This window comes from Lynx canadensis, chromosome E3 (assembly GCF_007474595.2).
Source record: "Lynx canadensis isolate LIC74 chromosome E3, mLynCan4.pri.v2, whole genome shotgun sequence".
NCBI lineage: Eukaryota > Metazoa > Chordata > Mammalia > Carnivora > Felidae > Lynx > Lynx canadensis.
In genome coordinates, this window is record NC_044318.1 from 33,582,800 (window position 1) to 33,718,874 (window position 136,075).

The 136,075-nt window shown below is 50.3% G+C and overlaps 9 protein-coding genes and 1 long non-coding RNA gene across 30 annotated transcripts; 4 read left to right on the forward strand and 6 right to left on the reverse strand.

Moving 5' to 3' along the window:
- The first annotated feature begins 6,832 nt into the window (after positions 1-6,832).
- ACTL6B (actin like 6B) lies at positions 6,833-19,682 on the forward strand. The gene is made up of 14 exons (XM_030299995.2): positions 6,833-6,942; positions 7,413-7,489; positions 7,694-7,859; positions 8,139-8,239; positions 13,389-13,486; positions 14,156-14,250; positions 14,317-14,423; positions 15,071-15,160; positions 15,317-15,378; positions 15,491-15,605; positions 15,745-15,825; positions 15,922-16,017; positions 16,234-16,320; positions 19,420-19,682. The coding sequence occupies exons 1-14, from the start codon at positions 6,918-6,920 to the stop codon at positions 19,498-19,500; spliced, it is 1,281 nt and encodes a 426-aa protein (XP_030155855.1). The 5' UTR covers positions 6,833-6,917; the 3' UTR covers positions 19,501-19,682.
- Positions 19,683-20,122: 440 nt separating this feature from the next.
- TFR2 (transferrin receptor 2) lies at positions 20,123-34,976 on the forward strand. 3 transcript variants are annotated; one of them, XM_030299949.2, is made up of 19 exons: positions 20,123-20,223; positions 21,213-21,273; positions 21,518-21,767; positions 21,880-22,066; positions 25,890-26,030; positions 26,169-26,280; positions 26,387-26,509; positions 26,884-27,000; positions 27,132-27,271; positions 27,613-27,776; positions 28,785-28,904; positions 29,663-29,745; positions 29,827-29,890; positions 29,989-30,056; positions 30,143-30,219; positions 30,301-30,385; positions 30,474-30,701; positions 31,053-31,193; positions 34,223-34,976. In XM_030299949.2, exons 2-19 carry the CDS (start codon positions 21,241-21,243, stop codon positions 34,505-34,507), a joined length of 2,418 nt encoding a protein of 805 aa, XP_030155809.1. In that variant the 5' UTR covers positions 20,123-20,223; positions 21,213-21,240; the 3' UTR covers positions 34,508-34,976. The 3 variants fall into 3 exon arrangements, with proteins under 3 accessions (XP_030155809.1, XP_030155811.1, XP_030155810.1); XM_030299950.1 differs by lacking the exon at positions 20,123-20,223 and having other exon boundaries at positions 20,973-21,273; positions 21,545-21,767; XM_030299951.1 differs by lacking the exons at positions 20,123-20,223; positions 29,663-29,745 and having other exon boundaries at positions 20,970-21,273; positions 28,785-28,894.
- A 2,782-nt stretch (positions 34,977-37,758) lies between these two features.
- MOSPD3 (motile sperm domain containing 3) lies at positions 37,759-41,705 on the reverse strand. 3 transcript variants are annotated; one of them, XM_030300017.2, is made up of 6 exons: positions 40,337-41,705; positions 39,579-39,843; positions 39,266-39,341; positions 38,807-39,036; positions 38,064-38,228; positions 37,759-37,964 (listed from the first exon to the last, which is right to left on the reverse strand). In XM_030300017.2, exons 2-6 carry the CDS (start codon positions 39,778-39,780, stop codon positions 37,933-37,935), a joined length of 705 nt encoding a protein of 234 aa, XP_030155877.1. In that variant the 5' UTR covers positions 39,781-39,843; positions 40,337-41,705; the 3' UTR covers positions 37,759-37,932. The 3 variants fall into 3 exon arrangements, with proteins under 3 accessions (XP_030155877.1, XP_030155875.1, XP_030155876.1); XM_030300015.2 differs by having other exon boundaries at positions 40,321-41,705; XM_030300016.2 differs by lacking the exon at positions 40,337-41,705 and adding an exon at positions 40,074-40,295.
- Positions 41,706-42,997: 1,292 nt separating this feature from the next.
- Positions 42,998-48,137, reverse strand: PCOLCE (procollagen C-endopeptidase enhancer). Its single transcript, XM_030299993.2, has 9 exons — positions 47,853-48,137; positions 46,923-47,031; positions 46,225-46,483; positions 45,201-45,325; positions 44,537-44,673; positions 43,999-44,246; positions 43,671-43,748; positions 43,368-43,538; positions 42,998-43,236 (listed from the first exon to the last, which is right to left on the reverse strand). The coding sequence occupies exons 1-9, from the start codon at positions 47,945-47,947 to the stop codon at positions 43,070-43,072; spliced, it is 1,389 nt and encodes a 462-aa protein (XP_030155853.1). The 5' UTR covers positions 47,948-48,137; the 3' UTR covers positions 42,998-43,069.
- LOC115503704 lies at positions 45,327-46,218 on the reverse strand. Its single transcript, XR_003965477.1, has 2 exons — positions 45,928-46,218; positions 45,327-45,425 (listed from the first exon to the last, which is right to left on the reverse strand). It is a non-coding gene; the product is annotated as an uncharacterized LOC115503704 (long non-coding RNA).
- Positions 48,138-48,983: 846 nt separating the features above from the next.
- FBXO24 (F-box protein 24) lies at positions 48,984-59,615 on the reverse strand. Of its 7 annotated transcripts, none has more exons than XM_030299977.1 (10): positions 59,182-59,615; positions 56,878-56,976; positions 56,590-56,773; positions 55,322-55,560; positions 54,845-55,079; positions 53,646-53,804; positions 53,267-53,388; positions 52,871-52,933; positions 49,925-50,095; positions 48,984-49,588 (listed from the first exon to the last, which is right to left on the reverse strand). In XM_030299977.1, exons 1-10 carry the CDS (start codon positions 59,218-59,220, stop codon positions 49,226-49,228), a joined length of 1,674 nt encoding a protein of 557 aa, XP_030155837.1. In that variant the 5' UTR covers positions 59,221-59,615; the 3' UTR covers positions 48,984-49,225. The 7 variants fall into 7 exon arrangements, with proteins under 7 accessions (XP_030155837.1, XP_030155836.1, XP_030155840.1 ...); XM_030299976.1 differs by having other exon boundaries at positions 52,871-53,002; XM_030299980.1 differs by lacking the exon at positions 59,182-59,615 and adding an exon at positions 58,096-59,004 and having other exon boundaries at positions 52,871-53,002; positions 55,322-55,537.
- An 80-nt stretch (positions 59,616-59,695) lies between these two features.
- LRCH4 (leucine rich repeats and calponin homology domain containing 4) lies at positions 59,696-71,312 on the forward strand. 5 transcript variants are annotated; one of them, XM_030299957.1, is made up of 18 exons: positions 59,696-59,963; positions 63,505-63,649; positions 63,818-63,944; positions 64,322-64,427; positions 66,443-66,579; positions 66,725-66,840; positions 66,983-67,082; positions 67,570-67,660; positions 67,752-67,828; positions 67,961-68,022; positions 68,127-68,267; positions 68,354-68,467; positions 68,558-68,670; positions 68,802-68,885; positions 69,098-69,183; positions 69,317-69,454; positions 69,550-69,627; positions 69,942-70,590. In XM_030299957.1, exons 1-18 carry the CDS (start codon positions 59,744-59,746, stop codon positions 70,137-70,139), a joined length of 2,133 nt encoding a protein of 710 aa, XP_030155817.1. In that variant the 5' UTR covers positions 59,696-59,743; the 3' UTR covers positions 70,140-70,590. The 5 variants fall into 5 exon arrangements, with proteins under 5 accessions (XP_030155817.1, XP_030155818.1, XP_030155819.1 ...); XM_030299958.1 differs by having other exon boundaries at positions 59,697-59,963; positions 68,399-68,467; XM_030299959.1 differs by lacking the exon at positions 69,942-70,590 and adding an exon at positions 70,962-71,312 and having other exon boundaries at positions 59,699-59,963.
- A 109-nt stretch (positions 71,313-71,421) lies between these two features.
- On the forward strand, positions 71,422-73,279 carry SAP25 (Sin3A associated protein 25). Of its 5 annotated transcripts, none has more exons than XM_030299999.1 (6): positions 71,422-71,877; positions 71,982-72,154; positions 72,256-72,362; positions 72,436-72,613; positions 72,733-72,830; positions 72,912-73,279. In XM_030299999.1, exons 1-6 carry the CDS (start codon positions 71,732-71,734, stop codon positions 73,197-73,199), a joined length of 990 nt encoding a protein of 329 aa, XP_030155859.1. In that variant the 5' UTR covers positions 71,422-71,731; the 3' UTR covers positions 73,200-73,279. The 5 variants fall into 5 exon arrangements, with proteins under 5 accessions (XP_030155859.1, XP_030155862.1, XP_030155861.1 ...); XM_030300002.1 differs by having other exon boundaries at positions 72,772-72,830; XM_030300001.1 differs by having other exon boundaries at positions 72,460-72,613.
- Positions 73,280-73,542: 263 nt separating this feature from the next.
- On the reverse strand, positions 73,543-76,211 carry LOC115503684 (insulin receptor substrate 1-like). The gene is made up of 2 exons (XM_032591532.1): positions 75,496-76,211; positions 73,543-75,301 (listed from the first exon to the last, which is right to left on the reverse strand). Exons 1-2 carry the CDS (start codon positions 75,908-75,910, stop codon positions 74,133-74,135), a joined length of 1,584 nt encoding a protein of 527 aa, XP_032447423.1. The 5' UTR covers positions 75,911-76,211; the 3' UTR covers positions 73,543-74,132.
- Positions 76,212-80,478: 4,267 nt separating this feature from the next.
- Positions 80,479-101,691, reverse strand: AGFG2 (ArfGAP with FG repeats 2). 3 transcript variants are annotated; one of them, XM_030299988.1, is made up of 13 exons: positions 101,321-101,691; positions 93,309-93,402; positions 92,324-92,439; positions 91,105-91,258; positions 90,358-90,523; positions 89,551-89,676; positions 88,801-88,833; positions 83,868-83,988; positions 83,622-83,704; positions 83,366-83,428; positions 82,260-82,388; positions 81,614-81,699; positions 80,479-81,322 (listed from the first exon to the last, which is right to left on the reverse strand). In XM_030299988.1, the coding sequence occupies exons 1-13, from the start codon at positions 101,539-101,541 to the stop codon at positions 81,263-81,265; spliced, it is 1,452 nt and encodes a 483-aa protein (XP_030155848.1). In that variant the 5' UTR covers positions 101,542-101,691; the 3' UTR covers positions 80,479-81,262. The 3 variants fall into 3 exon arrangements, with proteins under 3 accessions (XP_030155848.1, XP_030155847.1, XP_030155849.1); XM_030299987.1 differs by having other exon boundaries at positions 83,366-83,449; XM_030299989.1 differs by lacking the exon at positions 88,801-88,833 and having other exon boundaries at positions 83,366-83,449.
- Positions 101,692-136,075: the final 34,384 nt, after the last annotated feature.

Below are 136,075 nucleotides of genomic sequence, written 5' to 3' on the forward strand. Positions count from 1 at the left end.
TTTCTGAAAAGGAGCAGGACATCCCCCCTGGGACTGGAAGAGATGGTATCGGCACAGGGGAGGGGGGGGGGGGAAGAAACCGCTCTCTGGTCACGTGACCCACCCTCCCGGATTGGGCGGCTCCAGACTGGGTAGGGGAGCTTGACGCCCCAGTTCTGAGTTCGGCACGCCCCTGCTCCAGTGAGACCACGCCCCTCCAAGGTCCAGGACAGAGCTCGAGAGATCCCTACCCGCGCGGGACGGAGCAGTCGGCCTTGAGGCTGCAGAGGGAGGCTTCTGAAAGTCCCCGAGGAATGGTGCGGGACCCTGAACCTGAGAATGATGAGAGGAGCCATCCATGCCCAGGAAGTTCCCCAGCGTTGCCCCCTGGGCTTTTGTAGAACTCTACCGGGCTGCATGACACTGTAATAACAACTCCTATTTTTTGAGGTCCATACTTATTTAGTCCTCACGACAGTGCTGCGAATTTAAGTACTGGCATTGTCCCCATTTTATAGTAGTGGAAACAGATTCCTAGGGCTGCAGAGTTGAGATATGAACCAGGGTGGCTTTAGCGACTTAACGTGCAGGGATACCAATACTAACCTCTTGAGTAACCCTCCAGTGGACCCTCCCTGTAAAGGAATGAGAATGAAAGTGTTGCCTTCCTGTCTGCCCTGCATGTCACGTTGGATTGTTATGAGAGTCTGACGGATTGTGGACATGCTTTGGAAGGTTCAAGTCACCGAATAGCCTTCATTGAGTCCTCATCCAATTGAAAAGTGAAAGTATCAAAACAGACACTTCTTATAGGCATTACAAAAAGTTTTCACAGCACACTATTTTTAAGAAAATAAGAAAACAAAGTCAGTCTTATGCACAAATCCCATGTATGTGCCCTCACCAGTTCAAGGATATATTACCAGTAGATGATAGATGTCAATTAGGCATTAGCATTTGGAAGGGACCTTACAGATAATTTCCTTCAGTTTCCTCTCAGTCTACAGATGGACAAAGTGACTTCCCCAAAGTCACTTAAAAAACTGGTAGCCCAGAGGCACCTTGGTGGCTAAGTCGGTTAGTTCGGCTCAGGTCATGATCTCATGGTTCATGAGTTCAAGCGCCACATCAGACTCACTGCTGTCAGCACAGAGCCCACTTCAGATCCTCTCTCTCTCTTTCTCTGCCCCTCCCCCACTTGTGCTCTCTCAAAAATAAATCAAACATTAAGAAAGAAAAGAAAAGAAAAGAAAAGGAAGGAAGAAAAAACTGGCCGCCTAGGACTAGAACTCAATTTTATCAATCTCTGTAGTACATCTGACAGTGCTCCCTCTTGCTTTGCTTTCCATGCTAATACGCTTCTTTGTTTGAACTCGTTCAGCAAATATTCACCTAAGTCCCAATGATGCATCAGGCACCGTCCTGGGCACTGAGGATATGACCATGAACTGTGAACCCTCCTCTGCCTGCAGGGAGGTTATAATCTACAGAGGAGGCAGTGGTAGATGATCGTTGGAATGACGATCAGTGCTGGTGGCTTGGAAGTGCATTGACTAAGAGCAGAACACTGGCGGGGGGAGGGTGGAGATCAAAAATTTTAAGTTGAGACATGTTAGGTTTGCAGTGCCTAGGAGAGGTGCTCAGAAGAATACTCAGAGGGTGGTTGTCAACGCAGGTCTGGGGCTCCGCAGAAGACTATGAGTTGGAATAGAGCCTTAAGAATGAGTGGCGTTTTAGAGCAGATGAAGTCATAAAGAGGTTCAGGGAAAAGACAAGATGGCCTAAGACCAAGCCCTGAGGAACTCCAACATTAGAGGTCAGGCAGAGGAGAGGAAGCTGCCAAAGAAGAAGCCAGAGAGCTAACAGGAAAATCAGGAGAATGTGGAGTTCTGGAACCCAAAAGAAAAGAACGTTCCAAAAAGGGAATGGTAAAACTGTTTTGAATGCTGCAGAGAGATGAGGCAAGCCTGCACTGGGAAGTGTGCGTGACATTGAGAAACAGGCAGGCCGTGGGTGACTTTGTCAGGAGCCCTTGCAATGAATGCTTTTCTTGCAATAGGTTGAGGGTGAGAAGTGAGGCAGTGGAGACAAAGTGGCCAAAGCTCTGAGAATCTTGTCTTGGAGGGGGTGTAGAAAGGTGGGGCAGTGGTGAGAGGAGAATTTGAAATAAAGGTATTTGGGTTTTGGGTAGGAGCTTCTTTAGATGATAATGGGAAGGATGGGGTTTGGGGGAGGAGAAGGATATACAGGTAGCCAGTGGACGACCAACTTCTCTGAGAAAGCAGAAGCCCTAGAGGACATGTGGAGACCCTGACTCTCACGAGTCATGGGACACTTCCTCCTTCCTCTAACTCTTCTTTCTCAGGCTCCTCCTTGGTCCTCTCGTCCTCCTCCGCAGGGCATCTGTAAACATAGTTTCTACAGGATCCCAACGTCAGCCTCCTTTTCTCACTGGTGACTTCCTCTATTTCTGTGACTTTAACTATCCCCTAATTGCTCATACCTCACGAAGCTCCATCTCCAGCCCAGATATCTCTCCCCAGATGTAGACTTGGTGTATGTCCAACTGCAGCCTGAATATCATCATCTGGATGTCCCCAGACAGTGGTGGGCTGGAGTCAGCTTGTGCCAGTTCAGACCAGCTCACAAGAGCCCAGAGTGCACCTCTCTTCCCAACTCTTTGTTTAGTGAAGTCAGGTTGATAGCAGTAACTTTTAATTGTCATGGTGGGAGTAGTTACACCATGGAAATTGGGAGTTGCTTCAGATCAGAGCTGCCTTTGCCTGAAGGGCTGATTGTTAAAACATTTACTACACACCTCTGATCACAAACGTGTCACATTCAACACATTCAAAACTAAATTAATCCTCTTCTACCCCACCCCACCCTGCCCAACCCTGCCCTTTCTCTGAATCTCCTGGCCTAGTTAACAGGTCACTATCCCCTCAGGAGCTTCTCACTCCCTCATTCCCCATATCCAAAGGCGGTCAAGTTACTGTATAGGCCAAGCTGCTATAACAAAGAATCCCAAAAATTCAGTGGCTGAAGAGACCACTTTAAAATAGACCCTCCAGGACTGTGGGGACATCTCTGCCATGCTGAACCCTAGCTTCCGTCTCTGTGTCTGTTGGGCCCCAAGCAGCTTCCACAATCATACCTGAATTTCGTCCATTGGGAAGGGGGGTAGGGTGGAAAGCACAAGTTCTTTCCTGCTAAGCAGAAGCACTAACTTCTGCTCAGAGGTTGGCCAGTTGCAAGGAAGGTGGTCTTTCGTCATACACACAGCTAAAACGGTATTAATAAAGAAAAAAGGGAGATGGCTGGTGATATAAGGCTAGCAATCCATGTCACTGGTGGCTAAATCTTGTCAATGCTACCTTTTGTATATTGCTGAAATCCATCCCTTCTACTGTATGCCAAATGCTATTACCCTGGTTTTTGCCTATATCCTGTCCTCTAGGACGGTTCCTCTCTATTCGTCTACCAAATAGCTGCCAGACATATCTTTCTAAAATGCAAATTAGATCATATAACTTTGCTGTTCAAAACCATGCATTAGTTCCCTATTGGTTCCAGGAGAAGACCCAAACTTCTTTGCATAACACACAGGGCTGGGTCTTGTCCCCTCTCAGAATGCCTTCCACCCCAACTCCAGTTCTATTTCCTTTTCAGCTGGGGAAATCCAGTTTATTTTCTCAAGCTTCTTTTGAATATTGCCTCCCTGACCACACTGTTGTCTGTGCCCCACTGCAGTGCTGGCTCTGTCCCTATTGCAGCCTTTACTGGACTGTTTATTTCTGGGCCCTTGCCACCTGCACTAGGCAGGGGCTCCCTGTGAAGCCAAGACACTTGATTTATCTGGCAGAGGACTGGGACGGGGGGGGAGGGGGAGCCCACCAAAGCAAGGAACAGACCCTCACAAGATGCCAAATCATGTCCAAGGTGTGGGGTCTGAGGGTCCTGGACCTACTACTTTTGACATCATTACCGGGTGTTCAGGTTTGGCCAATCTGACTGTGGGCCTGGAATGTGCGAACCTCCAGATGACTTTATTGAATTAATTATTTAACCCTCCATCTTCCAGGATAGATATGAAACCTTAGGAGTGTCACATCAAGTTACATGAGCCATTTTATTCCTGGTGTCTGCAAGGCACCTTGAGAACATCCTTGAAATTAATAGAAGCATAGCAACATTTTCCCCAGGATCAATACTTTTCACACGTCGCAGTTCCAATCTCAGCTCTGTCATTTACCAGCTGAGTGACCTTGGGCAAGTCACATAATCTCTCCATGCCTGTTTCCCCTACAAAATGGGGATAATAATCAGATCATGATGAGAACTAAACTACTTAACATTTATAAAGTGCTTATAACAGTTGTTTTAAAAAACTTAAAAACAGATGTTTTGTGTTTGCTAAATAAAAATAGAGTTTAGGCATGAACAAATTGGTCTTTGACTACTTTTCCAGTCTTATTTCCCCCTAACTCTGGTTTCTGCCACCAGCTCATATGCAACCCTCCTTCAAAACTGAGCTCCTAACTCCATATAGGCCACAAATGTTCATGTCTCTAGAACTTTGCTCATGCCAGTCTTTGTGTGGAAGACCTTTCCCACCTTGTTCACCAGTGAACCCTATTAGTTCTTCACAATTCAGCTCAAACTTCACTTCTAGTAACCTCTCTGGACTCTCAGAGACAGGCAGCTCCTCCCTCCTCTGGGCCCCCATTTCACCCCACTTACATGCATGTCCGAGCTCCCCACTACACCAAAACTTCTCTAGAGCAGGGATATATCTTATGCGTTTCACTATTCCCATGCTTCGCACAAAGATGTTTGTTGAATCAATGAATGGACAGTGAAATAGAGTAATAATATTTTACCTTAACCACTGACATAATATGACACAATCATAATACAATGGAATGACAAATGAAAATTGGCCACCGTTGACTAGGAGGTAAATCAAGTCCAGTTGTGTAGTCGGCCAGCTATAGTTTTTCCACCAACTATGAGAGGAACATTCACTTCTTATTACAATACTACAGATTTCCAACTTATGAATAATAAGCTTTCCTAAGCTTCAAAAACTCCCCAAGAGCATTCTTAGGACCAGCGTTTACTGACTAGTCCTGTGTGCCTAGCTCTTAGCCAAGCACTTGGTTCTGGCATCAGATTGAGTCCTTACCACCAGCAGTACTATAGATGGGGACAGTGAAGCTTGGACCAGGACACAAAAGTGTTATGAAATAAGGTCATCTCTCAACTGGCTGATAAGAGGTGTAAGTTCTAGTCCTGGCTCTGCCCCAGTGGGCTCTGTGACCCAAGACAGGGCTTTGCCTCAATCTGCAGAAACCTTTGTAAAATCCAGGGGCTGGATCCAGGATCAGTGAGGTTTCTCCTGACTTGGGGCAGTCTCTGAATCTGAGATCCTAATGGAGGTAGGGGAGGGGTGATGGGAACTGACAAGGTGAATTTACAGGGGAAGTGAGGCAACATCATCAAATGTCAACAAAAGGAGAGGTGCAGGTCACGAATAGAATCACTTTCCACTCCAGTGTCCCTGTAATCCTCACCTCAGCAATAATAACAATAACAATAATAATAATAATTTTGTAAGATGAAGAATGCAGGTGCCAAGAGGTCGAGGGCGCTCATCCAATTCATCCAGGTCTCAATTTATGGAGGCCAATGACTAACTCACTCAGGAATATTTCAATTTCCCAGCACTGAGTCAGCTCTCTCCCCTACAGCTCACCTCTTGCACTTAAGCCTGAATGCCTCCAGACTGAAGAGCTAGGCCTGGACTCCCAACCAACCTTGGGCATGTGAAGGGCCGCTGTTGTCAGTAGGTAATCAATGAGCCATCTTAAACTATCTGTCCTTTGGCTGGAGACAGGTGGAATCTCTTCCAGAGTGGGCATCTGGTGAGCAGAGAAACTTCAGGGGCTTTGGCTGTCACACAGTACCCTCTTCCTGTGCCATCCATGGTCTCCATGCTCTCCCCCCACCCCAGAAAGTAGGTGGAAGTGCCCTCAGCATACACATATTCACATGCACATATGTACACACACACACACACACACACATGCGTATGCACATGCACACATATCCCCACACGTGTAAGCACATACATACCAGGCACACATCACATAAGAGTCTCTCAGCTAAGCGAGTCTGTAGACGCAGCTCCCTGACCTTTGCTATTAAAACTGCTGTGGAGGTGGTGTCAGGCCAGGAGAACAGCTGGGGAGAGATAGATGGGGAAAGGAAGCTAAAGATGGGTTAGCTCAGCACCAATGTGTGAACACGGTACACGTGTGTATGTATAGGGCCCAGGCGCCAGGGACGGGAGAGGAAAAGAGGGGCCATTAGAAAGACGAGGGTGGAAAGAAACAGGGAGAAGATGGAGACACACCCCCTCCTGTACCTCTCTCTTTTCTTCTTCCCTTCTTCCTTTCCCTCCTTCACCGGGCGATTTCATTCAGACTTGGGTATGACGGAACCTTGCTCAGGAGCCTGAGAATGGAAGACTCCAGGACTACGGAGTCCTCTCCTCGACCCCATTTAAAACAGTAAGGAAGCAGGGGCCCCATCAGTCATCCTGCGGCGTCCTGATCTCCAGATGGACAAGATTTCCATCTCTTTTGTACGCCAGCCAGCTCTCTACCTGGTTATGCCTTAGGGTCAGTCTCAAAGTCTTTGCTATCCTCCCCACAATCTTGAAGTTTTGGTGTCTGCCCCTTTAAAGCAGCGGCCCCCGGTCAGGTTATTGTCTTGCCTCGCAGCCAATCTGCGGCGCCATTGGGGGCGGGGGATCCGACCTCCTGATTGGCCACTGCGCGCCCCGCCCCGCCCGGGATCCCGGGAGCTGTCCGGCCGCCTCGGTGCTGATCCCGCCGCCGCCCACGGGCCGTGAGCAGCGCTGAGAGGGCATTATGAGCGGGGGCGTCTACGGCGGAGGTGAGCTAGCCTCGGGCTTCAGGCTCCCTAGCCTGTCGCGGCCTCGCCGGCAGCCCTGCACCCCTCACGCGCGCGACCTGAGCTCTGGGCACCCCAGGGCCTGTCACCTCGGCGCTCGAATGGGTCCAGCCCTGGGTTTGGGTCCTGCGCCACTCCTACCTTTGGTCCTCCCAGGTCGGTCGCTCGCGCGCACTGGGCTCACTCTCTCCATCATTCAACTCACCTCCTCCCGGCCCCCCTGGCCCCTTCTTTCCCGGCGAGGAGAGTGGCCTGAATAAGGCCACCGGGCAAGAAGGGATTCTGGAGGCTTGATCCCCACTCCCAGGATCCGGACTCCAGGCCGAGCTCCCACCTACCCCAGCCGGCGTTGAAGGTGGCGAGACTGTGGCTCTGCCCTGACCTCCTCTCGGAGCTATCCAGGGGGAGAGAGTTTGGGAGAGGTCCCCTCACACACCTGTCTCCCCGCACAGATGAGGTGGGGGCGCTGGTCTTTGACATTGGCTCCTTCTCAGTCCGCGCTGGGTACGCTGGGGAGGACTGCCCCAAGGTGAGCCTTCCAGCCCCATCCCCAAGTCCGAGAGACTCCGGACTCCCCTCCAGGCTTCCCAGTGACCCAGGGTTCTCACAACACAGAGAGAAGCTCTGCAGAGCGGGAATGTGGGAGTAAACCCAGGGGTGGGCTGAGGGCCTTGCCATGGGCCTGGACAGGGGCAAGAGGTTGATCCCTCTTCCTGCCCATGCCCCCCTCCAGGCTGACTTCCCCACCACGGTGGGGCTGCTGGCCGCGGAGGAGGGGGGCGGGCTGGAGTTGGAGGGGGAGAAAGAGAAGAAAGGGAAGATCTTCCACATCGACACCAACGCCCTGCATGTGCCTCGGGATGGAGCTGAGGTCATGTCGCCCCTCAAGAATGGCATGAGTAAGGAGCCCCTACCCACCATCTCCCGACACAGACCCAAAGCCCACACACCACAGCCGGGGGCACATCACCCCACACCCACAGAGTCTACCTTGCAGTTGCCCACAGCTGCCTGGTTCCCAGCCCAGGGGCCCGACAGGTTCCTAGGAAGGGGGGATTTCTGCTGAAACTGATCGCCCATCTCCTCCTCTGGACTTGGCCTCCCTCCTTCCTTTGCTTCCTGTCCCTGGACCCCTACCGGCCCACTCTCCTCTCTCCCCGCTGGTCTCCTGGCCCCAGTTGAGGACTGGGAGTGCTTCCGTGCCATCCTGGATCACACCTACAGTAAACACGTCAAGTCTGAGCCAAACCTGCACCCAGTGCTCATGTCCGAGGCCCCGGTAAGTGCCTCATCCAGCCCCTAGTCCAGCCCTAGGGACTCCCTGCATTCTTTCTGCCATTTGTCTCTCCCATCCCTCCCAAAGCCTCTGCCATCAATCACTCCACTTAACTTTTCAGACTTTGCTGCCAACTCCACCATCACCATCTTCAAAAACACTTTCTTTCCTCCCTGGTTTAGTCTTCTCCCCACCTTCCTATTCTATCCACTCCTATCTTTTGCCCATTCAGTCCATCCCTGCTGTTTTCTCCACCAAAGTCCTTGTTTGACTTTTTAACTTAAAACTTTTTTTTGTCAGTGTTATATATGCACATTGTCAATTTCCTTTGTAAAACATGTTAAGGAAAAAAACTGCCTTCATATCATCTTCCTTCCATTCCCCTTTTCCAGAGGCTTTTTTTTTTTAGCTATTTTTTTTGGGGGGGGGTCAGGTTCTTCCATATCTCCAAATATCACACTCAAAAGGCTGCCTGTGGATTTTTTTTTAGTTTTAGGCATTGATTTCCCACCATAGAAAATAAACATTGAGCTCACTTTCCTCTTCCAGCCCACACCACACACTTTAATACAAACACAGTTGTATTTTAGATTTTTAAAAATCATTATTCAGTATTTACACTCTTATGTTTATGTATGCTAACAAGGTCTGAGCTGGGCAATAAACCATGGTCACTTTTCTTTTCCTTGCACAGCTTTCTGTTTTCCCTAAAGCTAAAAATTGTGCTGGTTTTTATTTGACTTAGTTTTCTATTTGCTTAATAATATGACCCTAAATTATTCATCTGCTTATTACTCATCAGCTTATGTTACTTATATCCTTTCTCAAAACATTAATTCCTTTAGATATTCTATCAATTTCATCTTCTTGAAGAAATCTCTCCAAAAACCCAGTGATTTGCTCCACTTTGGACTTGTTGCCTTCTACACAGAGAACATAGATATCATCCTGACATCTCCCTTCACCATCATCTTAGGGCATCCCTACACCTCTCTCCTGTGTTAGAAGTCCTGTTTCTTGTATCTCATCACTCCTTTTCTTGATTTATTCCCTTATTTTCATGGAGCATATCCTCCAGTACCTGCCTTAGAAAGGTCGTGAGAAGTAAAAATGTTAAGACCTTGCATGTCTGACCTTGGACTGATAGCTTAGCTAGGTATAACATTCCAAATTAGAAATCATTTTTCTTCAGAATCTTGAAGGTCCTTCTGCATTGTCTTCCAGCATCTATTGTTGCCATCAAGAAGGCAGAGGTGAGGTGTCTGCGTGATTCAGTAGGTTAACTGTCCGACTTTGGCTCAGGTCAGGATCTTATGGTTAATGGGTTTAAGCCCCTCATCAGGCTCTGTGCTGACAGCTCCAAACCTGGAGCCTGCCTCGAATTCTGTGTCTCCCACTCTCTCTGCCCCTCCCTCACTTGCACTCTCTCTCTCAAAAAATAAAAAATAAATAAAAAATAAATAAAAGGAAAAATAACAATAAAGAAGGCAGAGATGTCTAATTCCTGATCTTTTGATGTAATGCTTTCCTTTGTGAAAGCCTATAGAATTTTCACTTTGTCCTTAGTGTTCTATAATTTCTCAATATTATATTGGTTTATTTTCATCCATTGCTCTAGATACTCATTATGTCCCTTCAATCTGAAAATCTATGTCTTTCGATTCAGTGAAAAAATAATTCAGTAATTATTTGATTAAGTAATTTTAGTTCCTTATTTGATGATTAATTTCTCTTAATATTCTCTGTTCTTTCTTTAGGAAAGTATTATTTGGATTTTGCACCTCCTGAATTCATCCTGTAATTTTCTTATCTTTTTTCTTATATTTTCCTTCCTTTCATATTTTCCTCTAATTTCTTTTTTTTTTTAATTTATTTTTGAGACACAGAGAGACAGAGTGCAAGTGGAGGAGGGGCAGAGAGAGAGGGAGACACATAATCTGAAGCAGGCTCCAGGCTCTGAGCTGTCAGCACAGAGCGCAATTCAAGACTTGAACCCACAAACCACAAGATCATGACCTGAGCCAGTCAGTTGCTTAACCAACTAAGCCACCCAGGCGTCCCTCTTCCTATAATTTCCAAGATATTCCCTCAACTTTATTTTTCAATTCTTCTATTGAGTTTTTCATTTCTGCTTCTGTAGTTTTACTTTTCAAGAGTTTTTTGGTTCTACAAATGTTACTTTTTAGAACATGCAATTCTTTCTTCATGGGTGAAATATGATGTTAGCTCACTCAGGATATCATTAGTTTTGTTTCTGTTTTTGGAAATTTTCATTTCCCTGTATAATCTCTGTTCTTCCAAGTTGCTTTTTTTTCCTCTGCTGTTTATTTATTTATTTATTTCTGAGAGAAAGGTAGTGCATGAGCATGTGGGAAAGAGCAAGGGAGGGGAAAAGAGAGAGGGAGACAGAGACACCCAAGCAGGCTCTGCACTGTCAGCACAGAGCCCAATGAGGGGCTTCAACCCACAAACCGTGAGATCATGACCTAAGCCGAAACCAAGAGTCAAACACTCAGCTGACTGAGCCACCCAGCCACTCCCTCTCTACCCTTTCTGGGGGTCTCTGTCTCATTTTAGAGGCTTTTCTCAGATTTCTGCTAATCCTTGGTTGTCTGCTTATGTTTACAAGTGGTGGACTAAAACACTGATTGAAAGCCATGTGAAGTGGGGGGACTCACTGGCTGTGGTGATAGAGGATGTTGCTATAGGATGATTTGCCTGGGGTGTTTGTTAGGCAGCCTCTGATAATTGGCATCTATAGATTTCTGATGTAACCCATGGAGAAAGCTTGTACCCTACAGACAGGCCTGGTCACCCCCTTTCTGGGAGTGAGGGAATAGGGCTGAGGTTCTCAGCATTTAATATGCATGGAATCACTTAATTCTCCTGTTTTTAGTGTCTCCACTCCCAACTGTGTCAAGTGTCCCACCTGTCCAGAGCCCCTCAGTGTTATTCTGTCTAGAGAATAAACTTCAGTCTTCTGCTGAGGCTAGGATGGGTAATAAATAGCTCAGTGACATGGATGGAACTGGGGAGAGAGTTTAGGGAGCTATTACTTGAATGGCTTTAAACACTCTTTTTTTTTTTTAAGCTTTCCCTTAACCTTAACTGCCAGAGATGCCTGAAACTACAAATTCTTGAACCCTGTGAGAAGTCCGCAATTTGACACAGGCTGTTCTTGGCTTTTTCCATTACCTGCTTAGGAGTCAGTGTTCTTGAATCTGTTAGGTCAGTTACCACTCAACTATCTGGCTTCCGCTCTTCAAAAATTTGTTGTTGTTTTCTCCTTCTTTGTTACTCCCAACTCTTGAGGGTGTCTGTCCAAGATTCTTCCTGTCTCTCTTTTTTGAACTAAAATTCACATAACATAAAATTAACTTTTTAATGTTATCAATTTGGTGGCATTTAATACATTCACAATGTTGTGCAGTCATCATCTTTATCTAGTTCCCAAACATTTTCATCACCCCACAAGAAAATCCATTTTCATTAACCAGTTTCTTCCTACTCTCCCTGCCCTTGGTAACCATCAATCTGCTTTCTGTCTCTATGAATAGATCTATTCTGGATCTTTCTCATAAGTGGAATCATACAACATGTGACTTCTTGGGTCTGTATTCTTTCACTTAGCATAATATTTTCAAGATTCATCCATGTCATGGCATATGTCAGTACTTTATTCTGTATTATGGCCATGTAGTTTTCCATTGTATGGATATACCACAATTTGTTTTTCCAATTTCTCCCTTCATGGACTTTTGGGGACTTTCCATCTGTGGCTATTGTGGGTAGTACTGCTATGAACAGTTGTATGTATGGATTTATTTGGTACCTGTTTTCAAGTCTTTGGATATATAACTAAGAGTGGAATTGCTGGGTCATATGGTAATCCTATGTTTAACTTTTTGAGAAACTACTCATTGTTCCCCACAGTGGCTGAACCGTTTTACTTCCCCCCCCCAGCAATGTACAAGGGTTTCAGTTTCTCTATACCTTTATTTTCCCCTTGATTATCATCAACACACTAGTGGGTATGAAATGGCATCTCATTGTGCTTTTGATCTGCATTTCGCTAATGGCCAACAATGTTGAGCATCTTCTCACATGCTGGTTGGCTTTTGTGGGTTTATGTCTTTTTTTTTTTTCCTCAAGAAATCTCAAGCCCAAATTCTCAAGCCCAATGTGGGGCTTGAACTTGTGACTCCAAGATTAAGAGTTGCATGCTCTAGTGACTGAGCCAGCCAGGTGACATGGGTTTATGTCTTTTTAAATTGCACCTTTATTATACTTTTGCTGGGATCTTGGAAGAGAATAAAATTAGATGTTTGTATTCAATCCACAATTTTTACCCAGAAATCCTCTTCCCAGCTTTCTTCCCTCTGAGATGATTAAAATGGGAAAGAGGGATAAATTGGAGGCTGAAAGGAGCCTGAAGTATATATTGTACAATAAAGAACACTGAGGGGTGCCTGGGTGGCTCAGTTGGTTAAGCGTCCAACTCTTGATCTCAGCTCAGGTCTTGATCTCAGGGTCATGAGGTGAAGCCTACTTAAAAAAAAATAATTAGGGGCGCCTGGGTGGCTCAGTCGGTTGAGCGTCCGACTTCGGCTCAGGTCATGATCTCACGGTCTGTGGGTTTGAGCCCCACGTCGGGCTCTGTGCTGAGGCTCAGAGCCTGTAGCCTGCTTCAGATTCTGTGTCTCCCTCTCTCTGACCCTCCCCCATTCATGCTCTGTCTCTCTCTGTCTCAAAAATAAATAAACATTAAAAAAATAATAAGTAAAATAATAATAAGTAAATTAAATTAATTATTTAAAAATAAAAAATAAAAAATAAAATAAAGAACACTGGGCCAGAAGTCAAGAGACTATGACTCTACCAAGCTCTACCCAGAGCTTTCTGTGTGATCTTGGGCAAGTTATTCTCCCTCTCTGAGTTTTATTTTCTTCAGCTGAATTTGGAATGTGATCTTTAAAATTCTCCATAGTTCTCACATTCTAAAGGTCTATGTGGATCAAGAGGCCTGAACTCTCCCCAGTCCAAGTTTGTGTGTGTGTGTGTGTGTGTGTGTGTGCGCACGCGCATGTGTGTATCATACATGGGTCTGTGCCTCCCCCTTTTTGAATCCTCCCCTCCTGTACTTTCTCCCCAGTGGAATACACGAGCCAAGCGGGAGAAGCTGACAGAGCTGATGTTCGAGCAGTACAACATTCCTGCCTTCTTCTTATGCAAGACAGCTGTGCTCACCGCGTATCCTCTGGGCTGAGCTGCTCTGCCTGGGTGGAGGGCCAGGGTGGGGTTCATGGTGTGCTAAACTGGAGGCTGGACCTGATTCTGTGCAGATTAGTGTACTGGATGGCAGATACCCACTCTGTGCCCCATTAGTGCAGAGGGCCTTCTGTGGGCCTTCTGACCCCGGGGCGGCCAGATCAGTGGCTCTTTCCTATTCCTTGGATCAAGCTGAACAGAGACAGACAGACAGACAGACGGAGTTGGGCCAAGTAGACAGCAAGGGCTGGGACTGGAGAGAACAGGGAGGGATATAACACTGAGGAGTTTCCTCCCCAAATAGCCAATCAAGCATTTTTTTTTTTTTTTAACGATCTACCTTGCATTAACTCCTGAGCTAGGCATTGGGGCAATATGGTCCCCCATTTCAAGGAGCCAATAGAACACTGAACCAAGACTCCAGAGAGACTGGGAGCTCAGAAGGAAGAAAAAGAGGAAGAAGTTGTGATTCAGACAGGGAAGAAGTGACAGGGGTCTCAGGAGCTTTCCTCCAGTCGTGGGTCATAAACCAGAATGAGAGATTTGCAGATTGTGAATGGGCTGGACCAGGAGAGCAGAGGTGACCAGGCCAGACCTGAGTCCCAGCCCCGTCACTGCCACCATGTCTTTGACTTACCCATCCCATGCCAGCTTTGCAAATGGACGTTCCACGGGCCTGGTGCTGGACAGTGGGGCCACCCACACCACGGCCATCCCAGTGCATGACGGCTACGTCCTACAGCAAGGTGAGGCCTCGGTAGGGCTCGGGGGTGTCTTGGGGGACAAGGCCCTAACGTCCCCTCCCTTTCCAGGCATTGTGAAGTCACCTCTGGCAGGAGACTTCATCTCCATGCAGTGCCGGGAGCTCTTCCAGGAAATGGCCATTGACATCATCCCACCCTACATGATTGCAGCCAAGGTGGGGTCTCTGGGGAGTCCTGGGCACTCACCCTATGACTGTTGACCCACTGACCCACTAGATGCCAGAAAAGGGTGTAGCAGGGCCCCCAGAGGACCCAACTTACAATCGAAGCATCAGAGGTCCAGGCATGCTGAAGGACATGTCCGAGGCCATACAGCCAGCTGGGAGCAGGATGTAGGAGGGTCAGTGTGGTAGACCCAGGTTCAAGGTGTGCCTTTGCCATGTAAAAGCTGTGTGACCCCACAGCATGAGATTGAACCTTCCTGAACCTCAGTTTCTTCCCCTGCAAAGTGGAATAACACCATGCAAGGCTGCCGTGTTAAGTGAGACACTGCATGCAAGGGTCTATCCTGGACCCCCACATGGAACACGCCTCAGGAAAAAGCCCCTTAAGGTTCTGTCTGATCTCTTACTATATTCCCCATGCCCTTAGCTTCCTCTGACTGGGCCTTTCAGATAGCTGTACAGCTGCATGAGTGACAGACATGGGAACAGGCTCTCCCTATTCTCTCTCTTCTGCTGCCTTTTGTGGCCAACAGAGCAAAGAACCCAGTGCCTGTTCTGTGTAGGAGCACAGGTGTGGTCCAGGTGGGCTGGGCAGGTGTGGGGTGGGGAAGGGCGCTCACAGGCTTTGTGCCCCACAGGAACCCGTACGGGAAGGTGCCCCCCCAAACTGGAAGAAGAAGGAGAAGCTACCCCAGGTTTCCAAGTCCTGGCATAACTACATGTGCAATGTGAGGACAGCGTCCCCCGAAATAGCCCCTGCCCCTCCCCAGCTCCTCGTCCCCTACCATGAGAAGAGGGGAAGGGACAGAGAGGCCCTGCAGGTGGGGGTACTTGGGAGTGCTGAGGAGGGAGACCAGACCCTCACTACCTCCCTGGGTCCTCAGGAGGTGATCCAGGACTTCCAGGCCTCTGTGCTGCAGGTCTCAGACTCTCCCTACGATGAGCAGTGAGTGGCATTCCCTGCTGGAGGGTGGGAAAGAGGACAGGCCTGGGACTCTCGGGGGACCTCTGGTCCTTTGTGAGCACCCCCAGGCAGAGTCTCACTCTTTCCTGGGCAGGGTGGCTGCGCAAATGCCCACAGTGCACTATGAAATGCCCAATGGCTACAACACAGACTATGGCGCTGAGCGGCTCCGCATCCCTGAGGGCCTGTTTGATCCCTCCAATGTCAAGGTTGGGCTGGGCGGAGGGTGTTGAGGTGGGGGGCTGATTGGATTCCCTGGAAGCCGGCGTGTCGCGGAGGCTGGGAAGGATCGCCGGGGTCTGGGGAGAGGGGGCAGAGGCTGGAAACCTAGATCACCTTTCTCGGCAGGGCCTGTCGGGGAACACCATGCTAGGTGTGGGCCACGTGGTGACCACCAGCATTGGCATGTGTGACATCGACATTCGCCCGGTGAGGCCCAAGCCTGTGTCTGGGCAAAGGGGCCCAGGAGCAGTGGGGAGACGGGGAGGGGCTCTTCCCTGAAGGTTCACTCCTCTCTGCTCTCAGGGCTTGTATGGCAGTGTCATTGTCACTGGCGGGAACACACTGCTCCAGGGCTTCACTGACAGGCTCAATCGAGAGCTCTCCCAGAAGACCCCACCGGTAAGAGCCCACCGCGGCCAGGGCCCTGGACTCCAGTCGTGGCTTAGCTCTTTAGGACTTAATCCTTCCTCCTTCCCCAACATCAGGCATTCTGGCCACCAGAGCAGACACTCCCCCTGTGACTTCCCAGTCTTCCCCACTTCCATTCCCTGTCCCTTCCCAGAACCCAGGTGTTTCCTCCCGCCCTCCCCCGCCTGCCCCTCTCTTTCTCCCCAGAGCATGCGACTGAAGCTCATCGCCAGCAACAGCACCATGGAGCGCAAGTTCAGCCCCTGGATCGGGGGTTCCATCTTGGCCTCGCTGGTGAGAGGGACAGGGCTTGGCCTAGCACTGAGTGTGGGAAAGGGGCAGGCGCGAACAGCCCCATCCCCTTGCCCGCCTCCTCATTCATTCATTCATTCATTCAACAAACATATTTTTGAGAAAGAGCAGCCAGTGAATGCTCCATCGGGGCAAATCAGGGAGCAGAAGGAAAGGAGCTGGAGAGACTGGTTGGGGTTGAGACTGTGGATGGGGCACCCACTGTTCTTAGCAAAGGGGAGACACAGAGGTTGGGGGGAGGAAGCAACGTGACAGTCACAGGCATGTTTGGGAAGACTGTGTCAGGCATGAGGAGATCAGGGTGTGAGCTGGACACAAGGGGACCCTGCAAAGGGTCCTGTCTGGACCTGTCGCTGGGCACAGGCAAGACGGTGAGCAGGGAGCCGGAGATGCAAACTTCGTCTCACGGGCGTCAGCCATATAGAGGGGACAGCGGGGCCACAACAGAGCAAGAAGGACATCCCTCAGAGGGGCAGCCCTCAAGGAGACAGAAGCAAGGGTCAGAAATAGAGGAGGCTGATAGTGTGAAGTCAGCTGAGGGCCGGGAACATGTCAGCCATGCCTACCTGTGTGCCTGGCTTAGTCCCGGCCCCCATGAGAAGGCAGAGTCCAGAGGCTGAGGCCATTAAACAGGAAGAGACCACAAAGTGCAGGGATGTCCCTTCAAGGGAGGACCAGACCTAGTTCAAGGGTCATGAAGGGACTCAGAGGAGCGTTGAAGTTGAGATGGAAGACTGAGTAAGAACTTCTGAGGCAAAGAGAGAGAGGGTGCTGGGGCTATAGGGAGAGGCAGGTGAGACCAAAGGCTATAGGCAGACGCGGTCATATCCGAGTTTAGGAAGCTCACTCACTAGGGCAGCAGAGTGGCGAGTGGCTTGAGTAGGGCTGCTGTGGTCTCTGCTGGGAGTGGGGTTTGACAGAGGAGTGGGTATCAGGCTGTGGAAGTGGCAGCTCATCACAGGTCCAACTGACAGATGTGGACAGCATTTGGATACAAGAGGGAAGAGGGGAGGAGTCCAGGATGAGGCTCAGGATGCTAGCTCCTGGCAGCCGTGGTCAACAGGAATGTAATGCGAGCCACATATACAACTTTAAATTTTCTAAATAGCCATATTTTAAAAGAGCCTGAAGAATCAGGTGAGATTAAGTTTAAAGAATATACTTTGGGGTGCCTGGGTGGCTCAGTTGGTTGAGCTTCTGATTCTTGATTTAGGCTCAGGTCATGATCCTGGGGTCATGGGATCGAGCCCCAAGTTGGGCTCTGTGCTGAGCATTGAGCTTGCTTAAGATTCTCCCTCTCTCTCTTTCTCTCTTCCTCTGCCCCTCTCCCCCGCTTGCACATTTTCTTTCTCTCAAATTAAAAAAAAAAAAAAAGAATGAAAAAATATACTTTCTTTGGGGCACCTGGCTGGCTCATTCATAGAAACATATGACTCTTGATCTTGGGGTTGTGATTTTGAGTCCCACGTTGGGTGCAGAGGTTACTTAAAAACTGAGTCAGCCAGGCACCTCTAGTTAAAAGAAAAAAAAAATATATATATATATATATATACTTTATTTAATCCAATATATCCAAAATATTATAATTTCAAGGTGTGACCAATAATTTTTTAAATTTTATTTATTTATTTTGAGAGAGAGCCATGCACCTGCAGGAAGGGCAGAGAAAGAGGGAGAGAGAGGAGAGAATCCCAAGAAGACTCCACACTGTTAGCTTGGAGCCCGACGCGGGACTCTAACTCATAAACTGTGAGATCATGACCTGAGCCAAAATCAAGAATTGGACACTTAACCAACTGAGCCACCCAGGAGTCTCTAATGGGTGATCAATATCAAAGTGAGATATTTTACATTCTCTTTCCTGGACTTAGTCTTCAATATCTGTTGTGTATTTTACAACTGTAGAGCACATGTCAGTTCAGACTAGCCACATTTCGACATCCACAAGTGCTCAATAGCTACTGTATCAGACAGCATTAGTATAGAAGGTGAGAAGACCAGGGGCACCTGGGTGACTCTGTGGGTTAAGTGTCATGATCTCACAGCTCATGAGTTCGAGCCGCACGTGGGGCTCTGTGCTGACAGCTCAGAGCCTGGAGCCTGCTTCAGATTCTGTGTCTCCCTCTCTCTCTCTCTCTCTCTGCCCCTTCCCCACTCGTGCTCTGTCTCTCTCTCAAAAATAAATAAACATCAAAAAAAAAAAAATTAAAAAAAAAAAAGAAGAAGAAGGTGAGAGAGACCACAGCAGCAGGTTTGGGCCAGGCCTAGGGGAACTCAGTCTTGGACATGCCGAGTTTGAGGTCCCAAGAGACTCAGAAAGAGGTGTCCGAAAGACAGCTGAGTATTTGGGTCCAGTACTCAGCGCTGAGCATTGCAGACTGGAGACTGGGGGGAGGGGTGGGGTTTTAGTGCTTGAGCAGAAGTCCCAGGAGTGGAGGAGCTGGTTCTGGAAGGCTTGTTCTGTGAGCCCAGAAAACAGGGTCAGTACCAGGGACACAGGCACTAGCTTTCAGGCAGAGGTTTAGCAACCATCAAAGAGAAGGGACAGTCTGGGATGCCCAGTGCAGGAGACCCTCAAGGGGCAAGGTTCAGCGTGGGTGGTGAAGACCACTCCAACCAGAAGTTCGGTGGTGCAGGAAGGGTGAGGGTGAAGGAAAGATTGTTCTTGGGAATGCAGGAGACTTGACAAGTTTGTAAGGCCTGATGGAGCGAAAGGTGCAGGAGGTGTTGGGGGGTGGGGGCTTTGGGGGGACAGGTTGGCTGGCCTGAGGCTCTAAGCTCCACTCCCCCCTCGAAGACAGCTCGTGGCCCAGGGCAGACAGGTGCGCAATAAATACTTGTTGAATGAATGAACCAATGTTCTGACTGAACGACAGGAGGAGGGGTATTCACCCTCTGAATATGAAGGAGGGCGGGGAGGCTTGGGGAGGTGGAGGAGGAAGGGATATGGGCGGGAGAGGCGGGGCTCGCAGGGCAGGGGGAGGGTTTCAAAGGGCTGGGCCTGCTGGTGGAATGTGGGGAGGGGCGTCCCCTCCTCTCTCCAGGGCCGCCCTGAAGGCCTCTGTCGTCCCCCGCCCCCAGGGCACTTTCCAGCAGATGTGGATCTCCAAGCAGGAATATGAGGAGGGAGGGAAGCAGTGCGTGGAGCGGAAGTGCCCCTGAGGGCGTCCCCTCAACACCCACTCGCCCGCCCGCCGCGGTGGGATAGGGGACGCCAAAAGGCGGGGAGAGGGTTTCCCGGCTCGGCCTCCTCAAGCGCACATCGAAGCCCCCACCCCCATGCCCTCGTCTCTTCCCCTCCCTTCTCTTCCGCTTAGATGTGATGTTTCTGGGTTGAAAGGAGTAAAAATGTTTTAAGAAAAAAAAAAAAAAAAGTTTGGCCTGCTTGGTGGGGGTGGAGGGCGTGGGGTCAAGGGCCTGGGGGGAAGCGAGGGGAGGAAGGCCCACACCTACGTCCTTTGATGATCCCACAGTGGACGCCGGGGCAAAGTCTGTGGATGGGGACAGAGATCCAGGAGCCGCAGAAGCCTCGGGTTTCAAGGGGGACCCAGGGAGGATCCCGTAGCGAGGACACAGCAGAGTCGCTCAAGTGGGCCCCTAGCGAGGAGCCGAGTTGGGACAGGAAACGGATGCTGGAGACTAGACCCCGCGGCAGGGGAGGGGCGGAGCGGAGGGCTCGCCAGGGGGGCGGGGCTGGGGCGGGCCCTAGGTGGGCGGGGTTTCGGGCCTCAGGTGGGAGGCGGTGCCTAAGCCCCCCGGACCTGCAGCTCAGGTGAGCCGGCTGCGCCTCGTCTTCCTTCTCCGGGCTCTTGGCGGTGGCAAGAATGGGGCGGAGACTGGGGCACTGGTGCGCCCCAGCAGCTCTGAGCCTCTCTCCCAATTTGGGTAAGAGCTGAGGTTTCCCAAGGGAGACCCGACACGAGGCCCCTGAGCACTTCTATTCCAGAGCTACTTGGGATCCTCGGTAGGGCTTGAGGACCTGCATCCCATGCGTGAAATTGTGGGTAAAACTTAGCAGTTTGTGCCCGTGATGTGTTCCAGGGGTGCCCAGACCCCAAAGAGGTAGAAGTCATGTCTTCCGGTCACCAAAGAGACGCAGGTGCCCCAGAGAAGACCATGACTTGTTGAAGATCACCCAGTTCTGCCCAGGCCTTGACCAGGACACTTCCCACCAATGCCTGGTGGGCCTTGACTCACAGATCCAGGAGAACCCCAACACGGAGCACTCACTGGTCCTACTTGACCATATGCTCCCACCCATGCCCCTCTTTCCCCAGAAGTTAGCAGGAGCCCCAGACCCACTTTTCAGCCTGATTCCAATGAGATAGGCATTCACATGGCCAGACCAACCCCCAGGTCACACCACTTAGGCAACTTCAGCTTAGGATCACCCCAGCCAAGCCTAATGCGTTACAGGGACCGGCTGGGCACTCACTGGTGGGCCTGCAAGCCAGATGACTTGAGAGGGGGTGAGGTTTTCATAGTGGGGAGCTTAGGAAGGGGTCCCCAAGGACACTGGGAGGGGTGGAAGCAGGAGAGGGCATCCTTATCTTTGCCCTCCCCAGCCATCAGTCCCCTTCCCCCACCCCTGATGGGAACTAGGAGGCCAAAGTCTGCCCCAAGGTAAAAAAATTGATTGTTTTGCAGGAAGGGGGCGGAAGTGGGACTGTGGAGGGATTGGCAGGGGAGGGCACAGCCCCTTGTCCTCTGGCCTGGGCTGGGGGTTCATATCTGGAAGGCTGGACTGAGGCCAGGACTGTGCCCCCACCCTTTGGGGGGGGGACAAGAACGGCCTAGGCTCAGGCTGCCTGCCAGGGCTGATAAGGGGCCCTCTTGGGGCTCCCACAAACGGTTTATCACTGTTGGGGGAACAGCCGGCGAGGCTCAGGAGGGGGCACGAGCATGGAGCGGCTTTGGGGTCTACTTCACAGAACGGTAAGACCGAGTGGGGTTGGGGGACACGTTAGGCCTTCTCTCTAGGTCCTTCAGCCCCCTCCCAAACCCCAAAGCTGGCCCCTCCCCTCCCCACCTCCATCTTTCCCCTGCAGCTTGCCTCTCAGGACCCTTTCCCCTGCCTTGTGCTCCTCTGGCACCCCATAGTCACTGACTGTTATTGCCAGATCCTAGCCTATCCCCCACGCCTCTTCTCCCAATCTCATGCCCACCGTGCCCTGCGCAGCAAAGTCTGTCCCCACGACCCTCTCAGACCATCTACAAGCGCGTGGAGGGCACCCAGCAGTGGCGCCTGGAGGAGGAAGAGGAAGACGGGGAGGAGGGGGCTGAGCCACCCATCCACTTCTGCCCTATGGAGCTGAGGGGCCCTGACCTGGGCTCCAGAGCAGGGAAGCAGAACCTCGGACTCTGGGCAGCAACAGCACGAAGGGCTGCCCCCTACCTGGTCCTGACAACCCTGCTGATCTTCACTGGGGGTGAGAGTCATCCCCTACCCCATTCCCCCCGTCAGTGAAGGGCCTGGGTTGGGGGTGGATTTCTGGAATCCAGAGGGGGGTACAAGGGCATCTCCATCTTGCCATCCCCCAGCTTTCCTTCTGGGCTATGTGGCCTTCCGAGGGTCCTGCCAGGCATGCGGGGATGACGTGTTGGTGGTCAGCGAGGATATAAACTATGAGCCGGGCCCAGACTCCCACCAGGGCACCTTGTACTGGAGCGACCTCCAGGCCATGTTCCTGAGGTTCCTGGGGGAGGGGCGCCTGGAGGACACAATCAGGTAAGGGTCAGCCTTGCCGGAACTCAGCCTCCTTCCCTCTGCCCAGGACTCTGGTGTGGGGCCCCTTCTGAGGCCTTCCACTTGCCTCCCTGGCCTCCCTGGGAGTGGTCCTGGGAAGGATGTCAGGCACTTGGAGCTGAGGGGAGGGGGGGGGGCATCCCAGAGATAAGGTTGCAGAGGGGCTCTGGCTCTGAGGATGGCACCCTTAGGAGATGTGGGAGCTGACTGTCTTGAGTGAGAGCAGAAGGGTCCAGTATCCAGACAGGAGGCGGGACAGACCCAGAAAAGTCCTGAGTGCCACATCACAGGGCTTGGATTTTGACCTGTGGCTGTGGGAAGCTCTGGGGGTTTCTGAGAAGGGACATTTTAAGGAATCGGAAAAAATGAGCAAGGAAATGCATTTGTGAGCATAGACCTTCCCTCTAATTTGTGAGAGATGCCATCCAGATACAGACCATGCAGGCCTGAAGCTCAGCCCAAGCAGGCCAGTGTTTCTCTTGTTTTCCTGAGGTCACTTTCCCTATTGGGAAGGAGCTGCCCAGGTAGGTTCAGAGGTCAGGCCTCCAATAGCCCTCTCTTTGGTCAGGAATAGTGGTTTCAGTGGATTCTCCTGGGTTTTCTAAGTAGAAAGTCATATAAGCTATAGCTAGTGAGAGATGTATAGCCTCTTTCTCAATGTCTATACCTTTTCTGTCTTTTTTCATTGCTTATCGCATTAGAGGATGTGAATTTAGGTAATGATGACTGGAGATATGCCTATTTCCTGACTTTCACAGGAATGTTTTTATATTACTTTGTTATGGAGTATGAACTTTGCTGTAGACTCCAGATAGCTTTTTATTTTTTTTAATGTTTATTTATTTATTTTGAGAGAGAGAGAGAGAGAGTGCAGGGGAGGAGCAGAGAGAGAGGGAGAGAATCCCAAGCAGGCTCTGGGCTGTCACCACAGAGCTGGACTAGGGGCTCGATCCCACAAACAGTGAGATCATGACCTGAGCTGAAATCGAGAGTCAGATGCCTAACCAACTGAGCCACCCAGGCGCCCCAGGGCTTCTTATTTTCCTGGACAACACTCGGTCGGCTGGGTACAGACTGAACAGGTGGTTTGCCAGGTTGCAGGGTGAGGTGTGGCACTGTGGATGTCAGCAGAGGGTGGGGAGGGCAAGAGGGTGGCAGTGAGGGGGAGCGAGCGATGAAGTGATGCATGACTCCAGGGTGAATGGAGAAGGAAGGGAAAGCTTCAGAGAGGCTTGGAGAAATCGGACAGTCTGGAGTACTCAATGTGGTTGAAGAGCAGGTATAGTGAGGGTCAGGGAGCAAGCTGGAACCTGGAAAGCTCTAGTCAGAGAGTGGGATATTGGAACTTTTAACATTTATCTGATAAATTGTGTCCTATTTATTCTGACATCTCCAACACTTAGCACAGTGCCTGGCATTTAGTTAGTGTTCAGTAAATCCTCAGTGGATAAATATTCTGGAGACGGAATTCTGGGTGATGACAAGAGCAGTGTGGGTGTGACCAGGGAAGTAAATGGCTGAACTGGCAGTGACATTGATGAGGTCATTCATTCGTTTGTCCACCAAATATTTTTGAGCACCTACCGTGTGGCAAGTGCTAGGCTAAGTAGTAGGTGGGGGCGATAGAGCAGAGAACAAAAGTCTGGACCTTGTCCTTATGGAGCTTTCAGTCTATTGGGGGAAATCAATAGTGAACTAATAATCACATTCCTGACTATGTATTTGTTACTAGCATCATTGCAATGACTATAACCAGGGAGATCTGACTTAGAGTGGGGGTCAGGGAAGGCTTCCTTAAGGAAGTGAGGAGCTGACCCCAAGGGGTGAGTTGTTCACCAGGCCAAGAGAAGGTGGAAAAGCATTTTAGGCCAGAGAACAGCAGGTGCAGAGGGCCTGGGGTGAGAATGGTGGCCTATTGGAGGAAGTGAACGAAGTTCCATGTGACTGTCTGAATGAGTACAGAGGGGTCCAGACAGGATAGACCCAGAAAAGTCTTTAATGGCACATCACAGGGCTTGAATTTTGACCTGTGGCCATGGGGAGCTGCAGTGTCAAGGTGGATATGGCTCAGGTCATATAAGGCCTTAATGGCTACCCAAACTGCTTTGGATTTTAAGAGGAAAGAGAGAGAAATGAAGAATTTGAAACAACAGAGTATCATGATCAGATGTAGGGGGAGCTTTTAGTGTTGTTTTTTTTTTTTAGTTTTTTGTTTGTTTGTTTGTTTGTTTGTTTTGTTTTTTAAGGTTGGTGCAAAGAACAGAGTTCATGATACTCCTGGGGCAGTAGTTCAGTGTCCTCAGCAAAGGATTTTCTTATTTAATTTCCCTCCCTAACTCTGAGCCCTCCTCCCTCGTCTCCTCACCCAGAAGCACCTCATCTGATGTGTTTGATGTGCGCCTTTAAATACACACATAGCTTTGTCATATATGGAATGTTCTACATGGATAGGTAGAATTTTCAAAACATTTAATGTTTGCATAACATCCTCCATGTTCATTGTTTTTAAAGTTAAGCCATGTGGAAAAATATAAAGAGGAATGTAAAAAAAAAAAAAAGTCACTCCAAGACCCACTACTCAGATACAGCTCTCTCTAGTGTCTCTCTAGTGTGTTTTTAACTTGATAAATTTTTCTTTTAATTTAACGCCATGTTTTCAAGGTCTATATATTGCAGCGTGTACATCTAATTTACTGTTATGCATCAACTATTTTACGAACGCACTGATGGATGCAGTTTCAAACAAATACTTGAGATCCTGGATGGGGGCGGAGTGGGAGGCAGGAATGGTCTTGAGAAAACCACTTAGACCATGGAGTGCAGTGGTCCTCGCGAGAGCTCAGAGGGTGGAGGCTGAGACTCAGGTGACCCTGCATGTGGATTTTGAAGTAGTGCAGAAACTTGGTGGAGTTCCTTAGTGGAGATGAAAATGATATGCCAGGTACCAAAGTCCTTGATGAAAGCGGACAAGTGACCGATTGTCTGAAAGAGGGGCAGAGCGTGGGAGAGCTGGATGGTCCAAGCTTCAAAGGAAGAGAGTTCTCCCAGGGCAGTAATGGCCAGAAGTTCCAACCGTGGAGCCAGGGGCCTGCCTCCACTGCAAGTGCAGGTGGTAGAAGAACCAGAGCCCCAGAGGCACCCGGCGTCTCAGGGGACAGCTGGGTTTCTGCCAAGGCAAAAGGTAGAGGGGTATTCAATGATGATGCTGAGGAGGGAGGAGTCTGTCCACCTTGGAGAGGGTGCAGGTGAAGCCTGTTGTCAGGGAGGCCGTGCCTGAAGCTCAGGCGACAACAGGCTCACTAGTTAGGCGGTGACTATGGAAGACGACAGGGTGAGGTCTCCAAGACAAGGGGCCCCACTATGACACCTGGAACCACAATGTTAAGATAGCTCTGTGAGACTCAGGTGGAGGGTGGGGGAGATGGAGGGCCACATCCGCCCAGTTAGCCCTTTGGAAGAAAAGTGTTTTTCATATGTGGGGCAAAGCACAGGGCAGTATGCATATGTGTGGAAAGGCAGTAAATCGGGAAGTTTGGATTGAGCCAGTAATAACCTAAGAGATGGTGGACAAGATACCAAGAAAGCTAAGGAGGAAGGAGGCCTTAGAGACGCTGGCTGGCAGCCCGGGTGGTAATGGGATGGATGGTAATGGTCGAGTCAGGGAGAGACTTGAGAGTCCGTCACTGCCCAGGCCCCAGGGCGACCCCACGTCTCTGGCATCAGCCCCCCTCCCTCCCTCTCCTCCAGGCGTCCAGAAGTCCCCTTCTTCCCCTTCCACGCCCCAATCCCACCTCTTCCCGCTCAGGCAAACCAGCCTTCGGAAAAGGGTGGCTGGCTCGGCCGGCATGGCGGCCCTGGCTCAGGACATCCGCGTGGCGCTCTTGGGCCAAAAGCTGGACCACGTCTGGATGGATACGCACTACGTGGGGCTGCAGTTCCCGGACCCGTGAGTGCGCGGGGGGCGCGCGGGGGGCGCGCGGGGGGCGCGCGGGGGGCGCGCGGGGGGCGCGCGGGGGGCGCGCGGGGGGCGCGCGGGGGGCGCGCGGGGGGCGCGCGGGGGGCGCTTACCACCTCCGCTCCTCAGGGCTCATCCCAATACCCTGCATTGGGTGGAGGCGGCTGGGAAGCTCGGGGAGCCCCTGCAGCTGGAGGACCACGATGTCTACTGTCCCTACAGCGCCACTGGCAACGCCACGGTGAGCGCCCCCTGTCCCGCCCCCAGGACGGGGGCAGCGAGCGTTCTCTCCCGGGTGGCGGAGGAGGGACGGGGAGCCAGCGCCTCACAGCCCTTCTCATTCCCAGGGAGAGCTGGTGTACGCCCACTACGGGCGCCCAGAGGACCTGCAGGACCTGCGGGCCCAGGGCGTGGAGCCGGCGGGGCGCCTCCTGCTGGTGCGCCTGGGGGAGATCAGTTTTGCCCAGAAGGTGAGGGTCCCTGCATGGGGGATGGAGTGGAGCGCGGAGGGCGCAGGGCTGGGGAAAGCGAAGATAGGATAGCAGCAGATGGGAAGCCTCTAGGAGGCTGTCAGAAGAGGAAAAGAACCAAGCGGGTAAGAAAAGTGTTGGCGGGGAACAAAATCAGGAGGTTGGGATGGGGAACAAGCAGGGAAGAATGTGGAGCAAGGTGAGGTTTGCTGTGCGAAGGTGGGAAGATGAGGGTGGTGGGGGGTGCCCACAGCCTCTCTGGGTTCATAATAGCAGAGCAGAGGCAGTGCCACTTTACTTTTACTTCCTGCTCCTGCCCTTATAAATCGGTTTTCTCTGGGAGAAGGAGCCTTTTACCCATGTCCCATCCCCAGGTGGCCAGTGCCCAGGACTTTGGGGCCCGAGGAGTGCTCATATACCCTGATTCCGCAGACTTCTCCCAGGACCCACACAAGCTCGGCCTGTCCAGCCACAGGGCTGTGTATGGACATGTGAGTCTGGGGGCAGCCAGCGGTGGATTCCTGGGGTCCCAAGACTGTACCTCTTTGTCTAGGATGATGCTGGTAAGCTACTCCTGGGAGCCCAGCTCACAGTTTCAGCGTGGACATCCCCTTCCTCACAGGTGCACCTGGGAACTGGGGACCCCTACACGCCTGGCTTCCCTTCCTTTAATCAAACCCAGTTCCCTCCAGTCCAGTCCTCAGGCCTCCCTAACATCCCAGCCCAGCCCATCAGTGCGGACATTGCCTCCCTCCTGCTGAGGTGAGGGGCGTGTGGGGACCAAGAGGGGAGGAGGAAGGGAGAGGGAGCTAGTTTGTAAACTCTTTTGGGGTGAACTAGAAAAAGATGAATCTTCTGGGTCGGCAGAGCCTCATGCCAGTGCCTGCCATCCAGTGAGTGGAACTCCAGCTGGATATCACACCCACTTCCTCTGGGCACCTTTGAGGACCTAACCTGCACAACTGTCCAAGGCAGGAGGCACATTGCAGAAGTCGAGCTGGAACCAGAGGGTGGGAGGGAAAGAGCGCAGGGGGAGCTCTGGGCTCTTCTATAGCCTGGGCCTCTCTGCCACTTCCAACCCTTTCTGCCCCACCCATCTCCAGGAAACTCCAAGGCCCTGTGGCCCCCCAGGAATGGCAGGGGCACCTCCCAGTCTCCCCTTATCGCCTGGGCCCTGGGCCAGGCTTGCATCTAGGGGTCAACAACCACAGGGTCTCTGCCCCCATCAGCAACATCTTTGGCTGCATCGAAGGCCGCTCAGAGCCAGGTGTGCTAGTTTGCCCAGCATCACCCACAGCCTGCAGGAGGGGGGCCATTGCTCATGAACCTGGACTAGAAATGGGGCTGGAGCAGGAGGCCCTGGGGGAGTGGGCAGGGGTGGTGCCCAGGGGAGGGGGCAGCAGGAGTTAGCAGGGTGGGAGGCTGGCAAATTGAGGCTGATCTGGGACCAAGGAGGGTGGCAATGAGTAGACCCCATGGTCAAATCTGTCCAGAGACAGGATGGGCAGTTCTGCACAGTAGTGAGTTCCCTAGCACAGGAGGTGAGCAAGTGTGCTTTGGGTGATGTCATAGCATAAAAAGGAGTTCAGGTTAGGCAGACGAACATTTTGAGCCTAACTAGATGCAGATAGCAGTAGGAATCTAAGTGGGTTCTTTTTTTATTTTTAATGTTTAGTTTTGAGAGAGAGAGAGAAAATGAGTGAGCATGAGCAGGGAAGGTGCAGAGAGAGGGGGGAACAGAAGAAGCGGGCTCCACCTTGATAACAGAGAGCCTGATGCAAGGCTCGAACCTATGAACCATGGGATCACAATCTGAGCTGAAGTCAGATGCTCAACTGACTGAGTCAGCCAGGCGCCCCCGAATCAAAGTGGGTTATTGAGCTGAAGAGTGTGATATCTACAAACACTGAGGAGACACACAGGGAAGCCTGTGATGGCAGCTCAGATGAGAAACCGGGGTTGAGGGGGGGGGAAGGTTGGGGTAGAGGGGTAGAGGAGGAAGACCTGTCAGGACTTGTCAAACAGCAGGACATGGCTGACCAGGGAGGTGATGGAATCCAGAATGACTCCAAGCACCCTGCTGAAGGAGCAGGCCATCCAGGCAGGGCCAAGCAGAAGAGGTGCTGTCACTTTAGGGACAGCAGGGATGGCAGGGCTGGGAAGTGGAGACTGAGAGGCCTAAGAAATGGTGATGAGGCCCTGTGACACACCCTCCCAGATGCTTTCTGGGTACTGCCGGTATAAGGACATAGACCCCAAACCTCCCCTCCTGCAGATCACTATGTTGTCATTGGGGCGCAGAGGGATGCGTGGGGCCCAGGAGCGGCCAAGTCTGCTGTGGGGACGGCCATACTGCTGGAGCTGGTGCGAACCTTTTCCTCCATGGTGAGCAATGGTAAGGTCAAGGCCTGGGCCGGGTAGCTGGGGCTGTGGCCTGAGCCAGGACAAGGCAGAGAGGCAGTCAGGAGCACAGGCTAGAGAGTGGCCACTCAGACCTGGGCCAAACCTGGCTTCTCCATGTCCCAGCTGCATGGCCCTGGGCAAGTCACTTTACCTCCATTTCCTCATCTAAACATGAAAGTAGAGTTGACCCTTTAGCAATGCCAGGGTTAGGGGTGCAGGCCCCTCCGCTCCGTTGAAAATCTGCATGTAAGTGGACCCAAGCAGTTCAAACCCATGTTTAAGAGTCAACTGTAGGGGGCGCCTGGGTGGCTCAGTCGGTTAAGCGTCCGACTTCAGCTCAGGTCATGATCTCGTGGTCCGTGAGTTCGAGCCTCGCGTCAGGCTCTGGGCTGATGGCTCAGAGCCTGGAGCCTGCTTCCGATTCTGTGTCCCCCTCTCTCTCTGACCCTCCCCCATTCATGCTCTGTCTGTCTCTGTCCCAAAAATAAATAAACGTTAAAAAAAAAAAAAAAAGAGTCAACTGTAATAATAGTCCTTGGTCTGAGTGAAGCATTAAGCAGGAGACTCCATACGAAAGCCATCTCCATCACTGTTATAGTTGAGTCAGGGCAGACCAGGGGAGGTGGGCTGGGCTGGGGGCTGGATGGGAGGAAAGGAGAGACCCCAGGGAAGTAGGACAGAGGAAGACAATGATGGCGTCTCTGCTTGGTCTTCAGCTGAGCCCATGCTCCCAACCCACTCTGCTTCCAGGCTTCCGGCCTCGCAGGAGCCTTCTCTTCATCAGCTGGGACGGAGGGGACTTTGGGAGCGTGGGCTCCACAGAGTGGCTAGAGGTAATGTGGGGTCCAGGACAGGGAGTCAGGCAGTGGGAAGAGGTGGGGGGGGTGGTTAAACCACATATCCCTCACCCACAGGGCTACCTCAGCGTGCTGCACCTCAAAGCCGTAGTCTATGTGAGCCTGGACAATGCAGTGCTGGGTGAGTGGGGGTAGTGTGACCAGCTGGGCCCCCTCTGGTCCACCCTGCCCTCAGGGCCGAGCCTTGAGCCTGGCATCCCTTCTCCTCCCTCTCTGCAGGAGATGACAAGTTCCAGGCCAAGACCAGCCCCCTTCTGATCAGCCTCATAGAGAACATCCTGAAGCAGGCAAGAGCTGGCCAGGAGCAGGGGATGAAGGGAAGCTGGTGGTGGCCAGGGCCTGACCTGACCGGTGCCCCCTACCCTGCCTCCAGGTGGACTCTCCTAACCACAGTGGGCAGACCCTCTATGAGCAGGTGATGTTCAACAATCACAGCTGGGATGCTGAGGTGTAAGTTGGGGTGAGGAGCAAGGGAGGGCATCTTGTGGGGGGAGCCAAACCCACAGAGCACTCCAACCTGCCCACTCTCAGGATCCAGCCACTGCCCATGGACAGCAGTGCCTATTCCTTCACGGCCTTTGCGGGGGTCCCTGCCGTTGAGTTCTCTTTCATGGAGGTGAGACTTCCTGGCTCTGTCCCAGAGCAGCATCCCCTCAGCCTGCCTGTACAATGACCCTGTGCCAGCGTGCACCCTGTCCCCGCAGGATGGCCAGGCGTACCCGTTCCTGCACACGAAGGATGACACATACGAGAACCTACACAGGGTCCTGCGGGGCCGCCTGCCCGCGGTGGCCCAGGCTGTGGCCCAGCTCGCTGGGCAACTCCTCATCAGGCTCAGCCACGATCACCTGCTGCCTCTGGACTTTGGCCGCTACGGGGACGTGGTCCTCAAGCACATCGGCAGTCTCAACGAGTTCTCTGGGGACCTCAAGGTCCAAGATACCAACCCTGCTCCTGGCTTCTGGGGGTGGGGGGGCGCTATATCCCCCCAAAGTGCTGCCCATTCCAGAGGTGTGGCCCCTCTTCCCCACAATCCTTAGGGTCTAGTCCCCTCTGACAACCTGGTCCTTTTACTCCTGCCCTAGACCCCTAGACCCCTTAGGACCCAACTCATACCCTCCCAACCGCCCAGATCTTCTTCCCTCTCCCACTATTCTGTTCCACTATACCCCCTAGTCCTGCCAGCCCCAGGGTCTCAGCCCCATTCCCCAGCACCTGGACCCCCACCCTAGGCTGGGGTCCTGGCCCCTGCGTCTGGCCCCAGCCTGCGTCTCCATCCTCAGGCCCGCGGGCTGACCCTCCAGTGGGTGTACTCGGCGCGGGGGGACTACATCCGGGCAGCTGAGAAGCTGCGAAAGGAGATCTACAGCTCAGAGGAGAGCGATGAGCGGCTGATGCGCATGTACAACGTGCGCATCATGCGGGTGAGGCCCCGCCCCCGCGCCCTCTCCCTTTCTCTGAAGGCCTGGAGCCACCCTTCCCAGGACCCGTTCGCTCTGTGCTCCTCTCCCCTGTTTCCGCCTTTGCTCCGTCCCTGTCTTCCGGGCGCTCCCAGTCCTGGACTGACAGCGCTCACAGACCAGACAGGCTGGAGCGACCACTGAGACAGGCCCCGCAAAGTGATGAAACGGACAGGGAGGGCCAGACGCGTGGCAGACCCCGTGGCAGAACTGGGACTCCTCTGCCTTGCGCCGAGCCCTTCACTGCCTCCCTCTCCTCTCCTCTGGAGAGAAAAAGCATGTCCACGATCGTCCACAGTACAAGAGGCACAAGCTTATGGCCAGGAGGGGCAAAGGCTTAAGAAATTCAGAGCAAGGAGAGCTCTCTTCCCTCTGGTAATAAGATAGGTGAAACCCAGAGAAGCTGCCTGGGGGAAGTGTCACGTAAAGTTCTACAGGATCTGATTCCTTGGCCAATTCCTCCCACTTCATTTTGAATACTTCCCGACTCACGCTCTGTCTCCTGTTCCGACCTCTCCACTTTCTTCCATTTATTTACTCCCAAGAACTCAACGCTTTGATTTCGGGAAATGGGGTAAGTAGGGGCCGTGGGCATGGGAAAAAGTCTACAGGGCAAAATTCTAAGCAGGACCATCCTCCTTGAGTGTGGTGTGGACAGGGAACCCGGAGTGTATGCAGGACCTTGGTTTTGGGACATGTCTTCCATTTGTTTTTCCCTCCTGTGACCCTGCCTGTTTCCCTTGGCACCACTTACCCCTTGTTTCTGTTCGCAAACCCATCCCTCTTGGCTCTTTCATCCTTGCTCTTTTCTCCTGATCCCTCTCATCCTTCTCTCTCTTCAGTTTCCTCTCTTATTCCCCTACTTCCTGACCTCTCCATCTCCCCTTCCCTTTATCCCTTCCACTGAGACACGCATGGTTCATTCTCATTCACAGATCTTGCTTTAATCCCTGCTGTGCCAGACTCCGGGAACACAAAAAGATGCTACTCCCCTCACCCACCCCACTCCCCCAAATTGCCACATGCCCCCCCCCCCCCAGGGAATGAAGGGCACCTGTATGCTAGGGGCATGATTCAGACTCAGGGCTGGAGAGTAAAAGATTCAGAACTTCAGAACCAGCAACATGGCTGGGCCAGACCCAGGGAACTCTGTTGCTCTAGACCAGGGGTTGGTAAACTATAGCCAGTGGGCCAAACTTGGCCTGCTGCCTGTTTTGCAAATAAAGTTTTATGGAAACACAGCCATGCACATTGATTTTTCATATTCTCTATGGCTGCTTTTGTACTAGCTATGGTGGCAAAGTTGAGTGTTTGCAACAGAAACAATATGGCCTGCAGAGCCGAAAATATTTGCTACCTGGCTTTTTTTTAGAAAAAGTTTGCTAACCCCTGCTTTAGACTGTGAGGTTCGTCTAGAGGAACAAACAGAACGTGGGTTGGTGCAGACAAAAGACATTCAGAGTAGAGACATCCAGAGTAAGGGTGTGGCAGTGAGATAGGCCTGGTTGTCCTTGGGAGCAGGGCATGGACCAGCAGAACCTGAACAGAAGTCTGTGGAGAAGCAGAGGGGAGAGGAGCACCAAACTGTGGGAGAGAGATCACCTATCAAGGGAGCCTTGAATGCCAGGAAAAGAAGTTTGAATTTTTAGGGTCTGGGCATCAAGGAAATTAGGGAGGTGTTTGAACAGGGAGGTGGTAGGGGCAGAACAGAGTTTTAGGAAGGATTTGGCCAGACCGTCCATGGTGAAGAGGGAATGAATGGAGTGATGGCTGAGCTCTGGATGAGAGTGGCAGTAAATACCACCTGTGGGTGAGGGGACCGGAATGATGGGAGACATTTGGAAGGAAAACGGACAGACGGGGTGTTAAGGGAAGAGGAGGGGGAAAATGATAGCAGCTGCCATTTCTCGAGGGCTGCCATGTGCTAGGGCTTTACTGCATTTTCCCTCACAGGACCCCCCAAATCTTGTGAGGTTGCTAGTACTGTACAATGATAACTTATCCAAGATCGCAGTAAGCGGTGGAGCCAAAATCAGAAACCAGGCAGTCTGAGCTCACCCCATTCACATGAACACACCTTCCGGGCTGAGAGGCTGGCACTGGGGAGACCCTGGCACTCACGAGGGATTGTGGGTGCAAGGGTCAGGTTTTAGAAGAAGTTGGTGCTCATGTGTGTGAGGCTGTATCCAGGTGCCCCCTACCTGGTGGGGAGGTCCAGAAGGGTGGAGGCCGGGATTTCAGTGGATGATTTTTGTCAAGTAGACTTGGCAATTATCCCCATGAGGTCGTGACTGCAGTCAGGGGCATGGAGGGCTTGAAAAGATGTGAGCGTGTGAGACCACCCATAGAGATTCCAATTTTGTTGGGGTGGCACCCACGCGATGGTGATTCTAGTAAGCAGCCAGGCTTGAAGAACACCGGATTGTAGGTAAGGAGAGGAGCAGAGGGTGGGGGTCCAGCCTTGGGCCTGCCCATATGTGGGAGCAGAAGGAACCCAGAGAGGCTGGAAGAAAGGTGGGAGAACTGGGCGGGGAGTGAGGCCATCTCAAGAAAGATGATCAGCATCTGAGTCATAGAGGGAGGACAGAGTCAGGCACTTCATTAGCACTGGCCTGTCCCCTTGACCTTTGACGCTGGTATGTGGACGTTGGCGGCGGTGAGGGGGAATGACTGGGGTGTAGGAGAGTGAGGAACAGCAGGACCATAGACTGTTATTTGAGGCTTTAGCCGGGTAAGTGAATGAGTGAAGACGGAAGACTGGGAGGGCGTAGATGCGGGCTTGGAGGCCAGAGGGATAGAATGGGACAGAATCTAAAACACAGTAGGAGGACGCTGCCTACCCGGCTGCTGGTGACGTCAAAGAATGGCTACCCCCGATTGGGTAGACAAAGGGAGGTGGGACTTAAAGAAGCTGCTCAGCAATGTTCGCTACGCGTGTCCGGCCCCCGCGCTCAGGCGGAACCCCCACCCGACACGACCCCTTCTCGGCGCAGGTGGAGTTCTACTTCCTGTCTCAGTACGTGTCGCCGGCCGACTCCCCGTTCCGCCACATTTTCTTGGGCCACGGAGACCACACGCTGGACGCGCTGCTCGACCACGTGCGACTGTTGCGCTCCCACGGTTCCGGAGACCCTAGGGCTGCCTCCTCCGGGGTGGCTCCCGGCCTGGGCTTCCAGGAGAGCCGCTTCCGACGCCAGCTGGCCCTGCTTACCTGGACGCTGCAGGGGGCAGCCAACGCACTTAGCGGGGACGTCTGGAACATCGATAACAACTTCTGAGGTCCGCGGTGGGCAGGGCGAGCATATGCCCCTGCCGAGAGCTCCTGCTCTCCCGCTTGAGCGACTTCTAGGTGATAGAGGTGCCTAGTGCCACCTCTCACTGCTAACCGGTTTCTCATTAGCCTTTCCCGTCCTTGCAAAGGGCCCAGCCGAGATGCCTGCGCAGACACCCACACCCCTGGCCCTGAAATGTAGGAGTAGGTGAGGAGTGACTTCCACAATGGGTCGGCATTACTGTCAGCTAATCAGAGAGCCGCATCCGCTCCCTCATCACAGCCCTTTACCCTTCGGGAAAGGGGCCCCCACACCTAGAGACCACTCAGGAAGGTTTCCTAGGTCCTGGGACATGACCAGTCCTCCTAGTGGGAGAATGACTGGAACCATAGCCTATAGCCAACAGGTGGTCTGTGGTGGGAGGGGCTGGGGTTTGGACCTTAATAAACCACCTGGTGGCATCTGTTGTTTATAAGCACTTTTATGCTTCTTCCTCACCCTCACTCCACCCAATCCTCCCTCCCTTGAGACAGGGAAGGGTTGGGCAGAGGGGCCAAAGAGGATGCAAACAGGAATGCTGTCTCCATGGGGAAAACTTTGTTCTGTTACCTGAGGAAGTAAGGATGCTGCCTAAGGAAATAAGGAGGGCCCTTCTCCAAAGACCATCGTGGGTGGAGAGCTGGCTCTGTAGCTTCTCCAGAGACCAGGGATGGATACATTATTTTCAGGGCCTCTTGTTCAAAAGGTATGAACAAACCTTTTTCTTTCCTACAGTCTTTCAACCTGTATGGTGGATTTTAATTTGCTATTTAATGTCCGGATCTTCAGACGGAAATACCCTGGGGCAGATCCCCATAGGCACTGGGGCTCTGCTCCACACCTTGGTACGGATGGTGCACGTGCCAGACCCTGACCATGACCTGGAACTTCCCTGTGCCTGTGGCCAGGCCCCTGCTGGGAAAGGAGGGTACCAGTTGTCTCTGGGTGGGGGCAGGGAGCTGGCAGGTAAGAACACGACCAGGGGCGGCAGGACCCCCACACATTCTCCATTGTCCCATCAGACTGTCCTTCCAAAAACATAAATTCAGACGAGATAGGGCGCGTTCAAGGTGGCATGGCCGTAGACCCAAAACATAAATTCAAAGGTAAAACAAATTAAGAATTTCAAGGTGGTGACCACAGAGCATTAGCCCCCAAACATGGGGCCTCCTGAGAATAGGCCCTGGGAGACTGCAGGGGTCACACACACACACCTGTTAGACTGACCCACCCTGGGACCTCTCCACGTGGGTCCCCTTTGGTCGGTCTTTGTCCAACAAGGTAGAAGCTGCAGGAGGGCAGGGAAGTGTAAATGCTGCCTGCACCACTTTACCCTTAATCACATCTCCGGTGGCGGCAGCCCTGGCCCTCACTCAAGGGCAGCTGCATAAATACTAGGGCCTGTGTCTGGGCTACTCGGTCCTCTCTTGATGTGGACAGGTCCTACCCTGCACCTCAGGACACTGGGGAGTGAAGGCCTCTTAGTGTACAGCTTGCGATGCCCCAGGCTCTGGGTTCCAGGATGAAACTTCCCCCCTCTTACGCCCCCTGAGCCTGACTTGGTGGGTTCTCAGGAGCCTGGACCAGGGTCAGATGCTCCTTGACTATTTGCTTCTCTGACATAATGTCCGGAACAAATTTCCCAAAGTGGTTTCTCAGCCCTTCACCTTGTCCAGAATAGCAATCTGGAAAAGAGATGTTCATGTGCTAATCCCTGAAACCTGTGAATGTTACCTTGCCCAACAAAAAGGACTTTTTGGATGTGGTTGGGTTGAGGATCTTGAGATGGGGAGTATTTTGAGCTGAAATGTGCCCCCCCACAAATTCATATGTTGAAGCCCTAACCCCCAATATCTCAGTCTGTATTTGGAGACACGGCCTTTAAAGATGTGATTAAGTTCAAATGAAGCCATTAGGGTGGACCTAATCTAAGCCAATCAGTGTCCTTGTAAGAAAATTGGACACGGAGAGACATCAGGCATGTGCACACACAGAGGAAAGGCCATGTAAAGACATGGTGAGAAGGGGGCAATCTGTGAGCCAAAGAGAGGCTTCCAGAGAAATCAAATCTGTTGCCACCTTACTCTTGAACATCTAGCCTCTAGAACTGTCAGAAAATTAATTTGTGTTTAAGTGCCCCCCCGCCCCTGTCTGTGTAGCCCTAGTAAACTAATAGGGAGATTATCCTGGATTGGGGGAGTGGGGGTATGTCATCAGTAAGGTCCTTCTAGAAGGAGGCAAGAGGATTAGAGATGTGACAACAAGCAGAGAACAGACGGAGTCTGTCTTAACATTGTCTTGCTGATTTTTGCCCCAATCAACGATCTGCCAGTGTCACTGGCTGCCCCTCTTCCTTTCTTCTCCCTTGCCCTGCATCTGAGAGAGGGCTGGACACCTACCTTTCGAGGATCCTATTCTTTTCCTGTGCCTTAGTTTCTCCTGCCTGGTTGAGTTGGAAGTTATGTCAGGCAATCCCATTTTCCCCAGTCTTGGCAGGGACCTTGGTGTTTCTGACTCACAGGAGTTGAAGTCATAAAGGAAGAGACAAAAGCAGATAAAGGGTCAAAAAGGCAGAAAAGGATTCTGGGTATTGGAAGCATCTAGGAAACCCTGGCAAGAGGCTCTGATGGCTCAAGAGCATGAGACTGGATGGGGCACCTGGGTAGTTTGGTTGGTTAAGCATCCAGCTCAGGTCATGATCTCACAGTTTCATGAGATCAAGCCCCATGTTGGGCTCTGCACTGGCAGTGCAGAACCTGCTTGGGACTCTCATTCTCTCTCTCTCTCCCTCATCTTTTTCTGCCCCTCTCCCATTCGTGCTGCCTCTGTTGCTCTCAGAATAAATGAAACTTAAAAAAAAAAAAAAAAAAAGGACTGAAACTGGATGTCTACAGCAGGTGGGATTAGGCAGCATTTGTTTGTTTCTTTGTTGTTTAAGTACATTAGCCTAGGGAAAGGACCCTATTTTAGAGCTAAAGGGGACCTTTAAAAAGTCTACTTCCCCAATTCCCTCATTTTAGAAGTAGAAATAGAAGCTCAGAAAAGTTCAATGACTTGCTCAAGGTCACACAGGTTTTTCTTCTGGTGCAGCACCAGGACTAGAACCCTCACTGGGTCCCTTCACTGCCCCAAGTCCCCTGAGGATGGGAGGAGGAACTGGAGGAATGAAGTGGGAAGAAAGGGGCTTGTTTCCTACATTTCTTAGTTTAATTTCAAAAATTTATTTTATTCAATTTGGAAAATGAATACAAATCCCTGGGTAGTTGGGGAGAGAGGCTGGGCAGGAAGAAGAGGGAGTAGGAGTTGAAACAAAGCAGGGGCATCACAGTGGCTGTCTCATGTACACATCCACATCTCTGCCCCAGGAGGTGGGTAAAAGTTGAGCAGGGAGCTCAGGTCCGAAGGAACACCATGGTGAGGAGGCCTGGAGGAGGAGGACAGAAGAGCAAGACCGAATGAGCAGCCTTGGGGCTCTGTTAGCCTTCCTCATGGCCCCCACGCCCCTAGCCACTACTGTGCTCACCCAAGATGTAGGCCGCCACCAACTTCTGTCCCAGGGAGACATGCAGGATTTGGGGCAGCTGGCTGCCAAGTTCGTCCTGGAGCGGGAGCAGCAGGAAGGCCACGGAGACTATGCCCGTCAGCAAGAAGAGGAGGAAGGAGCTGGTGGCCAGTTGTGGATGGGGGTCTGGGAAACAAGCCTGGCTCATCAGAAGCTCCAGCCTCCCTCCTGCCCAGCCCACCGTCCTCCAGGATGAAAGCTGGAGATGGGAGGTGTGTCTATTTCTTATTGCCTTCCAGGGGGCATACTGCAAGTGTCGTCTCCTCCCTGGAGCCTCTGTCCCCACAGTTACAAGAAACCTTCTATCCTCTGGTCCCTCAGCATATTTTTCTCTTCACCCTGCCTTCATTACTGACTCCTGTGGACAAGATTGTCAGGCAAGGAACTCTGTCTCCCATATGCAGCCCACAACTTGGTACAGCATAGTGCTTCAGTATGGGTTTCATATTGAACTGAACTAAGCTGGCACATGATAGGAAGTACTGAAGTTGGAGCCAAGGGAGAACTTTTCCCTCTAAGTAGAGGCCAGAAACCAGGGAAAGCTACAAAAGTCTGTGTTTTGCCTAACCTGATATGAAATCTCAACTCCTAGGAATGCTTCTGCCAAAAAGCAAAAGACTGAACCAGAAGACCCCTTCCACTCCAACTGGGTGCATCTCCAGGGTAACGCTCAAGAACTCAAGAATTCCCATCCCCCAACTCACTCTCGGGGAAGTGTCTGGCCGTGGGTGGTGCTGTCCAGGAAGGAGGCCCTGGGTGGGGCGTTGGGTCAGGCTGTCCCTGAAGCTCAAGAGGGTAGGCTGGGGCCCTCAGAATCGAGGTGATGTCCTTGCGCCCCACCACTCGACCCTCAGCTCCCTCCTCAGACAGCTCAATGCGGAAGCGGTCCTGGACGTCATAGTGGCTGGGAATGGGGGCCACATGGCGAATCACACTGGTCCCAAAATAGGAGAGAGGCCCATTGTGAGGAAGTGAATGACAGGCAGTGATCCAAGTGGATCCAGGCCCACTTCCCAGGAGCTTTTCCCTTAGGGATGCTGACAGAGGTGGGGGAAAAGGTTGAAGAGACCCAGGTCTGAGCCCTAGGGCATGGGCGCGGTAATTCAGACAAAGGTAGCTGCAACCCCTGGCTCCCACGAGTCCCCTCAACCATCCCAACTCACATGTCAATGCAGGATTGAGGTTTCACGTATCCTTCTGCGTCAAACACCGTATATTTGGCAGGTGCTGTGCACAGGACTGAGGGATAAATGCACACACAGACCGACCATTGCTTCAGAGACCCTACACAAGCTTGCCCAGGGAGGGACACTAGAGTCCCTCTTGCCTTCTACCCCAGAGCACAGGACCTGATTCTTCCAGTCTGCCAAAGTTGGATATCTGACCCTGCTCATCACACTCCTCCAGCCCCACACAGTCCCCCTGGTGTCCTGCCCCCAGACCCAGATCCCTAGCATGAGGTGCCCATCCATTCACCTCGGAAGCGAAGCGCAGCTCCCGTGGGGTTATAGAGGGTCAGCAGCTGCCGGGGTCCACTCCGCTGGTCCGCCCTGAATACTAGGTCCGGGGGAAAGACGAGGACCGGGACAAGTCCCGAGGGAGGAGGCGCGCCCCGGGACCCCCGCGCAGGAGCCCCCGGGCCCACCAGCTCCTGGTCCTGGGGCGCCCCACGGCGCATGCAGGCTGTGTACGGTGGGACATCCGAAGGCAGAGCCCAGGGGACAGGGCCTGGAGTCTAGAGCTGTTGAGCGAGAGAGGAGAAAGGGGTCGGAATGAGATCGGGGGACAGGGCCTGGTCTGATGCTGCCGCCGCCGCGTCGGAAACCCGCTAGATGAGGCTCCTCCAGACCAGGCCCAGTCCCCCCAAACCCTTCCCCTCTCCAGCTCGGCCCGGGTCCCTTTAGGCCCCGCCCCAGGCCCCACCTCATGGTCACGCCCACCCCATAAACCCTGCCCCTAGCTGCTCCCAACCCGGGCCTCGTCTCCTGGCCCGCCTCCCGAGCTCCAAAAGCTCCACCCGCCCCGCCGCAGGCTCCGCCCCTTCCGGGCGTCCGTGCTCTCCGGCCAGACCTCGCCTGCCGCACCGCCCCCTCTGGAGCCGCCCTTTCTCTAGCTCTCCGGAGACCTTTATATAAGTGCCTCCGGACCCTCCCTGAGCTCGGCCCGCAGCTCTTTCGTGCCTCAGCCTCCAAACAGCCGCTTGGGTTGTAAGGCTTACCCTCTGGTCACCGCACCTGCCAATCAACTTGTGGCTGAACTGAGGCTGCCATCTTCCCAAGAGACCATTTCTACACTTCCGCCGTACGGCCCCTGTCATTGGCTAGGGCGACCTCGTTTCCGCCGTAAGCATCCGCCGATTGGTGCACTTAAAGACGTGATTGGTTTGATCCCAGTGACGTAAAACTTGACGGGCGACTCCGGCTCGAATGATGGAACTCAGAGGTACCGGACGGGGACCCCGGCTGATGGAGCTCGGGCTTTGTTCCTCCCTCCCCAATGAGACCTCCAAATCACTAGAATCAGCATCCCACAGGGAAGCCCTCTTTCTTTACTTTAGTCCTAGGCTCTCCTACAAGCCTCTGCAGCAATCATAGCCGTTTTCCATAGTACTGGTTGGGAGGTTGCTTCCAGTTGGACTCGGACTGAGACAGGGAAACTGAAGGAACCCCAGGGAAAAAAGCCGTGTTTTTCCTTTGCTTCTTTTCTGGCTTCTATTCTTGCTAGGACCCCGCATTCCCACCCCACTCAACACATGCCTCGTAATGCAAAAACCCATGTTCTCCTTGTAAGGGACAAAGAGATATATCTTTGGAGTCTTCCAGCACAATAGGCGATATCTAAGGAATGACCCGGCAGGCCATCAAGTGCCTATTCCAGACCACTGGCACTAGATATCTCCACGCCAAGACTCCAGTCCTCAGGGAACGAGTGGCTTAAGAAGGACCCTATCCTTGTTCTGACCAGTTCCTGGATGCCTGAGAAGGCATGTGCACAGAGTACAATCGCCAGTGAAAACCCCAGACCCCAAGAAAAGATGAGACTCGTGGTCTTTTCCTTTCCAAGTCTTCCAGACACCCAGTCCTTATCTCTCTCTCTCTCTGTCTTCAATAAACTGCTTTCACCTACTGCTGGCTCCTGTTTGATTTCCTTCCTGCGGGAAGCCAAGGACCCTTTTGGCTGGTCCTGCAGGACCCCCGCTGGGTCTGCAGACCCAGCCTGCCAGCATCAGGATGTCAGCCCACGGCTCCTCTCCTGAGTTTCCCTTTCCTTCATGGGACTCAGAAATCACTCACATATGCACAAGGAAGTAGGGTTTGCCAACCCTGCCACTTGCATCATCCCACTGAATCTTGTGAACTCCTTTCACAAACCAAATGGCCTCAGCAAGGTGAAGAATCTCACCCCAGGCCACATAATTGGTTAGCAGTAGAGCAAAAACAAAGTTCATTTTATCCCAAAGCCATCCCTGAGCACCCCATCAAATGTAGAACCCCTTTATACTTTTAGGCTGTTTTTCTCATAGCATAGTTTCACTTGACACCATGCTTATTCTTATTTTTTTAAGTTTATTTATTTTTGAGAGAGCAAATGGGGTGGGGGCAGAGATAGACTCCCAAGCAGACTCCGAACCCACAAACTGTGAGATCATGACCTGAGCCAAAATCAAGAGTCAGATGCTGACTGAGCCACCGAGGTGCCCCAACACCATGTTTATTTTATTGTGTATTTCCGCTCCAGTAGAATGTGCTCTCCTCCCCACAAGAGCAGAGACTTTGTTTTGTTTTCTGGTTCATTCCACAGTGCCTGCCATTTGGAATGAACAAATGAATAAGTGACTAGGATGAACTTTGAGCTGAGATCTGATTGAAGTTAGGAAATGAGCCATGAGAAATCAGTGGAGAGAATTCTGGATAGAGGGGATGGCAAAGGCAAAACCCCCAACCAGAAGGGTACTAGAACTGGTCACGGAGTCACCAAGACTGGAAAAGCACTTGCAAAGGAGACAATAGACAGAGATGAGATGGGGGGGGGGGTGTGCTGGATGCAGATCACCTAGAGCCTCAGAGTCTACAGTAGGATTTTGGCTTTTATTTTGAGACTAATGGGGAACTATGGGAGGTTTTCTTTATCTCTCTTTTGATAGCTTTACTGAAATATCTTAGACATATAAAAATTGTATCCATTTAACATATACTTGATATTTGGATTTACATACACAATGTGAAAAGACCACAATCAAGCTAATTAACATGTCCATCCTCTCTACATAGTTACCACTACGTGTGTATGTGTGTGTGTGTGTGTGTGTGTGTGTTTACAATATGGGAGAGATTGGGGACGCCTGGGTGGGGCCGTCGGTTAAAGCGCCGACTCTTGATGTGGCTCTGGTCATGATCTCACGGTCGTGAACTGAAACGCCGCTTCGGGCCAGGCTGTGTGCTGACAGCGCAGAGCCTGCTTGCTTGGGATTCTGGCTCTCCTCTCTGCCCCTTCCCTGCTTGTGGTCCCTTTTCTCCCTCTCAAAATAAATACCTTAAAAAATATATATGGGATGGGTGGCGCAGTCGGTTAAGCGTCCGACTTCAGCCAGGTCACGATCTCGCGGTCCGTGAGTTCGAGCCCCGCGTCAGGCTCTGGGCTGATGGCTCAGAGCCTGGAGCCTGTTTCCGATTCTGTGTCTCCCTCTCTCTCTGCCCCTCCCCCGTTCATGCTCTGTCTCTCTCTGTCCCAAAAAAAAAAAAAAAAAAATATATGGGAGAGTTTTGAGCAAAGGGGTGACAAGGTCTTACATTCTTGAAAGATTGTTCTGTTACAGTAAACCTCTGTCGTTTAACAAATGAATGATTTCTCCTAGATGGGCCCCCAAACCATAGAAACGGAGATGTGACCCCTTCCTCAGTCAAGAAACATTTATTTGGATAAGAAAGGAGTCCCTAGGGCTAGGGGCTGGGAAGCTGGCCTGGGTTTCAGGCCTGGGACCCAGCAGCCCGGACAGGTTGGGAGGGGCACTTCCTCTTGCTGAGGTTGGTGAGGATCTGGTCCTGGTTGGACCGGTAGAGAACTACGAAGCTCTCTGGAGGAAGGGTAGGACCTCTGTTCTCTTCCACCTGGCCCATCATCAGATAACTGACTCCTGGGGGAGGGGAGGGAGGGATTGAGAGTGTGTTATTGAGACCTTGTAGATATACCTCCTCATCAGAGTCCTTCAGATTCTATCATTTTCATGAGGCAAAGTCCTCCTCCCCATTCACCCACATCTGTTACCTTTCTTCATGGGGGGGCACTGCTTGCAGGGCACATAAAACTTCAGGGGAGTGTCAGTGAGTGGAGAAGGCAGGTCCAGGCCACCGGTTTTGTAAGCACCAATGAGACTGACAGTGACAGTGAGGCCCTCCCCTGGGCCCCGAACCATGGACTTCACTGTTGCGGTCACCACTGTGGGAGAGTGGGGGTGAGCGGTGAGGAGAGAGGAGGCCAGCTCAGGACTGGAACCAGGAGGAGGGATTTGAGGGCCGGAGGGAGGTGAGAGTTGCTGGAGGAGCAAAGCTGGGAGATGGGGCTTCTTACCCAGGTTGCTGGTACAGAAGTTGCTCTGCAAGGTACCTGTCCGGCGGCACTGCTTTGGGCAGGGGACACTGGGCACATCTAGGAGGGAGGGGGACGCGGTTTGTGGACGGCGACCTACGCAGCGGGTAGGAAGTGCCACTTTCCCCATAACGGCCTCATTGATTAGGACCCATTCCGAGCTCTTTCCAGCTTTGGGCCCCAGCACCCAGTACCAGTTCAGAGGAGGCACCAGTGAGTGATGTATGAGTGAATGAATGAGTTCAGAAAGGAGACCTTTGAAACGGCTGCCTTCAGTCTGCGTCCCCTTCCTCCCCCTTCCCAGACTCACCGGGGCCCCCCGGAGTTGCCTGGGCCTCAGATGAGGCTTTTGGTTTCTCCTCAGATGGGAGTCCGGGCTTGGGGCCCGGGCTGAGGATCGGGGTACCCGACCGGGCATCCTCCCCGGCGCTCTGGGCCTGCTCTTCTTTGGCGGCACCCCGCGGCAGGGTCTTGTAGGAGGCGGAGAAGCCATCGGCCGTGACACTGAGGTCAGAGACGAACTGGACGAGGAGCTCGTTTCCTTCCGAGGAGATGGGACTGCGGGTGGCGGGGCAGCGGGGGATGCGTCAGGCGGGCCTTGTGACCTCTGCCCGGGGTTGACTGTACCAGCTTCCTAGCTTCGCAGGACCTACTCGCCTCTGGATCCGCGGACCCGTTTTGCCTGGCTTCCTACTAGCTCCGCCCACCAGTGTGGGGGCTCCGGGTTCAGATCCCGCCTCTTCAGCTAAGCCTGGCCCCTCCCAACCGCCGCGAGGTTCCCACCACTGTTTCCCCTGGGGAATTGGAGACTCCCCGGCCCACTGTCCACCCAGGTCCCGCCCCCTCACCCTGGGGCGGTGTCGCCGCAGAACTTCCCCAGCCTCTTGGCGTCGTCGCTCACGGCTCCGTTGAACACACTGACCGAGTCGTAGCGGCAGTAGGTGTCGGGCTCCAGGTCAAACTTCCCGAAGGTCAGCGAGATCACCTGGCGGCAGGACCCAGGGCGGCTTGAGGGCGCGGAAGCCCTGCACCTCTCTCCTCCTCCACTCCGCGTCGCCTCCGGAAGCCCAGAAGCTCGCCACAGCTTCCTCTTTCCACTCCCGCGTCCCCTGGAGATCTCCCCTCCCCCCGCTAAAGCATTCACCGCCACTCGGAGGATCACACACTCAGGGGAACCTTTCAGTGGCGTCTGTTGCCGTCGTCGGCAAGGTCTAGTCCTGGCTCATTCTCAAGGAACAGACCCAGCATCCACCTCCACCGCCTCCACACACACACACACACACACACAACACCGTTTATATATCAGCATCGTGTACCTCACTCTCGTAAGACCGTCACAGGTGTAATTTTACATTTTTTTTTTGAGTGCAAGCAGTTCTGGGTCTGGTTTTGCTCCCCACCAGCGCGAGCTCACTGGTCGGGACATAGCAGATGGTCAATTAATCTCTGCTGGCTGCATGCTGGAGGACGCCGCCTGGGTCCCCGAGGGCAGCCGGGGCTGGGGATCGGTACCTGGTCCGGGGGAGCGATGATGTGCCAGGAACAGCTGATGCCCGGGGGATAATCAGACTCGGGCCAGTTGGGCGTGGTCAGGGTTCCCTGGGCCTTCTCCAGCCGCCCCCCGCAAAATTGGTGCTCTGGGGAGGGGAGAAAGGAGTGGGGGTGGGAGGCGGTGGAGACCCTCGGTCAGCTCGAGGAGAGCTCTAGGCTGGAAGCCGGTGCTGGAAGCTCGGACGTCTGGGTCTCAGCGGGAGGGGATGAGAAGAGGGGTAGGAAAGAGGGGGTTGGTTAGCAGAGAGGGGGCTTGGAGGACCAGCGCTCAGGGGAGTCTTGGAGCCGGGCGCCCAGTCAGGCGGTGGAAGGGGGAGGAGGACTTGGCTGGACACGCTCCCTTCTCGCCCCTCCCCCTGACCCGCGGCCACCTCGCTCCTCTTCCCCTGGGAGATCCCATCTCCCCCGCCCGGCGGAAAAGTCCCCTTTGCAGGCTGGGGAGTCCTCACTCTGTGAGGGCGCCCTCAAATTGGGGCACAGCCCTAGAGGCCTCTTTGGCGAGGCCCCTGCCTTAAACATTTTAGGGGAGGCTTCTGCCGCCAGGAGGGGGTGATGGGACCGCAATCGGGAGCCCTGGGCTGGGTGTAGGGGGCTCCGGGTCGGGGGAACCTAGTCCCCCAGCCCGGGGGTGCCCCCTCGCGCCCGTCTGAGGGAGCCCGATTGCGGACGGGGGCGGGCAGTTACTCACCGTCCCAGTAACCCCAGGCCGCCCATTCCACCCGCGGGTCGGTGACCCATTTCCGCCTCGCGCCTGGGGGGGGGCCTGGAAGAGGGGATGGGTGGGTGCGGGAGGGGCGAGAGAAGATGGGGAGGAGGGACTGAAGGGGCAGTTAGTGAGGAAAAAGGGTAAGGGAGGTAATGGGGGCCCTAGGCTCTCGGGCGCAGGGTTTGTCTGGGGGGGGGGGGGGAGGTTAAGGCTGGGGGTGGGGCCTGCGCCGGGGGCGGAGCCAGGAGAGGGGGAAGGCGAAGGTGAGGGAAGTCTCACCAGTGCCCGAGGTGGCCCGCCCGCTGTACCAGAGCAGGAAGCCTCGTCCTCCTGTGCCCTCGTCCGCAGTCATCCTCAGGGTCACCTGGTTGCCGGGGGCGACTAAGGGCGCTGGCCGGAAGGTCCCACAGAAACGTCCAAGCCGCTGGCCGGAGGTTCCAGACCCGGCAAAGACTTCCAGAGCATCGTAACGGCAGGCAGGGTGCAGCTCGAAGTCGAAGACTCGGAAGGAAAGGGACACAGTCTGGCCCTCAGGGACCTGACGACGAGGACAGGGGAGAGGACCTGCAAAGTCAGGCCACACACAACCCAGGCAAAGGATACTTCCCTTTCCCCAAGCGTTTCATACGGACACTGGGCCTGAACAGGAAGGGACGCCATCAGGGAGCAGAGCAGAGGGCCTGAGCTCTGCAGGAGCTCATTGCCCAGGGGACAAGCCCTGGGGTCTGTGGAGAGATTCAAGGACCAGAAATAAAACTGGGAGTAGAAGAGCAGGCCTGGAGTTAAGGTGTGAGGACACTTTGCCACATGTTACTGTGGGCACTGCTGCCATCAGTGAAGAGGGGAGGGGGCCTGGACTTCCCTGGGCGCAGTGGTGCAGGGAGGAGGGCGGCAGGGGCTGGGTGGACCCGGGTTCTCTTAGCAGTCAGGCCTCAGAGACTTCAACAAGGGGGTAGCGAAGAGAGGGTCTTTCTCACCGTTATTGTCCAGATGCATTCCTTATTAGGGGGGTAGAGGTTGGGGAAACCCTCACTTGCCACGTAACCAGACTCCCCAGTCACATCCCCTCCGCACAGGAACACAGGTCTGGAGAACAGAAGAGGGGGCAGCCATGAGTGGAGGAGAGCTTGGGAAGGATAGGGTAATGAGGGTGAAGGGCCAGAGAGGGAAGCCAGGGGGATGAGGGAGAAAGGGGGTCTGGGGCAGCTTCAGCCAGCCAGGCTGGGATTGAGAGGATCAGGAACATGTGGCTGTCTCTGCAACACCCCCCAATCCCCACCCCCACCCCAACAGGAATTCCCGGAATCCTCCTCGGGCTGTTCCTCACTCTCCCCCCTCGCGCCCTGCCTGGCAGTCGGGGACAGGAGCCGCCTAACTACTTCCAGATGTGGACACAGCCACGAGGCCATGGGGGGGGGAGGGGGCGGGGAGATGAGAAGCAGCAGTGATGGCCCTCATATTGAACCTGGAGACCAGGGTCCCCCAGCTCCCAACCTTTGCCCTGCTCCTGTTCCTGCTAACTACTTGAGTATCTGATTCCCAAGTCTCCCACTCGCTTCCCCCACCATCTCTAATTCCCTCCTGGAATCCAGATGTCCAGATACCAGGCAAGTTGAAGGTCTTGGAGCTCTCAGGTTCCATGGTGGGGGGCAAGGGTCTGGGAGGATGGGGAAACTTAGAGGGCAGGGGACAAAGGGTGGAGGAATGGTGGCTAGTGGTGCCCCGCTGGAGACAGTGGTCTTGGAGCAGGGAGGGAGAACTTGGGGCCTGGGGGAGGGTGGGGGCTGCGGGAAATCTGGGGGGGTGGTGTGTTAGTGAAAGGATCCACAGGATCCACAGGCAAAACCCCCAAGAATCAGGGCTTTTGAAGCTCACTCAAGCTATCTGGAAGGTGCCAAGAGACCTACCTGGTGTAGTTGGGGGTCTGGCCCTGGGCGAAAGGCAGCAGGGCCCAGGCAGTGAGGAGGGGCCCCAAGAGGGAGGCAGTGGCAGCAGGCAGCATGGCCGGGGGGAGAGGCGCTGGGGTCCTCGAGACCGAGGCAGCAGCTGAGTTTAGCAGCGGCAGCAGCAGCAGCAGGGATAATCAGTGCCAGATGAGGCAGCCTCGGGTGTGTGGGCGTGGGGACTGGCCAGCGGGGCGGGCGGTGGGGAAGGCGGGACAGGGAGAGTGCAGTTGGGACAGTGGTGAGTCCAGGGGCCTCTCTAGGTCTAGGACACATAAATATTGACCTAAGTAGGGGGTGGAGCAACGAAGGGCAGAGGGAGCATCAACCCTCAGCTGTAATGCAGGCATCAAGTAATGTCATCTGGAAGCCTGCTGTGTCCAGTACCCAAGCATCCTGTGAACACAGCCTCTGGTCCTTCCTCATGATCCTCCCCATGCCTGCCTCCTCAGCACCCGTAGAAAGTCCTTCCCTAGACCCCCAACAACTAGTCACTCACCCCCTTCCTGACCACCCCCCTGCTCCAGCTGATTTTCCGCTTCAAATTTCTACTGTCTTCTTTGCATCCCTGGACCAGACTAGGCCAAGGAGAAAATTCTTTCTGCCCGCCCATTTTCCCTCCCAAATATTTGGAGATCCGGGAGTGGGTTAGATGTGGATAAAGGGAGCATCCCTCTTAGTGGGGAGGAGGATGGAGGAGAAAGTGAGGGAAGGAAGGTTAAACAGAGGAGGGGAGGAGGGGGCTGACTTCACAGGGACCGAGGTCAGAAGCAGGTGGCCCCCTCGGGATGGGAGTAAGTCTGACAGACAGAGGATCCATAAGGGGACCGAGTAGCATATGTTGACTGCATTGTTCCAGAAGGTGGGGCTTGGACTTCAAGTCAAGAAGCCTGGGCCACTCTTGGGAGTGGGAGGGGAAAGAGAGCTCTAAGATTCAGGTGGTCAGTTCAGCAGCACCTGAATGCTTGAGCCACTTCTGCTCTCTCTGCCTCCTCGTCCATCCCCCTGCCTTCCATCGCCCTCCTGATTGGGGGGCATTGGGGCCCCCATCCCCTGCCTTATTTTCCTCCCAGGCCCCAGGGTTCCAAACAGGGCCTCACTTCAGCCTTTTATTCTATTTGCCCATCAAATCTCTTGTCCATGATAGTCAGGTTGGGGGTCCCTCCTGGGCAGCCCCCTGAACATTTTACAAAACGGTTCCCTGCCCACCCTGGCAAGCCTAGCAATTCCCACCCCTCCCCATGTGCACATACAATGTTTATTGCTACCATCCCACTCTCCTTAGCTCCTGGCCCAGGGCCAGACTCTCCCTCCAGGGGTAAGACTAGGAAAGGGGCTCAGCTCTCAGGGGTTGAGGGGCCCGGGCCAACCCCTCCAGCAGCCCTCTGCAGCATGTCCAGGGCCTCCCAGAAGAAATCTTTCTGTGCAGCCATCAAGGGCATCCAACCCACGATCTCCTTCATCTTTTCCATGCGATCCTGCAATGTGGAGCAACTGTGGATCTGGCTGAGGTACTCCTCACAGGCCCGGGCTGCCCCCCCAGGGTCCTGGGGTGCTCCAGCTCCCAGGCCAGGCTCGGGGGTCCCCACCACCCTGCTGGCTGGTAGGTCCCGGTAGGTGGGATGGTGTTCGATGTCATGGCTGGACAGCATGTAGAGGCACTCTCTGGTAGAGCAGAGGGAACAGGCACACAGAGGGACCTTAAAGGAGAGAAGGGGCGTGGCTGAGAGGGGCCTTTACTGAGGGGCTCCCAGGAAGCCCCAGCTGTTGTGTTCCTCCCTCTCAGACCAGCCCTGGGCCAGCAAGTGAGCTAGGGCTGGCTAAGCCCCAAGGTTGTGTAAGGTCAGAGAGGGCGAGCGGGGTCTGCTAAGGGAGAGAGCCAGGAGCCATGGTGTGTGGCCGGAAAAGGGAGGTGGGTAGTGCTGGGGGGGGGGGTGGGGCCCCCGGGTCCTTGCAGGAGCCCCAGCTACAGTCCTGTGTGCCACCTGGCTCTATTGCCCTTGCCCCGTTGCCTGCTGGCGTGTCCTGGCTCTGACCTTGACGTGGAGCTTCACGAAAGAGGCACTCCCCTTAGGCCAGCCAGGGAGGCGGCCTCCAGCCCCACAGCCACAGCCCAGAAGCTCCTTGCTGAAGTCCGAGCCCTGGCTCAGCACCAGAGAGTGGTTGAGGCCACACCACAGGGCAATGGGACGTTGCAGATAATGCACCTGAGAACACAGGGCCAGGATCCCTAAGGTGGGAATGCTGAGGATTTGAGGGCCCAGGTAGGAGGAGGGCAACAGAAAGGCTCAGGGAAGACTCTAGAAAACTAGGAGAGGGAAGCAAGGGGACTCAGCACCCCCTCAACCCCCACCCAGCCAGAAGGCAGACCAGCAGCAATCTTTCCCTCCCTAGTTCTCCTGCAGCCCCTGTCGGACTGCATGGGGTCTAGCACTTCTGTTGGTTCCTCATCTTTGCTCCTCAGAAAACAGGCTACTTGCCTGCGCCCAGGGCCTGCTACCTGCTCCTTCCTACTACCCCAGACCTGTGCCAGTCCAGGCTCATCCTGCCTTCCAGCCTCAGGAGGGGGACTAAGTTTCCTCTTCCCAAAGTTTAAAGACTCCCTTTGGGGCGCCTGGGTGGCGCAGTCGGTTAAGCGTCCGACTTCAGCCAGGTCACGATCTCGCGGTCTGTGAGTTCGAGCCCCGCGTCGGGCTCTGGGCTGATGGCTCAGAGCCTGGAGCCTGTTTCCGATTCTGTGTCTCCCTCTCTCTCTGCCCCTCCCCCGTTCATGCTCTGTCTCTCTCTGTCCAAAAAAAAAAAAAAAAAAAAAAAAAAAACAAAAAAAAAACGTTGAAGACTCCCTCCCTCCCTCCCTGTACAATTCCAGGTTAGCCTTCAGGAGGGACCTTCCTTCCACTTATTCCTCCCTTCTCTCTCTAGCATTTTCCACTTGTCCTATCCTTGTCTCCCAAAATGGCCACTCTGTTTTAAAAAAAAAAAACAAAAGAAAACAAAAACAAAAACATTTCCACCTGATTCCTGCCCCTTCCTACCTCCATCTTTTAGGCAACAGAACTGGTTATGTGACCAGTCTGAGGCTGACCACATTTTTGTTCTCACCACAGCCCATCTTTCCTGAACTTCTTGTGATCTGGCTTCCCTGCTTACTAAGCTACTGATGTGTTCTCCCCAAATGCACTTGACTTTACAGCTCCCAAACCCCAGGGCCTCTCCTGCATGCTTTCTCCTGAGATTATGAGGGTTTTAATTTTGAAGACATAGGTATGTAATTTATGGTCATTAAAGAAATGTTATAAAATCTTGGAGAGCAAAGATTAATTTAAAAATCACTGGAAATCCTACCACCCACTATTAACATCTTGCTGGGGGTGCCTGAGTGGCTCAGTCAGTTAGGTGTCCTACTTTAACTCAGGTCATGATCCTGAGTTCGAGCCCCACATCGGGCACCCTGCTGTCAGCACATCAGCATGGAGCCCCTTCAGATCCTCTGTCCCCCTTTCTCTCTGCCCCTCCCCTGCTTGTGCACCTTCTCTCTCTCTGAAAAAATAAACTTAAAAAAAATCTTGCTAGATATTCTTTTTTCTTTCTTCTTTTTACTTTGTATTTAAGTAGATTCCTGTGGAGTCTGCTTGGGATTCTCTCCCTCTCTCTCTGCTCTTCCCCCCCCAACATAAATTAACATTAAAAATAAAAAAGAGAGTCAGCTGCTTAACCATGTGAGCCAAGCAGGCATCCCTGGATATTCTTCTTCACTGCTGCCTCTGTGTGTGTGTGTGTGTGTGTGTGTGTGTGTGTGTGTGTGTGTTTTCAAATTACAGACTTTTAAATAAAAATGGGGTTGTACTATGTAAATAATTTTATAATTTTTTTTTCAGCTAAAGATATGACCTGACCATATTTCCATGTTGGCAGGTATATTCCTATGTTATCTGTTACCATTAATCACCTCCTCTGTTTGACACTCCCTGTGTCCCTGGCTTCTGGGACTTGGCACCTGAAGGTGTGCCTCCTGCCTCAGAGATAGCTTCTTCATTCCCTTTGCCTACAGCATCAGCTCCTGCCCAGGTTTGTGCCTCTGTCCCTGCTTCTGTCTGTTTCAGCCTTGTTCCAACATGGAATCTAATGCCAGAGAGACATTTCCACTTTAGAAAATGTCCAAATTCACGCTCTTCCTCTTTCCTCAAGCCAGCATCCCTTTCCACATTTGTTAGTGATGCCGTCTCTCTTTAAGGGGTCTACTGCGACAGCCACTTGTGTCCCACACCCATCTCCTCACATCTAATCAGTTTCCAGTACCTAATCATTTTCTTTCAAAACATCTCAGGTATCCATTCCTTTCCATTCCCACTGCCCCAGGCTCTTGTCCCAAGTGCCACTGTCACTCAATGGTCTCCCAGTGGGCTTCTCATTCAGTGGCCTCCTGTGCACTCTGGCCAGGTGACCTGTTCTCAGTCATCTGTGTGTGTGTGTGGCGGGGGGGGCCTTCTCTTGCTCCAGAACCTGGAGTGACTTTCCAAAATCTATACCTTTTCAGGCTCACCCCTGCCTGTATCACCTCATATCTACGGATTTCCAAAACATCCTCTCTGCTTCAGACCAGTCCTTTCATGGTCCCAGGTATGTGCAGCTTCGTTCTCATCCCTGTTACATGGAATGCCTTTCCCTGTACCCACACGAATGTGATCTAACCCACCAGACCGTGATCACATCTCACCTCTTCTAGTTATACCAGCCCACCGAGGTCTCCCTGCTTCACTAAATTCCTATTGCACTGGCAGCAAGCACCACACAGAATGGACCTCACAGTGCCAACCCTGGGAAAGACACACAACAGTATCACGCGCATAATATACTGGCTGGCTTAACTTCCCTAGGGAGTAAGAAGTGGGTTCTAAAGAAAGTAGAGAAGAGGAGAGGTCTAAGGTGTAGAGGATTGGAGGAAGGGGGCCACGATGAGAATAACTGAAAACGAATCTCACCTGTGTGGGTTCCCCTCGGTCCATTTTGTCCCCTGTTCCCAGCTGCCCATATCTGTTATTTCCCTGCATAAAGATTCGGCCAAATTCATCCACCAAGCCAAGGTGGTTGTAGCCAAGAGCACAAAATAGTATCTAGGAAGTAAGACAGAAAGAGAAGGCAGGCATTCAGTTCCCTCCAGAGGAACTCTGAGCTCCAAAATCTCCCAGCCACTAACCTGCCATTCCCAGCTGATTTCTTTTGGCCTTGCCCACTACCTCGCCCCTCTCTCTCTGGGCCCCTGTCCCTCCCTGATCAATCATTTGATTCCTGCTCATATTTCAGACCTCTGGTGCCTTTTAATCCCTAAATCCCCCTCTGTCCGCCCCTTGGTCCGTCCCATCCCTCCAGGATCCTACCTTGGCAGGCAGTGAGAGAGCAAGCGGCATCTGCTGGTCCAGGGGGTCAAAGGCTTGAAGGGTCCCAAAGAGATCACGATACACCCCTGGGGTATGCACCTCAAAATATACTCCCCCCTGGTCTGGGGGGTCAGGAGCCCTCAGCTCAGCAGCTTTGGGCACCCATTTCCTAGCGATAAGGCCCTACCTAGGATGAAAGCTACAAGATCCAGGGAGTCTCACACCCACTAGAAATGTACTATGATATCTGGGAACCTAACCTCATCTTTTCACTAGGATGCCTGAAGGGGTCCACTGCTAGAGTAAGTATAAGGGGCTGTCCATATCTGGAAAGTCTGTTTAAGACGAGGGTGTGGAGAAGAAGGAAGGTGGTTCTTACCTGTGATGTAGAGAGTACTGCTCTGGTTAGAAGCCATGCGGGTCACACAAAGGTGAGGCAGGCAACGGGACACCTTCCTCAGGGCCAGCTGAACTGTGTAGGAGCGTGGCTGGTCCAGCTGGGTTTCATTCACTACCAAAGAGTAGATCTTTCCTTCCTCTGGGAGATGGGGAGAGGCAGACAATGATGTGGGGGAGGGGACCTCCCAATATCCACATTAACTTCCCAATAGACTCTCTAAGCCATAGCGATTAAACATTTATTGGCCTAGGGTGGGGTTGGAAGACAAAGGGTAGAGGTGAAATACAGGAAGCGTGACCTCAAGTTGCCCAGACTCTAGCCCTGTACCACCAAAAATGAATCAGGGAAACCCTTCAGTGTGAATGATGAGTGGAGAGAAAACCAGCAGTTAGATCTGCCAGAATCCAATTTGAGTGTTGGGAGGAACGATGCCTGGGGACTTGGGGCTCTGCCTGGAATTAAGAAGTCCAGAGGGTCTGAGGCTTGGGAGTAGGGTCAAATATAGGGGACAGGGACACCAGTCTGCTTCAGTCAGAACAGCGCATGACTCTTGATCTCAGGGTTGTGAGTTTGAGCACCACACTGGGTGGAGAGATTACTTAAGTAAATAAAAATTAAAATTAAAAAAGTGTATACATGTATGTGACAATCAGCAAGGTGGGGGTAAGTTTGGGGTATTAAGTGAAGTGCCTAGCAGGAAGTGAGGAAGATTAGAATTTCGAAAATCAGGCTTTCACTAGAACAGTGGTTTCCAAACTATTTTTTTGCAGCAGGGCCCTTTATTCATATGAAATACACAGAATCTGGGGCGTCTGGGTGATGCAGCTGGTTAACCATCCCACTTTTGATCTCAGCTCAGGTCATGATCTCACAGTTTTTGAGTTCAAGTCCTGCATCAGGCTCTGCCCTGATGGTGCTGAGCCTGCTTGGGATTCTCTCTCTCCTTCTCTCTCTGCCCCTCCCCTGCTTGTGCACAGGTGATAAACTTAAAAAAAAATTTTTTTAAGTTGTTTAAAAAAAAAAAAAAGCAGAATCTTAGTCTATGAGACAGACAAAAAGCAAAGCTATTTGGTTTGAGACCAGGATGAGGTGGCATGCAGAAAGGCCTTCCCCTCCCCTGCAGCAGGTCCTGAACCATGTGTAGAAAACAATTTGCAAACCACTGCTCTAGGCCACACCTGTGAGAAGCAGTAGAGCCCGCTGGTTCTCCTGACCAACCAGCACAATCTGTTTGAAGCTCATGGAGTGGTGGAAGGTCATCTTGAAGACCCGCTGCCCACTGGACTGCAGATAGACCTCGACACAGTCACAGGCCCGGCTGCCCGTTGTGCCTACCACTGCTGGCTGCTCCCGGGTGGCCAATACATAGAGGTATTTACGGTAAACGGTGTCACATCTTGGGTCCGAGGCAAACTATAGGAAAAGATGAAGCTGTCTGGGATCTAGGTCTTAGAGTGGAATGAGGCTTGGGGGTGACAGGATCCTGGGGTGAGAAATGAGATACTTGGGTTCAGGGCTGGGAAAAGAGGGTTTAGTTTTCAGTTCCTGATATGGGAGGGCAGACGTCCTGAGGAGAGTACCTCCGGACTGGTGTGGGTCCCGGAGGAGCCCCGGAGGAGGGGTGGGGTCTCAGCTCCTAGGGCTCTGCTACTCACATCCTTGGCTCCGCGACACAATACAACATAGCGGCAGGCTCGCTTCCACTGGATCTGGCCAAGGGTAGAGGAGACCAGGGCATTTTTGAGGAAGAAGAGGGTCCCCGTGTAGTCAAGAATGAAGACATGGTCCTTGGTGGGCAAGAAGCGGCGGTAGCCATGGGCTAGCAGGGGGGCTACACTCTTGCTGAGACAGCGGCGGCGGCCTCCAAATGCCTGGAAATACAGGCCCTTCGTGTCTGGAGAAGGGAAGGAGATGGAAGGCTCAAGGGGTCAGGATGGCACAAAGAAGAGTTGTCAGAGCTTGGGCAAACTATAGTTCTCAGAGAGCCGGGTACTTAGCAGCTCCCATAGCAGCTCCCTTAGCAGCAGGACTGGGGAACAGGGACTTTTCTAAATGACATATGGAAAGCTTAGAAGATATCTTTAATAATCCCCTACACAGGCTATCTTTAATAATCCCTTATGCCTGAACTTTAGTTCTCTGCCCCCTACCTCAAGCCCAGGGCACTACACATGCTTCTAAGTGAGGGCTTCTTTAGTCCAACCTTGCATCAGAGACATCAAGGGAAATATAGTACATAGAAAAGCAGCAGACAGAGGAGCGAAAAGGAATGGCTGAGAAAGGCCAGTAACGGCCCTCACCCCTAGCTCTGGATCTGCTATCTGGATCAGATCTGGATCTCCCTGAATCTCCAGTGTGTGCAGCCAGGTACTTGGATAGGGGCTCCCTGGGAATGGAGGGCTTCAGAGCATGTTTCTCAACGTGGGGGTGATTTTGTCCTCAGGGAACATTGGTTGTCATAACTGGGGGGAGCTTTGTTACTGGCATCTAGTGGGTGGAGGCCAGGGATGCTGCTAAACGTCCTGCAATGTGCAGGACAGCCCCTCACTCCAAATAATTATTTGGCCCCAAATGTCAACAGTGGCAGGTTGAGAAATCCTGGTTTAGAGGAGGGAAAACTCCAGGTTTGGGGAGTGGAGGAGATGACCGGGGTAGGATTTGGAAGAGAGTTCGAATACGGAGGCTGACTTGGCAGGGATGCTAGTAACGGGGGCTCCGGGTGGGACGTCTATCAGAGGGTGGAGCTGGAGGCTTGCAGAGCTCCTAGATGGATGGCATGTTTGAATCTAACAGGCTCTTCTAGAGAAAGGGGCCCTGGCAGGTTGGCTAGGAATGCTGAGGCAACTCTATGGAACAGGAGGGATCCCAGAATAATAAGGCACAGGATAGAGGCAAAGAGAACTGAGGTTCTGGGGAGGTGTACAGTTAAGAATGGCAGCTCTCTTCCAGGGCCGGACCCCAGAGCCCTGCTCTCGTAGACGAGGACTAAGCCTGCGACAGATGCGTCTCCACACGCCCTCAGCGTCGCACACTTCATGGAAGTAGTGGCAGGTCTGGCCCAGAGCGACTACATCTCTGACTGGGAGGAATGAGATGATATGCTCCACCTGGGGGGTGGGCAGGAGGGAGGAAGCAGGAATCATCAAGGGGGCTCCTCATCACGCTGGTCCCCTGCCCTTTATTCTGGAATCCCTCCCCATGGATGACTCACCAGCTCTGGGGGGAACAGCTGAACAGAAATAGGGTTCCCTCTGCCCTTCTTCTCTTCACCCCCAGGCTCTGGGCCACATGAAGGGCAGCTCCGCTTCACCTACCCAAGAAGGGAGAGCACAGGGATTCCATGAGAGTCAGGCCTCCTTTTCTCCCTTCTGTCAGCCTTTCATTAGCTTCTTTCTTAGGGGCTCATGGCTCTGTGCCCTCAAATCTTCCTATCTTTCTCTCTAGGTCCATGGGACACCCCTCCCTGTCTGCCGTGTTTCTGGATTCACCAGCTCCAAAGAACCCCTCCCCTGATCTCTTGCTGCCATCTTCTTGTCCTTCTCTTGCCTCACCCTCCCACCCCCTCACCCTGAGGCCCTCCTCCTGTCTGCACAGCCCGGTGAATTTTTGCAGCCTTCTTCTCCGGCTTCTCCTCACCATCTTGACTGCCCCGTCCCTGCTCCTGCCCTCATCCTCCGGGCCCCCCGACCCCCCCGTAGTCAGCTCCCTGGCCCCCGTTCCTGCTGCCTTTCCCACACCATGTCCCCCGCCTGGGCTTGGGGGACCTCTGGGGCCCCTCAGCCTTCTAGGCCCCTCCCCCATGGAGTCTGGGAAGACAAACCTCTCTGTGACCTCACTGTCCAGTCACTGTGACCTATTTTCCCCAACCCTGCCAGGATTTTCTTAGACAGTTCCTGGGTTCTAGCTTGGCTCTAGCCACCCAGTGGCTCATGGGATATGCATGAGCCCCTCCTCCAGGAGAAAGAAAGTGTGAATGACTGCTAGATGAGGCCTTTACTTTTGGAGCACAGTTGTGAGGTTCCTCCCCTTGAGGCCCTTTAGCACTCTGCTCTGTAGAGAAACACTGGTGAATTCTTCATATCTCAGCAGGCCAGGGCCTCCAGGGGATTTGTATAAACTACGTAAGAGGATAACAGTATAAACTACCTAAGAGTATAAACTAACCCCCCCCCCCAAAAAAAAGTATAAAAAATATAAACTGTTTGACAGGTGAGGAGGAAAGATGACCTTGCTACACTCGCTTAGAGGGAAGCATGCACTAGATGAAAGTGGGAATAATTCAGCACCGACTCTTTAGTCTTACAAAAACACATCCAAAAGCAGATTTCCTGGGACAGTAACGTCAATGCATGTATGAAGGACAACCTATTAAGGTGGAAGAAAGGGATAGAATTACTCTGAAAGCATAGGGTATCTCCCAGGGTCTAACCTTTTAACTTAGTCTTTTGGGGAGAGAGGGCCGCCATATAGGAGAAACAGCTGGAGTTCAGGGTATGTCTGTCCAGGTAGGGGCAAAGGATCTACACCAATAAACCAAAGGGAGTAACCGGCTCTTCCAGGAACGCAAAGGAATCCAATCCTGGACATCCAGCCCTCAGCTGCTTAGTATTACAGACTTTCCTTTACCGCGCCAGCTATCAGTCAACCACCCAAACTCCCTTACTCATGGTGACTAGTAAACAACTAGTTTGAGACACTGCGGATGGAACTTTAAGGATTCAATACATGTTTAGGAAATCTCAACCTCTGAGATGTGATTCACAAGAACCTTTAGTTGTTTGTGATCAGGCAACTATTAACGTGGTAAATGGACTATGTTAATGTGTTAGGTCCTTTTGCCACCTAAAAGGACGTTAAGATCCCTCAACACACAGAAAAAGGATCCTCAGCTTCCTCTTGGGTCTGGGTCCCCACTATTTCAGCTCAGGAAGCAAAGGAGACGGTGCGAATAGAAAAAGCCCACGTAGAAGTCGCTGGGAAACCGGGTTTCTGCTCTAGCCAACTCCTCAACTTCCCTCCGCCTCAGTTTCCTCATTTGTTAAAACGGAGGGCTTCTTCCGAATGAGATGGTCCCTTATGGACTAACTCCCCTCCCCCGCCTCAGGTCCTGTCATCACAGTTCCCGCCGGGGCGCGCTCCTCGAGGTAGGCTGGCCAGCCGGGCGGTAGCTCTGGAAGCTCTCCCGGTCTCCCGTAACCCTCCCTTCAGGAGCTGCCTTGGGCATCTCCAGTCTCTGGGAAGCCCCCCGCCCGCCAGAGCTCCGGAGACCGCCGCAGGGCCTCAGACTCCGCAGCCGGAAAGGCCTCCACGGTCCCTTCAGTTGCAACGACCCCCTCCCTCCCCGCTGGTCTCAGGCTTCGCCTTGCACCTCACCCCCCTCCTTCACGCCCTCAAAGCAGGCTTGCTCCCTAACATTTGCAGCTCGCCCTCGCCTCTCCAGGCCCTGCACTGTTCCCAGCCCGCCCGACCGGCAGCTCTCACGTTCTTTAACCTCCGTCTCAAAGATCTAGCTCACCCGCCTCCTGCTAGGCGAAGGGACCGCCTTCTCGCCCATGCTATTGGTAGGTACAGCCGTCCCTCAGAGAAGAGGCCGGGCCGGTTCCCTCCGGAAGATTTAATTGGCCTTCTTGACAGTCACTCGCCTGTATCCGGCTTGCGATTGGTCTCCGTTGGAAAAAAAAAAACCCGAGACCCGGCTTGAGGTCTCGGCCTCTATCCCTTCTAGTTGAGCACCGGCGTCCCCGTCTCCTGGTTAGACCTGATTGGCTCCATCTCCAGCCCTAAGCATTGCGATTGGACGCGGCTGCGCGGGGCGGGCCGGCCTGGAGCGTCGGCCGTTGGCGAGCGTTCTATTCTAGCCCCCTCCCTTCTGTCGCCTCACTCCTGCGCTATAGTCTCCACCCCCCCGGCGGGTTCTGATTAGCCACTTCCAACGCGTCTTCGGATCGCGATTGGTCCGCCGTGTCCCTGAGCGCGTTTCCTCCCCCTTGAAGCGACTACGGCGGCTCCAAGGAGGGGGAGGGGGGAGGAGGGACGGCCGGTCCCGTCAGTCAGGCAGCGGGAGCCGCCGAGAGCGGATGGCGGCGGCGGTAGCAGCCCCACTCGCCGCCGGGGGTGAGGAGGCGGCGGCCACGACCTCCGTTCCGGGGTCTCCGGGTCTGCCCGGGAGCCGCAGTGCAGAGCGGGCCCTAGAGGAGGCCGTGGCCACCGGGACCCTGAACCTGTCCAACCGACGCTTGAAGTACTTCCCCCGGGGCGCGGCCCGCAGCTACGACCTGTCAGACATCACCCAGGCTGGTGAGTGCACTCGGCCTAGTCCCGAGCTGGGACCCTCATTTGCATATCCCCGCCCCTAGCTTGTTTCTCACCGGTCTCGGGAGTCTGGCCCGCCCCTTCACCTGACCGTCGAGGTTCTTGACCCTGACTATTTGCATAAGCCTGCTAACTCCCCCTCCCCACTTTGAGAACTCCTGGACAATGAACCCATTTCTCCTTTGCACCGAACGTCCGGCGCCCTGACCGAGTGTTGTGAGAGTTCCCCGTCTTCTGCTTCTCTTTATTTGCCTTTCTGCGCACCTGTAGAATGGTCCCGCCCCTCACCTGGTTGGCTCATTTGCATGACCTCTTCAACCTCAGTTCTGATCGTTCCTTAAAGCAGCCCCCAAGAGCCCCTCTAATGACTCCTTTCTCTTTCTCCACTTCGTCTCCAACTCTTTCCCGGTTCCACCTAGATCCGAGCAGCCGTAGGCCCCCCTCTTCCTTAGGATTCTCCCCTAACAACCTGGTGCTTCTGTTTACTGTGCTTATCGTCCCGCCCCCTGGCCCTCTCCACTCTTCACCCAGCAAGCCTATGGGAAAGAAGCAAATCTTACACCTCCCCTAACTCTTTTCTCCGCGAGCTCTTCCACCTATTATCCCTGACCCCCTTATCTGAGACTCCCCCTCCTTCTTGCATGTGTGAGGTCACAATGGAGCCTGTGACCTCATAGGGACCTTAGAATTCCCATTTCAGTGTCTGCTTTCCCTAGGAGGGGAGGGACTTGAGGCAGTTGCTGAAAGGAAGGAAATCTTATCTCCTGGCATGGAGTTCTGGGAAGCTAGAGACTGTCCCACTGTCCTTCCACTCCTCCACCCCACAGATCGCTCTAATCATGTCCCTCCTCACTGGTGTCTCTTGATGGTGGGGTGTGGGGGACTCTACCATGACAGGTGAGTCAGGCTTCAGCTGCTCAGGAGGCAACAACCTATGACCCTGGGCTGGCAGCTGGGGGGTGGAGATTGGGAGTGGGCCAGAGGACCGCATTCCCGAAGCCCCACCCCAGCCTAGCCCAGGGGTGGGACTTGGGGCTGGCTGAGTGTCCTCCTGAAAACACTGCTCAGGGACTGAATGCATTTCTCCTCTAGCAGGTGCCTGTTCACCTGCAAACACCCAAGTGGACACAGACACTCTCTTTCCTCCACTGTTCTGGGGAGAACCAGTTTAAACCTCTCCACTTTTCTTGGGTTGCCGGGGAAACTTACTTGCCCACCATGCAGCAAGTGAGTTCAGGGAATGGGTGAGCCCCAGGAGCCATTCCTCTCCCTCTCCGTCTCCCCCAGCCGCCTAACCCCCAAGCTCCAGATTGACCTCAGCAGCTGTGTGACACTCGCCGTCTGTTCCCTTTCCCCTCCCCCTTGCTTGTTTTTTGACAAAGACCAAATGTTATTCTTTACTTCCTTAGGGCTCTGTCTCTGTGAGTGGACTCCTGGGGAAAACTACCAAGAACTCCCTGGCCCCTCCCAGCTCCTACCCCCTCCCCGCCTCCTCCCCCAGCATTCCGGCTCAGGGTGCAGGCAGTTAGTTCTCCTGAGTGAGCTTGTGTGACGAAGTGGGAAAATCCCAGCTTACTGAGGACCTCTCCCTGTCCTGCTCTCCACACAGAAATCCTAAGTCCTTTCTGGGCCCAGGTTGTAGGCCAGGTGGAATCTGTCTTGTCCAAAATGTTCTCTGACCCTGCTCCCCAAGCAGAAGGCTTATAGTTTGGAGTGGAAAGGGGAAGTAACAGTTGGGGTTGCCCATACCCTGCCCTCCATACCTCCTTGCCCTCCAACCCAGACTAAACACTTCAACACTCCGCCAGATTATCCTGAGCCCTCTGCTGCTTTCCCAACTCTTTCTGCCCCACTGTTTTCTCTGCGTATTTCCTGTGGCACAGGTCTCCAATATCCCTCGGACTCTGTTCCTTGGGGCCCCTGAAAGTAGGGTGAACCCTGAGATGGCGGGGAGGGGCCGCCCTCACAAAGGAGAAGTGCAGCTCATTCTCTCACAGACCACATCCTGTGCCTCCTGTGCCCTGCCTCCTCCAGCCTGGGCTCCCTTCCACCCCGAGCTTTTGCCCCTTTTGCCCCTGTCACCGCTCAGCCGGCTTGTCCTCTCCACCCCCTTCATCCATGGCACCCGCGCTTGCACACACATGCATTTGGGGATGCAGGGAGAGCAGGCAGGTGGAAGGTGAGTGGAGGAGGCCTGCATCTGGCCCTCTCACCCTCTCCAGAACTTGGGTCTTCTCCCTTGACAGGTCTTCTCTCTGTGCTCCGGGACTGTGAGCAGAGAGGGAGAAAGAAGGACCCCTGGTGCCTCAGGCTGTCACCGCCCTGGTAAACATAGGGCCCACCAGAGAGAGACAGCTTGTTTCTACTCCATTTCCTGTCGTGAGACTCATTTCCTTGGGGGATATACCCCAGCTTCCCTCCCAATGGCTTTCGCTCACCCCTTCCTGGGGAGGGCTGTCTAAAAAGCTCACCCAAGTTCTGTTGCCAGAGACATCCCACAGCAGGCCTTGGGCCCCTCCCAGTACAGGCGAGGAGAGGAAGCAGAAATCCAGTCTTGCTTGCAGGGCTCTCAGCAATTACCGTCCCCAGACTGGCGGAAACCCCATGCCTGACTCCTTTCATTGGAGTAGCAAGCGACCCCTTGAGAATAAGGGGTGGTAAGAGGTTTTATCCTCTCTTCCTCCCTCTCTGCCCCTCACCCACACCAAGATCCTGCAAAAGAGCCGAGTGCCTGAAGTCTGGGTCAGTAAGAGAGGAAGTAGAGCGGGGCTGGTGGGGCTGGAAGAAGGTGGGAAGGAGGCCAGTCCTGAGCACAGTGTATCCTGATGGGAGGGACCCGAGGACTCTAGCTCCCACCTCCAGGTTGATCAGCTTGCCCTCCCTTCCTGGTCCCTGGGAGTCTGTTACTTCACAGACTCTTGGACCTGGCTTGCTGATCCCAGGGGCTGATGAAGCCCCGTTGTCCAGTATGTCAGGAGCCTTATTTAATCTCTAGAGCCAGACTCTAATGGCCCTTGGTTTCTCCCCTGTGTTGAAAAGAGGTTGAGGTTGGGGGAAAGGCCCCTGAGGAGGGATGAGCTTTCTCAGTGGTCTCCTCCAGAGGTTGACAATATTCTTATCTCGAGCCTCCCACTCTATTACCTTGCTATTTTCTATGGAGCACCAGCCCTTCTCCATAGAACAACAGGAATCACAAGAGTTCTAGAAGCCAGTTACCCTTTCCAGGATAGCCCTTCGTTTGTGTACTTGAAGTGGTGTTCATGTTTTGCTCCCCCAAGTCTGGGGTTCTCCAGCCCAGTGACCCTGTGGCCTTTGCCTTTCCTTTGCTGTTCTGGTAATGTGCTTGCAACATGCTCAAGTTTTGCAGAAAGCTTTGTTGTCTCCAGGGAGCCCAGGTTTATAGGTCTGATTCTTCAGGTCCGAAGGGGAGGCAGACTTCTGGGCAGCTGGCTCTGGGAGAGTTCACGGTCCTTTTGTCCAGGGCTGGGTCTTTCCACAGCTCTCCTCTGATACTTGCTTCCCCTAGACCTCTCCCGGAACCGGTTCCCCGAGGTGCCGGAGGCAGCATGCCAGCTGGTGTCCCTGGAGGGCCTGAGCCTCTATCACAATTGCCTGAGATGCCTGAACCCAGCCTTGGGGAATCTCACGGCCCTTACCTACCTCAACCTCAGGTAGGAAGGCGTGGCTGGGGAGGGGGTGCAGGGTGGGGAGCTTATTCTTCTCAGCCCCAAGTCCCAGTGCACTGTACCCCGAGTCCCCCTCCTGGTGACCCTGAAAAGAGGGCAACCCTGGGATGCCATGCCTGGGGAGTGAGCCCACTGCCTTTCTCCCCTCCACAGCCGAAACCAGCTGTCATCGCTGCCACCCTACATCTGCCAGCTGCCCCTCCGGGTGCTCATTGTCAGCAACAACAAACTGGGAGCCCTGCCTCCCGACATCAGCGCCTTGGGAAGCCTGCGGCAGCTTGTGAGCATAGGGAGCAGGGCAAGGAGAGGGGCTGTCGAGCCAGGCACCTTTGGGGGAAGCTGGGGAGAGGTGGGGACCACCTGGAGGTGGCCAGAGACAGGAGGCAGTTTCTGATGCTCTTGTTTGTTTGTTTTTCTTTTTAATGTTTATTTATTTATTATGAGAGAGAGAGAGAGAGTCGGGCAGAGGGAGAGCGGGAGAGAATTGCAAGCAGTCAGCACTGTCAGCGCAGAGCCTGACGCGGGGCTCGATCTCATGAACTGTGTGATCATGACCTGAGCCGAAATCAAGAGTCAGCCACTTAGCTGACTGAACCAGCAGGTGCCCCTGATGCTCCTGGTCTTAGGGCTCCTGCCCTGCTTCTTTCCTCATTGCAGGATGTGAGCGGCAATGAGTTGCAGTCCCTTCCCACAGAGCTGTGTAGCCTCCCTTCCCTGCGGGACCTCAGTGTTCGGAGAAACCAGCTCAGCACCCTCCCTGATGGTAAGGAGAATGAGGAGCTGGAGGGGGGGGGGTGGGGGCGTGCGGAGAGAAAGAGTGTGTGTGTGTTGTTTACATTGGAGAAGTCGCAGACAAAGACTCTTCACAGAACATCGATGCCTTAGTTGCCTAGGGTTTTGCAGTGTGTAAAACAAATGAAAGAGAGAGTGAGCAGGGAGGGGCAGAGAGAAAGGGAGAGAAGGAGAATCCCAAGCAGGCTCCGCACTGCCAGCGTGGAGCCCAATGCGGGGCTTGAACTCACGAACCGTGAGATCATGACCTGAACCGAAATCAGGAGTCAGACACTTAACCATCTGAGCCCTCCAAGTACCCCCTAACTTACTTGTTCTTAACCAGCAACCCTCTGAGGCTGGCAGGCATGGGTTATTAGCTCTATTTCACAAATGTGGAACAAGGCACAGAAGGGAGAGTGAGTGAGTGTGTTGGTACCCTGTAGAATCCCAGGATTGGAAGGGGCCTTCAGCATCACCTGGTGTCCTCATTCACCCAGTGGGAGCTCTCAAGTCAGATGATGCCCTGTACCTCCTCCCCGGAGATTGAGTCAGTGGAGCCACGTGCCAGAGCCCAAGCAGCCCCATTTTAACGAGCTAGCTGTGATCCACCCCAACATTTGATAGCCTTTGTTCCAAAGCAAGCACCCCTGCCCTTAGCCAGCCAGCATTATCGTGTGTTTCCTGTGTTTTAGGTGGGCGTCAGGTAGATGTGTGTGATGTCACTCAGATCTGGGGCCAACTGTTAAACTGTATTGGCTTCATGGGGAGAGAAGTGGAAGAAAGTGCTAGAACAGGACTCTTAAAGAGCTGCAGGAGCTGGAGGGAAGGCACGTGGCTCTGCTCAGGGAGTTTGAGGAAGACTTTGCCCCAGAGGCATGGCAGGAGCCGACCTGTGAAGGAAAGTTCTCCTTCCTTCTGCATCCCAGGCAAAGCATCCTGGGGCAAAGCATGTGGGTGGGAGGGAGCACAGTCTGGCAGGATGTGGTGAGAAAGGCAAGCCATGGCCAGGCGAGAAGGACCTGAGCCTTGCTCATCTTGTTCTTAAAGAACAAGGGAGGGAGTCAGCTGGTCACCCATTTTCTCTGAGCTCCCCTTACTCCTACACTGGCTATCTTTCCTTCTGAGTCAGTAGCAGTGTAAACAAGCATTTGATCAGGATGCTCTCTGGGCCATAAAAAGGACCCTAGCAAAATGCTCTGGGGACACAGAGGAAGGAGCAGGGAATTCTAACCTAAGTGTCTAGAAAGATTTTGTGGAGCAGGCAACACTTGAGCTGAACCTTGAAAGATGGACACAAAAATGACATCATCCCAGCTGAGCAAACAGCAGGTGGAAAGGTGCAGAAGCCGAGGGGCTGGAGGATTGTTGGATGTGGTGTAAGGGTGGGCAGTGAGATGGGAAATGTGGGCTGAGCCAGATCATGAACACCTTGACCGTGCTGGGCCAGGGAGTGGTGATTTTTATTCTGTGTCTCTGGCTACCACTAATCCAACTGTGCGTGTTTGAGAAATAGAAAAAGGCACCCTTTCCTGTGGGTGGGCACAGCCTTGCCTGGGACCGGAAGGGCTTAGCTAGTGAAGTTCAGGTGGGATTGCAGTCCCTGCCTGCCTGGGTCCTTTGTGCAGGGCACAGGCCACTCACCCCTAGCAGCCTTGGCTGCAAGTCATGGAAGATTTTTGAGCTGTGCGACGTCACAGTTTGGTTTGGGTCTGTGATGGTCACTTGGGGATGGAGGAACGGTTGAAGTGTGCAGTGGGCAGGGTGGGGAAAAGGAGAGAAGCACATGAGATGGATAGGAGCTAAGGGAGGGGGGCCTGGAGGGGGCCATATTTGAGCAGGAAGGGAACCAGGTAGGTTGTTCCTGGGGAATGCTCTCAGCCAGTCAGGGCATCCTGTGGTGGACCCCGGGGTGGCCAGCTGGCCAGAGCAGAGGGCAGAGGAGGTGAGCACAAGACCCTCCCCCCCCTTGGGCAGGCTCCTGACTCTTCCCTCACCCACGCCCAGAGCTGGGGGATCTTCCTCTTGTCCGCCTGGATTTTTCCTGTAACCGTGTCTCCCGCATCCCGGTCTCCTTCTGCCGCCTCAGGCACCTGCAGGTCATTCTGCTGGACAGCAACCCCCTGCAAAGTCCACCTGCTCAGGTGAGGGGTGGGTTTGGGGTAGACCATGGAGACAGAGCTGAGAGTGGGTAGGCGTTGGGAGGTGGTTCCCTTTAGCAGCCAATCGGGATCTGGGGGAGCCCCCTTCCCTTCCCCTAACCCCTACCTTGTGCCCCCTTATACCTAGATCTGCTTGAAGGGGAAGCTTCACATCTTTAAGTACTTGTCAACAGAGGCTGGGCGGCGTGGGGGGTCGGCATTGGGGGACCTGGCCCCTTCCCGCCCCCCGAGTTTCAGTCCCTGGTAAGTTCTAAGTGGGAAGAAAGGATGCTCCTGGATACTTGCTGCCCCTTCCTGGCCGCATGGACTCCACAGGTGTTGGTGGGAAGATGAGAGGGGTCACTGCCTGATATCGGACTGACTAGCTCTCCCTGGCTGGCACTAGCCCTGCTGAGGACTTATTTCCGGGACGTCGGTACGATGGTGGGCTAGACTCAGGCTTCCACAGTGTTGACAGCGGCAGCAAGAGGTGGTCTGGAAATGAGGTAAGAGCCTCTTTTCTTTTTTTTAAATTTTTTTTTTTTTTTCAACGTTTATTTATTTTTGGGACAGAGAGAGACAGAGCATGAACGGGGGAGGGGCAGAGAGAGAGGGAGACACAGAATCGGAAACAGGCTCCAGGCTCTGAGCCATCAGCCCAGAGCCCGACGCGGGGCTCGAACTCCCGGACCGCGAGATCGTGACCTGGCTGAAGTCGGACGCTTAACCGACTGCGCCACCCAGGCGCCCCAAGAGCCTCTTTTCTGAGGGACGTTGGGGGTCTGAGCCCCCGGGGAGAACCTCCTGAGCCAGGACCCTTTGCTTGGTGCCTCTGAATATCAGAGTGACAGTTGGTGGCTGGAGTGGTCTTCTTCCCTTGCCCAAGTTTCCAAGGAAGGGCTGGCTCAGCAGCAGACCCCAAGGGCCTGAACCCCATGAACCCCCAGCATTGCTGAGCAGCTGACTCCCATTTTTGCATTTCTTCATTTAAAGTCAACGGATGAATTTTCGGAGTTGTCCTTCCGAATCTCAGAGCTGGCCCGGGAGCCTCGAGGGCCCAGGGAGCGGAGGGAGGATGGCTCTGGTGAGTGATGGGGTCGGGATAAGGGGACTGGGGTAATGGACAGGTCCCCGAAGGCTCTCCCCTGCTTGCTGACGTGCCCTGGCCTTTCCAGCTGACGGAGACCCTGAGCAGATTGACTTCATTGACAGCCACGTGCCTGGGGAGGATGAGGAGCGAGGTGCTGCTGAGGTGAGGGTCCGGCCCCTGTCCCTGTGCCCGGTAGTGTGCTGTGCCCTGTGGGACAGGAGAGCGGAGGGAGGGAGCCGGTACAGTCTTGGGGGAACAGATCCTCCCTCACCCCTTCTGCTGCTTTTTCTTCAGGAGCCCCGGCCACCAGAATTAAGCCCTGTGGCAGGGGACGGAGAGAAGGCACCAAACAGCAGGTACCCCAGAGCCACCATCTCCTCCCTTAACCCCGTCACCCTACACTTTCCCTCCTCTCCTGACCCTGCTCTGCCTCACTGGTCCTGCCTCACTGGTCCTGCAGGCGGGAGGAGCCTGCTGGTGAGGAGCGGCGACGCCCGGACACTTTGCAGTTATGGCAGGAGCGGGAGCGGCGGCAGCAGCAGCAGCAGCAGCAGCAGCAGCAGCAGCACAGCGGAGCGTGGGGGGCCCCCCGGAAGGACAGGTGTGGGCAGAGGGCAGGGGCGGGGTGGGGCTAGGGGACTGTGGAAATGAGCCCTCGTGAGCTACTCTGTCCCTCGGGGTTTGCAGGTCCGCTGCCTGCACTGCCGACCCCACATCTCCTTTGCTTTCCAGTTTTGTGAAGCTGGGGGTCAGGGCTGCTGGCGGAGGTCCTGCGGCCTCATCCACTCAGGCCTCCTACAAGTATGTGTCCTCCCCGACTCCACCTCCCTGAGCCATCTCCCTGCACACCCTCCCTGGACCCCCTCTAATTTGCTGTGTGTCTGTCCTCAGCGGCATGCCCAAGTCCAGTGCCACCCAACTGGGAGCTTCAGGGGGGCAGGGAGCCCCCCCGGCCCCTGCCCCCACCCCTGCCTCCCAGGAGCCCCTTCCTGCAGCTGGACCAGGTTGGACAGGGACTATGGGAAGAGGATGGGGGACTGTATACGTGAGGGGGTGGCTGGGACCCGGTGGTCTGAGGGAAGCATGGGACTCCAGGGGGTGTCTTTCTCACCGGCCCCCTGGCTCTGGCCCCCAGCGACAGTGCCTGCTCCCCGGCCGCTCGGCTCCATTCAGAGACCAAACAGCTTCCTCTTCCGTTCTTCCTCTCAGAGTGGCTCAGGTGGGTTTCCCCCTGTCGCCATTGCTAAGCCAGCACTAACCCCTGGGCTGCGGTCACCCCTTCTGGCCTGGGAGTTCTCCAGTCTATTGTCCCTTTGTGTTGAAAATCCCCACAAGTACAAAGGCAGGAGATGTGGGTGCCAGACACGGTGACCCAGCTAGAAAGTCGGCAGTGGGTGGTAGAGACAGCCCACATTCCTCCTTTTTCTCCAGGCCCTTCCTCACCAGACTCTGCCGTGAGGCCTCGGCGACCCCCTCAGCTTCTGGACGAGAAGGAGCTGATGGCACAGCTGCGCCAGGTGAGAGAGGTGGGATCTGTGGGGGTGGGGAGGGGCTACTTCACACCCTGTGGGTGCCTTCAGGAGGATGGAAGGGGTGGGCCGGAGTCCCCACTGACCCTGACTGCTCCCCTGTCGTCCTCCTGCCCCCTAGGTAATGGAGTCCCGGCTGCAGCGGCCCCTGCCTGAGGACCTGGCGGAGGCTCTGGCCAATGGGGTCATCCTCTGTCAGCTGGCCAACCAGCTGCGGCCCCGCTCCGTGCCCTTCATCCATGTGCCCTCGCCTGCTGTGGTCAGTGGGGTCCCAGGGTGGGAAGTAGTGGATGGGGCAGAGGAGTGCCAGGGCCTCTCTTACTCTCTTCTTTTTCCTCTCTCGCCCTCCTGCAGCCAAAACTTAGTGCTCTCAAGTCTCGGAAAAATGTGGAGAGTTTCTTAGAAGCCTGCCGAAAAATGGGGGTGCCTGAGGTATGGGGGCGGTGTTCTCAGGAACCCAGGGCCAGTCCCTACTGTAGAGTGGCGATGTCCTGGGCTCAGCTGAGCACTCTGTGTGGATGGCAGGGTTCCATTCAAAGGGGTGTCTGCTCCCCAGAAGAAAGCACGTCCACAAGTCCCGGTCCTGCACGCCTCCCTACCCTGCATGCTTCCGTGCCCTGCACTCTGCATGTTGGTGTGGCTCAGGCCTTGGCACGTGAGGGCAGGGGGTGGGGAGGGATTGTCTTGCTGCTGCTGCTGACGTCTGCTCTTTGTCCTTGTCCATCTGTCCTACTCTCCCTTCCCAGGCTGACCTGTGCTCGCCCTCAGATCTCCTCCAGGGCACCGCCCAGGGGCTGTGGACCACCCTGGAGGCTGTGAAGCGGGTGGGGGGCAGGGCCCCCCCACCCCTCTGGCCCCCCTCTGGTCTGGGCGGCTTCATCTTCTTCTACGTGGTCCTCATGCTGCTGCTCTATGTCGTCTACACTCGGCTCCTGGGTTCCTAGGACCTGAAGTCACCCTTTCCCCTGCCCCCTCCACCTATTTCTATTTATAAGACTCCTGTGCAACCCCCATCCCTACCAGTGGTGCCTTCAGCCCCTACCAAAGACACTAGTGAACCCTCTCCCCTCACACACACTGACCTCAGAGGCCCCACTCTGGTGCCCCCAGACCCTGGGCCCCCAGCCTCTGGCCACCCTCCTGTAGCCCCTTCCCGTGACCCTCACCTCTCCATGCTGATGGTGCCTTCATTCCCTCCAGGCCCTGCCCTTCCCTCTGCTCCCTCAGAGGGTAGATCTCAACCTTCTTCCTTGTGCCGTCCCCCTCCACCCCGGTCCCCCCACTGTTATGGGGAGCTAAATTATCTATATTTTGTAGAGAGAACTCTATATTTGTAGGAGTTGCAGGGGCCCAAGCTGGGTCCCCTGTCTCTGTGTATAAATTGTACAGACCGTGGCCGCCTCTGTGTGTGTGTTTGCGTCTGCTCTTGCTGTGGCCAGGCCCAGTCCTGGCTGTGCCCCTTGGGCTCTGTGTGCCAGCCTGCCTACTCCAGCATTTCCCTCTGGAAATGACAGGTCTCTCCTCCCCTGAGCCTTGGCCCCCTGTGTCATCTCCCTTCTGTTACCTGCTGGCAACTTCCTTGCATCTCATTTGTCCCAAGCCATGTCCAGGGGTGCCCCTGAACTTTGCTGCCTCCACCTGGGCCATCCTGTCAGCCCTGTTTGCCCAGGCTTCTTTGGGGTTTCACCCACCCTGCTCCCAGGAAGGGCAGGGAAGCCGAGAGAACAGGGTGACATAGGGAACTTAACCCGGGCCCCTCCCCCCAGGAGTCCCTGTGCCAGCCCCATCACATCCTGGAAGAGGAGGGGGCCCCGGGAAGGGGCCTCCCTTACATCGCTGCTGTCGTCCACGCACTGCTGGAAAGGCCATAGGGTTGAGGAAGGGGCGCAGGGCCCCGACCTGGCCTGCAACCCAGGAACAGAGAAGACAGCCGTGCCCGGCTTCTGATTTCTAGCAAGGACTCTGGTGAGGGCGGCCTTGGGCCTGGCCCTGTTCCTTGGGCGCCCCTCGGCCCTCCCGAGGGGTTGGAAGCAGGCCCGGTCCAGCAAGGTGCCTGGCCGCCTCTGGGTGTGGCCAAGGGTCTTGTGTCAAGTGCAATAAAGAAGTCGGGCCCTCTAGGCTACCCCTCAGGTTGTGTGTGTGTGTGTGTGTGTGTGTGTGTGTGTGTGTCCGTCCGTCTGTGAACGAAAGCAGTGCTTCGCGGGGAAACGGTCGCCTCCGCGTTGATGTTGGGGTTCTGCAGTTCCCCGCACCGGGCGCCACCCCTCCATACCCAACGGCTGCCAAGCGCGGGCCCAGCCACCCCCGCCGCCAGGGGGCGTCCGCGGGATCCCGGCGGGAGCGCGCGCCACGTGGTCCGGAAACGCGCTGGGCGTCGGCGTGGCCGCGAGGCCCCGCGAGCTGGGCGGGGTGCTGCGGGAGGTGAGGGCCGTGAGGGGGCCGCGTGGGGCTGCGAGGGGCGAGGTGGGCGGCACGGACGGTGCGGACACGGGCACGGAGCGGCTGGCCTGCGCTGCCCTCCCCCGCCAGAGCCGTCATGTTGCCTGGCCCGCCTCGGCGGTGGGACGCGGGCAAAGAGCAGGCGCTCGAGGAACATGGCTCCTCGGCTGGCAGTGACCCCGGGGAGACCTCGACCTTTGGAGAGGAAGCCCTGGAGGAGCCAGGAACTCCCCCGCAGGACAGGTGAGGGGGCTGGGCGGGAGGGAAGTCCGACAGGGGGCCCACAGTGTGCGGAGATCTCCGTTGCCGACCCTGAAGAATGGCTGTGCCCAGACTCCATGCTCCAGGCACCCTCGGCCCTGCCCAGGAAGTACCGGGGGAGGCTGTGACCGGTGCACCTCAGTACCTCCCGCTCCCAGCCCGCAGCCCCGGTCCCGAAGGCCCTCCTGGACCCGGAGAGAGCTGCTGCTGTCCCGGCCTCCCCCAGGCCTGGCTGCGGATCATTCCCCGGGAACCCCAGGTAGGTTCAGGCCTTGCGGCCTTTACCCCACAGGACCCTTCCACCGACTCCCGAGCCTGTTTTAATCTCTGTTCTCCCCCCCCCCCCCCGCCCCGCCCCAGTAGCCCTTTCCCCTCAGATGGCCTGGGAGGTGGCCCCCTCAAGGATGACCGTGTTAGCACCATGGGATCCCAACTACAAGGCTAAAGCGGGACCCCGGCTGGTGTGGGTGAGTTGGGAGTGCCTGCGGCTCCGTCCTGGGGGTGGGGCAGGGGTGCCTTCGGAGGGAGCCCAAGCTCCAGTGTTCTGTCATGCTCCCTTCACAGGGGCCCAGCTGTGCACCTGGCACCTCCTTCTCAGGCCGGACCTTGTGTCATCCCTCATTGTGGCCACTGTATGAGGCAGCCTCAGGCGGGGACCTCAGGCCCCTGGCCCCTGCAACAGGACATCAGAATGGAGAGCATGAGCCCAGGGATGCAGGTACTTTGCTTGGGCCCAGGGACTCTGGAGTGGCCCTGCACGAGCTCCTCAGGGAACCAGTGCAGCCCTTGCCGATGTGGGAACCCCAGCCTGCTGCCCTCCCAGCTTCTCCTCTCCAGGGTTCCCAGTGATGTGCTGTGAAGATGTCTTTGTTTCAGACCCTCTGCTGCCATGTGGGCAGCGTATTCCCCTGTATCTGTCTGAGGCCTCTCAACAGGTGAGTGCACTTCCTGCCCTGGCCTCGCCTATTTTTCATGCAGGGCTTGGGAGGAGACACTGCACCCTCCTGTCTCCTCAGGTGATGGGCTCTCTGAAGCTGCTGCTCCCACCTCCTGTCATGTCTCCCTGGGTCCTCCGCACCCCATCCCCTGGCTGCCCTACTGCCTGGCTCAGTGGGCCTGAGCTCATCGCCCTGACTGGCCTCCTGCAGATGAGCCAGGGGCCTCCTAGACCTGTGGCTTTGGAGGCTCCCACGCCCCCTGCTGGCCCCCCAGACCCTGTATCTGATCACCCAGACCCCAGTGGTGACCCCAGCTGTTCTCACTGCACTGACCCATCTGCCCCTCAAACCCCAGACACACATTGAACATACCCCTTCTGGGTGCAGAATGGGTCCCCTACTCCCCTAGACAGCTTCTGTTGACAATAAAAGTGTTGGTTTGCAAACAGGTTCTTTGTAGTGAGTAGCAGAGTGGGGCATGGAGACAGGGATGGGGTCTCTTCCTCTACACAGCTTAGGCTGCCCTCCCCTCAAATTCTTGTTACTCATTGGTCACCCCTACAGTAGCTCAGGGGAATCCACGGACCTAAGACCTTTCCAGGATGACCAAGGAGGGCACCTTTAATAGGGCAGGGTGTGTGTGGGATCCACAGTACAGTCCCCCAGACAGTATTTGGAAGCAAGAAGTCTATCAGCTCTGCCAGGCTCCATAGAAGGGAGGATTGTGTGAACACATGGCTGGTGCTGAGAGAGGGAAATCAGGGAGTAAAGGGGTGGCACAGCACTTTTGGGAAGCAGTAGAGGGAAGGTACCTGGTGCTTTCAGCCCTCTTGCTTTGGGGTCCTAGGAGTTCAGCCCTGGGGCTGGGGATTAGTTCTTTGGCTGGGAGGAGACACAAGGCAGGTAGGGAGGAACAGGTCCATGTGAGAGAAGTCAGCCAGCCTGGGAATCTGGAGTGATGCTTCAGGAACTCTGCCAGGAGAGAAAGGATCAGGGCTTTGCTGGGGGTTTGTGGGCAGGAAGAGGGGAGGGTGGCTCTAGAATTTTCTCCGTTAAAAGAATCCAGCTTCTTGGGGAACCTTTTCCTGAAGATTCCCCAGGCACCACATCTGGAAGGAGCAGAGTGGGCAATAGGCCTAAGGGCAGCTCAGAGCTCTGCAAGTCACAGGTCCTGGGGGGGGGGGGGGGCGGTGCCTAAGAGCCTCTCCAGGTTTGGAAGGGTGAGGGGAGGAATTGAGGGGAGCTGGCAGGAAGGCATTTGTCCTGTTTTCTCTCTCCTCCTCCCCATCCATCCGTCAGCTAGACTGGAGGGGGCTGCCTGTGTCTCCTGACCCGAACCTCCCTGAGGTTCTGGAAGTCGATGCGGGCATAGCTGTGTGGGTGGTGAATGCTGGACCCCGGGGTGTCGCCTTGAGCCTCCAATGGAGGGACCAGGTCCAGGTCTACATAGTTGAGGCGGTTTTTGGCCGGGTCTTGTATGGCAGTGCTCATTCCTAAGTGGTGTGGGGCCACGTACCTGATGCACACATAATCTCCTGCTAGCTCCGAAGGTGGTTGCAAGCAGGGATGAGCCCCTGTCGGTCCCCAACATTCCCCGACGGCGGGAGGGGGGCCTTGGAAAGAAGGTCCCGGCCTCCTGGGCCTGGGCGTATAGGAATGGGGCAGGGAGCTCAAGGAAAAGGACCCTGGCAGAAAGTGGCTCATGGGCACGTATTCAGTGTCCCCGCACCCCTGGAGCTGCTCCTGGGGAGGGGCGTGGGCAAACGCTGCAAGGCCCGGGGGTGCCATCACCATGTAACCACCTGCTTGGCCACCCCCCATGGGCTCGTAGTTGCTCCCAGCTCCCATGGCTACGTAGCCCCCGCCCTGCTCCAATTCCCCAGGGTGCGAAGCTGCAGTCGCCAGCGCCGCCAGGGTCTCAGGGGTTGCTTTCTCCTTCCTCTCACCCACGCTCCCGCGATGGCTCAGGCTGCTTGATTGGGCTGCCGAGGCCAGGGTCACATAAGGTTGGGAGACAGAGGGTCTGTAAGAGCTCGTTGGGGGATCCCTTGGCAGTGGCTCAGTCCTGCCACCGGCATCATCATCCCCGAGTCGCTTCATGGCGGCCAGTACGGTCTCGTGAATGCTTTGGGCCACCACGGCATCCGGCGCCTGTAGCCACAGCTCCCCGGGGCCCGTGGGCGCCGAGCGGCCGAGTTCCAGGAAGAAGAGGGAGTCTGCGTGGCCGCAGCGGCGCACGCTGAGCAGCGACAGGCGCAGGGCCGGCGGCGGCGAAGCCTGGGTGTCCCGAGAACCTCTGCCCTTGGGCTTCCGCAGCAGGCTCAGCACCCCCGAACCCAGGCACAGGCGATAGCGGCCGCTGCCCAGGCCTCGTGTCCTCCCCAGTCCCTTGGGCCGCAGCGTCACGGGCCAGACGTCCTGAAATGGAGCAAGGATCCAGGCCCTGGGGTCCTCGTGAAAGCTGGGACCTGGAGAGATAGTGAACTGATCACAAAGGGCTCCTGGGTCCGGAGGTTGGAGTCACTGTGCCCCAAAAATTAAAGAGGTGTTAACGCTTCATGTTTGAACTTCATATCCGAGACTTGCTGGGACAACCTAGGATAAACAAAACCCGCGATCACCCAACCCCCGGTTCCCAGCCCCCCGCCGCGTCTCCACCTGCCAAGGGGTCGGGCCTCACCCGCGGCCGCGCGCACCTCAAGCAGGGCGCTGTACCACGCCTGCTGCTCCGCCTCGCAGGCCGCCGCCACGCCCAGGCTGCGGTCACGCGTGTACAGGAGGATCAGGTGGCGCTGGCGCGCGTCCACGCGCGTGCTGATGGTGCACGCGCCCGCCAGGCTCACGATGAGCTTGGGCGGCGCTCGGCCGGCGCGGAACTTCTTCTCGCTCTCGTAGCACTCTAGGCTCGGCGGATCCGCGCGCAGCACGAAGAAGCGGCGGCGCTGGGACTTCTGCTTCCGAAGGTGGCCGCAGAGCCGCACGTCAGCGGGACAGGCCCTGGGCCGCGGCAGTACCAGGGGCACGTCGCCCAGCTCGGCCTCTGGGGCCGCCGTGGGACCACCGCCTCCCCGCTTCATCACGGGCCAAAGGCAATATAGTGGCCGGAGTAAGGGCTGAGATTCAGTAGGGTGGAGGTGGCGGTCCTCAGGGAGGAGAGCAGCGTCCAGACAGGTTGCCACCTGTCTTTATGCCCAGCGTCTCACCCCTTCCGACTTGAAGTTTGGGGCCTGGGATCTGCGGTGGACCCCTCGCAGCGCGCAGCGTGTACCCCAGTGGTTGCCCGGTGGCCTGCGACACACGGGGCTCCAGCGGCCTCTGAGGCCTGACCCAGGCCAGCCGCCGGCTCCCCGCGCCTTGGGTCGCCTCCTGTCCCCTCCCTCCCTTTGCCGACCGTTCATGAGTCCCCACCCCCACGAGGTTAACCCTCATGCGACCGGAGCGCTGGACACCAGGCCGTGGGAATGAAGTCTGGGAGAGGTGGCCTCCACCCCACCCCAACCACCCTTGGGCTGGGGTTGCAGGGGCGGGGAGTGTGTGGGCGTCTCTACAAATCCCAGCTGACTGCCAAGGAAGCGACGACCGAAGTGAGGCAAATGTGAGTGGAACTGTGTCGGAGGCAAAGGTGCAGGAGTCTGCAGTCCTGGAGATTAGGGGACCGCCCTTACTGCAGCACTGCCTTTTGCTCCTGCCACTGGCTGCTGGGGCTCTAGGCGTCCAAAACCTGTGTCCTCCGTTCCCACCCAGGAATGGTTCTGTACCCTTCCTTCCCAAGCCAGCCTAGGAGCCAGGGCCACCAATCATTGGGCTGTGCTGATTTCAGAAGAGCTGGAGTTCAGTTTCTCTCTGGGTTTAGGGTGATAGGAGGGGTCTTCAGAGAAGACTTTTGGATTGGTCTCTGTGCACAGACCATTCCACCAGAATTCCAGTCAAGGGGACACTGAAGGAGAACCCGGGGAAGAAGACACCCTCTCTCTGGGGCACTGCCCTCCCGCTGCCCTCAGCCCCTTCTCACCACCACTGTCCCAAAATGCTACCATGGGCCAGCTGAAGGCTTTGATCAGAGGTGCAGACTCTCTGGTGGGGGAACCCCATCCTAAGAGATTTGAGATGGAGTTGGGGTTCAGACATTTTACATCCCACTTCTGACCCTTTCAAGGATCATGACTCCTGCTGGGTGATGGTGCTGGTCACCACACACTCTAGAAGACACACCACCAGGAGATGACCCGTGGGTGGGAGCCTTTGAGGACTTTGTGCTATCATTCTCATGGCAAGTAAGATAGCTAAGGGTGGGGGGAGCCAAGGGTCGAGGAGGGGATGTGGGCAACTGAGTCTTAACCCTATTAAAGATGACATATGGGGCGGGTAGATGGCATATGGGGAGGAGGGCTATTAGGTAGGGAAGAAGATATAGCAAGAACACTGAAGCAAGGGAAGCCTGTTCATTTTCTCAGACTAGTCCATAGGCCATGACAGCCTGAGCTGGGAGGGCAGGTCTTCCCACCCATGCTTCTCCACTCCCCAGATTCTTCTGGAATGCTGGAGAAGCCAATGGTGCACTGTGTGGAAGCTAGGATCCTCAAATATCTTTTCACCATCATGTTGAGGGTGAAATGCAGGGAGCCAACCGTCATCATGAGGATGGGCATCTGGCTAGAGGCAGGTGGTGCCCAGGTCCCCCCTGAGCCTCTGGCTCAGCCATAACCCCCCCCCCCCGCCCCCACCAAGTGCAGGAGAGGTGCAGACAGCATGTGAGCACTGGGGCCAGTGGCAGCCACTACTTTTGGTGGGTATTGGCCAGGGAGAGGCAGGTATGTGATGGCTCCATAAGTGGCCCCCCAAACAGAATTGTGCTCAAAGCCATTGTCTCCAGTGTGGCCTTGACACATGTACCAGGTGCAAAGTAGCAAGGACACAAAAGAGATCTGCAGGTCCCTCCCCCTCCCAGTGCTGCTTTGAGGAACAGGGCACCCATAGGGCCTACGGACTTGCTGTGCTCCTGGCCTGGAGCCTTACTCTCCAGGCTTGATTTCAAGCTATCCACAGAGGGCCTCTTCATCCCTACTCCTTCCACTCCGCATCAACCAGGCCACCATGAAGCACCCCAGTCCTTGTGAACTCACAGCTGCTGTCACAGAGACCAGCTCCAGACCACCTTGTGTCACTGAACCCCTAAGTGCTGGGTACAGATAGAGCAGAAAGCAGCAGGGATTTGAGTACCTGGGTTCTGGGCAACAGTGATGGTGTGGGGTGGTAATCAGTGCCAGGCGATTTAGCCTGCTGGCTACCAGGAAAAGCCTGGAGCCAAACAACTGGCCTAATCAGTTGCCTTAGCAACAACATTGCCCTTGGCCCTCCCCAGACAAGATCTTGTTAGCCTGTTGCCCTGGTAACTCCACTTGCTCCCCAGGGACAGGAAGTGGCAGAACCTCAACCCCGCTGGGTGAGAACACCTCTCCCAACCTGAGGGGTCTACCTGTGCATCCCTCTGCTGGGTGCAGGGTAGCGGCAGGATGGGATCTCCACATTCCCAGCGAGAGGAGCCTACAAGGAGAATGGGGTCCTAAGGCTGGGCTGTTCCTATCAGCCCCTTTCTCCCCCATCTGGAGTTCTTCCCCCTCTGTGGAGGAGGGATGCAGGGACAGCGCCATCTCCTGCCTTCAGCCTTCCCTCACCATGGCTCCCAAGCTCCAGTCTGGAAGGAATGGAGTTTTCACAGCCATCCTGGGGACTGGCTCCTGCTTCCTCACCCACAGGGGCGTGTGACCTGCTGAAGGCTGGGGCCGAGCCAGAGGACTGTTGTCTGCAGAGTGTGATCACAGCACTGGCCAGAGGGACATGAGGACTTGGTCAGAAGCCCGGTGGGAGCCTGGGTGAGCTCCATGGTGTGCCTGCAATGGGGTTCAGATTTGTAACCCCCCAGGCAGGGCCGTGTAAGTGCGTCCTGGGGGGGGTGAGGTAGGAGGAACACAGCCCAGTCATTTAGACATTTTCTGTTAGGCCAGGGATTTTTCCATTCTTTGCTGCTCGCCTGGACACAGGAGGCCCCACGGAGGCAGCACTGTGGCTGCTCTGCGCCAAGAGAGGCAGCTGCGGTCCTAGTCTTGGCCTGTGCCCAGGGAACTCGAGTGTTCTGTCCTGGGGTTGAAGGCTGACCCAGTGTAACTTCTCTGATTGGTCACCCTGCCGTGGCCAGTGAGCTGGCTGGAGTCCATGTTGGACAGAGTGCCTGGGATGTGGGGAGGGGGACTGCAGGCAGGTCCTGGGGCCCAGGCACCAGGCAGTAAGGAGACCCTTGAGAAACTATAGGAGTGTGACTGAAACAGCACAGGCCCTTTCAATGTCACCTCCAAACCTCAGTGCTTTTGGTTAGGAAAGGGGGTTGGGGGTGGCTGGGGAAAAATAAGAAAAGGCTCCTCCTCCTACCATGCAACAGACCAGCTTCCTCCCTTCCTGGTTCTAAGCAGAGAAAATGGGAAACAAGGACAGGGACAGAGGGGTAATCAAGGGGGACAGAGAAAAACACTGGGAGAAGGGGACAGAACATGAAAAACCCAGGGAAAAGGGATGGTGGTCCACGCTGGGAGAGCCACCAGGCAATGGAAGGAGAGAAGGGGCTGGGAGAGTGGGAACACAGACCCAAGACAGGATGGGTTCTGAGCCTTGCAAAGGTGGGGAAGCCATGCCTGGCTGGGTGAATAGCAGCAACTGGAAATATTTCCAGAAAAGTCCTCAAAGTAAATAAAGTGATAACACAGTCTCCATCTCTCCTTGCTGTTCTGCTGTTAAAGGACATTGGGTAGAAAGATCCAGTGAATCCCAAGAATGAACAGCTGCAGGGCCAGAGTCCCTGTGCAATGTGGAAAAGGGAGGAACCTCTCTTGACAGCAAGGCTGAGTGCTGGGCCTCTCCTCTGCCACATGAGGTGTTTAACCCACGCTGGCTACCTTGTCACCACACAAACAGCAGAGACGCCATGGCTGTTGACATAACATCCTCAGGTGAAAACAGTCTGGAAAGGGGCTGAGGATGCACCGACCTGGGAGTAGTCCACTGGTCTACCGGGCCTACTCGGATGAGACTGTCTCCATGCTGGCACTTCCTCCTCTGTCCACTGGCACCCCCCCACCCCCATCACCCCCTCCCTGCAGCCACCTAACTCCCACTGCACACGGGGACTCCAGCCATGTCCAGAAAGGAATTCTAGTCCCTGGCCAACAGCAGCCATCATCTTCACTGACCCAGCAGCCACGTTGGGGCCCCTCAAACTGACCCAAAGCAAGACAGCTAGAGCCATTTCCTTTTTCTTTCAAATGCAGTTCTTTTCCAACATTGCCTGCAACAGCTTTGGTGCAGAGAATTTTGTGGTGGGGTGGGGGAGGCACATGGGAAAAAGAAAGGAAAAAACCCAGCCAATTGCACAAAGCCTTTCCCTGGAAAAGCCCAGGCTCTGGGGTGGTCAGGACTTGTGACTACCCTCCCCACCACCCTCTGGAGCTCCGGCTCTGTTGGTCGAGGCACAGATGGGGATTCATTCCATTCCTCATGTAAAAGAGCTGTCTGGGAGCAGAATGGCGGTGTGTGTGTGTGTGTGTGTGTGTGTGTGTGTGTGTATAATAGACTATATTAGAAAATTCTCTATGTATAAATATAAAACACTGGTATCCAAACATGACACCACAGCTAACTAAAGTGCTTGACAGGAATCGGGCATGTCTAAGTATGTAGGTAAAACTATTTATCCTGAATACCAGGATGAGGGAGGGAGCCAGGAAAGCAAAAACATGGAGGGCCTCCTTGCCCCGTGGGGGTGGGGAGAAGAGGCTGAGCTGCCCCCCACCCACCTCCACCCCCGCCCACAGCTTTCTCAGCCTGTTTGATCACCATCCCAGGTCAACACCACGCCTCATCTCCACCTTGACCCTACTTTTCCCACTGTGCTTCTGTCCACAAGGAGACCAGCGCGGATGTTGTGGACACGGGGGAAGGCTTGCTCCCATAGGGGTATGTTGGTCAGTCTGTGCCCACAGCTTCCTTCGCCCACGGGGTTGGGAGTGAAGGGACCACTATGTATGCTGAGGGCAAGACAGGAGGATTACTGTCATCATAATTAATAATTTGAGAAATCAAACGCCATCGCTCCTCTAGGCTAAGCCCTGACTTCTCTTTTCTTGGGCCTCCTGCCTGGATTGGGGCTGGAGGGAGGATGGGAGGAAGCCCTGGGGGCACCTGATGGGCAGCTGCCCTTTTATCTGCAAGCCCCAAGCAAAGCATTAGCACTTCCACCATCCCCAAGACCCCTTCCCTACAAAACAAGGCCCATTCTGGTCTCAGACCCACAAAAATGCCACAGGCAAATGGTCACCAGGGCTCCTGGGAGTAAAGGGGCCCCAGAGGGCAGGGAGGAGGCCCCCCCCCAGGACACAGTGCTACAAAAATGGGTTGGTGGTTGGAGGTTTGGAGGCAAACGGGCTTGATGTGGATCCAGTCTGGAAAGAAACAACAACCACAAATTAGAGGATTAGGGGAGAAAAGCCGGAGGCCACAGAAAAGATGCAGCCCAGGATTCCTTTCTCCCCAGAATTACTGTGGTGAGGGTTGTGGGCAAGTCAGTGAGTGGAGGCGAGTTGGACGTGAGGGGGTGTGAGCCCACTGACTAACCCACTCTCCTGCCTGGCCAAGGCAGGGTTTCCATCCCACACTGCTCTGTTCCAGAAGGATTCTGTCCCCGGCCCTCAGAGAGAGGCCATACTCTACACTGAGGCCGTGCTGGCACTCACCATGAAGGGGTTGGTGGATGTCCCAGATGGCTGGCTGAGTTGCCTCTGCCCCAGTTTGGCTGATCCTAAGTCACTGAAGGAAGAGCCTGGGAAGCAAGAGTAAAAACTAGGCTGCCATAAACCCTGCCCCTCACGTTGGTGCTGACCAGGCGCATCCGGCCTCCCTGCGGGGTGGGCACCTTTACATCACCCAGTGGCAGCAGAACTGGGGCTTTCTAGGGGCACCTCGGTGGCTCAGTTGGTTGAGCATGCAACTTCGGCTTGTGTCGTGGTCTCATAGTTCGTGGGTTCAAGCCCTGCGCTGGGTTTTACACTGACAGTGAGGATCCTGCTTAGGATTCTCTCTCTCTCTCCCTCTCTCTCTGCCTCTCCCCTGCCTGTGCTCTCTCTCTCTCTCTCAAAAATAAACATTAAAAAAAAAAAAAAAAAGACTGAGCCTTTCTAAAGTCAGGGAATAAGGGTACAGAGCAGTCAGAGGACACAGGAAGGTCTGTGGCTTCTCTGGTCCCCCTAATGGTCCAAAAGGGAACTAGCTCAGATGTCTGGCTCCCAAATATCCCTAATATTCATTGCCACCCCCCCCCAACCCCACCCCTGGGGGTGGGGAATGGGGGCAAGAGAGGAGGGTATGGTCTGAATCCCTTACCATTCTGTTGCTGAGTCATCGAGGTCTGTGGGGGGAACAGCGGTGGTGGGAAGGTGCTGACAAAGGCCCTGGTGGGTGGCACTGTCTGGGGGAAGCCAGGCCCAGCACTGCTCATCCCAAAGCTGGGCCCTGTGGAACGAGGGACATGAAGTTCATGCGAAGTTCTGGAAGGCAGGCTGGAGAACAGTTCTTCCTAAATCTCTCCAAATTGGGGCCATGGGATATAGTTATTCCTTAACCAGAGGTACCCCGCAGAAGTACTCTGACTGAAACCTTCCACTTCCATGCAACCTGGCAAAACCTGCCTTCTTCCTGTACCCACAGCTTGTGGCATGGAGGGCACAGGTGGGGCACAGAACCAGGGGCAGCTTTCTGCTACCTGTCAAACTGCATCAACTAAAGCAAATGATTAGCCCTCTGTGTGCCTCAGTTCTCTCAACTATAAAACTGGAGTCCTCCTCTCTCCTAGGGCTGCTGTGGAAAGCAAATAACGGGTGTAAAGCACTCAGCAGTGGGCAGCTTGCTAGCCGTTATCAGTCTGTCTTCCTGGCCTCAAGGATTTTGAGAACAGCTATGACAACAACAAAAAGGCAGGTGGTGGGGTGAGCAGGCCTTGGAAGAGAGAAAAGCTGAGGCTGGGGAGGAATGCGGGATGCACTAGCTGACAGGAGCCGGGACCAGGGGCAAGGTTGCAGGTGGGACACAGGAGGGAGAGAGGCTGGGGGCAGGAAAGGAGAGTGGCTACCACGTCAGTCATTAAACCTTCAGAACTAGCTCAGGTAAGGAGGATTCTGTTTTCTGAAATATATTCTGGGACTTGGGTGCTTCTGCTCTTTGCCCACTAGGTGGCCTGGAAATTACACGGGGTCTGGCCTGGTGAAGGGCAAGAGGGGGACTTTCAGGACTACCACAGCTGCCTAGTGAGGCTGCTCCACTCCTCCCAACAGTGGGGTGCGTGCGTGCGTGCACGCGTGCGTGTGTGTGTGTGTGAGAGAGAGACACAGACAGACAGAGACAGAGAGACAGAGACAGAGAGAGAGAGAGAGAGAACGGAGAGAGGAATCCAAGCCCAGGAGAGCCAGGGCCAGCACAGTCCTGGGGCTTACCTGCGGCCAGGCCATCGGGCTGGAACGGGTTGGTGGGAGGCAGCTGGGGGTGAGCAGCAGGCGCTGTGAAAGGGTTGGTGGAGGCTGCTCAGGGTGGCATGGGGTAGAGGTGGGAGAAAGAGAGGGTCACTCTTCTCATTTGGTTACTACTGAGATGACAGCACTCATCTAAATCTGGTGTGCTCTCTCTCCACCCTCCTCCCTGTCTCCTCTCGGCCTTGGATCCCTTTTCTGGGTCCCCTCAGGCAAGACTCACCTCCATAGGCAAGCCCTGTGCCGCTGCTTCCACCAGCTGTGGCCGACTGGAGCGTGGGGACCTGGCCGGCCACCCCGAAGATGCTGTGACATGGGGAGACAAGTCAGCATGCAGGGCACCCAGGACCAAGGACAGAAGCTGGGCAAGGGACCGGGAGATGGCAAACCCTGTCCTGCCCAACGGGAGGAGCAAAGCAGGCTGGGAAAAGCAAGGCTCTCCCTAAGACTCTGTGAGGTCTGGACCTACCTGCTAGGGACACCTCCAGCTGGCACTCCGGGCCCCAGGAGGCTGCCCATATCTGCGAGGCTGTTGGGCTGACTGGCAGGTGCCAGAGGAGAGGCACCAAATGGAGTCACGTGGCTGCTCCCTGGGCAATCACAGGAAATAGAACAGGGAGTGCTCGGTGAGGCAGGATGGAAGGGGCAGACGAGACGGAGGTGGGGGAGCAGGGGGTAAGCAGCACAGTGATGGCATGAGGGGTTGGGTTCTCTGAGCCATTTCCCCCTGGATCATCTGGTTCAGAGGGCCCTGACTCCCACTGAGAATTCTAGGCCACATGCTACTCAGCCTTTCTCAATCTCCCTGGCGGTCAAAGCTGCCACTGCTGAGAGAAAACGGCTCTTGTGTGTGTCAGGTCATTGTCCCTGCTGCTCCAGTTTGACTTAAGGTTCCCATTTTTTTCCTCAAGATGTGGACAAGTCTGTCCTTTCCTCAAACCAGCATTTCCATTTATGGATCAATCACAGGAATGAAGGGGCAGGTAGAGGGGATGGGGGAGGAGCTGTGAAGGGCAGAAAGGCCCAGACACTCGGAGCTGCTGGCTCCTGGAATGTGGAGACCAGTGCCGAACACAGATCTCCAGCTTTCATCAAGGGCTCCCACTCCCACCAGAGCCGCCCCCTCTCGGGAGGCCACCCTAGGCCAGGAGCTTCGATCAGGGCTGGGGTTCACTGAGCAGGGCTGACTGGAAGTTCCCCTGCCCTCTCTGGTCATCACATCTAAAAAGAAAAAGCATCACGTGGGAGGCTTACAAAACAGCCTGAGGAGCAAGTCCAAGAAATCCTGAGCAATCTCATCTCTTGGGAAGAGGCCTGGGGCCCTGTCATTTGGAGAAAGCCTCTTTATTTGTGTGCCTGTCTCGGCTGTATGGTGGGATCCTGTCAACCACTCTGGGCTGCTGTGATGGTAACATGAGGCTGTAGATGGAAAAGGCTTGCTTTTTCTGAGTGCTGGAAGACTAGTACCGAAGGAAACAAACTTCGCATGGTGTCTGCCACGTGACAGTGCTCAGGAATTGTTTGCTGAATGACTGTGATGGGCAGAGTGAGGAGAAACAGAGTCTAGTTGGGGCCCTACCCCCTGCTACTGCTGTGACCTTAGCAAACCATCTTATTTTCCTGAGCCCATTTTTTCTTGCCTTCTCATAGGGTGGCTGTGAAGACCCCCTGCGGTGAGTGAAAGTGTTCTGAAGTCTGCAAAGCATAATACAGATGTGACGTATTATCATAGCCTCTGATATAAGAAACTATTTCCAGGGTCAACAGAAACAAGACAAGGTCTCAAAGGAAACGTGATGGCTGGTTCAGATTGTAAATACAAGTGAACAAGAGCCCCCCCTCCCTCCGCCCTACTCTCAGCTCCAGCCTTCCCACGTACTCTGCGTCTGCCTTAAACAAAGGCCCCACCCGTGGTCCCACTCACTCTTCCGGCTTAAAGGAACCAGACAGGCCTTCCCTGACCTCAGTCTGAATTACAGCCTGGTTTTCCTCTCATAACACCTCATTCTTTGCCTTCACAGCACTTGATATCTCTGCAGTGACATATTTTTGTTTACTTCTGTATCAGCTGTGTTCCCCACTAGACCAATTCCATCGCCAGGAATTTTCTTACAGATAGAGAAGTTGCAAATGTGCAAAACATGACACATGCAGGGTTATTAACTGCAGCACTGTTTAATAGCAAAAGACTAAACAGTCATCATTCATCCTAAATATTCACCAAAATGGGACTAATTAAAATAAATTATGGTATATACATAAGCAGCACTATTGTGCTGCCATAAAGAAACGTGTACCGATAAAAAAAGAATCTAGCAGTACTGTTCAGTTAAAAAAATAAATCAAGGTGCAGAACAGTATGCATATTATATCATAAGGTGTGTAAAAAAAGAGAGAGAAAGAGAAAATAGGACAATAAAAAAATGGGTAAGTGAAGGCTACAGGCTCCTCTTCGCAGAGATATGGCTGTGGAGAGCAGGGGAGACAGCAGCCGAGCCTGGATGAGGCTGCAGAAACATCTGTAGGTTGGGCAACTTGGTGCATATTTGTGCGGAAAGGGAAATATGGTGGCGGAGTGGAAAGAGCAGAGATGAGATTCAGATAAGAAAGCTGATGGCAAAAACTCAGTAGAGACAGGGAAGGACGCAAGGGTAACCTTCACAAGGGGAGAAACTTTTTCCCCCCAGAGATGAGAGGGAAAGGAAAAGATAAAGTCATAAGGCAAGGGAGGAAGAGCAAAGCCAGGCTGATTCTCAAATCTGTGTTGTCCCTGCCCCCCTCAAGCTTCAGCCTGGTTTCTCCTAAGTTTGGGGCTTTTTTCTGAGGCCCCCAGAGCTATCATGCTCCTCCTTCCCTAAAGGGTAGGGCTGTATCTTCCCAAAGCCCTTTGTGAAGGGGACCTTCCCTGCGCTGGGCATCTCCGGCTCTGATCAGAGAAGCTGAGTCCAGCAGGGAAGGCAGGTGCCCAGGGCCTGCCGGCTGCGAGGTTCCAAGGATGGGCTGCCTCCTGAGTGCCAGTGCTCGCCTCGGCCACTCTCTTCTTCAACCCCTGGGCTTTCTACAGGAACAAGTGCTAGGCTATCACGCCACTGAGAACACTTGGTGTCAGTCCTCTGCACTCCACGACTGTCAGGAAGGCTGGGAGGCCAGCAGGCTAGGGTTGAATCTTCTGATTCTCAGGGCCGCCTGGGCCTTTCCCTGGCTATGACTCAGGGTACGTGGAATTTCTGAGTGAGCACTTAGGTCAGACTCTTCAGTCCTGCTCTGGGGCCTTCCTGCCAGGGAGCTCCCAGGCTGAAGGAGGCGCTGTCTTTCTGTCCCGAGGCCGAGCTGTGCCTCCTTGCGGACACTAGAGGGCAGAGCCGGCCCTTGCTCAGGCGGCCACGATGCTGCACTTTCGGCCCATTCTCAGAAAGGAGGCTGACTTACGAATACCTGAGCTCTGGTTTGCTTCTTCTACACCTCCAGAGCCTCACTCCTTGCAGCTGGATTGGTATACATGCCTTCCAGCAGTTTCAGGGGCAACTGCAGTTTTAGAAACCTCCCTTCTCCATACTCCCCCTCAGAAATATAAAAATACAACCAGGCTTGTCAGAAAAGACACCCACCACTCACCCAATTCTCCCTACTTCATACCCCATAGTTCTTTATATCACATTCACAGAACCATCCTCGTGATCATGGTGTGATCACGGTGAATGGGATCTGCCACCCATCAGCCATTCGGTTCTGGCCAAGTCACGGGCCAATTTGAGCCGGTTTCCTCAGTTGCAAAATGGAGATCTTGCCTTCCTCATGGAGACGATGTGGGGATGCTCCTAGCAAGGGCAGGAGCCTCGGAGAGGCTGGTTGGCTCTGGCTGGCTGCAGACCGTCTGTTTTTTGAGATGACCAGACACTGGACAAAAGTTCATCTCAGGTGCAGCCAGGGAGGGGACTAAGAGGCTGGCACCTTCTTTCTTTCCTTTTTTAAAGGCTGACCCTTTAAGCTCTCTTTTTAAAGCAACTGACTGTGACAGGAATGCATTTCTGAACGGACCAATTTTATAACCACCTTGTACAGGCTGTTTCCTTTTGAGCTCTCATTCCCAGGAACACTTCCCTCTTGTTACTCTGAATATTCTTGTACCAACTTACATTCTTACTGAGAGCAGATTAAAGGGCCAATATTCCCACATGGTACCCACCATTATCAATCTTTAAAATTTTTGTGGATATAATGTGCAAAATTATTATCTTACCCTGATTTGCATTTTTTTCTGATTAGTCAGGTTGGGAACATTTTCATGCCCCTGGGTTTTTTCTGTTTGTTTCCCTTGCTCGTTATCCTATTCTTCCTTATTGATAGGAGTTTTAAAAAACACATGATAGTTGTTAGCTTTTTGTCTGTTTTCCATATTGTAATTATCTTTTCCTTGTTTCATGCCTTAAAGGACATGAAGCATTGTTACAGGATATGTTGTTTTAGGACACCTTTTATCGTATAGAATGTGACCTATACAATTTCTATTTGTTAGAAATTTATGTGGTGTTGGGGCGCCTGGGTGGCTCAGTCGGTTAAACGCCCAACCCTTGGTTTCAGCTCAGGTCATGATCTCACAGTTCATAAGTTCGAGCCCCGCATCAGGCTTAGTGTTGATGGCACAGAGCCTGCTTGGGATTCTCTCTCTCTCCTCTCTCTGCCCCTCCCCTCCTCGTGCCTTCTCTCTCTCTCAAAAAAAAAAATAAAAATAAAAAAAGAAATTTATGTGGTGTCTCCTAGTCCATGGTCAAAGTATAAAATGATTCTGTGTTTGGAAATTCTATCTTTTGATTACAAAGTTCTACTTATATTTATTAGGTCAAACTTGTTCAAGTGTTACTCAAATGGCCTATTTTCTTCCTTATTTGTCTATCTACTTTATCTATTAAAATCTTGTGAGTCTGCTGTAGGCCCCCTCTCTGTTGCTTTGTTATATTTTCACTGTGTCTAACGGTTTTTGCTTTATTACTTTCAAGGCTACCCTGGTCAGGTACTTTAAGTTCGTAATGTGAGAATGTCTTTGTGAATTTTAACTTTTATCAATATAAACTGTCTCTCCTTGTCCCATTCAAAAAATAAATAAAATAAAATAAAATAAAATAAAATAAAATAAAATAAAATAAAATAAAATAACAAAAGCAACCAGACAATTCGTGGTGGCATAGTGGGAAGGATGTGGGCAGAGTGAGAGTCGAAAAATCTGGGCTCTGGGCCGAGCTCTGCCACGCTGTGGGCTGCACAGCAGGGAAATTACTGAACTGCTTCATCTGTAAAATGGCTAAATTTGAAGGGGTCCTTCCAGACCTCAAAGCTGTCGGCTCCAGAGGACCTGAGATAGGCTTCTACCTTGGGTGGGCTGTGAAGTGGGAAGAATAACTCACCAAAGCTGTAACTTCCAGTTAGCATCCGACTGGCTGGCAGTGAGGGTAGAGAAGGGGGAAGGGCGGGTAGGTGGGGGGAAGGGAGAAAGAGAGAGCATCAGTCACTGGCTTTCCCTAGATATTGAGTCTTTACAGCACTCTGGTTGCCCTCCCCTGTGTCCAGGATGTGCAAAGGTAATGGGCCAGCCCCAAGGCTATGAAGACTTAATGTCTGGGGACTTAGGGAGGAACCAGATGCTTTAGGGCAGCTGCCTTTAGGGTCTCTTTCAACTGCTAAACAACACAACACAGTTTACAGGCTTCTGCTTTAACAGGGATGGGTGAATTTCTGGAGACCAGCTTGCACTTTGACCCAGCCCTTACCTTTTGGGCAGTGTACAACATGAGCCTTCAGAGCATGCTACAGGAAAGGTCACATCCACTCTTGACTTTTTGAGGACTGGGACTCCCGAGCTTCCTGGTTCTGACCTCCTATGCACACCCTGCACGACTCCTATACACACCCTGCACGATTCCTGCTGCAGTTCAGCTGCTTTCCTTACATGACAAAATGGAGAAGCGCCCTTCTTCCTGGCAAGAATCTCATTAGACCCCTCTCTTCCTTTCCCGGGGCTTCTCCTCTTCATCCTGTCTCCTTTGCCTAGTTCTCTAGGTTGGTGCAGATGTGAATGAAGGGCGATACATGGATGTGGAAAACTGAATGCAGTTGGAAGAGAGAAGGGGATCTGGAGACAGCAAGGCAAAGTTTACCTGTGGGTGTTGGCTGGGCCTGGAACGGGCCTTGGCCAGCTGGAGGAATGCTTCCAAATGCAGAAGAGGCAGGGCTACTGCCAAAGGCATCAAAGTTGGCAAAGCCTCCGTGGGAAGGTGTCTGGCCTACAGGTGGAGGGGATATAAAGGCTGCATATATAAAATGTACATATAGTCGATATAATATGCACTAATTCCAAAGGCCAAAGGCCACTGATGGGCCATCTGCCTTTCTACAGGGTCCTCTTCAGGGAGAGATGGCAGGGGCTGAGCAGAGGGGATCTCAAAGGTCTCCAGGTTCACTCCCCGCCATCTTTTATCCTTACTCCATGAGGCATTAACATTTTTGTCAAGGCCTCATTTGGGCTTAATCATGTGAAAAAAATAATTAGTTCTGGTGGGGGAAGGGGCTTGAAAGGAAAAATGGAAACTAGACACCGCTTTATTCAACACTCTGTTGGCTACTGCTGATCTTTGGGAAGAGGGCAGGGGAAATGGAAAACAAGATAATCCCTCAGCCCCCATTTTAACAGAGAAAGAAAGTAATAAAAAGGCTATTTCCAGTGCTCTAAAAGGAAGTGCTAGGAGTCCCCAACTGTAACGTTTTCTGGTCAAACTTGCAAACATAATCCCAGCCATACTCATTTGGCCCCAACCCTCCCGGCCTTGAGGCTCCACAATTCCCATCACATTCATTTGTGTGAAGTGAGCTAGAGCCAGGTGAAATCTGGTCACCGGAAGGGCGTGAATTCCTCGTGTCCTGTGTGCATATATTGCAAGAATGTTCTTGTCCCAAGTCCCACTTACCCCCAAAGGCTGGGAATGCAGCAAAAGCTGGTGCCACCTGGGGAGCAGCAAAGGGGTCTCCACCTATGTCAGCCAGCAGGTCAGTACTGGCTTTCTTGACTGAGGAGTGGGCAGGTGGCTGGGAGCTCCGGGGCTGGGACGTCCGAGGCTGAGACTGACTGACAGACTTGAGAGGAGAAGGCATGACATAGAGCACTTGGACCAGACATGACCCGGCCCCCGCATGACTCCCTAGGCTGCCCCCAGATAGGCAAGTGGAGAGAGAAGAGAGGGAGAAACTGCCCTCAACTGAGAGACTTTCCTGGGCAGAGGCTGCCTTAGCCCCTCACATGCCTAACTCCTCTGTCTTCTCAGTATACCAGTTCCCAGAGCCATACATTTTAGAGCCTGTCAGTGAAGGCAAGTCTGAGATATACAGGGATGTGGCCAATGGTCCCCCTGGACCTGTTACTGCCTCATCTTTCCCAGGTGCTCAGGCAGTGTCCCGGCCCCTTCTGTGTTTCCCTGGAGCAATGGTCAGGTTTGAAGCCGTTACTCTGACTTCCCTAAATATCACTTCCTGTTGGGTTCTTTCTTCCAAAACATAGGAGTCCAAGGGGAATCTAAGACATGGGTAACGGCAGGGCTGAGAGCCAACTCACATCTCCTATACTGCTGTCTGCTAAGTCCAGGGGATTGGATTAAGGAAACCAATAGCCCTGGTTCCCAAAACCCCAACCAGTCTCGGAGGGAAGATCTGAGAGTTACCTGGCTAGAGGTGGAGGCAGCAGCAGAGAGAGATGGCACGGGATCCCCTAGAAGAGTCCGCAGGGGCTTCCCTTCTGGGACGGAGCCCTGGATGGGGGTGGAGGCACTGCCTTTGGTATAAGCGGGCCCCTTGACTTGGTCTGGGGGGACATACCTTTGAGAAAGAATAGTCAGGTGACATCATGGGCCATGCTCAGCTTAGGCACCCGGGAAGCACAGGTGACAGAAGTCCAAGTCCCTTTTCCTTTTCCCACTAATTCTCTTTTTTGAACTGAATTTTGTAACTCAGCACATTTTGCCCATCTTGAGAGTCCTCTTTACCATCAGGTGCTCATTCTTTTCTGACTTGTGCCTGTTTTTCTCTCCTCTCTCCTTTCTCTTTCTGACATCAAACCATCTGGGTTGCAAGTGATAACCCCTCAATAATGCTGCTGGACAGGCAATCCTATTTTCCAACTTCCTTTTTATTTCCTAGGTGTTTCTGCAGGTTCTCCTCCTTAGTCCCACAGAAGAGTTTCTGCCACCTCATCTTCTAAGTGCTCACAATCTATCCTGCCAGCTCCTGCTACTTCTGATAAAATCCCCTCCACTCCAATGCATGTGGTCTTTTACTTTGGAAGTATGTTCTATAGCCAGAGGACACCCCAGGAGGGACTCCAAAATGCTGTTATGTCCACAACAATCCCCTTGCTGTCTGTGTTCTCTTCTCCACCCTATAGGTACCCCCCAACATGCACACAGGACTGAGATCAGACAATAGGAAGTGCCACCTGGGGAGAGAAAAGGCAAGGGAGAAGAGAGACGGTGTTTTCGTCACCAAGAAAACAGAACACACAGATAAATCATGGATGAAACAATGGGGTAAAAGCACAAAACTCTCGGACATGCTTCCAGCCGCCTCTCTGCATCTATGGCCCCAGCTGAGCTATAAATCTGACCCACACCCCCTCAGGTCCAGCACCCCCTCCAAGCAGTCTAATGTCTCCCCAAAAGAGGGGCATCAAATCTTCAAGGTTAGTGACCAGTAACAAGTTGTCTTTTTAGGTAGCTTTATTTCTTTGAAGTCAGAATTGGGCCCTAACTGAATCTGGGTGGAACACACTCAACCCAAGCCTGGCCTCTCGAGAGAAGCCCCAATTCAAGTCTGGAAACTAGCCTGTCAAACAAAGAATGTCTTGGACATGTGTCTCTATATAGCAATCTCTTTCCTCCTCCTTACCATCTCTTCTTCTCATATTTTTCCTGGAGAAACTCCTTCACCTTCTGAGGATCCCTGGAGTCTGGTATTAATGACGTCCGAGCATCAAAAAGACCCAGCCAAATCTTCCTGCATACCTAAAGGAACGGAGTCAGGTGACAGAGGAGTTGAGGCAGAAAGCATGAAATGGGAATGATACCACTTCCAATGTATTCATCAATACATATTTATTGAGCACGGACACAGGGTGAGGATCTGGGTATACCTACAAAGCAGACATGATCCCTGTCCTCACAGAGTTGACCATCTAATGGGGAGGTCCTGCCTTAGATAAATAAAAATAGATTTATCATTACATAGTATGACACATCTTATAAAAGAAAATAGAGGGCCCTGAGAATTATGGAGCACTAAATCTGGATGGGGGTGGGGTCAGGGATAACTTTCAGAGCTGTGGCTTCCAGAACACCCTCCAGAGGCCTTCCCTTGTTTGCACCCCAAGTAAACCAATCACCCGCAAGCTAGGAGTACTGTTAACACCAAAGACAGCATCTTCCGACCAGCAGATTTAGCTGGGGAAGGGGTTTAACTCACTTTCAAGTACATGACATGAACTTAAACCCAGGGTGCTGAGGCTCAGGTCAGGAGAGCTGGCTCTAGGAGATCTTACTCAGAGGGGCTGGCCCAGGCAACTCTGAATGCTCATCAGTGTGGAGCTCTAAATGTCAAGGGACAGTTTTCCTTGTGAGTACCCAGGGGTCACCCCCACACAGATTTTGCTCCTTTCCCTGATTCCTCTAACAAGGGCCTAGACAAATCACAATTTGTATGACTAAGACTCCATGAATATATAAATATACGTAAGGTAAGACACATTTTAGGCTAAAAAATAAAAGAAACTCGGCCAAAAAAGAAAGCTGTAGGGTTTTTCTATAATCTGGACGCAAAGTTCACCCCGGCCAATGGGGCAACTACACCAGTAACTGTTCCGTCAGTGGTAGCTCACCTCATTTCCACGGGATTGCAGGAATACTACTTCAGGCTCAGTGAAAGTGGTCATGGAGATGGACTTGACTCGGTGAGGGGGGTTCAGGCCTCTCCTGTGGGAGAGAAACAGAGAGAGAAGTACAATGCAGTTAGCCTGCAGGTCTGTTTATGGGAGGAGGGGGAGGGAGAAAGGATAAAACAACACATAAATTAAGCTCAGGTAGAATTTCCCGACTGAAGCTAATTCCTAATTCAAGGAAAGATGGGAAGCAAGAACGTTTGGGAGGTTTTTAATCAGAGACAGGGACGACAGAGCCCAGAATGTGTTGTGATCCCACTCATTCTGGAGAGTAAGGCAGAGTCCGTCCATCCAGAAGCCTTCTCTACTTTGACAAGGTTCTGTGTTCAACCTGCAGGCTGGGGGTACTTCTGGGAACTCTGAGATGTGCCCACTTCCCATTTCCTGTTTTACCACTGTTTTAGACCTGGCTGCCCCTCCTCTTTGTCTAGACAGAAAGTGTGTTGGTAGAGATGAACAGTGTCCCTCTCTTTCAGGAAGAGATCTCTGGGAAAAGAAACAGTCCAGACTCTGGGTTCTAGATCGATCAATTGATCTTTCTTTTTAAAAATTTTTTAATGCCTTCATTTATTTTTGAGAGACAGAGAATGAAAGGGGGGGGGGCAGAGAGAGAGGGAGCCACAGAATCTGAAGCAGGCTCCAGGCTCTGAGCTGCCAGTGCAGAGCCCAATGCGGGGCATGGGGCTCCAGGCTCAAACTTGTGAACTGTGAGATCATGACCTGAGCGGAAGTCAGGCACTTAACTGGTTGAGCCACCAGGCGCCCCCTAGATCTTTCAATGAAGCAGGAGGAAGTCAGGTTCAACCATGAGGTAGGAGATTGGCATGAGTCAGGAACATATATCCTGTAGTGATGCTTTTGTGTTTAGCTCTGTGTGTTCTGTTAACTCTCTGAAAAGTCTAGTTCTGCCCACGGAAGCCCTGTGGAGATTGCAGTAGACAAGAAGGCTTCCTTGCCCCCACTCAGCTGCCCTCTGGAGTGTTCTAACAAGAGAAACTTGGCGCTAAGCCAGGTTCCCCTTTCCCTTAAGTTTTACTCTGGTCTAGACCAACGGCACTCATCAGATGAAAACAAAACCAGCCAAGCCAAAACAAATAAATCAGACCCTAGGACCACGATGTGAAAGAGCCCAGGCACATGCAGGAAAGACAGTCTCAACTGATGAGGTCTCTTCAGACTTTTGGTCTCCTGGGAAAAATCGGCAAATCAAGATGGGAAAACAAAAGTAACTCTAGCATAGGGTCCTGGTTGATGCCATCAGGAAAGCAAAGAAGGAAGTAAGAGATAACACAATTTACCAAATGGAAATCCTAGAGAAAAGTGGGGAGAACACACGTTCATGCTTATGCATGCACACACAGATTAAATGAGTCCTTGCAAGTCTAGAAGAATGGCAGTACACGTGTTAGTGTATGCGATGGCAGTGGGGCGGGAACAGGGGAGAGGTGACACAGTACAGAGTGAACAGTGAAGGGTGCAGCCCCTTTGTATGATAAATTACTGATTATGGGATTCTAACAAAGGACAGGACACTGAAGGCTACAATTGAAGGCAGTTTCAGCAATTCTGCTGCTAGGCTTTTAAGTAAAGGGTCTCAAAATACTCCTTTAAAAGACAGTATCAAAGAGGACTGATGCCCCAAGGAAAGATTAGAGCAGTGAAATCCAAAAGCAAGGCTTTGTAACTACACGTCAAACAACAGCTCTTAAACTTGATCTGCCCTGAAGATTCTCTTCTAATCACATTTCAGAGATATTCCAGTTTTCTCTCCCAAAGCCTCTCTTATAATGGCCTTGTTTTGTTTTGAGTCCAGACAGCCTTTTATATCCTTTCCCTTACCCTTGCTAACCTTAATCCCTAGCTAGGCCTTCCCTCTCAGAATGCCAGACTGCTCTGAGGTCTAGCTAGAGCGGATCTCTCCATCCTTATGATCCCAGCTCCACCTCCCACTAACAAATATTTGCTTTGCCAAAATACAAGGCATTATGGTAAGCACTTTGGGAGATACAATAGACAGTTGTTTATCACTATATATCATATATATCACATAGGACCTAATCCTTGATCACCAGGACCTTGCTTACAAGGCCCCAAGGAGCCTGGACAAAGATAGGTCTCAACACAGTTGGGTGCCATTCAGGCACACACAGCCTGATCAGGGAGAATGTGGCACCAGGATGCAGCAGTGGGGGAAGGAAGAGAAATGGTCACGGGAAAAGTAAAATATATTACGTTTACTCTAGAAAAACAGATTCTAAGCCTATCACAAAAAGGTCATTGACATTTCCTGAAAGGACAACCAGGAACTGTTAGCAAAGTGTAAACAGGGAGGTGTGCTTCCTTGTAGGGGGAAGGGGAGGGACTTGACTCACTCATCAGTCTAGAGGGGATGATTAGAACAACAGAACTTCCTATGGCTGAGCTTGGACTGGAGGGTTTTTTTTGGGGGGGGGGTGTCGCTGGGGGGTAGAAGATAGGATGAAGGGAAAGCAGAGAAAATAAGTGATTTAGGTGCTTTGGGCCAAATGAATCTGAAGGAACAGGATGTTTCCATAGCACAGTACAAAAAGCACTGCTCTGACCTTGATGTCTGTAGACTGGATTATGTATAACTAGAGCCACAGTTTGGGGGCAGGGAAAATTCTCTACAACGCAACACTCTGCAGCCCAGGAAGAAAGAGGACCTAGTTACATGGCCTATGAGTCAGAGCATTTGTTTCTGAATCAGAGAGAGGCCATCGCTGGCTGACAGAAGCAATTTAGAAACAAGAGCCCCTCTCCTCCCAGTAGCTGCAATCGAATGGTCTAGGGGTACTGGGTCTCCCTGGGGTCATAGCAGGGTCATGCAGTGGGCCATATCTGAGTCACTGGCCTGGAATCAAACAGACCCAACTCTCCAACTTGCACCCGGTCTCCCCAGCATGACTCTCAGGTTCTCCCCAAAAGAAGTGAGAGCTGGAAGGAGGCACTGCCCTTCGGTTATCGCAGCAAATCCGTTCTGTTATTTCTAACCAGGAGGTGCTGGGGAAACACAGAGATAAACTTATTTGCCCAGAATAGGGCATGTTTTTCCAACTGAGAGCAAGTACATTACTAGGACTCAAGCCTCAGCCCTGTCATGATGCCTTCTTTAACTTCAGTTTCTCTTTCACAGGGCACCTGACCAGCATTTGAAGTGCTCTGAATTACTGGCAGTGAAGTGACTTGCAAGGACCTGAAAGCCTGCCCAATTCTTTTTCCTTGCCTCTCTCTCCCTTCCCTTTGATTCTATCAAGCATACTACTGTTTCTACAAATACCACACCTTTTGTTTTTCTGTGAGCATCACCCTCACAATGGCCCATATTTTACTTCTGTCTTGCTTCATGAAAGTCTTGAACCTGCTCAGCTGCTCAGATAAGAAGGTTCTGTCAGGTCAACAATGGAAAAAAACAGTTCCACCCAGCACCCAAGTTCTTTCATTTGTACCAGATTTGGACTTGGGAACTCCTGACTTCTGAATATTTCATGTTCAAATTCAAACACCCCAGAGGGGGTTTCTTGCTTCTGGGATTCCAGTCCTCTGCCTCTGAGCAGGGTTCAGTGAAACCACTGCAGTTCTTGGACCCAAACATCACCCAAAAGAGTCCCTATTAGAGATTCTTACTAGTCCCTAATAGGAAGGCTCCCCTATTTCCCTTCTCCAGGCTCAATTTCACTAATTTTAGGAAACTTCTTCCTAATCTAAAATCCCTCCCTCAAGCCATTTCCTGTAGTTCTTCCTTAGTGACAATGATAAACAGCTGTCCACTCGTGTAGAGCACACAGAATCCTCTGCTTTCTTCTTCAGGCCTATTCTCAATCCTTTTACATTGTTCCCTCTTCTTCTTATGTCTTTGGATGGAAGATGAGGTGGGAGGGGTGAAGGGATGGGACTAACACAGGGGCAATGAACACATCTACCTCTCTAACCCAGATGGATGGAAAAGTACTGAATTATTTAACACCACACTACGCCTTTTCTTCCATGGAGATAAAAGTTCTTCAACTAGGAGGGCACCTGGGTGGTTCTGTTGGTTAAGTGTCCAGCTCTCGATTGTGGCTCAGGCCATCGTCTCACAGTTCGTGAGTTTGAGCCCCACGTTGGGCTCTGTGCTGACAGCATGGAGACTGCTTGGGATTCTCTCTCTCCCTCTCTCTCTCTCTGCCCCTCCCCACTCGTGCTCTCTCTCTCTCTCTCAAAATAAATGAATAAACATTAAAAAAACCTGCTTCAACTAGGAATCACTACTAGCAAGCCAGATGGGGAAACTAAGGCACAAGGAGGTTAGGAACCTGTCACAAGTAAAGAGCTGTCAAGCACATCTCCTGGCACCCAGCCTAGAGCTTTGTCCACCTGAATCCTGAATTAATCCCATTACTGGAATAAAGTTGTGCAGAAGTAGAGGAGACAAATATCTATTACTGAGACCAGAAGGTCAATGGATTAAAAAGAATGGACCCAAACAGCCCGGTTGGGGAAGTGTGCCACATAATCTGTTGAAAAAATTGGGTGTCAAAGGTAGTGCCCATCCCTGATGTCAAAGACATTTCAGGACTCAAGATCTATTTTCTTTCTAAAGAAAAGTGCTTTATCCATTGAGGCATCCAGTCAAACCAGAACAAGAAAACACATTTAAGGCACTGCTTTGGAAAAAGCACTTTTTAGCAGCAATCTAGCATTATTCTCTAGTAGGAGAGTTAGACACAACTAAACAAACAAGTGTATGTATATGTTGGGGACATGAAATCTATATCTAGGTTAAGGAAACTAGGTATTGGATGAAAACCAAATGAATAAAACTAGGTCAAATTTGGGACCTACAATTGTGGCAGCACGTACATAAATTTAGAAACAGCAAAAACTAGCAGCTTCTCTCTCAGTCCCTCACACCAACGCTGTAGTTTTCTGCTAGAGCTGAGAAAATAGTTCTCATTAAAAAAGAAAACGAGAAAGAGCTCACACGTGTAGCAATGAAGCCATAGGCATCCCACCCACCAGTATTAAAATCAAAAATTTCTCCAGATCCTGGGAAATTCAACTTTGGCTGGAACAGTCAACTTTGCTACCTCAGCACGTGTAGCCAGCTGGGAACTCAGGTGATTGTGCACACTGCCCCCAGAATATTCCATTGCTCTAAGAGGTGGAATATTTGTAACATACTCAGCAGAAAGCTGGCTTTCAAAATAAAGCCAGTCTCCCTGTCTCCTTTCTCTGGTTGTGGTTCTAAGTGTGGTATTTGAATTCCCTGCCCCCAATACCCTCGTCATTTTTAACAAAGAATATACTCTTTTCATCATCATAGCTCAACACGAGCTCCCATCACTCTCCAGCCCATGCTACTTCACAGCACTTATTACTACCTGCAAATATATATTTAATGATTGATTTTGAGTCCACAGTCTCCACTATGATGTAAGCTACATGAAGATTGTACTTTGCAATTTTGTGCACTGCCGTATCTCCAGTGCCTAAAACTGTGTCCGGGTCTTAACAGGCACTCAATAAATGTGTTGCCAGACTGACTGAATGAATGTGCCACCTCCACATTTTTCACTTCCCAGTACCACAAAATCCTAATCTGTGGGCAACCATGTGGATTTAAGATGTTAACTGGTATATGTGTCACTGGGGAGCCATGCCCCTCCGCTGCCTGCTGAACTGTGTGTGTCCCCTCTTCACTCTGCAGCCAGCAGTAAGCGTCCCTCACTCATTCTATTTCTGGCTCACCTGCCAGCACCCAGCCCCTCCCAAGGTCCATCAGAGGGCACACGTAACACTTTGTGAAGACCCTTTTATAAGGTTTCTATGCCTTGCCCTACTTAGTTCATGCTAATTAGAACTCCAATCAGCAAATGAGAAGCACCATCAGAACCCTGGCAGACAGTCACAGCCAGGGAAACTACAGCTTTCTTGAAGAAGTTTCTTCTGATATCTCTCTCCTTATAATCTTGACATGCCTTCAGTTCAGCCTCATTTATTGGCCCAGCCTCTTGATCCTCCACTAAAAACCAACAATAATGAGCACAGGGGAAAAGTAGTAAAATTTTGCAATTTGTGCACTGATATTTAAAGAGAACCGTTCCAGCAAAAGAAAATCAGGTTTTTAATGTGTGCCAGATCCCTTGACCCTCCTTCTGTCCTGATTGAGGGAATACTCATTATAGAAGTGAAATGTTATCTATGGGAGACTTTAAACCAAGATCTATAAAATAATGATAATGGTGTCAGCCCTCCCATTTAGTCAGTGATTTATCTTTTGTGCTGCGCAGCTAGCTGTGGGAATGAATTAACACTATTTCCAAACATTTTCTTCCCAGGACCTAGACTCTGATATACCATCAATTTTATCCCCCTGCTTCCAGACTCTATAATCAGATTTTCCTTTTCATAACAGGATCTTCAAGAATCTGTTCTTTCTCTTTCTGCTATAAACATTCCTAAACGTTGCTCCTTCTCTCCTCAGACTATTCGTCCCAGACTCAAGTCTATCCTTTTGCTTCACTTAAGTCTCTATCTTTTGACACATTCCTGTTTGCGTTCTAATCATTGTCCCAAGAGCCATAATGACGTTCACTAAGACCAAAGTTATAACACACAAGTGAGGTTGATCAGAACATAGAAGTTTGGCAAAGGAGGTAAAAATGAAACAGAAATAATCGTACACTGTATCTTAGGAGACCTGGATCTTCATTTCTGGTCTGCCATGATCATAACTAATATCCAACAGGAAATGCTGAGAACAGCAACCCCCATATGGCATTGGATAAATTACTAAACCTCTCTTTGCTTCTGTTCTCCCATCTGTCATGTAAGAACAATACTGCCCGCTCCTTGGCTCCTAATGGTATTAGAAACAAGGAAAGCACCCCTTGTTAAATCTGAAACCAACCGACCAAACAAACCAATGTATTAAAACAATACTAAACAAGTCCAAATAAATCCCTTAATAAACTCACAGAAAAAGAGAGATACAGCATTGGTATCGAATGCTAACCAGGCATCTAACCAAATAATTCCCTAAGGGGAAAAAGAACCCTACTCTATAAGCAGGATTCTGGCCTAGAACTGTGGCTCTAAATTAGCTCAGGCATGACCAAATCGAGTGCCAGTGCCAAGTGTAGCACTGCAGATTATACAACAAAACTCCCCCAAATCTACAAAGATGCCAGATGCTACTACCAGGATCAAGCCATGGCAACCAGAAGCTTAAAGGTGTAAACTATGACACTTAAGGATGGCTCATCCAGATACCCAAACCTCTGGAAAAATTAAGCTCTCTAACAGGGCAACCCAGCAGCTCCCATCTCTTAAAATTTGTAAGAAATCTACCTCTGGGTAGCATCCCCAAACCCTGCCACATTAGGGCCTGCACCTGAACACTGGAACATGGTTCCTTACCTAGTCACTATGTCTATGCTGTCAACTGGGCTAACTTATCTATTTTAAATTGGTTTTTCCATCTCACACTCCAGGATGGGCACAAGCTAATAGAAAAGTATGCTTTATCTAGGGCCCAGTTCACTCTACTTCTTTCCTACTTGCCCCCCCCCCCCCCCCGCAAAGTTCCCTTGAAAGGTGGGTGTCATTCTCTGGCCGTTTAAATATCTAACCACCTTCCCTTCAACTCTCCCCACTTTCGGTTCGCCTCTCCTCCCTTAGGGAGTTTCTCCCTTCTTCTTCGGTGTCCCTCCTTTCTCCTGCAACGCGACTCCAATCGTGTCTTGTCTCCCCTGCCAATTTCCCTTCCCCATGACACCTCTGCAGCGGGGGACCCTCTCAGCACATCAGGCGCATCTCCAGGCCTCCCCGCCGCCACTACCTCAGCTCTGGGCCTGTCCCTTCGCCCCAGATCCCCGCTGTCCTCAACGCCGACTCTCCGCTGTCCCTTCCCGGTCCTGCCCCCTCCCCACCCTCCGCGCCAGTCCACTCACAGGAGGCCTGAGCAGGTGGTGCAGACGAAGCTGCCCACGGTGATATCCACGTAGGTGACCCCGCGCTGGGCGCACTCGAAGCAGTGGCGGTTCCCGGCCTGGCTGCAGCCGCCCAGCTCCCGCACCCGGCGACACCACACCTCCGAGGCCGCCTCCGCTTCCGCCTTTCCCCCGCTGACCCCGCCACCCGGGCCTGGACCCTTCTTCGCCGCCATCACCATGGTTGCCTGCACCCTCGGACCTCCTCCCCGCAAGTCAGCAATCGTCCCTTCAACCACAGCCGCCTTCCCGCCTCCTCAGCCTCCTCCGCACGCTTGGCGCCCCTGACAGAAACTACGGACCCGGCGACGTCCGCGCGAGACTCCTCAACGCCTTGCCTTGCCTGTTCTGCACGCTGATTGGTTGTTCTCCCCCCACCTCCTCACTCTGATTGGCCCGACATTGGACGGCCTTGGGTTGCGGGAGCCGCCAACGCCACGCCCCACCGTCTTCACCCTCAGGCCTTTCCCATTGGCCCTCAGAGACCCTGCCCCTAGAACCGTGCGTGCCCTCTCCCCGTCCCCGCCCCCTCTCGCCACTGCCTCCACGGCGGCCCGCCTCCCAGATTCGATTGGTGAGTCCTCGGAACTCTGGCTCTGACGTTAACTCTGATTGGCTGCCGCGACGGCAAAGTTAGCGCGCGAGAAAGAGTAGGTGTCTCGCGCGTGCGCAGCCCTGGTCCTCCCGACTGATGACGTTAATTCCCGCCAAATTTCAAAGGCATAGCCTCCGCTAGACTGTGCAGAGAGGTACGAAAAGCAGAATGAAGTGGCATATAAGGGACCAGGAATGGCGTATGAGGGGCCGAGGGGAGGAGGAAAAGAAGGGAGCTCTCGGAGGGAGGGAGGGAGAAGGAGAGAGAGTGCTTGCTTTATAAGTGCCATTTCATTCACTCCCACCTTATGCCATAGGAAATCTCATTTTACAGAGATTTCATTATACAACTTCCCGTAGGTCACACAACTGTTGCATGGCCCAGCCAGGATTCTGATCTGAGTCGTCTGACTTTAGAAACCCTGCTTTTACCAGCACACTATCCGTGAAATAGTATTTGACAAACACGTATTGAGTGTCTAATATAGATTTCAGTCATTGTGCTAGACAGTGGAAGTCCAGCAGTAAACCAATCCATTAAAATTCCTATCCTCATGGAGCTTACCTGCTAGGAGGGGGAGGCAGACAACAAACAGAAATTCTTCATCAGTTAGTGATAAGTTCTATGCAGAGAATTAAAATAAGGTATTGTAAAGGAGAGTGACTCACTGGGTATTTTAGATTGGCTACGGGAACCATCTCTAATGATGTCCCTCAGTGATATTTAAGCTGAGACCCGAATAACTGAAAGGAGTTAGCCATGAGAAGATCTGAGGAGGAGCAACCCAAACGGAGGGAAAGCAGGTGCAAAGCCCCTAAGGCAGGAAGAAAGTCAGTGTTTTGAAGCAGCAAAAAAGAAAACCAGAGTGACTGGAGCATGATGACTGAGGAAAGAATGGAGGGGATTGTACCGGAGTGAGAACTGATCGTGTGGAACCTTCCAGGCTTTGGTAAGGAGTTTGAATATTCTTCTAAGTATGATGGGAAGCTGTATTAGTTAGAATTAGGTCCCATGACAGAAAACCTCAAATAACTGGGACTTAAACAAAGTGAAGTTTATTTCTTTCTCATGTAGAAATCTAGGTAGGCATTTCAGGGCTGGTGGGTTGCTCCACCATGACAGGGACCCAGGCTTCTATCTTGTTGCTCACAGGGCATTACCTCCACTCCCAAGTTCACCTTGGGATCTGTTCCAGCTTCAGCCATCATACCTGCTACATGTCTTTTTAAAGACATGCCAGGAGACTGCACACAACTTCATTGGCTCTCACTGGTCAGAACTTGGTCACATGACCACACCTAAGTGCAAGGAGGAACTCTGGAAAATATGTTCTTTATTTTGGGCTTCTATGTGCTCACCTAAATTTCAGAAGTTCCATTATTGAGGCAGAAAGAAAGAAAGGACATAAAGATAAACTACATAAACTACAGTCTCTGCCACAGAAATCATGGGAAGAATTGTAGCAGGAGCAAGCCATGATCTGATTTTCAGTTCTGAGAAAAAAAATCATTCTGTTTACAATAGGGGAAATGGTTATAGGTGGGGAAGGTTGGAATTAGGGCAATTAAGAAGTGAGTTCAGCAGTCCAGGTGATGGTGGCATAGATGGCATAGACCAGGGCGGCAGGAGTGAGTTGGAGAGAAATGGGTTGGTTCTGGGAATGTTTTGGAGGTAAAATCCATAGGATTTGTTCGTGGATTACATGTGGAGGTAAGGGAAAGAGGAATCCCTGGCAACCTCGCTAGAGAAGCATTGTCCAACAGAACTCTCTGTGCTGGTGGAAATGCTCTGTATCTGACTGTCCAATATGGCAGCTACTGGCTCTCAAGCACTTAAAATGTGACTAGTAAAACTGCAAACCTGACATTTTAATTTAATTTAATTTTAATTAATTTAAATTTAAATTTAAATAGCCACATGTAGTTAGAGGCTACCATATTGGGCAAAGCAGCTCTAGATTTTTGTTTTGAGCAACTGGTTGGCTTACGGTGTCATTTATTGAAAAAAGGGAGACTGGGGCGCCTGGGTGGCGCAGTCGGTTAAGCGTCCGACTTCAGCCAGGTCACGATCTCGCGGTCCGTGAGTTCGAGCCCCGCGTCAGGCTCTGGGCTGATGGCTCGGAGCCTGGAGCCTGTTTCCGATTCTGTGTCTCCCTCTCTCTCTGCCCCTCCCCCATTCATGCTCTGTCTCTCTCTGTCCCAAAAATAAATAAACGTTGAAAAAAAAAAAAAAAAAAAAAACCCTGACCCAACCATATAAAAAAAAAAAAAAAAAAAAAAAAAAAAAAAAAAAGAAAAAAGGGAGACTGTAGCAGGAGCAGGTTAGGCGATGCTGATAGACAGAAATTGGTAGCTTTGCCTTGGACATGTTGGCTTGAGATCCTTGTGAGGCCTCCAAAGAGCTGATCAAATAGGCAGATAGATATATAGTCTGGATTTGCAGGTGAGGCCAGAGCTGGAAATGTAGGTGAAGGAGTCATCAGTATATAGGAGTTATTAAAAGCCACAGAATTGGATGCGTTTGCTTAGGTACAGCATATAGACAGAAGCGGGCCCGGAACTATGCCCGCGGGCACCCCAATGTGTAGTTTGTTATCACAGCCACAAAGCACTTCAGCGACCCCAAAAGGAGGCAACGTCAAGTCACCTTCAGATAAGACAGATGTGACATCTCAGGCCACTTTAAATGTTCCTTCTAAGTTTCAGAGTTCACTGTCTCAAAGTGCTGCCCATTCCTCCTCTATTTCTCGGTAGCCAAAAGTTATTTCTTACTGTTCTGAAACCTGGGACGAATTGGTAGACTTAGCTACCACCAAACCCTGATATGTACAATAGTGGGGGAGGAGAATTGGTACATCAATATGGATTTTGATGGTTTTCTGTTAATTTGTGCCTCTGGGTGTGGCGATGCCCAGCGAAAGGAGGCAACCACCTCTGCCCCTCCCTGGCCCTATCAGGGACTAACAACCCTACTTCCCCTTTATAATCAGGGTCGCACAGCTAGTACAGGAACACCCTTTGCTGCAATTGCCCTAGTGGGAGGAGGAATTCCAAAAGGCCGGGTGGAACCCTTACTGAGTTCCCTGATGACAGCACCTCATCTTGGACAGTTACACCCGCAGAGCATGAGTGGTTTGGGGTATGGGAAGCATACCATTATCTTTTTAAAGAGAAAATACTAAGAGCTGCCACCCTCCACCCCCCACCCCAGCCCTCTGTATTGGCCGAGGGAGAACTGACACTGCATTTCAGTCACTGTTTGAGATCACATGTCACTTTCTACCAGAAAGTGTCCCAGCCTCACAGGTGCAGTCTCTTGGATACTGCCAGATCTGTTTTCAGAACACCATTTCATTGTTCTGTAAGGCCAGCTGCTTCTGGTGGATGGGAAATATGATAACGGCCCATGGCTTGCCAACTGTCTCATTCCTGTCCCTGGGAAGTGAGCTCCTTGGTTGGAGACAGTTTTGTCTGTGTTCTGTAAAGTCAGTAATTCCAAGAGCGGCAAAACAGAGGCATGACCTGTGGGGAAAGAAAACCCAAATACAGAATAAATGTTCCTTCCAGAGTGTATAATTCACCACACCCTCTGTGAAAGAAGGGACCCGATAGAGTTGACCTACCACGACATTCCTGACAGGTGCCCAAGAAGTCTGGTGGTCCATTAGGGCTTCAGGACTATGTCCAGCTTCCTACTGAATTAACTTACTGTTTATTTATTTTTTTTAAACTTTTATTTATTTTTGAGACAGAGAGGGACAGAGCATGAGCAGGGGAGGGTCAGAGAGAGAGAGGGAGACACAGAATCTGAAACAGGCTCCAGGCTCTGAGCTGTCAGCACAGAGCCCGACGTGGGGCTTGAACTCACGGACCGCAAGATTATGACCTGAGCCAAAGTCAGACACTTAACTGACTGAGCCACCCAGGTGCCCCTTAACTTACTGTTTATAATACTTTTTTTTCCAGTTAATTTTCTTCATTTTTCCAGATAGAGATCACGTTAACTTCAAATAAGGATAGTTTTACCTTCTCCTGGTTTGTTTTTTTTTTTTTTGTCCCCAATTACTTTCTTTTGTCTAATTAAGTTGTTTGAACATCTAGAACTAGTTAGATACTAGTAGACATCTTTTCTTCTACTATAAGGAGAGAAATATCAGAAGGAACTCTACAACCAAGTGGTAGTTTCTCTGGCTATGACTGTCTGCCTGTGGTCTGGTGGTGCTTCTCATTTACTAATTAGAGTTTTAATTGGCGTGAACTAGGACAAGGCATAGGAACCTTATAAAGGGGTCTTAACAAAATATCACCTGTGTCTTTTGATGTACTATGGGAAAGGCTGGGGGCTAACAGGTGGCCCATAAGCAGAATTCGTGAGGATGCTTACTGATGCCTGCAGAGTGAGGAGGGAACACATCCGGTCCAGCAGGCAGAGGAGAGGCAAGGCCCCATGGAGACATATACACCAGCTAACATCTTAAAATTATTTACTTTAATGGGAGTATATCTTTATTTCTCCATACGTCTTGATGTTGACTTTTTGGCTAACATAAATTGTATTTTATCATATTGAAGAAGCATCCAGGGGCGTCTGGCTGGCTTAGTTGGTACAGCGTGCAACTCTTGATCTCAGGGTTGTGGGTCTGAGCCCCACATTGGGTGTAACGATTACTTAAAAAAAAACCTTAAAAAAAAATCTTAAAAAAAAAAAAAAAAAACGAGGGGCGCCTGGGTGGCTCAGTCGGTTAAGCGGCCGACTTCGGCTCAGGTCACGATCTCGCAGTCCGTGAGTTTGAGCCCCGCGTCGGGCTCTGTGCTGACAGCTCAGAGCCTGGAGCCTGTTTCGGATTCTCTGTCTCCCTCTCTCTGACCCTCCCCAATTCATGCTCTCTCTCTGTCTCAAAAATAAATAAACGTTAAAAAATATTAAAAAAAAAAAAAAGCATCCGTCTTTTCCCATTTAATCTAGTAATTTGGCTGTGTTTCATTTTCTAACTTAATTTCTGATTGTTTCTATTAATTTATCTCTTCTACCCCCTTTGGTTTATTTTGTTATTCTTTATCTAATTTCTTTAAAAAAAATTTTTTTTTTCAACGTTTATTTATTTTTGGGACAGAGAGAGACAGAGCATGAACGGGGGAGGGGCAGAGAGAGAGGGAGACACAGAATCGGAAACAGGCTCCAGGCTCCGAGCCATCAGCCCAGAGCCTGACGCGGGGCTTGAACTCACGGGCCGCGCGAGATCGTGACCTGGCTGAAGTCGGACGCTTAACCGACTGCGCCACCCAGGCGCCCCTCTAATTTCTTGAGTTATATGCTTATTCTAATTTTTTATTAGAGACAAAAATATTTCATGAGTAGTGTTTTACTTGTACCTCATAAATGCTGATATGTTGTACTTATTTTTTTTTTAATTTTTAAAATGTTTATTTATTTTAGAGAGAGAGAGAGCACAAGCGGAGAGAGTGGAGACATAAAATCTGAAGCAGGCTCCAGGCTCTGAGCTGTCAGTGCAGAGCCAGACACAGGGCTGGAACCCATGAACTGTGATACGACCTGAGCCAAGGTTGGTCACTTAACTGACCGAACCACCCAGGTACCCCTATTATTTTAAAGTATTTTGTATTCTTATTTGTATTTCTTTAAAAAAAATTTTTTTAATGTTTATTTTTGAGAAAGAGCATGAGCAGGGGAGGGACAGAGAGAGAGGGAGACACAGAATCTGAAGCAGGCTCCAGGCTCAGAGCTATCAACACAGAGCCTGATGTAGACTCGAACTCACAAACTGTGAGATCGTGACTTGAGCCAAAGTCGGACACTCAACCAACTGAGCCATCCAGGCGCCTCTTGTATTTCTTTATTGGCTCATGAGTTTCTTTTAAAAGGGAATAATAAAAAAATATTCAGGTGATAGGGACATTTTCCCCCTTTAGTTTAATTAATTAATTAATTAAATTTTAGAGAGAGGGAGAGAGTGTGCATGAGGCAGGGAGAGGAGCAGAAGGAGAGAGAGAGAATCTTAAGCAGGTTCCATAGGGCCTGACTTGGGGCTTGATCTCACAACCCCAGGATCATGACCTGAGCTGAAATCAAGAGTCAGACGCTCAACCAACTGGACCACTCAAGCAACCCCCTTAGTTTTAATATTAATGTGTAGTTATATTACATAGTGATCAGAGAATGGTGCACATATTAGTTCTATTTTTTGTGACTTAATGAAACTTTCTTTGAAACCTAATATATAGCTAACTTCTGTGAATTTTCTCATTGGGTATTGAAACTGGATGTGTTTCATAATGAGATCTACCATATTAATTATGTCATCGAAGTCATCCAACTCCCTACTTTCTTGTAGAGGTTTTCATAGTGCAAAGTCCTTCCTTTACTTTGCTACCCCAGACAGAGACTTCCCCATGCAATGGCTTGCCTGATTATTATTCACCTCACTTCTTCTGCTTCTCAGAGCTAAACTAGGTCCAGGAAGCTTCTGCCCCTCTGCTTACTCAGTTCACCATCCCAGACACCTGAGACACACTCTGAGGTGGCTTTTTTGCTCCATGGTTTGCCGCTTCACCTTTCGAGAAATGTATTGCTGGCTTTTTTTGAGATCTGGAATAGCAGTGACTTGCCACCTTTCCTTCCACATGCACCTCTGCTAGAACTCCACTGCTTTTGGCAGTGTTTCCACCTGCATTTCTAATTCTCCCCATTGCTCTTGGATTGTTGCAAGAAGGTAAAGGGGAAATGCTGCTTTTATGCTGCCATCTTCAAAATGGGACTTTCCATGGGCTTTTTGTATAACAATTCTGCGTCTCCTTCTGGGTGGTACCATATACCACATAGAACCATCTGTAGATCTGGCCAGAATCATTTACCCTTGCTTAATTAATCATAGGTGGGCTCCCTCCCATGGGCTAATGTTGAGGATGAGGAACAATGGGGCAAGTAAAAGAATGCTTGACTGGGGAAGGGGGAAGGGTACAAAGACAGAAACAACATACTCAAGTAACTTACGCATTCAGGATTTGAAATTTACTGAATAGCAGAAAGCTTCTGGATTGCCCATTTTTGATGTGAGGTAGAGTTCAGGTTTCATGGTAACTTTTCATCCCAGATATTTATACCAGATTTCAGAAGCAACAAGCTAGGGGATGTTTCCTGACAAGAGCATAGTTGTATGTTGAAATGTGGTCTTGCTTCAAAACCCCACGGGCCCCCCACTGTGACTCTCTGTAGGGCATGCCAGTGGTTTGGTCAACTAGACACCTCCAGCACCACTGGGTTGGCAAGGCCACAAGGGCATCCTGCTCTGCAGCCTAATTTCAAAACTTCCTTTTTCTTCTTCTTCTCACTCAAATGGACGTTTTTTTCAGGCTAACAATTAAGTGAGCCAAAGAAGGACTCCTCAGTAGGGTTGTTCTACGCATGTTGGACATGGACCCTTCCATGCCCACAGATTCTTTTAAGGAAATCAACCAGTCTTCCCCTAGTCCACACTGAGTGGGTAACCCACTGTAGCAGTAGAATGGTCCCTGGTCACAACTGATTGGAGGGTAAGAAGACCCATGATCCTAAGACAGGCAAATTATACCATGGCCTGTGGCCTTTAAAACTGTCTGATGTGAAGAGACACGCAAGGAGACTTCTGCCTCTGATGGAATAACAGGGACTGCATTCACCCTCCTATGTTAAACAATTTAAAAATGAGTGAAATATACAAAACAGTCATTTTCAGACATTGGGCAATGGGTAGGCACAGGACAGTGATCTCTGAGAAGAGGGAAAAGAATGAGGTGAGTCCTACCATTGCTCCAGAATGCTGCCTGGAGAGAATTCCCAGTCTGCAGTGCAAAGAGGACAATCCATGCAGAGACCACCTAGAATTGAGAAGATAGAACTGAGACCAAGAGAGCTCGAGTTTACAGGACAAAATATTGCAGGGAGAGCTGCAGAGACAGAGAAAGAGCCCCTAAGATCTTTAGAGCACTAATCCCAACTCTTGAGCTGACTATTTATCATCATATGTATATGAAGAAACTACTCAAGACTGGATAATGAACTACCTGAAAGGAACAAGCGAAATGATTTCTGGAGATTGCACAAGTCTGGCAATAGTTCACATTCCTAACAGCCAGAATGGAGAAATCTCATAATACACAAGACATTGAGAATACTCCAAAGGGTATTGCCTAGCAGGAGAGCTAGAGTAGCCCTAGACTAAATGCTGCTTTTGTCCTCGGTAACAAAAGTCACAAACTATCTCCAAATAGCTTAGTTACATCCCAACAGGCAGGTCCAAGATATTTAAAGGACCACAAAGAAATCCAGCACCCAAATGTAAAATTCACAGAGTCTGGCCTCCAATAAAAAAAAAAAAACATAGATGCAAAGAAGTGGGAAAATATGACCCATGGTGTGGTGAGAAACCCTTGGAAAGCAAAATATGAAAACCTCAGAAGAGGTAAATTCATGAAATCTCCTAAAAAGTAGTTCAAAATTAGATGGGAAGAAAATATGAGATAATGAAAGGAACAGTCCCAAGAGATCCAATATATGAATAATAGATCTTACAGAAAGAGAGAAGAGAAAAAAATGGAGGGAAGAGTATCACTGAAAATTTTTTAGAAAATTTCCCAGAATGTAAGGGCATGAGTTTCTAGACATAAAGGACCTATCAAGTGTCCCAGCATAATTAAGAACAACTAAGAACCTCACCGAGGCACATCCTTGTAAACTTTAGAATTGAAGAGATAAAAAAAAAAAAAAAAAGAACCATATAAGTTTCTAATGGTCAAATGATCCAAATTAGAACTTATAATAGAAACTCTGGAAGCTAGAAGGCATTAGAATTCTGTAGGAAAATGATTTCCAACTTGCAATTTCATACACAGCCAACATACAATTATGAATTACTCTAGAATAAAGATATTTTCATTAATGTCAGTTTAGATGCAAGTGACAGAAAACCTAAACAATAGTTACAATTTTTTTTCTCTTTCACATAAAAATACAGGTCACTAGAGTGGCTTTGTTCCATGCAACCCAGTTTCATTCCAGTCCCCACTCTGCCATGCCCAGGGTATGGCTCTCAGCCTCATGGTCCAGGATGGTTGCATCCTCCAGATGGAGGAAGGGAAGATGAAGAAGGAACAAGGGACATTTGTCCTCTATTTCTTCAGGAACTTTCTCAGAAGCTGCCAAATAACATTTCTGCTTACATCCCTTTGGTCAGAATTTGGTCACATGGCTATTCCTAGCTGCAAGGGAAGCTAGAAAATGTAAAAATATAGACTTTATTTTGGATGATCTTGTGTCCAGCTAAAACCTCTATTACTATGGAAAAATAGAAGACAGACATGGGTGGAATGAGTCGCAGTTTCTGCTACACAGTCTTGAATGTTTACTGAGCACTCTTTCTCAGAAGTTACTGGTAGAGTATACTACTGAAGTGAAGGGATTAAGCAAGAAGGAGGAAGACTTGGGATCCATGAATGAAGATATCCAACATCAGAAAGGTAAAGGGAATCCCAAGGGTGCTGGTGAAGGGAGATTGCAAGACAACAGCTGTGCGGAGGCCTACACAGCAGTCAGACCAGAGTGGAGAAGGTCAGAAGGTTGTAGGAAGGATTTCTTTAGGACAATGAAACTGATAGAAGACTTAATAATTTCCCTTCACCTGTCAGGCACAGCAACACACCTTTATTTCTGTGACAGTCTTCTCCATATGTTTGAAAATAATGAAAAGACATTTATACATCAGGGGTTTCGTTAAGAATAAATACCTAGAGGGGCGCCTGGGTGGCGCAGTCGGTTAAGCGTCCGACTTCAGCCAGGTCACGATCTCGCGGTCCGTGAGTTCGAGCCCCGCGTCGGGCTCTGGGCTGATGGCTCAGAGCCTGGAGCCTGCTTCCGATTCTGTGTCTCCCTCTCTCTCTGCCCCTCCCCTGTTCATGCTCTGTCTCTCTCTGTCCCAAAAATAAATAAACGTTGAAAAAAAAAAATTTAAAAAAAAAAAAAAAAAAAAAAAAAAAAAAAAAAAAGAATAAATACCTAGAAAACTATGCAAACAAAAAAGACAAGGCAATTATTAACTCCAAGGAAAACAAATGGAAAAATAATAACATTATAACATATGGCTCAATCATGAATAGATTTACATAGCTATGAAAATATAACTCTAAATATCTTTCTAACTACATAACAAATGTATATTCAGAGGATAGTGACAGGGGAAGTGTGTGTGTGTGTGTGTGACTAGAAAATGAAAGCTAGATCTTACTGTGCACAGTGCTAAGTTAATAGATCATGGGAAAACTGAAAAATATCAGTAATTCAAAATATAACCAATTATTTGGAAATATGGAGCTAAATACCAGATACCAAAATAATCATCTGTAACAACTAAAAAAGTGCTTACTTCTGAGGAGCTAGAAATAGAGAAGGATTAAAAGAGGTCTTTTTTTTTCCTTTTTTTTTTTTTAATTTGAGAGAGAGAGAGAGAGAGAGAAGGAGTGGGGGAGAGGGGCAGAGAGAGAAAGAGAGAGAACCTCCAGCAGGCTCCATGTTCAGCACAGAGCCCGATGAGGGGCTCGATTCCACAACACTGGGAACATGACCTGAGCTGAAATCAAGAGTGGGATGCTCAACTGACTCAGCCACCCAAGTGCCCTATTTTTTTCTAACAAGCCTTTGGAAGTATTTAACTTTTTAAATTATGTACATGTCAAACTTTATTAAAAATAAAAACATTAAAAAAAAAGAAAAGGCAATTAGATTCTCTTTCTTGGGGTTTTCAGGTGAGAAATGTGGAATCAGATGGAAGGAGACCAGCACTAACTGGGGTGGTAGATAGTGGGTAAGCCACATAAACCATCTGGGATAGAAGTAAATCCATAAATTCCTATTCCTGGAGTTTTTCTGGATCCAGAACTTCCTTGAGTTTCAACCTGCACTAAGCCTGACCCCACTATAGCCTCAGATCGAGGATAGTTGGTCTGTCTCAACTATTTCCCTTACTTGAACTCCACTGAGTGAATGTTTCTTGCAGTAGAAAAAGTCGTGTTAGAATAGAGGTGTGTGCTGCTTTCAAAACTCCTTATTAGTTGAAAGGGTATAAAATGTAGCAACTTGCTCTTTATTTCCTCCCCCTTCCCTTCACTTCAAAGGAGATATTCCACTGTACTTTATTCCAGTGGTCTCCTAAGAACTTCACTAATATGGCAGGTCCTCGTATTTCTTTGGGTTTTACCTCACACCCCCATTGCCTTCATGTCTCAGCAGGATACCAAAAGATTCATGCTACTTCCTAATGTTCAAGGCCAATCAGGATGATATCATCAATGTAGTAGCTTAAGGTGACATTCATGGAGGAGTAAATTAGTGTGATCAACCATCCCTGTTGACCAGTGGTTTCCTGGGATTTTCAGACCATCACATGCCCACTGGAGAGCTGGTCACCCTAGATCAAGTGGACTAGGTCCCTGTGAAGATATGCTGGTACACCTGCCAGCTGCCGGATGGTGTGGGTAAACAGAAACAGAAAGAATACTTTTATCATATATCAATATACCTAATGAAGCTTGAGGTAACCCTCCATTATTTTTCAAGGCCTGTTAATCTTTGCTAGGAACCAATCTGGAGAACTGAATGATTTCAAAGCAGCCTTCCTGCAAGGCTTCCATCCTCCTCTTTAAGGAGATCTGGGGCAATAACTGACTCAGGGATGGTTTTATGGCCAGAGGGCCTGTGACTCTGTAGCATGCTGGCTTGAGTTACATCTTTGTTCATTGAGCTAAGGATTATTTTGCTGTACAAACCGAGTAGAACCCAGGCCTGCCTATCCTGTTCCTGCCAACACTTTAAGCAGAAGCCAAAACCTCAACTCAGTGTGTTAGGCCATTTCTTGCACCGAATTACCACACCTCCTTGGCTTTTGCTTTTTTGTGGCCACAGTTAGGGGTGATATTCAAAATATTTAGCAGCTGGTTACCACATGGTCACCAGTCAATTAGAAGACTTTAGCACTAAGTCAGATTCCTGGAGGCCAACAGCTGTGCTGGATGTTAACCCTTTAGTTGCTGGATGAGAGGGAGGTTTGGTGGCCTGGAGTCAGGTAGATGGGGGTGAGGCATCAGGGGCCTCTAGGTAGCAATTTACCAACTGATAAGAAAGGATTTCGGTATTTCAACAACCTGTATGGCCATTGGCAGAATGTCAGGTTGGCTTTAGCAAAGAACAGAGACTGGATGGTCCACCCGCTTTACTTTAAGACCTGCCTCCCCTTGGGTCTAACCACCTAGTTTCTTCCTTTCCCAGTGTTATCAGTAATTTTCATTTTTGTTAAAAGCCTTTCTTCCTGTTCCTGGCTGGAGCAACTATTACGGTGACCTGCCCCTTGCTCACATTCCCCATCTGTCATCCCCAAAAGAGATTTTGTTACTTTTTCATCAGTAGTGAATCAGAGGACTACTTTTTTCATCAGTAGTGAATTTTTCTGAAGAAGATGAGGTGTAGGTGGGGGAGGCAGCCACAGCAGTGGTAACACACCGTCATTCCTTTCTCCTTCAGTCTTTGGTATTTATTCATCTACGATGTGCCAAGAACCATTAGCCTCTTCAGTGTCAGCTTGACAAAGTATAATCAGCCAAAATGTATGCAGGAAGAGAAGGAAAATGGGGGTGAGGGAAGGAACGGAGACAGAGACAGAGAGAAATAAAGGAAGAAGGAAATAAAGTAACAGTCTACCCTCCTTTATTTATTCCATCTTCCTTGATTATGAACCCACAGGCTTCAAGTCCACATAGTCACTCTTGCAACAGCTCCTTAGAAAATTCCTGCAATTCTTTTTGCCTAGAATTCCTCTTTTCCCTGCTCAGATTTTGCACACCATCCTTGGTTTCATGGTATTTCCAAACTCCTATGACCAGATGTTCCTCATTATGAGGTGACTCATCACATTTGCTTGGTAATCATGAATGCAGTAGAAATTATCTGGAGGGGCCCAGGAGACTGGGGAGCTCCATCCTCTCAAGATATTGCTATTCCAACTGCCAAGATTTTGGTCTTTGATAATCAAGAGCTTGATTTTAACCATAGAAACCCAGCACAGTTGTGAACTTAACAAATGCAGTAATTTGGCGATTTACTGTATCCCTTTTTATTGTAAAATATTTGGCAGAAAATTTTTGTGGTAACATATTTGAAGGCATACAAAGAATACATATTACACATATTAACTATTGTGTGTAAAAATAAATGAACACTGGTAAACCCACCACTCAAGAAATAGAAGATAATCAATATTCACTTTAGGGATCTAATTTTCAATGGTTTCCAACCACTGGCTCATAGTAAAAGATATTTCTTGTTGCAGGGCCACAAACTGGCCTTGAATGTTGTTATGTACTCAGGTGTTCTGAGACTAATATTTGTTTCTTTCTTTTTTTTTTTAAATTTTTTATACATTTATTTATTTTTATTTTTGAGAGACACAGAGAGACAGAGCACAAGTGGGGGATGGGCAGAGAGGGAAGGAGACACAGAATCCAAAGCAGGCTCTAGGCTCTGAGCTGTCAGCACAGAGCCCGACACGGGGCTTGAACTCACAAACCGCGAGATCATGACCTGAGCCAAAGTCAGAAGCTCAACCGACTGCGCTACCCAGGCACCCTTATTTGTTCCTTTCTTGATGCAAATCACCTAATGCTGTAAAAAATGTCCATTTAATCCTACAGCCTTTATACTCCTTATTCCTTTAGAATGTCTAGCAAGCAGTGGTTCTCAAATGTTGATGTACTTTAGGATCAACTAGGGAGATCTGAAAAATCCTGATGCCCTAGGTCTGCCCCAGAAAAATTAAACCAGAATCTCTGGGGATGCAATCCAGGCACCCAGGCTTTTAAAAGTACTTCAGGTGATTTTATGTGCTCTAAAGGAATGGCAATAAAGTCCACCAAAGCTTTACTTTCAATGGGTGTAGCATCTGAATACCAAGACTTTAGTAACTGTTTTATCAATCGATGGACTTCTAACTTCCCCTGCAGGGATGTTGAGATCATCCCTTCCTTTTTCTCCACTCAATTATTACAGAAGGTTCTATATCTCTTCTGAAATTCTGTTGTTTGCGACTCTACTCCTGGAATAAAATTCAGTACTTGTTAGGGTAGTTTGGTATTTTGTTTGCAAGAAATGGGGCTAACTCTGAAATTTTAGGGGAAAAAAGGGTGTGGGCATATTGTAAGGATATATGTGGGCTGGAATTGGAAATCAGAGTCTGAGGTTGGGCTGGGGGCTGGTTACTGTCTCTTCTGTCTCTCATGGCCCACATAGCCTCTCTCATGTCATCCTTTTCTCTCTCATTTTCACCTCCCTAAGCAGTGAGAATCTCATTAATTTGGCTATTTTTAGACTCAGATTCTCTGTTAGCCAGTCCTTAGTCCAATCATCTGTGGACAGAGTCCACTTAGGATCACTCAAAGCCCAAGGCTTCAAGTAAAAGGGAAATAGCATGAAAATAGCAAAAGAGAAAGATAAAGTAACCATACTAACATCAGACAAAAGGGATTTTAAAAGAAAAAATTGGGGCACCTGGGTGGCTCAGGCAGTTGAGCGTCCATCTCTTGGCTTCAGCTCAGGTCATGATCTCATGGTTCGAGAGATTGAGCCCTGCGTCAGGCTCCATGCTAATAGCACGGAGCTTACTTGGGATTCTCTGTTCCTCTCTCTGTGTCGCTCTGTCTTGCTTATGCTTTCTCTCTCTCAAAATAAATACACTTTAAAAAAAGAAAATACAAAATGTTATTAGAGATAAAAGGGTCATTTTATAATGATAAAAGGATTAATCCATCAGAAAGATATAACAATTATAAACATATATGCAACTAACAATAGAGACCCAAAATACATGAAGTAAAACTGGCAGAATCAAAGGGAGAAACAGAAAATTCAATAAAATAGTAGGAGATTTCAGTACCTCTCTTTCAATAATGGGGAGAACTACTAGGCAAAAGATCAACAAAGAAATAGAAGATTTGTTGGGGTGCCTGGGTGGCTCAGTTGGTTATGCGTCCGACTTTGGCTCAGGTTATGATCTCATGGTTCGTGAGTTCAAGCCCCACCTCAGGCTCGGTGCTGACAGCTCAGAGCCTGGACCCTGCTTTGGATTCTGTGTCTCCTCCTCTCTCTGCCCCTCCCTTGTTCATGCTCAGTTTCTCTCTCAAAAATAAATAAACATTAAAAAAAAAGAAAGAAGGGGCGCCTGGGTGGCGCAGTCGGTTAAGCGTCCGACTTCAGCCAGGTCACGATCTCGCGGTCCGTGAGTTCGAGCCCCGCGTCGGGCTCTGGGCTGATGGCTCGGAGCCTGGAGCTTGTTTCCGATTCTGTGTCTCCCTCTCTCTCTGCCCCTCCCCCGTTCATGCTCTGTCTCTCTCTGTCCCAAAAATAAATAAACGTTGAAAAAAAAAATTAAAAAAAAAAAATAAAATGATGATGGACATTTAAAAAAAAAAAAAAAGAAAGAAATACAAGATGTGGACAATGGTATAAACTAACTAGACCCAACAAACATCTATAGAATATTCCACCCACCAACTGCAGAATGTATATTCTTCTTAGGTGCACTTGGAACATTCTGCAGGATATGTTAGGCCATAAAAAAATCTCAATTAATTTAAAAAGATTGAAATCATACAAAGCATGTTCTTCAACTTTAATAAAATGAAATTAGGAATCAACAATAGAAAAAAATGGGGAAATTCACAAATATGTAGAAATTAAACCACACAGTCATAAATAATCCTGGGTCAAAAAAGAAATCATAAATGAAATTAAAAAGTATTTTGAGATGAATGAAAATGAACAACATACCAGAACTTAGGAGATGCACCAAAAGCAGTTCTCAGCAAGGGAAATTTATAGTTGTTAATGCCTACTTTACAAAAGGAGAAAGACTTCAAATCAGTAGTCAATCTTCCACCTTAAGACACTGGTAAAAGAAGAGCAAACTAAGCCTAAAGCAGGAAGAAGGAAGGGAATGATGAAGATTAGAGTGAAAATTAATGAGATAGGGGATAGGAAAAAAGTAGAGAAAATCAATAAAACCAAAATCTTGAAATCAAAATTTATTTATTTGAAAAGATCAACAAAATTGACAAACCTTTAGCTAGACTGAGTTAAAAAAAAAAAGACTCAAATTAACTAAAATCAGAAATGAAAGAGAGGTATTACTACTGGCCTTTCCAAAAATAGTTGAGGGGGAGGGATTATAAGGGAATACTATAAACAATTACATGCCAATAACTTAGATAACTTGTATGAAATAGATTCCTAGAAACACACAAACCATGGAAACTGACTCAAGAAAAAAAATATAAAATCTGAATAGATCTATAATTGGAGATTGAATTACAAAACAAAACAAGCAATACATAAAGAAAAGCCCAGCCCATTTGTCTTCACTGATGAATTCTACCAACATTAGAGAATAATTAATACCAATTCTTTACAGACTCTCTTCCAAAAAATAGAGTAGGAGAGAATGCTTCCCAACTCATTCTATGAGGCTAGTATTGCCCTGATACCAAAACCAGACAAAGACATCAAAGAAAAGAAAACATATAGACCAATATGAATATGGACACAAAAATCATCAACAAATTATGAGCAAACTGAACCCAGAAACATATAAAAAGGATTATATACCATGGCTGAGTGGGATTTATCTCTGGAATGCTTGATCAGCTTAACATTCAAAAGTCAATTAATGTAATGCTCCTTATCACTAGGATAAAACCAAAAAACCATATGATCATCTCAATAGATACAGAAAAAGCATTTGATAGAATCCAACACCTCTTCATGATAAAAACATTAAACAAACTAGGACTAAGGGAACTTCTGCAATCTAATAAAGGGAATCTACAGAAAACCTACAGTAAAGATCACACTTAACAGTGAAAGATGGAATGCTTTCTCCTTAAGATCAGGAAGAAGACAAGGATGTCCTCTCTCACTACTTCTATTAGACATTGTACTGGAAGTCCAGCCAGTGCAATTAGGCAAGAAAATTAAATAAAAGGCATCTAGATTGGAAAGGAAGAAGTAAAACTATTTCTATTCACAGATGACATGATCTCATATATAGACACTCCTTAGGAATCCACTAAAAAAAAAATCATTAAAACGGGAGTTCCCTTGGTGTTGGGGTTGTGAGTTTGAGCCCAATGTTGGGTGTAGAGATTACTTAAAATCTTTTTTAAAAAAATCTTAAAATATTTTAAAAAATCTTTAAAACCTTAAAAATCTTTTTTTTTTTTTTTAAATTTTTTTTCAACGTTTATTTATTTTTCGGACAGAGAGAGACAGAGCATGAACGGGGGAGGGGCAGAGAGAGAGGGAGACACAGAATCGGAAACAGGCTCCAGGCTCTGAGCCATCAGCCCAGAGCCTGACGCGGGGCTCGAACTCCCGGACCGCGAGATCGTGACCTGGCTGAAGTCGGACGCTTAACCGGCTGCGCCACCCAGGCGCCCCTAAAACCTTAAAAATCTTAAAAAAATAAGAATGTGAGTTCAGCAAGCCTGTAGGATACAAGACCAAAAATCGATTTTATTTTTATACATTAGCAATGAACAGTCTGAAAGTGAAATTAAGAGAACTCAACTTACAATAGTATCAAAAATAGGGGTGCCTGGGTGGCTCAGTCAGTTAAGTGGCCGACTTCAGCTCAGGTCATGGTCTCATGGTTTGTGAGTTCAAGCCCTGCATTGGGCTCTCTGCTCTCAGCGCAGAGCCTGCTCGGATCCTTTGTCCCCCTTTCTCACTGCCCCTCCCCTGCTGGTTCTCTCTCTGTATCTCTCTCTCTCAAAATAAATAAATAAACTTTAAAAAACACAACAAAAAAACCCCACAATAGTATCAAATATAATAAAATACTTAGGAATAAATTTAACAAAAGAAGTGTAAAATGTATACTCTGAAAACTACAAAGAACATTGTTGAAAAAAATGAAAGAAAAGTGAAATAAGTGGAAAGTCATCCTCTATTAATGGGTTGGGAGATTAATATTATTAGGATGGCAATACTTCCCAATTCTTCCCGATGGCAATAATATTATTAGGATGGCAATACTTCCCGATTCAGTGCAATTCCTATAGAAATCTCAGGTGGATTCTTTGCAGATATTGACAACCTGATCCTAAAATTCATACGGGAATTCAAGGGACTCAGAAGATCCAGAAAAATCTTGGAATAGAAGAACAAAGTTGGAGGACTCACATTTTCTGATTTCAAAATTTATGACAAATCTAAGCAATATCGTGTGGTACTGGCATAAGGATAGACATACAGATCAGTGGAATAGAATTGAAAGTCCAGAAATAAACCCTTATAGTTTTGGTAAATTCATTTTTAACAAGGATGCCAAGAAAACCAAATAGGGAAAGAATAGTCTTTTCAACAAACATTAATGGGACAACTAGATATCTACACGTGAAAGAATGAAGTTGGATTCCTAACTCACACCATACACAAAAATTAATTCAAAATGGACCAAAGATCTAAATGTAAGAGTTAAAACTGTAAAACACCTAGAAGAAAATATAGGCATATATCTTTGTGACCTTACATTTGGGAAAGCTTTCTTAGGTATGACACCAAAAGCATAAGCAAACAACAAAAAAAAATAAATTGGGCTTCATCAAAATTAAAAACTTTTGTGTTTCAAAGGACATCATCAAAAAGCAAAAAGACTGGGTACTTTGTTGTCTCAGTCAGTGGAGCATGTGACTCTTGATACCCATGCTGAGTGTGGAGATTGCTTAAAAATAAAATCTTTGGGGCACCTGGATGGCTCAGTCGTTGAGCACCCGACTCTTGATTTCGTCTCAGGTCATGATTTCACAGTTCTTGAGTTCGAGCCCCACGTCAGGCTCTGTGCTGACAGTGTAGAGCCTGCTTGGAATTCTCCATCTCCCTCTGTCTCTCTGCTCCTCCCCTATTCATGCTGTCTCTCACTCTCTCTCAAAATAAATAAATAAACCTTTTTTAAAAATTAAAAAGGGGTACCTGGGTGGCTCAGTCAGTTGAGCATCCGATTTCGGCTCAGGTCATGATCTCACAGTTTGTGGGTTCGAGCCCCACATGGGGCTTTGTGCTGACAGCTCAGAGCCTGGAGCCTATTTCGGATTCTGTGTCTCCCTCTTTCTCTGCCCCTCCCCTGCTTGTGCTCTGTCTCTCTCTGTCCCAAAAATAAACATTAAAAATTTTTTTTTAAATAATAATAAAAATTAAAAAAATAAAATCTTCAAAAAAAAAAAAAAGGCAAAAGACAGCGCACAGAATGGGAGAATATTTTTTCCAAGTCACGTATCTGATAAATGGTTTGTATCTGGAATATATAAAGAACTATTACAATTCAATATTATAAGAGAAATAACCTAATTAAAAATGAGCAAAGGATCTGAATAGACATTTCTCTAAAGAAGATATACAAATGGCCAATAAGCACATAAAAAGATGCTTAACATCATTAGTCATTAGAGAAATGCAAATAAAAACCCCTAATTAATGAGATACCCCTCCACACCCAGTAGGACGACTATAATTTAAAAAAAGGTTGGGGCGCCTGGGTGGCTCAGTCGGTTAAACGTCGGACTTTGACTCAGGTCACGATCTCGCGGTCCGTGAGTTCGAGCCCCGCATCGGGCTCTGGGCTGATGGCTCGGAGCCTGCAGCCTGCTTCTGATTCTGTGTCTCCCTCTCTCTCTGCCCCTCCCCCATTCATGCTCTTTCTCTCTCTGTCTCAAAAATAAATAAACGTTACCAAAAAAATTAAAAAAATAAAAACAAAAAAGGTAGAGAATAAAAAAAAAGGTAGAGAATAAGTATTGGTAAGGATGCAGAGAAATGGGAACCCTCCTACCCGCCTAGTGGGAATGTAATATGGTGCAGCTGCTTTGGATAAAGTCTGGCAGTTAGTTACTCAAATAGGACTCAGCAATTTCACTTCTAGGTATATACCCATAAGAATTGAAAACATATGTCCACTCAGAAATGTGTACGTGAGGGGCGCCTGGGTGGCGCAGTCGGTTAAGCGTCCGACTTCAGCCAGGTCACGATCTCGCGGTCCGGGAGTTCGAGCCCCGCGTCGGGCTCTGGGCTGATGGCTCAGAGCCTGGAGCCTGTTTCCGATTCTGTGTCTCCCTCTCTCTCTGCCCCTCCCCCATTCATGCTCTGTCTCTCTCTGTCCCAAAAATAAATAAAAAAAAAAGTTGAAAAAAAAAAATTTAGAAAGAAATGTGTACGTGAATGTTCATAGCAACATTATGCATGACAATCAAAAAGTGGGTGAAATAGATAAAGGGGATTAAGAGTACACTTACTGTGGACACTGAATTATGTATAGAATTGCTGAATCATTATATTATACACCTGAAACTAATATAACACTGTATGTTAAATGTACTCAATTAAAAAAAAAAGTGGCAGGGGCCTGGGTGGCTCAGTTGGTCAAGTGTCCAACTCTTGATTTCAGCTCAAGTCATGATCTTACAGTTTGTGAGTTCAAGCCCTGCATCGGGCTGCATCCTGGCAGAGGGGATTCTCTCTCTCTCCTTCTCTCTGTCTCTGCCCTTCCCCACTTGTGCTTTCTCTCTCTCTCTTAAAATAAATAAACTTAAAAAAAAAGTAGAAACAATCCAAATTTCCATCAACTGATGAACAGGTAAAGAAAGTGTGGTATATCCATACAATGGGGTATTATTTGACACTATGGATGACCCTGGAAAACATGCTAAGTGAAAGAATCCAGGCACAAAAAAGACCACTCGTATGATTTCATTTATATGAAATGTCAGAATAGATAAATCTGCAGAGACAGAAAGTAAATAAGTAGTTGTCTAGGACTGGGAAGAATAGCAACATTGGGGGGGTGACAGCAAAAAGGTGTGGGATTTCTTTGGGGGATTATAAAAATGTTCTAAAGCTGATTGTGTTATGGCTGCACAACTCTGAATATACTAAAAACCTCTGAAATGTATACCTTAAATGAGTGAATTGTATAGTATGCAAATTTTCGTTTAATTTAATTTTGTTTTATTGGGGCAGGGGGACAGAGGGAGAAAGAGAATCTCAAGCAGGCTCCACACCCAGCACAGAGCCCAATGACGGGATCTATCCCACAACTCTGGGATCATGACCTGAGCTGAAATCAAGAATCTGATGCCTAACCGACTGAGCCACCCACGTGCCCTGTATAGTATATGAATTATATCTTTTTTAATGTGAATTATATCTTGATAAAGGTGATAAATATATATGTATATTATATAAAGGTTATATAATTTCTTTAGCAGTGTAGACTGTATAAGTGGAAGGCATGAAGATTTATAGCCTGCCTTGGACCAGAGGCCAAGATGGGCAATACTAAGCCAAGGCAGTGGCAGTTGAGGTGGTAAAGTCAATAGCAGGGGATTTGGTGCACATGGAGACTGAAGGGAAGGTCCAGCAAGAATCTCCCCCCAACTCTCCATGTTCAGTTAGTTACCAGTCCTGCTGACCCCTACCAGATCTCCCTGTTGCCTATCTCTTTCCCTGCTGTAGACTGAATTTGTGTCCCTCCAAAACTTGTAAGTTGAAATCCTAACCCCCAGTGTGATGGTGGTTGCAGATGGGGCCTTTGGGAGGTGGGCCCTTTTAGAAGAGCCCTCATGAATGTGATAGTGCCCTAAAAGAGGCCCCAGAGGGGCACTTGGGTGGCTCAGTCAGTTAGATGTCTGACTTTTGATTTCGGCTCAGATCATGAGCTCACAGTTCATGAGATGGAGTCGTGTGCAGAGCTGCTTGGGATTCTCTCTCTCCCTCTCTCTCTGCCCTTACCCCCTCTCAAAAATGAATAAATAAACATTAAAAAAAAAAAAGAGGCCCCAAGAGAGCTCCCTTGTCCCTTCTGCCACGTGAAGACAGTGAGAAAACAGCTGTCTATTAACCAGGAAGTGGGTTCTCACTAGACACCAAATCTGCCAGCACCTTGATCTTGGACTTTTTAGTTTCCAGAACCGTGAGAAATAAATGTCTGTTGTATATAACCACCCTTCCCCCCCCCCCCATCTACTGTATTCTGTTATAACAGTGCAACTAAGACCCTTCATTCTATCCATCTTCTAAATCACCACGAGTTTCCTTCCTAGAACTCAGATCTGATTGTGTTACTTTTTTTCTCAAGATCTTTCAAATAATGTGAACCCAGTTTATCTCACACAGCTCTCCCACAACCCCCTCCCCCAGCATGCGAGCACTTGCACAGACACATACACTCATCCTTCATTACAGCCACAGGGAACCATGTGTCTTCTTTGATCTTACCACATCTCTCCTTTGCTCACCCCGTTCCCTCCAGCTGGAATGTCACTCCGCCTCCACATCTACAACAAGGGCTGGAATTATCTCCATTCTTCAAGACCTGATTATAATTCTACCAACTTGACGTAAACTTTTTTTTTTTTTTTTTTTACTCCCCTCTCTTGGAGCATGATATCTGGTAGAGGAGATAAACAGGACAATTGAGTTCTGTACTACAATGTGATAATATTCTGGCTGCTGTGTGCACAGTGTCCTAGAAGGACAGGGGAGGAAGGCAGAACTATTCAGTTAGTTGAAAGATTGAAAATTCCACACTCAAGTTGACTCACCAGTCTGGGGTCTTAGAACTCGTGAGGAAACACTGATCTTATCCTAATGGGTACCTTTCTACTAATCGGCTGTTTTCTTATGAGCAGAAGCTATGTTTTTGATTTCTGTATCTACAAGCACCTAGTAGGGGTCCTGGCCAAAAGTCTTGACAATCAGTCTTTAGACAAGACTCAACAAATGAGAAGTGTTGTCTAACTCACCTCGGAGGAGGGGCAGGAAGTACTTCTAAGTACTTCTAAGTACTAAGAAGTACTTAGAAGAAGTAACACATGAGTTGAATCCTGGAACAAGGGTAGAGTTGAACTGGAGAGGTTAGGGGAAGAAGGGGGCTCCGAGTAGAGAAAAATTGAACAATGTTATGGAGGTGAGAAACCTGCCTCCCTTGGAGAGTTGGAAGGAAGTCGGCAGCCCAGAACTAGAGGTTTTGGAAAAGAAGGCAGAGAGAGAAAGCTGAAAAGGGCCAGATCATGAGGTCTGTGAATGCCATGTTGATGAATTTGAAATTGATGTAAAAAGCAGTAGGGACCTCCTCAAGGGTTTTGTGAGAGACGACTGGATGGGTGAAAGTGATGTTAAGGAGACAGAATCTAAATCTATAGATGCCAACGTATTTGGAGGACGCTCCCTTCTTAAAGTTTCAATTTAATTTGGTTTTGAAAAATAAGCAATATGGCCACACCATTCAAAATCAAAAAGATCTAAGGAGATATTGTGAAAAATCTCTCTCCCTAATTTCCAGACTGTGTGGTCCACAGCTGTACCTCTGCTCCCTTATCTGGGAGAAATCAAGTGTACCAGAGCTCCAGTTTGGCATATACAGGCATAGCTCATTTTATAGTTCTTTGCTTTATTGTGCTTTGCAGATAGTGTATTTTTCACAGATTGAAGATTTATGGTCACCCCGTGTTGAGCAAGTCTATTGGTGCCACTTTTCCAGCAGCATCTGCTCACTCCATGTCTCTGCATCACATTTTGTTAGTTCTTGGACTATTTCAAACTTTTTCATTGTTATTATATTTGTCAGGGTCGTCTGTGATCAGTGATTATGAATCACTGAAAGCTCAAATGATGGTTATAGCGTTTTTTAGCAATAATGTATTTGTGTTTTTATTTTTAAAAAATGTTTATTTATTTTGAGAGAGAGAGAGAGAACACGAGCAGAGAAGGGGAGAGAGAGAGAGGGAGAGAAATCTGAAGCAGGCTCCACACTGTCAGCTCAGAGCCGGACATAGGGCTGGATCCCACAAGGGCTGGATCCCACAAACCATGTGCAGATGACCTGAGCTGAAATTGAGTTGGATGCTTAACCGACTGAGCTATCCAGGCATCCCAGCAATAAGTATTTTTAAATTATGGTATATACATTGTTTTTAAAGACATAATGCTCTTGCACACTTAAGAGACTACAGTATAGTATAAACAACTTTTATATGCATTGGGAAACCAAAAATTCACTTGAGCCACTTTATTGCAATATTTGCTTTATTGCAATGGTCTGGAACCAAACCCACAATATCTCTGAAGTATGCCTGTATACAATGTGTAGCCCACTGCTTTTTCAACTGGCTTTTTTCATTAACAATGTATTTGGAGGGGCGCCTGACTGGCCCAGTTGTGACTCTTGATCACAGGGTCGTGAGTTCAAGTCCCATGTTGGGCATGGAGCCTACTTAAAAATAATAAAATAAAATCCCTTAAAAAACAAACAAGCAAAAACAAAACAAAGCAAAAAAAAAAACCAAAACCCAACATATCTGAAATTTTTCCATATCAGTCCCTAAAGAGCTTCTTTGTTTTTTAACATTTATTCATTTTTTGAGAGACAGAGTGTGAGTGTGGGAGGTGCAGAGAGAGAGGGAGACACAGAATTCGAAGCAGGCTCCAAGCTGTCAGCACAGAGCCTGATGTGGGGCTCGAACTCACAAACTCGAGATCATGACTGTCTCAATCCATGACTAAGAGAATTTGATGCACTATTGAAGTTTTATGTCCCTGACTTAAATTTTTTTTGTCCTAGCTTTCACTCCTATTCTCAACCCACACATTAAAAAAATTGAGATATATTATAAATATATATAAATATAATAGATTTATATTTTATATAATATATAAATATATAATAGATTTATATATAATTATATAAATATAATAGATTTATATTTCATATATATATATATATATGTCGAGATATAATTAACATACCATAAAATTCACCATCTTAAATGGTGGTACATCTTAAATGGTGGTAAATGAATGTACAATTCAGTGGTTTCGAGTATATTCCCAGTGTTATGCAACCATCATTACCATCTAATTCCAGAACATTTTCATCACCAGAAATTCTGTACCCATTAGCAGTCATTCCCCATGTGTCCCTCCTTCCTATCCCCTAGTAATCACTAATCTACTTGTCTACATTCTTTCCATATAGATTTGCAAGTTCTCGATATTTCATATAAATGGAATCACACAATATGTGATCCTTGTGTCTGGCTTCTTTCACATAGCATGCTGTTTTCAAGGTTCATCCATATTGTACCTTCACTGTTATGGTTGTACAGTATTCCATGGTATGGATATATCACGTTCCGTTTTTTTTTTTTTTTTCAAGCATCTGCCGAAGAACATTTGAATTGTCTCTACTTTTTGGATATTATGAATAATACTTCTATGAACATTCATGGATACATTTTGTGTGGACATATGCTTATAATCCTTTTGGCCTGGGAGTGTAATCATTGGGTGATATGGTAACTCTACACTCAATTCTTTGAGGAACTGCCAAATTGTTTTTCATAACCACATCTATATTTACACTAAGAAAATAATATTTAAAATATTGGAAGCCACTGATATTTTGGGGAAGAAAATCAAAAATTATATTACTCAGAAATAACACAATTTAGGGCCGCCTGGGTGGCTCAGTCAGTTGAGCATCTGACTCTTGATTTCAGGTCAGGTCATGATCCCAGGGTCATGGGATGGAGCCCGAGTTGGGCTCCACCTGCTTAAGTTTCTCTCTCTCTTTCACCCTCTGTTCTTCCCCACCGCTCTCTTTCTCTCTCTAAAATAATTTTTTAAAAGTAACACAATTTAGAGACTGAGTAAATATGGAGGTACACTCATGTTTCCATGGTCTCCTTCCTGAAACCCCACTAAAATGATAGTAAACAATTTTCTTTTAAGGCATAAACCCCTCACAAAGAAAACAGAAAGGAGAAAATGGCAACAAAATGTTTCGAAGTTAAAAAGTGGAAGGACAGTGGTTACTGGTCACAGTAACTGGTCTCTGGTCACAGCAGACCAGAGAAAGCTGAGACCTAAGCCAGCTGTGGGGGAGCCCAGGAGAAAGCTGACTGGCATCACAGTACCCCAGAAAGGCTCCCTTTTTTTTTAAATTTTTAAATGTTTATTTATTTTTGAGAGAGACAGAGCGTGAGCAGAGGAGGGGCAGAGAGAGGGAGACACAGAAGCTGAAGCAGGCTTCAGGCTCTGAGCTGTCAGCACAGAGCTTGACGCAGGGCTTGAAGCCACAAACAGTGAGATCATGACTTGAGCTGAAGTCGGACATTCAACCGACTGAGCCACCAGGTGCCCCCAGAAGGGCTCCCTTGTTAGAGATACCAGTCATTCCTGAAAGTGGGAGTGCAAATGGGGGTGAACAAAGAGATCAAATAAAAGTTTATAAGAAATTTGTACATGCATACTCATAGCATTATTCACGATAGCCAAAAGATAGAAGCAACCCAAATATCCATCAACAGATAATGGATAAATAAAATGCAGTACATACATACAATGAAATATTATTCAGCCTTAAAAAGGAAGAAAATTCTGACACCTGCTACAGCGTGGATGAACCTTGAGGATACTATATTAGTGAAATAAGCCCAAAGGACAAATACTGCATTATTCCTAGAGTAGTCAAATAGAGACAAAAAGTGGGGAGACTGGGTGGCTCAGTCGGTTAAGCGTCCGACTTCGGCTCAGGTCATGATCTCGCAGTTCGTGAGTTCAAGCCCCATGTTGGGCTCTGTACTGACAGCTCAGAGCCTGGAGCCTGCTTCGGATTCTGTGTCCCTCTCTCTCTGCCCCTCCCTAGCTCACACTGTCTCTCTCTCTCTTTTTCTCAAAAATAAACATTAAAAAAAATAGAGACGAAAAGTAAAATGGTGGTTGCAGAGGGGGGAAGGGGGAGTTGCTGTTTATTGGGTACAGTTTCCCTTTTGCAAGGTGAGGAGTTCTGGAGATTGGTTGCACAATAGTGTGAATGTACTTGACCCTACTGAACTGTACACTTAAAGATGGTCAGGATGATAGATTTTATGTTAAGTACATTTTGCCACAATTAAAATAAAGTTGGTAAAGATTCTCCGCTCCCCTTCACCACTCTGAGCAAGATACAGTTTCTCCCCAAGTCCAAGCTTAAGATGTGATATTGACTTTCTGGGGAGGTTTAAACAAGAGGAACTCTTGGCTTGAGGATGTAACCAGCAGAGGGCAGGGGGCTTAACAGGGCAAGTGAGACCTCCAGCCAGCCCCTCCTCCCTCTGTTCACCTTTCTAACTGCTGGAAGCCAGAATTATGACTTCCTCTTCCCCCACTCTCCACTGATGATTGATGGAGTTCCTCTCTAGAGTAACCAACTTGCTCAAGAGAAGGACCTTCAGATATTGATAATATAAATAGAGAGTTGGAAGGTCACACCGGCCTGTGACATGAAAGATAGAAACCAAAGCAACAAAGAGAAAAAAATGACCTTGGAAGAAGCTGGAGTTGAAAACCTCAAAGAAAGAAAAATTAATGTTGCTGGTTTTTGGATAGATAAGATTAGATATTTCATCCTTGAAGAAACACAGAAGACCATTAAAAAAGGAACATTCAGAACCAAAAAAAAAGGCTCTTAAAAATTTTAAATAGGGTATTGAAAATGAAAAATTCTGTAGAAGGATTGGTAAGAAAAGGTGGAAAACCCCCCTGGATAGTAGAACAAATGGTAAAGATATAAAAAAATAAGAGAGAAAAAAATAACAAAATTCAAGAATCCATTTAGGAGATTGATCCAACATCAAAAAACAATAGTTTTAAAGAGTAAATTAGATGGGAAGAAATTATCCAAAAATAAAATAAAATAACTCTAGGAAAATTGCCAGAATCAAAGAAACTTAGGTTCTAGGTGGAGAGATCCCATGCCCCATATGTATTGAATACAATTAAAATAAATCTATATTAAGACAAAGAAATCTTGGGGCGCCTGGGTGGCGCAGTCGGTTAAGCGTCCGACTTCAGCCAGGTCACGATCTCGCGGTCCGGGAGTTCGAGCCCCGCGTCAGGCTCTGGGCTGACGGCTCGGAGCCTGGAGCCTGTTTCCGATTCTGTGTCTCCCTCTCTCTCTGCCCCTCCCCCGTTCATGCTCTGTCTCTCTCTCTCTGTCCCAAAAATAAATAAATGTTGAAAAAAAAATTAAAAAAAAAAAAAAAAAAAGAAATCTTGAAATTTCAGAGCACATAAGCCAAATCAAAGATCCTGCAAGTGTATAGAGAGAAATAATAGGGAATCAGAATGACTTCAGACTTCTCAACAATATTATTGAAAAGTAGAAGAACAATTTTATTTTATTTTATTTTATTATTGAAAAGTAAAAGAACAGTTTTTGTTTGTTATTTATTATTATTATTTTTTAATATATGAATTTATTGTCAAATTGGTTTCCATACAAAAAGAACAGTTTTTTTTTTTTTTTTAATTTTTTTTTTCAACGTTTATTTATTTTTGGGACAGAGAGAGACAGAGCATGAACGGGCGAGGGGCAGAGAGAGAGGGGGACACAGAATCGGAAACAGGCTCCAGGCTCTGAGCCATCAGCCCAGAGCCCGACGCGGGGCTCGAACTCACGGACCGCGAGATCGTGACCTGGCTGAAGTCGGACGCTTAACCGACTGCGCCACCCAGGCGCCCCAGAACAGTTTTTAAAAAGAAAGAAAAAGTAGAGGCATTTGTCTGGCTTGGTTGAAGAGTGTGTGACTCTTGATCTCAGTGTTGTGAGTTCAAACCCTACGTTGGGTGTAGAGATTACTTAAATAAATAAAACTTAAAAAAGAAAGACAATAAAGCAATGCCTTCAAAACTCTGAGGAAATATACATACATCAAATCATTATGTTGTATACCTAAAACTCATACAATGTTCTATGTCAATTATAGCTCAATATTTTTTAATGTTATTTATTTTGAGAGAGAGAGAGACAGAGTGTGAGCTGGGGAAGGGACAGAGAGAGAGAGAGAGAGACACAGAATTGGAAGCAGTCTCCAGGCTCTGAGAGCATGGGGCTCTGGCTCACAGGCCGTGAGATCATGACTCGAGCGGAAGTCGACACTTAACCGACTAAGCCACCCAGGCACCCCAATTATAGCTCAATTTTTAAAAAGCAAACCTTCCATGGAGAAGCACAATATTAGTTTTAGCATATTTTGTTGAAAAACTATTGTTTAAGAGACTGATTACTAAATTAAAAAAAAAAAAATTCTGAGGAAAGATGATTGCGCCCCAAGAATTCTGTCAATCCAAACTGTCAATCCACTTAGGGTAGGACAGTTTCAGGTATGTGAAATCTAAAAAAAAAAAAAAAAAAAAATCTCCCTGGTGCACTTTCCTAGGAAGGGTATGGGCTTCCATAAATTGAAGGACTAATCCAAGAAAGAGGAATCGTGAACTCAGGAATAGGAGCAGGGAGAGAGGTAACTGGTGTCCCAGGGTGAGAGCTGTGTCGCAGCAGACAGGCCTTCTAGAGTGTAACAGGAAGATGAAGAGCTGTAGGACAAAGGTCTCCAAGAAAAAGCTTAAGCTGATGGATCACCTGCTGGGGACTGAATTCCTGTTAGGTTCCTAGAAAGCAGACAAACAAAAACTTGAGACAATTAACTCTAGGGAAAGAAAACTCCAAGAAAGAAAATACAACCATAGTCTATGACATGGCTCAGGTTAAATAATATGTATATAATAATATTATTACGAACACTGAATTCTTCTCTGATTAAAAACTAGGATATGACTTTTTTTTGAAGATTTTATTTTTAAGTAATCTCTACACCCAACATGGGGCTTGAACTCGCAACCTGAGATCAAGCGTTGAATGCTCCACCCACTGAGCCAGCCGGGCACCCGAGGGTGTAACTTTTTCAGGGAGGAAGAGGAAGAGTTGTGTTTGGGGATGGAAGTATAAGAGTTAAATTCTCATTTTCTGTTTTATGAAATTGTACAGAAAGCTGAAAAAAATCAAGAAATGGCTGTACAAGCATGTTACTGAGAAACAAGGAGGTACATACCAGTAGAAATGGCTGAAAGACTTGAAAACGATTAAATCTGAGAAGCGGGTCCAGAGTGTAATGAGGTGAGCTTGCTTTTTTTCAGTCTTTTACTCTTTGACTTTTAAAATCCTGTGCATGTCTGACTTGATAAAGATAAAAACAAATTAATTCAGTAAAAGGACAGGGGAAGGAACAATAAAATGGAAGAGAAATTTAGGTGGAAGGATAGAACATTCTGTCCGTTTGCATTTTAAATTAGGGGCAGGGCACATCAAACTATTTAATATGTGCAATGAATAGTAAAAAAATGTACTTAGGATTTATATGAGACCAATTATAAAGCAAAGACTGGGAGAGACCGATGATGAGAGAGAGTTTGTGAAAGAGAAAGAAAGAAAGAAAGAAAGAAAGAAAGAAAGAAAGAAAGGGACGAAGGGCAGGGAGAAAGAGAAAACAACACCAAGACACAGAAAGACAGAGGGAAACACGAAAAGACAAACCTAGGTACACACATGCAAAGTGACAACGTGGGGAGACATTACAGGAAGAAATCCACAGATACACATGGGAGTGTATACACCCGTGTGCACATGGGGGTATACACTCCCATGTGTGCGCACACAATCAAGTAATGATGGAGACTCAAATCTTCATAGATGACATCTCAAGCTTTTGTAGAATATCCTAGAATGAGCTTATCACCACTGAACATCACTCCCACCACCACACACACAATGGAACTAACCCTCCTCTGCTTTCAAGACTCAATTGAAATCTCCCCTCTTGTTCAGAGTCTTCTCAGCCACACTACTCTGGGACCATTGCTCTGTCTCTGTTTCTTCAAGAAAAAGAATGTCTTGTCTTATCACTCATTTGGGGAAAAAAATTCATAGATGGTCTTGTGACATTCTTACACAGCCATATTAAGCTGTTGCTGTTTCTGTCTTGAACTACTGTGTAGCTTTCCAATGTTCATTGTTGCACACTGGGGACAGGAGAACTGAGCCTTGCTCATTCTGAAGAATCTTCCATTGGCCCAGCTTTGAGGGAGACTCTAGATTTGAATTCCTTCTCTGCCATTCACTTGCTGTGTGGCTTTGGGCAAATTACTTGACTTCTCTGTGCGTCAGAGTCCTTATCTGTAAAGTAGAGCTACTATGAGGTTGAATAAGATTGCCAATAACCTACCATATTTGACCAACAAAAATGGCAATTTTACACAGCTCAACCTAACAAAACCGCTGCCTCTCATGTGACATGAGGATTAAATGCAGTCTGCTGCATTGTACGCAAGGAGCATCCTGCTACATGAAAACTAGACCTGGGAGTGAGTCACTCAGACCTTGTAGAACAAAGGCAATACCCTTGGAAGGCAGAGCAACCAAACAGAAAGAGCCTGGATTATCCTGGATCATCTAGGCCCGCTGTGGACTGATTATGTCTAGATGCTTATATAATCAAGAGATAACCTCCCTTTTAGGTTCAGCCATTGTTGTTTGGGTCTGTTTTGAAGCACTTAAACTGATATCCTAATGAATGAGCGGTGTGTGTGAGGGAGAAAGGAACCAGGTACTTCTGCAAAGAGATTTCTGGATGGGATGGCATTGACTGAGATGGGCAGTCCAAGTCACGATGGGTGGTTTGGGGGGACATGTTGTTTTTGAGGTGGGCCTAGGGGGAAACTGCCCTGTTCCTCTGGAGCCCAGGAGAGAAGTTGGAAATATTAGTTTGGAAATTGCACGTGTATATACAATTACAATTACTGTAACCATGGGGAAAGTGTGCTCATCCTGGGAAGACACGTAGATACAGAAAAAAAGGATTCTATTAGCCAAGTGTATCAGGAAATGGTGAGGACACTGATACTCATGCCTATTGTGACCACTGACAACACACTTCTCCACGTGCCAGGCAAGCCCTGAGCTAAACACTTCAAGCGGGTCATTTTTATCCTCAGGATAACCCCTTTGGTGGATTTTATTAGTCCAATTTACTGATGAGAAAACCAAGGCTTAGAAGGTAGAGCTGGGATTTGAACCCATGTCCGATCAACTTCAAAGTCTGTGTTTCTAACCGTTACTTCATAAATCTAAACATAGCTTTTTTAAACTTATGTTTGCAGGTATATAGAGTTGTCAAAATTCATCATACTGTAGACTTCAGGTGCATGCATTTTATTGTATATAAATTATAAGTCAATAAAGCTGACTTTTAAAAGTAGAAATGTGATTTTAGAGCTTGCATTGTGCCTGCCATCAGGGGTCAATAGCCAATGGTTAACAAAAAAATAATGTAAACTTCAAGTGCCAGTCAAATGATGAAGGTTGGAACTTTAGGAAGGTTTTGTGTAATTCCTCATCCCTAACAGTCTGAATTAGAAATATGAAATCTTGGGGCACCTGGGTGGCTCAGTCGGTTGGGCGTCCGACTTTAGCTCAGGTCATGATCTCACAATTAATTCGTGGGTTCTACCCCCACGTCGGGCTCTATGCTGACAGCCTGAAGCCTGCTTCGGATTCTGTGTCTCCTCCCCTCCCCCCTCCCATTCTCTGCCCCTCCCCTTCTTGCAGCACTCTGTCTCTCAAAAATGAATAAATGTTAAAAAAAAAAGAAAAGAAATATGAAGTCTTACTGGCACACTCAAAAACAAAAACACACAAGATTTGTGAACGGAATAAAGATGTTAGATTTTACAATAGAAATCTCAAGGTACCATGTTCTTTCTCTCTCTATATATATGTATACGTATATATAATATACTTTCTATTTATTATTATATAATATATGCTTTTAATTTATGATTATATAATACATATATAATTTAATATAAAATATATATTATTTTTTCAATAAGCTCTACACCCAATGTGGGGCTAGAACTCAAGACCCCAATATGAAGAGTCACATTCTCCACCTACTGAGGTAGCCAGGCACCCCTGTCAAAGTACCATGTTCAAAGTGTCAAGATACTCTAACTCAAGGCTTCTTGACCTCAAAAGTCAAGGTTTATCAACCTCAATGCTATTGACAGTTCAGACCAGATGCTTCTTTGTTGAGAGGGGCCGTCCTGTGCATTGTAGGAAGTTTAGCAGCATTTCTGGCCTCTACCTGCTAGATGTCAGGGGCAACCCCATCCTCAGTTGTGACAACAAATAATATTGCCCGATGTCCTCTAGGGGGCAAAATCGCCAAGTGGAGAACCATGCTCTAACTACTGATTAGCACACCACCCGAGTGGTAGAGTTTTCTCTTGGGTTGCAATACCAGCAGGGTTGGGGACTCGTGTCCACTGGGCCCACCCAGGGCACCAAGCATCCCTAGGTCACTTTCTAGCCAACTGGGCTCATCCCACTCACCCTTGTGGGAGGGGCTGCTGCTTGCCTCCTTAGCAGGGCACTTCCATCACTGCGCCCTGTCAGTCCTCCTCTCCGTGCACCCGGTCCAGTGGTTCTGTGCTGCCTCCTCATCTGCACCTCCAGGAGCAATGGCTGGCCTCCTTGCTGTCCTCTTGTACCCTCCTCCACCCCCAACACTGTAAATTCTCAGTGGTCCCCCCCTCCTGAGTATAAAGAGCAGTGGTCTGTTGGTGGACAGGGCAATGCCCCCTCCCTCTCCTTCAGAATGGCAAAGGAAGGGAAATGCTCCATCCATGGCAGAAGGTGTGAGCTGGGGGGCAGGTCACTTTCAGAGCAATGATGGAGGGTGGCAAGGTTAGGTGGAAAAGAGGTGGACGACTCACATCCACACCCCAGGAGAGAATTTTAGAAGCTGACTGTCCCTCCCCAGGTCTGATTTGTTGTCAGGGACCCCTTCCCACCCTGGGCATGTGGGTTTTTCCCCTTAAAAAGTTCCTGTTAGAACCACCTTTATTCCCTTACCATAGGGCCTCCTAGCTGGGAGAGATAGACCGAAAAATGGAGAGGGAGGGGAATACTTTTCCCCCATTGACTTTCTCACTCAGCCCCAACCTCAAAATGGGGGGGAGGGGGTATGTTCTTCACTTTTAGATTTACATATCTCTAAGTAGACCAACCATGACAGTTTTATGACCCAAATACAAGAATACATTTTATGTTACTCAACGAACAAAATGACTTCAGATCTTAACGGGCAGGGAAATCAATAACACAT

Excerpts from the sequence above, each read along its gene's own strand:
- AGFG2 (XM_030299987.1), bottom strand. The coding sequence starts at position 101,541 with ATGGTGATGGCGGCGAAGAAGGGTCCAGGCCCGGGTGGCGGGGTCAGC. Across the intron at positions 93,403-101,320 it reads ACCACCTGCTCAGGCCTCCT|GAGAGGCCTGAACCCCCCTC; the intron begins GTGAGTGGACTG and ends TCTCTCCCACAG. Across the intron at positions 83,450-83,621 it reads CACAGGGCTTGCCTATGGAG|CCTCCACCAACCCTTTCACA; the intron begins GTGAGTCTTGCC and ends CACCCTGAGCAG.
- FBXO24 (XM_030299983.1), bottom strand. The coding sequence starts at position 57,305 with ATGGTGAGGAGAAGCCGGAGAAGAAGGCTGCAAAAATTCACCGGGCTG. Across the intron at positions 53,805-54,844 it reads GGCTCTACTGCTTCTCACAG|AGGAAGGAAAGATCTACTCT; the intron begins GTGTGGCCTAGA and ends CCCATCTCCCAG. Across the intron at positions 53,003-53,266 it reads CTCTCTCACTGCCTGCCAAG|ATACTATTTTGTGCTCTTGG; the intron begins GTAGGATCCTGG and ends CTTACTTCCTAG.
- LOC115503684 (XM_032591532.1), bottom strand. The coding sequence starts at position 75,910 with ATGAAGCGGGGAGGCGGTGGTCCCACGGCGGCCCCAGAGGCCGAGCTG. Across the intron at positions 75,302-75,495 it reads GGGTGAGGCCCGACCCCTTG|GTCCCAGCTTTCACGAGGAC; the intron begins GCAGGTGGAGAC and ends CTATCTCTCCAG.
- SAP25 (XM_030299999.1), top strand. The coding sequence starts at position 71,732 with ATGTTGCCTGGCCCGCCTCGGCGGTGGGACGCGGGCAAAGAGCAGGCG. Across the intron at positions 72,363-72,435 it reads CGGGACCCCGGCTGGTGTGG|TGTTCTGTCATGCTCCCTTC; the intron begins GTGAGTTGGGAG and ends CCCAAGCTCCAG. Across the intron at positions 72,831-72,911 it reads TGTCTGAGGCCTCTCAACAG|GTGATGGGCTCTCTGAAGCT; the intron begins GTGAGTGCACTT and ends CTGTCTCCTCAG.
- TFR2 (XM_030299949.2), top strand. The coding sequence starts at position 21,241 with ATGGAGCGGCTTTGGGGTCTACTTCACAGAACG. Across the intron at positions 29,891-29,988 it reads CCTGGACAATGCAGTGCTGG|GAGATGACAAGTTCCAGGCC; the intron begins GTGAGTGGGGGT and ends CCCTCTCTGCAG. Across the intron at positions 31,194-34,222 it reads ACAACGTGCGCATCATGCGG|GTGGAGTTCTACTTCCTGTC; the intron begins GTGAGGCCCCGC and ends TTCTCGGCGCAG.
- ACTL6B (XM_030299995.2), top strand. The coding sequence starts at position 6,918 with ATGAGCGGGGGCGTCTACGGCGGAG. Across the intron at positions 15,379-15,490 it reads GACTCTCCCTACGATGAGCA|GGTGGCTGCGCAAATGCCCA; the intron begins GTGAGTGGCATT and ends TTTCCTGGGCAG. Across the intron at positions 15,826-15,921 it reads GTGACATCGACATTCGCCCG|GGCTTGTATGGCAGTGTCAT; the intron begins GTGAGGCCCAAG and ends CTCTGCTCTCAG.
- PCOLCE (XM_030299993.2), bottom strand. The coding sequence starts at position 47,947 with ATGCTGCCTGCTGCCACTGCCTCCCTCTTGGGGCCCCTCCTCACTGCC. Across the intron at positions 45,326-46,224 it reads GCGGGCCACCTCGGGCACTG|AGCACCAATTTTGCGGGGGG; the intron begins GTGAGACTTCCC and ends TCCCCTCCCCAG. Across the intron at positions 43,749-43,998 it reads GGCAACTCCGGGGGGCCCCG|ATGTGCCCAGTGTCCCCTGC; the intron begins GTGAGTCTGGGA and ends CCTCCCTCCTAG.
- LRCH4 (XM_030299957.1), top strand. The coding sequence starts at position 59,744 with ATGGCGGCGGCGGTAGCAGCCCCACTCGCCGCCGGGGGTGAGGAGGCG. Across the intron at positions 69,184-69,316 it reads TGATGGCACAGCTGCGCCAG|GTAATGGAGTCCCGGCTGCA; the intron begins GTGAGAGAGGTG and ends CCTGCCCCCTAG. Across the intron at positions 69,455-69,549 it reads ATGTGCCCTCGCCTGCTGTG|CCAAAACTTAGTGCTCTCAA; the intron begins GTCAGTGGGGTC and ends GCCCTCCTGCAG.
- MOSPD3 (XM_030300017.2), bottom strand. The coding sequence starts at position 39,780 with ATGCGCCGTGGGGCGCCCCAGGACCAGGAGCTGGTGGGCCCGGGGGCT. Across the intron at positions 39,037-39,265 it reads CCTCAATCCTGCATTGACAT|TGTGATTCGCCATGTGGCCC; the intron begins GTGAGTTGGGAT and ends TTTTGGGACCAG. Across the intron at positions 38,229-38,806 it reads GGCCAGACACTTCCCCGAGA|ACCCCCATCCACAACTGGCC; the intron begins GTGAGTTGGGGG and ends CTTGTTTCCCAG.